General features: G+C 42.4%; 3 protein-coding genes and 2 pseudogenes across 4 annotated transcripts; 2 read left to right on the forward strand and 3 right to left on the reverse strand.

Annotated features, from left to right (window-relative positions):
- Positions 1–571: 571 nt before the first annotated feature.
- Positions 572–1,535, reverse strand: LOC127224564 (olfactory receptor 13C7-like; annotated as a pseudogene).
- A 10,182-nt stretch (positions 1,536–11,717) lies between these two features.
- Positions 11,718–12,723, reverse strand: LOC127224565 (olfactory receptor 13C7). Its single transcript, XM_051187606.1, has one exon. The coding sequence runs from the start codon at positions 12,721–12,723 to the stop codon at positions 11,767–11,769; it is 957 nt and encodes a 318-aa protein (XP_051043563.1). The 3' UTR covers positions 11,718–11,766.
- A 12,763-nt stretch (positions 12,724–25,486) lies between these two features.
- On the reverse strand, positions 25,487–25,982 carry LOC127224574 (60S ribosomal protein L21-like; annotated as a pseudogene).
- Positions 25,983–31,110: 5,128 nt separating this feature from the next.
- Positions 31,111–32,061, forward strand: LOC127224566 (olfactory receptor 13C7). Its single transcript, XM_051187607.1, has one exon. It carries the CDS (start codon positions 31,111–31,113, stop codon positions 32,059–32,061), a length of 951 nt encoding a protein of 316 aa, XP_051043564.1.
- Positions 32,062–49,878: 17,817 nt separating this feature from the next.
- On the forward strand, positions 49,879–120,873 carry Reck (reversion inducing cysteine rich protein with kazal motifs). Of its 2 annotated transcripts, XM_051187679.1 has the most exons (21): positions 49,879–50,066; positions 64,599–64,657; positions 68,814–68,888; positions 70,835–70,871; positions 72,835–72,920; positions 74,913–74,960; positions 88,028–88,061; positions 90,424–90,621; positions 92,408–92,675; positions 97,811–97,990; positions 101,386–101,598; positions 103,723–103,859; positions 105,837–105,977; positions 108,015–108,203; positions 109,683–109,805; positions 110,588–110,759; positions 113,822–114,014; positions 115,088–115,298; positions 116,698–116,771; positions 118,453–118,608; positions 119,348–120,873. In XM_051187679.1, exons 1-21 carry the CDS (start codon positions 49,967–49,969, stop codon positions 119,564–119,566), a joined length of 2,913 nt encoding a protein of 970 aa, XP_051043636.1. In that variant the 5' UTR covers positions 49,879–49,966; the 3' UTR covers positions 119,567–120,873. The 2 variants fall into 2 exon arrangements, with proteins under 2 accessions (XP_051043636.1, XP_051043637.1); XM_051187680.1 differs by lacking the exons at positions 49,879–50,066; positions 64,599–64,657; positions 68,814–68,888; positions 70,835–70,871 and adding an exon at positions 76,016–76,113 and having other exon boundaries at positions 72,836–72,920.
- The last annotated feature ends 12,364 nt before the right edge of the window (positions 120,874–133,237 follow it).

Genomic DNA, 133,237 nt, shown 5'->3' on the forward strand with positions numbered 1-133,237 from the left:
AAACATAAAAGATGTTTAGTCACATGTATACATACACAAAAATTTAAGATACTGTTAGCCTGTAAATAAAAAGTTGGGATTTATCCAGTGCTGTCATGCCTGGACAGAAGGCTGTGGAAGGTATGTGTGAGCTTTATGCTTAGAGGGTAAGGCAAAATCGCACAGTGGCTGGGCGCCACTTAAACAGGAGCACACCCCTATGCTCCTGAAGCCATGGGTGATTTCACAAGATGTGTGAAATGAAAGGAAGCTCTTTTTCCCAAATAGAGGAGCAATCTGCTGGGAAAGGTGAATTCAGATTTTCACAATAGAGAATGAGCTAAAAATCACCTCCTGCTTCACCCCCACTCCCTTTTGGCCGCATGACATTTCCATCCTTCAAGGCACACACCTAGCATAGCAGGTCTCCAGTCTCATCATTTTAACTGTGTCCCGTTCTCCAGTACACATGAAATACCATTTTCAGATAATCACTTTTCACATACACCTCCTTTAGAGAACATGTTTCAGAGACGGATGGATGAGCACAGCTAAGAAGCACAGAACTATGGGCACATCTGTCCTCCAAACATCACCAGGTAAAGCCCTTCTTTAGTACCACCAGGTTCCTCAGAGCCGCCCTCACATCCTTGTTCCTCAGGCTGTAGATGATGGGGTTCAGCATGGGGGTCAGCACCCCATAGAAGAGGGAGATGAGCTTGTCTGCAAGGTCTTGCTTGTCTGCTCCTAGTGGATCCTTGGACTTGGGCTTCCCGTACATGAAGAGGATGGTGCCATAGAAGACGATCACCACAGTGAGGTGGGCAGAGCATGTGGAGAAGGCCTTCCTCCTCCCCTCAGCAGAGGGGATCCTCAGGATGGTGGTGAGTATGAAGACGTAGGAGACAAAAATGAAGAGGACTGGGACCCCCAGGAAGATCACATTGGTCACCCCCATGCTGATGACATTCATGGAGATGTCAGCACAGGCCAGTTTCAGGACCGCCAGGATCTCACAGGTGAAGTGATTGATGACATTGTCCCCACAGAAGGGAAGCAGCATTGCAAGAGATGTTTGAACCATAGAGGCGGCAATCCCACCTGCCCAGGAGCTGGCAGCCATGGGCACGTAGGCAGCCCTGCTCATGACCACTGGGTACCTGAGGGGGTTGCAGATGGCCACATAACGATCAAATGCCATCATACTCAGGAGCACACACTCTGTGGCCCCCATGGCAAAGGAGAGAAACATCTGCACCGCACACCCTGAGAAGGAGATGGTCTTCCTGGGGGTCAGGAAGCTGTCGAGAATGAGGGGGGACTGAGGATGTGGTGTAGCAGATGTCCAGGAAGGAGAGGTTCCCCAGGAAGAAGTACATGGGCGTGTGCAGGTGGGCGTCAAGGATGGTGACCAGGATGAGGACCCCGTTACCCAGCAGGATCACCAGGTACATCAGCAGGATGAGGACGAAGAAGGTTTTCTCCAGCTTTGGGTGGGCAGAGAGGCCCAGGAGAATGAAGCCGCTCACAGGGGAGGTCTGGTTGTTACCTTCCATTCTGTGTGTTCTGTCAATTGAAGAGAATACTAAAGTCCAAGCCCAATGTTCTTTGCTATACATTGGGCCAGGGCATCAGGTCTGCAGCCCCAGTTCTGCCGAGTTGATTAAAAGACAGTTCTGAAAGCCCACAGAAGTATTTCTTTACAAAACAACAACAAAATCTTTATCAAAAATTGGGGTTAAAGACAATAAAGTCACAAATCTGGTAATTTAATGCATTTGATCAATAAAACGACACACGATGCACTCCTTTTATTCATGTTGTTTCCTGTATGGCAATTCACCAGAGATTATACTCAGAGAAGGGACCATGTGTCATGATTCCCCTACTTTGTGCCTGATGTTAGAGACTTGTTTCCTTAAAACGTCTCTCTCTTTCTCTGTCTCTCTCCTCCTCCCTTCCTCCCCTCGCCCCCCTTCCCTCCCTCCCTCCTTTCCCTTCTGCCTGTGTGTTTTTTGTTTGTCTCTTTGACTTCTTTTGGTAGGTCTCATTCTCTCTGAGGCTAACCTGGGCTGGTCTCAAACTCATGGCAGTCCTCCTACCTCAGGCTCCTGGGTGCTGGGATTACAGGTGTGAGTCACCACACCTGCCAAAGCCATTGCTTTGGTCCAGCACCTTCTCAGAAAAAACACATTCTCTTACTTTCCAGATTCCTTGCAAAGCCAACCTCAGGGCTTTCAGCTTACTAATTCACTTATCCATTCATCCATCCTCCATTAATCCATCCAATATATCTGAATATTCAACCACAAAAATACTTGTTGATCAACCAATCTGTGGGTGTAACAGTTGCTAAGAGAATTATAAATGACCCACACCCTAGGCTTAGGTGGACTTGCTGCCTAGTAGAGTGGGGAGGTTCAGGGCACATTGAAGGGAACAGAGCTCATAGAAGCTCTAGGAGATACAGAATTCTATTGAGTCTTAAGTAAGAGATATAACAAAGGGGAGTATTTTCCTAAGTGACTTTATACTCTAGAAATTCTGATATGTGTCTAATAGTTTGAATCTGACATTTCTTGAAGATAAACTGGGGATGGCCTCAGAGAAATCCATAATGGTTCACAGTTTCTGGGAACCTACTTTTAGGGTGTGTGTGTGTGTGTGTGTGTGTGTGTGTGTGTGTGTGTGTGTGCGCGCGCGCGTATATGATGTCACTCTGCTAGGTTTCCTTCCTTCTGGGTGGGCATCCACATCCACACAGGTGTCATTAGGCATGACAGTCCTGGAGACTTTTGACTCAGCCTGTCACCCAGACTTCTGCTCCAACACTGACTGTGCTCCTCAGGAATCTAGCTCACCTTCTCTCCCATTCTCATTCCTTCCCCGAACAACAGTGGTACACTGCCTTTCAGTTATGGCTTGATGTCTCCTGGTGTGGGAGAGCTCACTACTTTCCCAGACAGCTTGTTCTGTGTTTGTAGAGCTCTGGAACAGAAGATGATTCTCTGTATGGGAGCAGCCAGCATCCTTCTGGGGTTCTCTTGCTCATATGATGGTGTCTATCTCCTCCTCAAACTACCTGAGTCTGTGGAAGGTCATTGTGAGAGGGGACCATCTCGGTTATGGGACACTCTTTCAAGTCAGGTGAACTCATGAGCTCAAACTGACGGACCTTGTAAGTCTCTTGACATTCATATTTTTCAGACTCAGGGAGGGGTTCAGTCTGGTCCCCAGTCTTGGTGATGCAACTAAAACAGATTCATTTATTTCCTTCTCAAGCTCAGTCACTGTAGAAAGTCAAGTCAGACACTAGAAATGCCAATATGCTAGCGAAAGGCTGAGGTTGGCTTTTACAAGAATCCTTACTTACCTTAATTAGAAAACTGTTGAGAAGAGGTGCCTGCGGCTGAGGAAGGGGACCCAGGCCAGAAATAGTAGCAGCGTCTTAAGGGGCCCAGGCTGAGGTCTCACTTCTGATTTGAAGAAAAACTCAGTTTGTCCTTCCCACTTGGTCTCTGTTCTATTTCAGGCAGTCTCCTGACGAGTACCGCTACACCGGGATGCTGACTTGAAACCAGTGCCATATGTGGTACTCCTGCACTCCCTCGAGTCATTAAAAGTTCAGAAATGGAACGCCACAGTTGGGAAACTTCTTAATCCTTTGGGACAATGTCCCCAAGATCCAATTACACCTCCTTCCGCTGTTCCTGCTGTAAACTCCCTCTCTTGCTGAGCGACCTCAAGGTAGACATGCCCATTCCTTGCTTGAATTTCTGCAAACTTCAGTTTGGCTAAATGTCTTTGAGAAGAAGTTAGGAAGGCAATCTCCAGGGCAGCTCTGGCCTGGGGAGGAGTTAGGGTTCAGTGTCTTGGTTAGGTGTGACCTAGGAGGGGGGCACACCAGGCCTGTGACAGCTGTGTGGCATCACCAGATCTGGACCTAAGTGGACCTCACAGGGCCAACAGGAAGATAGGGACTGCCTGGTGACCTCCGTGTGTCATGGGCAGAGAGTAAGAGACAGAGAGGAAGGGACTCATGAAGCCTGCATTGGAGCCCAGGTCATTTCCAAGCAAGTGTCCTGAGAGGTATTGTGATGGGTGGGTCTAGACCTAGCAGGGCACATGTTCTATGAAGTCACTTTAGAGACCAAGAAGTGGTCACTGCACTGTCTGCACAGTCCACACTTAATGTGGGGACCAGGAGTTGAACCAGACCATCTGCACGCATCTCACAGAGAGGCCAGAGGGCAGTGGTACAGGGAAGACTTCATCATGAAGGAGGCGGTGGAGTAGGAATTATGTGAGGGTAGACTAGGCTGTGCTTCTGAAATATTGAGAACAGACACAGTAAACCAAAGCAATGAGCGTTCACTAGGTTCCATGTCATTACTGAGTAGTATTCCATTGTGTGGACTTCCCAGGTCCATTTGCCCGTTCTCCTCGCTGACAGCCAGCCAGGCCATTTCCATTTTGAGTCATTATGAATAAAGCTATTCCTGACTGTCAAAGACAAGTGTTTTGTATCCATTTCTTTTTTTCTCTCGGCTAAATACCTGAGGATGGGGTTGCAGGATCACACCATAGAGATATACTTAGTTTTTATAAGAAATTGGCAAGTCCTTTGCAAAGGCGATGTGCTGTGCAGATTCTAATCGTATGCACCTCAGCCTTGCCAACGTTTAATGTCATCAGTCGTCTAAGTATAAGCTACCCTGGCAGGTGTAGTGGTAACTCACCAAGGCTTTAATTTGCATTTCTGGGCCATGGGATATTGAACACTTTTTTTTTTTTTTAAATTTGGTAACTGGTCACTCTTATATCTTCCTTTGGAGATTACCCACTCAGAACTTTAATGTTCATTTACGCTCGTTCCCATTGCTAAAACCCCACATGCTGCTCCTTATAAATTCTGCAGTCTGCACTTCTTCAGGGTGTAAGCTGCCCGTGTCCTGCTGGTTTGCAACTTGCGTTTCTTTTGAGCTGGGGTCTTGCTGTGTCATCCAGGCTGGTCTCGAACCCTTGATTCTCCTGTCTCAGTGTTACACCATGTAGGGTGTGCACTCATTTTCCCAGTTGTGTCCTCTGCTGAACAGATGTCTTATATTTCTGTGTTTTGAAAGAGCTTTGCAGCTTTAGTTTTGGTTTAGATCTGTGATCCACACTGAATTAACTCCTGTGTCTGGCGTGAGTTAGGAAGTGAAGACCATTTCCCCCGTATGGATAGCTGGGCATCTCAGCAATATTTATTTATTATTTTTACTTAGCAATTAAAAATTTTTTTTAAAAAAAATTAGGGTACAAGCTAGGTATGGTGGCTCACATCTTTTTCCAGCACTCAGAAGGAAGAGGCAGAAGGATCTCTGTGAGATCAAAGCCAGCCTGATCTGATCTACATAGTGAATTCGGCGAGTCAGGGCTACATAGTGAGACCTTGTCTCAAAAAAAACAAAACAAAACAAAAAAAAAAAAAAAACAAAAACAAAAACAAAAAACCCCCAAACATACCATGTGTTAGATATTGTTACAGCATTTCCATCCACAAAAACAAAAATGTATGTATTGTGGAGACCCTCGCCATCTTCCTTACCCCACCTTTTAACCTCCTCTAGTCTACTCCTCTTTCACATCCCATGTGTCCTTTGCCCAGCCTTCACCCTTCCTCATAACCTACTTTACTGACTTTTTCCTCTAGCAGTTTCAGAGTTTCAAGTCTTATGGTATAGTCTTTCCTCTGTCTGGCACTGATTCTGTGCAGGGAGAGGAGTAAGGATCTGTTTCAGTCTTCTCCCTGTAGAGATCCAGGTTTCTCAGCACCACTTGTTGAAGATGCTGTCTTTTTTCCAATGTGTGATTTTGGCACCTTTGTTAAAAAATTAGGTGGCTATAGCTGTGGCTGTATGTGCTTATATATATATATATGGACTTTGATGCTAGTCCATTGTCTGGGTGTCTGTTTTGTGCCAGTACTCTGCTGTTTTCATTATTATGTATCTGTAGTATCAGGTTTGATGACATATTCTCTTTGCTCAGGATTGCTTTGGCCATGAGCGGGGGCGGGGGGGGGAGGGGGCGTATGCACTTTCATATGAATGTGTCTTGGGTAGTTTTATGTCAACTAGATACAAGCTAGAGTTGTCTGAAAGGCGGGAACCTTAATTGAGAAGACAACTCCGTAAGACCAGGCTGTAGGCAAGCTTGTGGGGCATTTTTAAAATGTGTGATTGATGAGGGAGTGCCCAGCCCATTGTGGGTGGTGCCATCCCTGGGCTGGTGGTCCTGGGTTCTATAACAAAGCAGGCTGAGCAAGCCAGTAAGCAGCACTCCTCCATGGTCTCTGCATCAGAGCCTGCCCTCAGTGCTTTTGACGAATTGTTAACTGTGAATGGAAGAAACAAAACAAAACAAAAATTCTTTCCTCTAAGTTGTTTTGGTTATGGTGTTTCATCACAGAATAGTAGCCCTCACTAAGACAGCTTTAAGAAAGAATTTTCTATTTCCAAAAAAGTATGTTAGATTTCTAATATGCTTATTGTTTAAAAACATGCAAATAAAATAAACATGCACCAAATACATCATACCCAATATAAATCACAATTAACTTCTATACAGTTAGAATAGCCATTCTGAAGCTGTGAAATTAACATTGGATTTTACACTTTTGTTTGGAATTTTGATGGGGATTGCATTGGATTTATAGATAGTTTTTGTTTTGTTATTGTTTTTCCAGACAGAGTTTCTCTGTATTGCTTTGGAACCTGTCCTGGAACTCGCTCTATAGACCAGGCTGGCCTCAAACTCACGGAGGCCTGCCTCTGCCTCCCAAGTGCCAGGATTAAAGGCATGCACCACCACCACCCGGCTTGTAGATTGCTTTTGTTAATATAGTTATGCTAGCAATATTTACACTTCCAGACAGTGAATATGAGCAATCTTTGCGTCTTCTAATATCCCCTCTCTAAATGTTCCCTTCTTTCAGTGTTTTACAGTTTTCATTGTTAACGTCTTTCGCTCCTTATGGTAATTTTAGGTCACTGGAAACAGAATTGCTTCCCTGATTTCTTTCTCAGTCTATTTTTCATGGCCATGCTTTTATCATAGAATATTTTTGTTTCTCCATCAGTGATGATGGACGATTTTGCTGAGGGCTGTCAGCTGTGGTCTCCCAGAACTTGAAAAACATCTTTCCATACCTTTATGGATTTTAATGTTCCTGTTGAGAGATCAGCTGTTATTCTGCTGGACTTGTATTTATACCTGACTTTGTGTTTCTCCTTTGTGGAATTCAATACTCTGTTTTGTTCGTTATGCTTAGTGTTTTAATTGTTCTACTGAGGTGGTGGGGTTCTTTTCTGCCTCTGTCTATTTGGTATCCTCTCTGTCACTTGTACATTGATGAGCCTCTCTTCTTAGATTTGGAGAATTTTGCTATGATTGTACTGAAAATATTTTCTGGGTTTTGGGCATAGAATTCTTCTTCTGTGTCCATATTTCATAGATTGGTGTTTCCAAGGTATACCAAATATCTTGCCTGTACAATTTAAAGTTTTATCAATGCCCTTGACTGAAATTTCTAATTACTCTACCTTATCTTCAAGCCCTGATATTTTATTTTCTTCATGAACAACTATATTGATGAAGCTTTCTAGCAGGCTTTAAGATGGTCTTTTTGAACATTTCATTTGTTTTGTTTTTCTAGCTTTCTAATTAATTTCATTATCATGTAATTGAATAATGTAGTAAATTTTCTTATGTCATTCAGCTGTGTTCTCTTGGAATTAATTCATTAATTAACTAATCCAACATTTACTCAGTTCTCTTTTGTCTCTTTCATTGTTTTGAAAATATTTATCATTATTCTTTTGAATTCTTTGTCTGGGACTTCTTCTGAATTACTCTCCTTGAGGTCATTTCTCTGATAGATTTTGGAGGAGATGTGTCTCAGTTTTTCATGTTGCTTGTGTTAATTTTCATGTAGGGACTGATGCAACAGGAGTCAAATCACTGCTTGAAATTTATTTTAGAAAGTAGGTCTTGTTTCTTCTTTCAGTTTGAAGAGTTTGAATATTTGGGAGAAACTAGGTTATAGTGTTGAAGACACCAGGTTCTATCCCCACTCCTTCTCCGGGAGTATAACACTATCTACAACAACAGTCACTGTCTAGGGATAGACTCGCCATGAAAATAATACAACAGTCAGCAACGTAACATCATCCCTAAGTGAGAAGGATTTTAGGGAGTAAACTATTAGTACATTGATAGTATTGCATGAAAAAGAACAAGAAGAAGGCCACAGGAAGTCATGGTTAATGTTGGGAAGACAGGGAGAAAATAGAGGGAGATATAAATAGAAGTAGAAAACTGTAGAGGCAAAAGAATATGGGGGTGCGGGAAGTTGGGCTAAAGGTGGAGTGAAGGCATGGGTGAAGGTCAGTTAACAGGTAACGTAGACCAGCCCCTTCTCTCAGGAGCTGAAGCCCAGCCTAGGTTCTTTGGGAGAGAAAAGGAGAGAACAAAGTGAGAGGGGATGGCTGAGCGGTCCTGCTAAACCACACTGAGCATTAAATGAAGATGGGTAGATGAGAGGGAGTGCAGCGAGATACAGGAATGAAGGCAAACTGGCCTGGGCCTCATCTAGACCCTCATTCCTGCCCACCAACTTCAAGTGGTCCACAGGATCCTGGCAAAAGCTCAGGCATTCAGAACAGAGCTCGAAGGATGTCAGAGATGTGACAGGGTTACTCATGCCTTCCCATTGGCTGTGTTTTACAGGTGCAGTCTGAGATCTGGTCACTTGAAGTTGGTGTGAAAGTTCCAGGGTATGGTTCTGCCAAGTTTTCAGCTTTCCAGATGCTGTGCCAATCGAGCTGCCTGAGGTTTCTTGCAGTATTCTGTCTATCAGATTAGAGTCTACTATCCTGGCGGCTTTGTATCTACGCTGGACCAAGTGATGCCGAGAAGGCCTCGGGCTGCTGAGCCAGCAAAGCAGTGGATGTTTTTATTTTATGTTTATTTGTTGATTTTCTTACTTTATATGTATGTGCACTCTTGTGTGCTGAGGTCAGGGGACAGCTTGCAGGAAGTCATTCTCTTTTTTTTCCAGCGTGTGGATCCCAGGGATCAAATTCAGATTGCCAGGTTTGGTGGCAAATGCCCTCACCCAGTGAGTCATCTCACCTGCCCAAAGTCTTTTTGTAATGGCATCTTGCTTCTGTTCTGTCAGCCAGTGCCACACACCCCTGGCCAAGGGGAAAGCGTTTTTTTGCAGCTTTACCCACTGCTGTGCTGCTCTGGGTGTGGCCTCTGCTCAGCGGTTTGGAGTGTCAGTTGCTTTTGTGAGAGTTGCTTTTCCCAAATTATTCTCTTGATATTCTGGCCACCAGCACCTGATTTTCATCTGTCCTGAATCGCCATAATTCTATTTAAGAATCTAAAACATGGCTCGATGGTACTAGTACTGCCTGCTTATCCAGAAGACCCGAGTTCAGTTCCCAGCAACAGCCTGTGACTCCAGCTCCAAGGGAGCTAGTACCCTCTTCTGGCTTCTTTAGGTGCCTGCAGGCATGTGGTATGTGCATGATCATGTGCAAATGCAACACCCCCCCCGCACATTAATAACATAATAATAAAATGAATAAGTAACATTTATCTGTGAGGGGAGTTACGGCGATTACTGTGTTTCTCCAGGTTGAGGCTCATCCAGTGCACTCTGGGTGTGCTGATCCTGTAATTTCTTCAAATTCCAGGTTCAACTGCATAATATGTGATAGTGGGGAACTTCATTGGTGCCCCCTCCCCAAAGAAATAACAGAAAGTAAAATCGTGGTGGTCTAGCATCATTATGTTGCTGTTAAAATGCCCAGACAACAAGAATCTGATTTTTTTTTTCTTTTTTTTGGTTTTATGAGGCAGGGTGTCTCTGTATTGTTTTTGGAACCTGTCCTGTGACGAGCTCTAGCCTCGAACTCACAGAGATCCGCTTGCCTCTGCCTCCCAAGTGCCAGGATCAAAGGTGCGTGCCAACAACGCCCGGCCAGAAACTGACAGGATTGAGAGTCGGTTTAGTTCACAGTTCCAGGTTGCAATCCATTATTTCAGGGAACTTGAGGTGGCAGGAATCTGAAGCAACTGGGAACATCCACAGTCAAGAGAAAGAGAAATGAATGCACCAATACTTAGAACATAGTCAGCCTTCTCCACTGTCATGCAGTCCAGGGCCCCAAACCACGGAAGGGTGCTGCCCACTTTCAGACTGGGTCTTTTCATGTCAGTTAAGGTAACCTAGACAATCTGGTATAGACCTGCCCAGAAGGCAATCATGTCTAGACAATCCCTTATGGAGACTGTGTCAAGTGAACAGTTAAAACTAAACTTTCATACCTACAAATCAAACAAATGGAGTAATGAATTATTATGGGGAAAACAAACATTGCTTGCTCAAGAAACAGAAGTAGTTTAGACCTAGAAGCTCCCTGTGTCCCATGTTAACCTTTTCTACCATAACTGATGACTGCTCTGCCTTTGCAATAGCCAAGTCTTGGTAATTTTAATATTTTATCCCCCAATGAACATCTATAAATACAATAATTTGGTTTTACATTAGAATTTTATTATAATTTCATTTTTAACAAAATAATTTATTATAATTACACTATGATTTTACCAGGATAAACCCAACTTAATGATGATACATTATCTGTAAAAATTACACATATTTGTATTTGTAGATCTTTTTGAAGTCTTACTGAATTTGATATAGTTTAAGGTTTTTGTGGCAGTTCAGGTCTGGCCCCACGTCTTCTACTCTACCTTCTGCCTTAAGTTTGGGTTATTTCTTCCTAAAATGGTTGGTGTGATTCACCATGTCTGGGCATGGTGGCACATTGCTATAATCCCAGCTCTTGGAAGGCTAAAGGAGAGGATCATGAGTCTGAGGCCAGCCTAGGCTACAGAGAAGGGTCCTGCCAGTAACGATAATGATAATTATGGTAATAATACATCACAAAACCTGTCTAGGTCTACAGCTTTCTTTGTAGCTTGGTTCTAATAATAAATTCAACTAGTTTAATAGGTATAGAGTCCTTCAAATTTTATACTTCCTCTTTTAGTGGTTTTACAAACTGTACTTTTTCAGAGAACTTGTGTGTGTCACTTAAATTGTCAAAGTTCTTGCCCCTAAAGTGGAAAAGGAAAAAAACAGACATAGAAATACACATTCCATTTGTCTGAAATTTCTAGAGAAAACCAAACGTCCTAGAAATTAGCTAGGAGGCTGGAGGTGTGAACTAAGGGCAAGAGGATATGAGGGAACCTTTGGAAGGAAAGTGAATGTCTGGAACTTGGAGAACTGTGTATTCCAGACCACCTTGGGCCATACGGCAAGAGTCTATATAAATCAAAATAAAATAAGAAGTGAGTTTTTCTCACAGTGTGTTCCAGTTGTACAGTAGAACAACGACAATGACATAAAATTGACTCTCACACCCCAAATCAACAGTCTTCACTGATACAGGGAGAAGCATATTTTTCACCAAGTTTTTATTGCTCATTTTCATTTGGCATACAAAGAATGTTTGATTTTCACAGTCTCTTTTTCTTGATTCTAGGCCATTTAGTACAACCACTGTCTTTAGTCTAAGGAGTCACTGGTCCAGCCTCAGGCACTCAAGATGAACTCAGTCCAAACAGATCAGCAGCACCAGTAAACAAGTCTGTGCTTAATAAGTGGCCATTCCCAGCAGAGCCCCGATGTGCACAGAACCAGAAAATAACCAACTTCTCTCACTATCAATGAGTGAGGCATTTCCGACCCACCAGGTTCCTCACAGCAACCTTCACATCCTTGTTCCTCAGGCTGTAGATGATGGGGTTCAGCATGGGGGTCAGCACCCCATAGAAGAGGGAGATGAGCTTGTCTGCAAGGTCCTGCTTGTCTGCCCCCAGTGGGTCCTTGGACTTGGGCTTCCCGTACATGAAGAGGATGGTGCCATAGAAGACGATCACCACAGTGAGGTGGGCAGAGCATGTGGAGAAGGCCTTCCTGCGCCCCTCAGCAGAGGGGATCCTCAGGATGGTGGTGAGTATGAAGATGTAGGAGACAAAGATGAAGAGGACTGGGATCGCCAAGAAGATCACATTGGCCACCCCCATGCTGATGACATTGATGGAGATGTCAGCACAGGCCAGTTTCAGGACTGCCAGGATCTCACAGGTGAAGTGATTGATGACATTGTCCCCACAGAAAGGCAACTGTACTGCAAGGGAGATCTGCACCAAGGAGTTGGCACCACCAGCCACCCAGGAGCTGATGGCCATGGGCACATAGGCAGCCTTGCTCATGACCACTGGGTACCTGAGGGGGTTGCAGATGGCCACATAACGATCAAATGCCATCATGCCCAGGAGCACACACTCTGTGGCCCCCATGGCAAAGGAGAGAAACATCTGCACCGCACAGCCTGAGAAGGAGATGGTCTTCTTGGGAGTGAGGAAACCATCCAGGACCAGGGGAATTGAAGATGTGGTGTAGCAGATGTCCAGGAAGGAGAGGTTCCCCAGGAAGAAGTACATGGGCGTGTGCAGGTGGGCGTCAAGGATGGTGACCAGGATGAGGACCCCATTGCCTAGCAGGATCACCAGGTATGTTGATAAGATGAGCACAAAGAAGGTTTTCTCCAGAGTTGGGTGATCTGACAGTCCCAGCAGGACAAATTCAGCTACTATGGATTGGTTGGCCACTTCCATTTCTTATGTTCTCTTTCCCTCTCATGAAAATAGAAGGCAACAAGCACTTATTGGGACCAATACATGGGTATGCTTCTAGAATTTATAATTAGATTTACCTCTTAGATGCCAGCTTGTAATTCACTATCAGGTTACCTGAGAGGTCAGAATACATTGGTTCAAGCAGGAAAAAACCTCTGATAGAAGCTTAGCCAACCATGTATTTGAAAAATCATGATATAGTCAGGCCAGTGGAGCCAGCATGCCTGAAGGAAGGGGTGTGTCTCTTTATGCATGCAGAGCTACATGGAAACCACGAAGAGGAACCTTTAGAATGCTACATGGTTCCAGAAGAGGGGAGAGATATGGACTCCTCTGGCTACGCCTGCTTCTCCCAGAACCATTCCTCCTAGGCTGCTGTCACTCTTGGTAATACTAGCTATTGGCATCATCTCTCTCCTCTAGCTTAATTCTGTGCCCTTATAATAATACCATGATAATAATTTATCTCCACAAGGAGTAATATGGTGGGCAGAAGCCAGGCAGATTAGGGTCTAGCCAGAATTTCTATTTGTTGCATGGTGCCTGTCTTGTCCTTTGTTTCTTATGAGCTTGATGGGTGCTGCCCCTGGGGCCGCCAGACATGGTGGCCCTTACAGAAGGACAGCCATATGCCCTCTCCCATAGCTCATCAGTTGGTCTAGTCTGCTCCACACCCCCAAAGGACAAGTATCTTGTGCCTTCCTGTGTACCCTTTGTGACCGGACTGTGCTTTGGAGCAGTCATATAAATCGCAGCTCCTAACTCAAGCGCTTCTGTACCTGCCTTGACCATCAAAGCCACTGCAGTGCCATCCAGTTCCACCCAGGCTTACAGAGGTCTTGCTTAGAACCAGGTGCTGCAGGGTCAGAAGTACAGACCTGTATGTTAGAGAAAACCTTAAGCCTTGCCTTCTCAAGATAAACACGGGGAACTGGCATCAGATGGTCCTGTGGGTAAAGGCACTTGTTGCCAAGTCTGACAACCCCAGTTCAATTCTTAGAAGCCAGAAGATGGAAAGAGAATTAACTCCTTCATGTTGGTCTCTGACCTCCACATGAGCATTGTGACACATGTGTATGCATGTATCACACACCAGTAAATAAAAAATACATGTTTTAAAGCAATGAGGACATCGAAGCTTTGAGAGAACCACAGGGCTAGGAGAGGGCCTGCTGGCTCTTTGCTCTCCCCCAGACTTTCTCTCATCACACGTGTTCTTGTCTACAGTTTGTGCTGGAACATGTGTGCTTAGGACAGAGAGGCCAGTTATGAAGCTTTGATCCCTCTCCCTGTCCCTAGGGCATTCACAGACACTAGGTGTATCACTGCTTCCTCTAAGGCGGTGATTCTCAACCTGTGGGTCAAGACCCCTTTGGGGCGATCAAGCTACTGTCTCACAGGGGTTCCATACCAGATGTCTTTCATATCAAATATTTACATTATGATTCCTAACAGTAGCAGAATCACACTTATGGAGTAGCAACAAAAATAAATTTATGGTTACTACCATAAACATGAGGAACTGTATTAAAGGGTTGCAGCATCAGGAAGGCTGAGACCCACTGCTCTAAGAAGTCTGCCTTGTTGCCAGGCTTGGGTGGGGTGAGCAGGGCCCTCGTCCCACCCACTGTATCTTTGACTGTAGGGTTAGAGAAACCAAACCCAGGATGAAGCCATCATCATGCAATTACCAGAGAAGCTGAGCTTTAGACATGGGAGTATTTGAAGAAAAGGAGATCTGGTTTTAGAGATGTTAGCACTGTGCACAGAAGATGTAAATTGTGGCAGGGACAGCTCAATGCAAAGGAGATGTAAGCTGAGGCAGGGATGCCATGAAGTAACTTCCCTTCCTCGACTATGTGAGTCTTCCAGGAAAAAAGCCAAAACAAGATATTTCTCTCATTCTTTCATCAGGCAGCCTTGATGATTAGAAAGTTTGCCTTATATTAAACAGAAACTTTCTTCTTCATTGTTGCCCCTCTACATATGCCCCCTCATTCTGCCCTATCATGCACCAGCTGGGACCCCTTGAATATGCTCGCTTCCCTTCCTCTATGAAGAATCTGAGAGATGTGGAAGGTAGAGCCAAGGTCTAACCTTGGATTCCATCTGTCCTTCGATTCCCACCTTTGCTCCTCCTCTTACCTACCTGAAGAAGGTCTAGCCACAGAGAGAACCCTGCCTGTGTCCACTGGGCAGACATGTCCATGGTGGGGATGGGAGCTCACCCAGCAGAAGAGCTCCTGGTGAGGAGGAAGCTGGAAGCTCTCTGAGCAAGGAAAAGGATGGTTTCAACTGCTGATGTTGTGCTTGCCTGACCCAGCCTTGTCTGCTGGCCTGGAACCCACAGCAGTTCTGTTTAGCTGTCTCAGGAGATAGTTGTCCGTAATGAGCACAGTAAAGGAGAGCTGCAACTGGAGGGGCTTGTGTTATTCCCTACTCTAGCTGCCTGTCCCCAATCCTAGTGAAAAGGATAAGATTGTGATATCTGGAGGTGGTACTTGCCAGGGGCTTCTGAAGTTGTGTGCCTGGCCCGTGTGTCCTGTGCTTTCTGCCCTCTGCCCTTTACCTGGCTCTCCAGAGGGCTTATCAAGGATCCTAGAAAAGTTTAGAGTTCTAGTTGTTTGGGAGCCAGTCTTAATCCCAGAGGCAATTTAAAGTTTGCCAAAAGAGCCCCACAGGAATCCTGGGCCTGTGTTCCACAAATCCAATTAGACAATAGCAGATTCACGCTCTGTGTGAATCTGAACTCTCACTGTAAAGGAATGTTCCTTAGATAAGAAAGATCCTGCCCTGTGTCCTGTGCTTGCTGGCCTAAAGTTACCTCAATTTAATTTATACTATGCAAACTGGAGCTGAGGATTAGTCTGTAATATTCCCAATTTTTACCTCTGAGGAAATCAAGATGTCCTGGTGCACATCTGTACACATGAATAAAATGGAATTTTAAATTTTTTAAGTAAAACTTAAAACTGTAGCTAGTGTGCCATAAGAATGGATTGTTTAAGAGCTTAACAGTTACTGTATGCACTGGCAAGGAAAAGCTCTTTATATAAAATCATCAGCAATTAAGTCTAGTCATAGGACTTTTGTCTACTTGCTTGCCTGCTTGCTTTTTGACACTTGGCTTCTTGTAGCCCAGGATAGTCCAAACTTGCTATATAGTGAAGGATGACCCTGAAATCCCAATACCTCTGCACTGATCTTCCAATCACTGGGATCACAGGTATGGCCACACCTAGTACAGGCATCTGGCTCAGTTCAACGCACATCAGAGGCTGCTGCTCTCCAATCTTTATCTTCAGAGCCCTTCACACTCTCCCAAGATTCTTTCTTTCCTTCCTTTTCTTTTGCTACTGATACTCTTACTGTGCCTGTGTTGGGCCTTCTAGAGTGCCTTGTAGTTCTTGGATTCTTAGATGTTTTCTTTTGTCGCTTTGCCCCCCACTTTCCTGCTTCATTTGAAAGTTTCTGTGGATATTGCCCAGACTCAGCAATCCTCTCCCCAGCTACATCCAGGGTGCTCACTTCATTTCTGCCACAGCACTTTGGAACCCCACACTTTCTTTGAGTCTTTAGAATGTCTCCCTCTCTGCTTAGATTACCCATCTGTCTTTGTTTCTTTCCAACGTTATCCAATAAATCCCTTGGCACACCTCTGTTTTTAAATTCCAGATTCAATGGTCCCAACAAGCCTGTCTGAAGAATATCCGGCAGACTTTCCTATGAAGCAGGAATATGAAGGACTTTCCTGCCTTATCTTGGTAAAGTTTGACAGTCTTTTTCTTTTGTGTTCTTCTTGTTCAGGTTATACAGCTTTCTGTCATCAGTCAAGGCAAGGACATTTCTTGCTCAAATGGCTACCTTTGACACAGTGAAAGAAAGTTTCTTATGGAGTTTCTTCAGTGCCCATCATCTTTTCTGAAGTAAATTGGTGCTCCCAGGAACAGATGTGTCTCACTGTCATGAAAAGCCTTAGGTTATTAAATATCTTAATGCCATATTCTGTAGGTCTTTGACGTGTTTGAGACTATCTAAACATATCTGTTCAACCTTGAAAATATACCTAATATGACTACAACTTTGATTATTATAGATGACTACAACCTGCATTTCTTAATTACACATTATGTTTTAAATGAGATGCATAAGCATAATACCCCAACCAAGAGTAGAAACATATATTCAGTATAACTAAATAACTTTTCATTTGTATCAATATACCAAAATCCATACCAATGGATTTTGAGGTTAATAGTTGTCTTTTTGTCCTATATACCTATATTCCCCCTGAATAAAGACAAACTTCCACAACCCACCAAATGACTAAAAACTACCAATCCTACCTCCTGGGAAGATGGGCATTGTGTGGTCTAGATTGCTTCCTGTTGTCTGGGGGTGATGACATCTTTAGAGATCCTGAGAAAACTTAGATAATGGTAAAGTCCTGGGAAAACTAGCCATAACATTTGTTATCCAGTCTCTGTGCAATGGGGAAGTGCAAGGCTCATCTGAAGTCATATCTAGAATAATCTGTGAGGCTAGACCATCTCAGCCAGCATCCTTGAAGCTGTTCTGGATGCAGAATTCTGAGGAAACTGCAACAGAGGTATTCTGAGAGGCTGGATCACCTGGGTCACCCCTTGTAATGATAACATACAAAATTTCAAAGGTAAAATACATATCTACATTAATGCAAGTATGGTCCGTGTTGTACACAAGCCAACAAAAGATGAGTTTTTATTTTATGTTTAAGCAGGTAAGATATACCTGCTTGTAGTTTTTCTTAATTTATTTCTTTATACCTATAGCCAGGATTTTCAGGGGGTCTTTCCCAATCAAACCTGATCTCTATCAACCTTGATTGAATGCACAACCTTTTACCAAAGGCAATACATTTTCTGACTTCCATTTTAAAGGTAAGACATTTCTAAAGTATCTAGGCTGTTTTAATTCTGCAGTTCCTTTTACAATCCCATGCCTCTCAGAAGCTGTCACTCATTCATCAGCATTCAAAAAATTCAGAGTCAATACAACACCATACAGGATCCAGACTCCCTGTGTGTTTCTAATCTCTATGTAGTAATTTTTTATTATTTATAAACTATTTACCTTTTTCTATGACTGCCTATACCCATTTTCTTTTCTTTCTTTTTTTATTTTTATTTTTATTACACATATTGATCCCAGTTCCCTTTCCCTCCCTCTTTCCCTCTCTCCCTCCTCACATGCACCCCGGCCACCCTCCCCCCCCCCACTCCACACATAGGGTGATGCCACCCAGGAGGGGTCATCTAAATCTGTCAAGTCATTTGAAGTAAGGATTAGGACTTCTCTCCTGTCTCTAGGTTAAAAGAGTATCCCTCCATGGGGGATGTGCCTGCAAGGTCCCTTTGTGCACCAGGAATATATCCTGGTTCCACCATCAGAGGTCCCTTAAACTACTCAGGCCTTCTAGCTGAAACCCATGTTCAGGTGGTCTGAGTCAGTTCAATGCTGGATTCCCAGCTATCAGTCTGGGCAACCTGGTCTTGTCCTCCCACTCTGCATCTGGATTCTAGTTTGACTTAGTGTTTAGTTGTGGGTGTTTGCTTCTGTTTCCAACAGGCACTAGATGAGGGCTCCATGATTGTGGATAAGTTAGTTGTTGATCTCATTATAAGGGAAGGGCATTTATGGTAGCCTTTCCACTGTTGCTCAAATTGTTAGTTGGAGTCAGTCTTGTGGGTCTCTAGACATTTCTTTAGGTTCAGTTTTCTCTTCAAACCTATAATGGCTCCCTCTTTTATATTCTCTCTCTCTCTCTCTCCTGTCTTTTATTCCTCACCTGACTCAATCTTCCTAGTCCCACATGCTTTTCTCTCCTCCCCTTCTCTTTTTCCTAGCTCCCTCTCCACTCACTACTCCCCACCCCCACTCCCCATGTGCTCTGGATAACTTGTCCCTTCCCCATTCTGTGAGAGACCTTCTATAAATCTCTTAGAATCTACCTTGAATCCTAGTTCCTCTGGTGGTGTAAATTATAGACTGGTGATCCTTTGCTCTAGGTCTAAAAATCCATATATGAGCGAATACATGACATGTTCCTCTTTTTGTGACTGGGTTACCTCATTCAGGATGGTTTCTTCAAGTGCCATCCACTTGCCTGCAAATTTCAAGATTCTATTTTTTTCCCCCCCGTAGAGTAGTATTCCATTGTGTAGATGTGCCATATCTTCTTTATCCATTCTTCAGTCGAGGGGCATCTAGGATGATTTCAGATTCTTGCTATTACAAATAATGCTGTTATGAACATAGTTGAGCACATGTCTTTGTTGCATGGATGTGGATCATTTGGGTATAGGCCTAAGAGGGGGATTGCCGGGTCCTGTGGTAAACTAATTCCCATTTTCCTGAGGAACCACCATACTGATCTCCAAAATGGCTATACGAGTTTGCACTCCCACCAGCAGTGGAGGAGTGTTCCCCTTTCTCCACATCCTCTCCAGCATAAGTTGTCATTGGTGTTTCTAATTTTAGCCATTCTGGCAGGAGTAAGATGGTATCTCAAAGTTGTTTTGATTTGCATTTCCCTGATAGCTAAGGATGTTGAGCACTTTCTTAAGTGTCTTTCAGCCTTTTTGATTTCCTCTACTGAGACTTCTCTCTTCAGTTCTGTACCCCATTTTTAATAGGGTTATTTGATGTTTTGGTGACTAGTTTCTTGAGTTCTTTGTATATTTTGGAGATTGGCCCTTTGTCAAATGTAGGATTGGTGAAAATCTTTTCCCAGTCTGTGGGCTGCTGTTTGGTCTTGTCAACTATGTCCTTTGCCTTACAGAAGCTTCTAAGTTTGAGGAGGTCCCATTTATTAATTGTTGATCTCAGTGTCTGTGCTACTGGAGTTATGTTCAGGAAGCGGTCTTCTGTACCAATTTGTTCTCTTCTACAAGGTTCAGTGTGGTTGGATTGATGTTGAGGTCTTTAATCCATTTGGACTTGAGTTTTGTGCATGGCGATAGACATGGGTCTATGTGCAGTCTTCTACACACCATCATCCAATTATACCAGCACCATTTGTTGAAGATGTTTTCCCCCCCCCCCCATTGTATACATTTAGCTGTTTTGTCAAAAATCAGGTGTTTTTCGGTGTGTGGGTTAATATCAGGATTTTCAATTCAATTCCATTGGTCTACCTGTCTATATTTGTGCCAATACCACGCTGTTTTCAGGACTATAGCTCTGTAGTAGAGCCTGAAGTCAGGGATGGTGACTCTACACCAACTGGACCTGAACACCCCGAAGCAGATGAAGCAGAAGAGAACGACTTAAAATTTATAGTCATAAAAGTAATAGAGGCCCTCAAAGACGATGTGAGAAAATCCCTTAAAGAAATGCAAGAAAAAACAAACAAAAAATTGGAAGAAATGAACAAATTTCTTAAAGAAAATACAGAAAGCCAAGAACAGGTGAAGGAAATGGTTCAAGACTTGAAAACTGAAATAGAGACAATAAAGAAAACACAAACTGAAGGAATGCTGGAAATAGAAAAACTGGGCAAACATCGGGAACTACAGACACAAGCATAACCAACAGAATACAACAGAGGAAGAGAGAATCTCAGGCACTGAAGATAAACTAGAGGAAATAGATTCATCGACCAAAGAAAATCGTAAATCCAACAAATCCTTAACATAAAACATCCAGGAAATGTGGGACACCATGGAAAAAGCCAAACCTAAGAATAATATGCATAGAGGAAGGCGAAGAAGCCCAGCTCAAAGGTGCAGAAAATATATTCAACATTGAGGAATACTTTCCCAATCTGAAGAAGGATATGCCCATGAAAGTACAAGAAACATACTGAACATCAAATAGACTGGACCAAAGAAAAAAGACCTCTTGACACATAATAATCAAAACACCTAACATACAGAATAAAGAAAGAATATTAAGAGCAGTGAAGGAAAAAGACAGGTAACATATAAAGGCAGACCTATCAAAACTACACCTGACTTCTCCATGGAAACTCTCAAGGCCAGAAGGTTTTGGATAGATGTTCTACAAGTACTAAGAGTCCACAGATGCCAGCCTAGGCTACTGTATCAGCTATAGATGGAGAAAACAAGATATTTAGTGACAAAGCCAGATTTTCACAATACGCATCTACAAATCCAGCCCTACAGAAAGTTCTGGAAGGAAAACTCCAACCCAAGGAAGTTAACTATGCTCACAGAGACATAGGCAACAAATAATCTCACTTTTCTTTCTTAAGCACAATTTTAAACACACTGTAACCTGTTTAAAGATTTATCCCAGTGATTGATCCAAGGTGGCTCTCACACCTCAGAGAACCTACATGTAAGAAAAACTGTGTCTCTAGGATCTTGATACAGATTCTCCAGGCACCCAGACATCTCCTCACTCCCTCCATTGACCCACAGACTGTCTCCACCAACATCCTGTATCCCCACCAACCCCCCCCCATTACCACAGACTGCCTCTATGCTACAAAAACATTAGGTTGGATGGGAGACACAGTGACCTAGAAGTGGGTCACTGTCTTCAGAGAAGGACCAACAGATATGACTGAGCAGGCCATAAAGCTGTCTGGGAGGCTGGATGCAGCAGCTGCAGGGCAGGATGTGTAGACCTAACCCAGGATGAAAACTAACAGGGACAGAAGCCATAGTAGCCTTGGAAAACACTTAGAAGTGAGAAAGAGTGAGATTTAGAGAGCTCTTTGGGTAGCAGGTACAGGGGAGGTATGAGTCAGTAAAGTCTAAAACGCCTCTAGGTCCAAGACATGCTCCCCAAATATGGTCTCCTGGCCTACTGAGTATTTTAAGCTGAGGATAGCACTTACAGTTTGGATCTGAAATATCCCCCCAGAAGATATTGCTATTAGCTTAGTCCCAGCTTCGTACTACTGAGATGACAGAAACCTGAAGAGGCAGAGCCTAGTGGGAGGTGTGCTGGTCACAGGCATGTCCCTGGAAGAGACACTGCATCCCGACCATGGAGTGAATGGCTGTCTTCCACCACATCCTCCCCACCATGGCATGCCGGCTCACCACACGCCCAGGAGCCAAATAACCTGTGACCTTTAAGGGGGGCCAGGGATGTAGCTCAGCTGGTAGAGTGCTAACATTTGGGACTCACTGGCTTCATTCTCCAGGAGCATCTAAACAGGCTCGTGTAGTCTGTAGTCCCAGCACTCAGGAGGTGGGTGCAGGGGGATCAGAAGTTCAAAGTCTTGCTTGATCACATAGCACACACACAAATGAATAAATAAACAGCTTAATAAGAATGCTTTTAAAGCCACAGAGATGTAGAAGGAGATTTTTTTCCCCGTCTATCCCACTGAACTGTTTTCTCTCTGCCCGCTGGGTCCCCACAGTCACAAATGAAATAACCACTCTGAGACTTACTATCAGTTACTATTGTTTGGCCAATAGCTTGGGCTTCTTACTGGCTAGCTCTCTCTTATTAACCCATTTCTATTAATCTGTTTATCTCCATGTAGCCTTGGCTTACTGGTGATGCCCAGGTCTCTTGACTCTTTGGCTGCTACATGGTGTCTGTCCTTTGTCTTTCTTTGTTTGAAATTCCTGCCTAACTAAATTCTACCTGTCCATTGTCCAAAACAGCTTTAATTATCACTCAATAAGAGAAACATATATTCACAACATACAAAAAAGAACATCCCCATCATAGGGTGTTTTTTTTTTTTAAGCTTGTGTGTCATGAACAGTTGAATAAATTAGAGTGCTTTTCTTTCATCAATCTGTCTTAGGTTGTAATAGCTCTAGCCAGTGACTAGAAGATGCTGTTTTCTATCCCCACAAACCAGACCCCGAGTCTTAAAAGGCAGCCTCAGAGCAGGTGGGGAGGAGTGCCTGTGTGGACTGGCAGGGCTGTAGCAGCTACAGGGTTGATTCTGACTTTGCAGTACATGCTCTCTGCTCTCCTGTTGTACCCAGCCATATTGGTATCTGTGAATGAATGAATGACTAGTTAATATTTCTGTGTTCGAGGCATTTACAGTACATTGGATTTGCTATGCTTGTGGTATCAGTGAAGACTTGGTGTCAGAGAGAGGAACCATTATAATGGTTTAATGGTTGTCCCAATATTGTGCTATCTATTGTTCCCAACAAGCCTATGAAGCGGGCATGGGGGTTATGGTAACATGCTAAGCATAAAGAAGTAAAAATATAGATAAATAATATTTAAACTAGTAAATGAAAATGTTCCTTGAGGTTTGTGAACTACTGAAGTACACTATTGAGCCCATGATGCAGGTTGTGGGAACCTTTACAGCTGGTTAATAAAAGCATGGGGGGATCAAACTTTTTACTAGTATCCGAAAGTCAGGAGACATGGCTACCTTAAATTGTAATAATAATATCCCCATTTGATGTTTGGAAGGTTATGGAGTTACTTGTTGAGGACAGAAGCAAGCAATCAAGCAAACACACACACACACACACACACACACACACACACACGAGTACTATGAGCAAACTAGAATATAAGTAGATGGGTATTGCGAGCAGGGAGGGACCCTCCTGTATGAAGTGTTTGTGATGTCTAGCATCTTTGTCCTCTGCCCTCTGGATGACAGCAGCCTCCACTTCATCACACTTGCTTTCATAAAGGGTTAGGGAACAATTATGGAGTTCATGGAGGAATAAAAGTACAACCGAGCTTCACAGGTAGGCTGCCATGCTAGTCAGAATCCAGGTCGGGTGGGTCCCTGTGGCTCAAGTTCTTCCTGGCACAGAGCATTCTGGAAACAAAATGAGTTGCTTCTTTGAAGCAGATGTGGAAGATCAAGTAAGCTAGGCTACTTAAGATGGACCTGTGAGCCAGGCAAGGATGATTTGATAGCCAAGCATTCAGACATCCAGACTCACCTGGATCGTCATTCCTCCATGTGCCTTCAAGCAAGGCCTCAAAGGTATGACGGGGCAGAGCAGTGTCCCGGACCGCACCCTGAGGCAGCCTTCCTCTTCTAGCTTCCCCTCTCCAGAGTTCAAGTTCCCAGACTTCACAGCACTCGCTTCTGGTCTTTGTTAGCTTCTATCCTCCCTGTAAGGTGCTCTGCTTCTCACAGTTCCTGTAAATCCTTCACACTACACTGAAACCTTTCCAGGAACCTTGAGAAGGTGTGTGACCTCCAAGGGAGTGTCGTGTCCACATTTGTCCTCAGGAGAACACAACTATTAATCTTGGAAATGCTAGGGCCGGGGGCTCTGACTACTTATTCTTGCAAATCACATTTACACACACAAGCCCACGTGTGGAATGTCTGATGCATAGAGCTTGGTCTTGACAAATCAAAGCCCAAGTATCTCCTGGCTGCAGGGCTTCCCTCCAGCAAGGGCTGGAGGTGGGAGATGCGCATCTCTGGTGCACTGGATAACACAGGCTCCACATTAGGCTCCACAGCCCCTGACCCAGCGCTGCTTTTCTCATTTGGTCTTTCTTTTCCCTTAGCTCCTCTTCTCCCTTCCTCGCCTCCTTTCTCCTGCCCATTTTCCAACACTGAGGACTGATTGATTCCAAATGAGGTAACTACACTATCCCGGAGCCACCCTGTGTTCCTATCCCTTTGCCACGAGAGGGCGCACTCCCTGTAGGCCAAGCCCTGACTCCCAGTACAGATCTCCGTTTCATTGGACCCATGTTTGCTGAAGCTGGGTATGGTGATCCAAGCCTAGACTTCCTGATTGTGAGGTGGAGGCAGAAGGATCAGGAGTTTAAAGCCAGCCGGGAGCCTGAGCTACATGATGAATAGAAAGAGAAAAGCTTACAGAATAAAGGAATAAGATGTAGGTGGCATTTTTCGTTGGTACTGCTAGCCAGCTCATTATTAATCAATGAGACTAATACATATTTACAGTGTGCAAAGACTGTTCCACAGTATTTCCTCCTTTTTGCCCAATTAAAAAGGAAGATTTTAACTTTAACATAGTAAACTTACATACTATCAAGTTAAGAATTACAGGTACAACATCCAATCCTTTTGTAATTGGCAAAATTAGAGAAAATATTATTTATCTTATCTTCGTGAGTTTAAACTTTTTTACCTAATTTACCTTTTATCATGATGAAAGAAAACTTTAAATCTAATTATCTAGTCTTTAATTCTATCAAAGATCCTAGAAGGGTGTAATGTTACCTAACAACAGGGACATCTGGCTGCCAGGACAGTCACCCAAAGTTCTTCCGTAACATTGGGGCATCTAACTTCAGCCTACAGGCATAGTATATCTGACAGACATTTCTGAGAAGCAGAGAATTTTATAAAACAGTCCTACCTTTTCTCTGCAATTTTGGCAGTCACTTTCTTTTGCATCCTGTTGGTCCAGTATGGACAGTATACTCTCAGCAATTGAGGCAAGGGCGATTTCTTTGCCCACTGGCTAGCTTTTGCCACAAAGAAAGCAAACTCTATATGGAGTTTCTACCATGTCTACTATCTTGTCTGGAGTAAATTGGTACTGCCAGAAGCACATGTGTCTCACTGCCAAGAAAAGCCTTATGCTATTAAAACATTTCAGATGTCATATTCTGTAGGCCTCTGAAGTGCTTGAAGACCATCTATCTATCTAAATATATCTGTTTAACCTTGAAAACATACCTAATATGACCACAAGTTAGATTATTGTAGATGACTACTCACCTGTATGTCTTAATTATACATTACATTTTTTTTTTTTTTTGTTAAAGGAAAACCTTTTATAGTCTAGGTCTTTTATTTTATTTTTGTACATGAGGCCATGAATTCATATGGGATGAGCTCCAGCAGCTCAAGCTCCCTCCGGTTAGTCCTCACAAAGTGTGCTTGTCTGGGTGGAGCAGGCTGGCGCTTGAGCTGAACCCAGGTGCCCTTCTCCTTGGCTTCCTTTTTCTTCTGGTCGCTCTCCTTCACCCGCGTCAGGAAGCTGTCCCTGCTCTTAGAGTGCTCGATGTGCTCAGTCCGCACATTAATCCTCTTGGCGAGAATCTTGCCCTTGCTTGTTTACAATGATGCCCACGGCATGCTGGGTGACATTGTAGACTCTTCCTGTCTTGCCACGGTAACACTTGTGGGGTGTTCCTTTTTGAACAGTGCGCATTCCCTTGATGTCTACAGCACCACCCTTCTCGTAGATTCGCATATACATGGCCAAAGGAGCAACTCCATTCTTCCTAAAAGGCCGAGAGAACAGGTAGCGAGTGCTCCTCCTCTTTCCCTTCGTGTTTGCCATTTTGGCGAGTTACTGGAAGATGGCTGCCGCGGCCAAAAGGTATACATTACATTTTTAAAATGAGCTGTATAAGCACAATATCCCAAACAAGAGTAGAAATATACACATAATATAGCAAAAATAACTTTAAATTTGTATCAATAAACCAAAATTCATACCTATGTAAAATATTTTGAGGTTAATAGTTTTTTTATTAAACTATATTCAATAATCTACCCTTTTATCTCACTATCCCCCTTTTTTCCTTTAGAAAGAGGTCTTTGAATCTAACTCTTTTGTTTAGCTTTTTTCCTGACTATGACCAATAACAACTTGTAACCAACCCCCTTTAAATGATGACAACATCCATAACCAATATTTTGGGAATGTGACATTGTTTTCTCTAGACTGCATTCTGTTGTCTGGGTGTGCTGGCATCTTTTGGGGGGCCCTGAAAAGGTTTAGGATAATGGTTAAGTCTTGGCTAGAGTAGTTGGTGAGGCTGAACCATCTCAGCAGCAGCCTTAAAGCTGTTCTGGATGCAGAACTCTGAGGAAAATGTAGCAGATGTTGGATCACTTGGGCCATCAGTTTTTATTGGTGTCTGGTCCCCTTGCTCTGAAAATACATAAACTTTTAAAGGTAATATATGTATCTATATTAATATAAGTATAGCCTGTGTGTTGTACACAAGTTAGCCCAAGATGATTTTTTGTTTTATGTTTGAGCAGGTTAAATATATGTCACGTTTTGTATTTTTTTTTCTAGGTTTATTTCTTTATGTCTGTAGCCAGGATTTTCAAGAGGTCTTCCCCAATCAAACCTGATCCATACCAACCTTGAATGAATCAATGGCCTCTCATTACCTGTAGAAATAAAGCATAACCTCTTCCCGAAAGTAACACACCTTTGACTTCCATTTTAAAGTCAAGGTATTTTTTTAAATATATAGGTTGATTTGATCTAGCAACTTTCACAATCCAGTGTCTCTTAGCAGCTATCGCTAATTCAAAGACAACACAATAATATATAGTATCCAGACTCTGTGTTTCCCATTTTTATGTGGCTTATTTTTTATTTTATTTTACTTTACTCCTATTTTAAGGACTTTATTTTATTAATCTATTTTTAAATCTATGACTGTCCTTTCTCATTTCTCTCCCAAGCCTATGTATACTTTTTCCATCTGGATCTGTCTTTACTGAACATCTGTATTGTTATTTGATCACGTGAGATGAATCTTGAATTGTTATGTCAGCCACCAGCCCTGCTCAGTTTAGTGCATGGTGCTAGTACATGGTGATCAGTGGCTGGCAGTGGCCAGGAGACACCTCTGGTACCAAGGCCCACATGAGAGACTGCCAGAACCCACCATGTGAATTCATGACGTGTTGGTAGGCTCACGCTGGTAGCTCAAGCCCACAAGCATCAGCTGGAGACATCTGTAGTGAGGCTGGCATGAGAGACACGAGACTAGGAAGCTGTGTTAAGCTTCATTTTTGTGTGTTTAGAATCTTTTCTAAAGCTTTTTCAGGTTTTATGTGGAGTTAGGTGCCAGATGTCTGGATGACATTTTAGGCAGGGATTTTCGTTGGGACCGGGGGACTAGCTCTTTATTAACCAATGAGAGTAACACATATTTGCATTGTACAAAGATTGTTTCATAGCAAGGAGCCCATTCTCTACACCCTGTCCCGGGTCACACTCAGTCAGTGACTCTTACGAGGTCAAGGGAACAAACCAGATGAACACTCATTTCATTGGATGCCTAGTGAGGACTGAGGAAGATCACAGTTGTTTGCTTAACAGCGCTTAACTCAACAGGATAAACATGTAAATAATTTAAGGTTTTCACTCAGACATCTCCCTCAAACCACTGCACAAACACAGGCTAGGTAGGGCTAATAGGACTTGGCCACAGCACTGAGAAAGACTAGTTGGGGAGAGGGTCTTGAAGAATTGAGTAATCACTAAACAGCTGTGGACACCATTGACCCAATTACATTGTTCAGAGAGGAAAGTAAAGAACAAAAAGAAGCAGCCAGCAAACTTCTTCTAGTGCCTGCCATATAATTGGGTCTTAGGGATCTTATCCCAGAAGGATACAAAGTTTCCAAGCTGAGGACAACACACTCTCTGAGCTTTAAATGACTTGGGGGACTAAAACGGTCCCAAAGAACTAACTGGAATTTAAATTAACTTCTAAGGTAATGTCCCAACCTTTGGAGGTTGTGCCCTGAGCACAAGAGGTAGGTAGAGAGGAGAGGTCCAGCCTGGGTCTTTGGGCATCACATGTTCTGAGCTCTCACCCTAGTCTTTTGGGGCTGCTGCCCTCATTCTGATACAAGCACTTGCCGCTCTGAGAAAGCAACCGCTCTTCGTCAACATGTTCCCAAGAAAAGTAAGTGCACACTTCCATCAAAGCAATTCCAAACTTCCATCAGCAGGACAACAGTTCAGATCAGCCTGCCTACAACAGAGTGAGGGGTCTGAGGCAGTGTGATGTTGTTCTCACTGAATCATGAAGACCCGTGAAGCTGCAGGAGTCCCTAAGATCAGAACAGAGGAAGCAGCCTCCCCTCTCCCCACAAACTGTCCTCTCTCACTTATCTAAAGCCACTGGGCATTTTTCATTTTGTGGAATCCACGGTCGGATGGCACCAATGAGTGGATTTCTGAATTTGGTGCTGGTGACATTAAAGAAAATGCCTCCATTGTCTCTTCCTGGGGGGGAGGGGACATGAGGGCTAGCCAAAGGAGAATGGAAAATCCAGCTAAGTACTGTCCTGTCCAGTTCATATATTACACAGACAGGATACTCCGTGCCCCTGTCTTCAAGCTTAGAGACTATTCTCACTATCAACCTTGTAGTTGATTCCGGGATGATATATTGCCACTAAGAGATATTTTATATTTTTAAAATCCTAGGGAAAAAATAGATTCTTTCTTATCTTCATGATGACACCGACCCATCCATGGATATTTGGAGGGGTGATGTGTAGAAGAGGATTAACTGCCTTGAGGATGGGGTTCCAGATGACAGGGCTAGACAGAGGAAATGAGAAGCACAATTCTGTTCACTATCACTTTGACAGTCAGGACTCGACTCCAGGGTTACCAGGAATGTAGGAAGGAAAACCCAGTCAGCAGGGAACAGGTTGCTAAGTGTATCCAAGGCCCATTGTGACCACTGGGGTAATTCTTTTTTTTTTTTTTTTTTTTTTTTTTTTATGTTGATAACAATGACATGGATGCCCATGTAATTATTTAATTTCACAACTATTTCCCTACTACAGTCATCCTTTCAGGGTCAAAAATTGTGCCTTTTTCATCACAATGTCCCTCTCAGTTAGAAGTATGTCTAACCCAGAGGGGAGGCCCAGCAAGTGTCTGTTAACCCAAACTGAGTTACTGTGGCCCTACGGTGGTGACAGTCAGTGTCTTAGCTTCACAATAAGCACAGAGGAAGACTGAGTCTCTCTCTACCCCTGGAGGGATGACTGCCTGGGAAGTTCATGACCGTTTTGGAGATAATGGTAACGAGAGCAGATGCTTGACGTCTCGAACAAGTTTTTATTATTGTTTTGAGGTTTCTTTTGGTTTGGTTCAGTTTTCTTTGCTGGCCCAGAACAAATCCCAGTGTCCAGAGGAACTTAAAATACTGAGGGCTTCATCAAGCTTCTCTAGAACAACCAGAGCAGAGCAGGACTCAGCAGACTGTCAGGCGTGAAGCAGAGGACCTTGTCTGGGCAAAGCAGAATGGAAGGTGGAGGAAATTTGGTCAGAGCTTTTGGGGCAAGGGCTGCTCTCACAGCCCTCACAACAAGCTGCTAAGCCTTGGCACTGTGTATCATTGTGGTCAGGGCTGACTCTCAAAGCAGTGTCAGTGTCATAGAGCTGTCATCTTGACTGTCACTGTCCCCAGGAAAGCGCTACCGTATTTCCTTGATAGGTTTGTGCTGGCTTTCACTTGTGTTGCCTTCTTATGGACTATATTTTCTTCCTCTCTCTCTTTCATGTGTTACATGTTATGAATGTGGGTTCATGTTTGTGTGGGTACACATATGTATATGTCTCTCTTTTGTGTGGCATGTGTTATGCATGTGTGTGGGTACATGTGTATGCATGCACATGTATACGTGTGTGTGTGTGTGTGTGTGTGTGTATGTGTGTGTGTGTGTAGGCCAGAGGTTGACATCGGATGTCTTCCTCACTCACCTATTTACTGAGGCAGTTTCTCCCAACGTGACATGCCAATTTGGCTAGTCTATGTAGTCCGTTTGCCACAGGGATCCCTGGTCTCTGCCTCCTGGGCACTGAGATGTGATGTGAGCCATTATGATGATCTGCTTTGCTATTAAGGTTCCGGGTATCTGAACTTTATGGTTGCTCAGCAAGAACCAAATCCACTGGACCATTCCCCACCCCACAACTTTACTCTTTTAAAATGTGTGGTAGCAGTCACATCTGAAAAGCTATTCGCAGGAATGGTTTCAGACTAGAGTGATGCTGTCTTCCTTCAGAGAGGTCTGGGCCTGCTTCTGTTGTGGATTTGAGAGCAGCAAAAGCCTAGGACCTCCTCAGTTGAGTCCTTAAGACTTAGAGAATCTGAAGGTGAGAACAGAACTCTCGAATGCCTGCATATTCTGGTTTGTCTTGCCCTGTGATGCCACCTTGGGAACCCCTTGCAAGCTTGCATTGGATGGGTGCCCTGCACACTGGCCATTGTGCTTCAAAGCCCATTCTGTCTTTCCATGAGGCTGGCTCTTGGTGACCTCTAGAGGCTGCAAAAGCTTCATGAGCTGGGCTAACTCCTTTGGACCTCATTCACCCCAGAATCATACCCATATAACTTCTCTTCTTTTCTCTCCAGTAATTCACAGAGATCGTTTACACATTTTTGCCATTTTCTGAATTGTCCTCTGCAGGAAGCATAGTCCAATTTAACTTGTGACTAAGTTAGGGAGTTAAATGTCTACCCCCACTTTATTTCCTAGAAGTGAACAACCCCATGGAGATGACAGGACTGGCAGGATGTCTCCAGCTGCTTGGCAGGGTGAGGCCTTTGCTCAGCTTCCTGGGAGCTTTTGGAGTAAGAGAATGTTGATGCTGATTTCTGAGTTCCTGCAGGTTTCAGAACAGATGTACCATGGACAGATCCAATGAGACCCTCCCTGTGAGCGGCTTCATTCTCCTGGGCCTCTCTGCCCACCCAAAGCTGGAGAAAACCTTCTTCATCCTCATCCTGCTTATGTACCTGGTGATCCTGCTGGGTAATGGGGTCCTCATCCTGGTCACCATCCTTGACGCCCACCTGCACACGCCCATGTACTTCTTCCTGGGGAACCTCTCCTTCCTGGACATCTGCTACACCACATCCTCAGTCCCCCTCATTCTCGACAGCTTCCTGACCCCCAGGAAGACCATCTCCTTCTCAGGCTGTGCGGTGCAGATGTTTCTCTCCTTTGCCATGGGGGCTACAGAGTGTGTGCTCCTGAGTATGATGGCATTTGATCGTTATGTGGCCATCTGCAACCCCCTCAGGTACCCAGTGGTCATGAGCAAGGCTGCCTACGTGCCCATGGCTGCTGGCTCCTGGGCAGGTGGCATCACCAACTCTATAGTGCAGACATCTTTGGCAATGAGGCTGCCCTTCTGTGGGGACAATGTCATCAATCACTTCACCTGTGAGATCCTGGCAGTCCTGAAACTGGCCTGTGCTGACATCTCCATCAATGTCATCAGCATGGGGGTGGCCAATGTGATCTTCTTGGCGATCCCAGTCCTCTTCATCTTTGTCTCCTATGTCTTCATACTCACCACCATCCTGAGGATCCCCTCTGCTGAGGGGAGGAGGAAGGCCTTCTCCACATGCTCTGCCCACCTCACTGTGGTGATCATCTTCTATGGCACCATCCTCTTCATGTACGGGAAGCCCAAGTCCAAGGACCCACTGGGGGCAGACAAGCAGGACCTTGCAGACAAGCTCATCTCCCTCTTCTATGGGGTGCTGACCCCCATGCTGAACCCCATCATCTACAGCCTGAGGAACAAGGATGTGAGGGCGGCTCTGAGGAACCTGGTGGGTCAGAAACAGTAACTCAGTGACTGTCACTGAATCCAGGCTGCCATAGCACAGGACCTCCAAAGTCCTTACTGTATCTATGAAAAGAGTGGTGGAGTGAAGAGGGCCATTTCTCCAAGGACTAGTGATAACCTCAGGAATGACACTAAAAATGAGCCTACTTTTCTGTCAATGTCTCATAAGCAATGGAACAGGCTGAAAGGAAAAGCCTTCACATCTCCAGAGATGCTGGCTGGCTGGCTGCTTCGTGCTCAACCTCAGGGTCATCACAGCACAGCTCTTTTGAGACCAGAAGCTTCTGTACATCTCTGTAAAGACATTGATGTGCACAACCAGGAGACAGATGCAGAGCCTGGCTCTTGTGTAACATGAATGTTTCTGAGTCTGAAATCACAGTTATGCACCACCCAACCTGGTCTTCTCGTCATTATATTTTCTTTTCAGCTTCCCTTTGCCACATTTCCACCCCAACTTGTTTTTACTTTGGGGGTCTCAAATGCATTTGGGGGTTATCTCAATCCTTTGATGAATTGTGGCATAAATTGAAATAAGCAAACAGAGCCAAAAATAAGAACCAAGGAGACAGATGGGTAAAGAGAAAGTAAAGGGAGTCAGGAAGGGGGCTGAGGGGAGAAGGGACCAGATGGAGAAGAGAGGGGAGTGTTGGCTAGGGGAACACATGGGAACAAAGTGTAATGACATGCATACAGGACTGAAGATACCACGAGGAAACTCATTAGCTAAAAGAGGGAGAATCAGGAACTTAAGGATGCTGTTGTGTACATAACAATTTAGAGCTCTTGTCTGAAAAGACCAATATGAACAAAACACACAAAGAAACAAGTGAAGGCAGATAGGATGGCCCATGCCTATAATCCAAGCACCAAAAGAATTGATGCTAGAGGACTACCATAAATGTGAGGCCAGCCTGGTCTATATTGTCAGGAATAGGCTATCCTGAGCTACAGTGAGAGATCCTGTCTCCCAAAATAAGCAGAAGAAAGAAAGGGGAAGAGAAGGGATCCAGACCACAAACATAAACCTCTGCATAAAGCACTTAGCCTCCTGCATTTTATATATAGCAATGGAAAATTGACCAAGACACCTGGTGTGGATCCAGGGCTGGGGAGTCGGGACTGTGTGAAAGTCTTCCATCCCTGACCTAAGTTGCACAGTTCTTCATCCTGTGAAGGGTTTATCGCTTGTATTCTTTGTCACATGCAGGAAACAGCAATTATGTCTGTGTGCAGACTCATTTTTATCTTTTCAATTTATTATTAATATCATTTGGGTGTGCACATGCCTTTACATCCGTGGAGGTCGAAGGGTGTCTCTGTGGGATTGGTTCTCTCCTTCCATCTTGATGTGGGTTCTGGGGGTTCAGCTCAGGTCCGCAGGTTTGGGCCTTTGTAGCAAGCACCTTTAGGCACACTTGCTGGTCCCAGGGACACACTGCTGTGAGCAAATCTCCAGATTTATGTCATGGACACCTGGAATTTATTCTAGCAGCTGCTTCCCAGGAGCCTGATGTGCCCAGTCCAGATGGTAGTAGAGGCTTGCTCTGCTGGTGTGGAACTGCTTATAAGACAATGGGCAAAGATGAGGACTTTCCAGGGTGTCTTCGTTACAGCTTTATTGCTGTGAAGAGACACCATGACCTCGGCAACTCTTATAAAGAAAACATATTCTTGAGGGGGCTCACTTGCAGTTTGAGAGGTTCAGTCCTTTATGATCATGAAGGGGAGCAGGGCAGATGTGGTGCTAGAGCTGAGAGTGCGGCATCTTGCAGGAAACAGGAAGTCAACTGACTGTCACACTGAGGGAAGCTTGAGAAAAGAGACCTCAAAGCCTGTCCCCACAGTGACACCCTCCCTCCAACAAGGCCACATCTAATAGTGCCACTCCCTTTGGGGGGCCGTTTTCTTTCAAATCACCACACAGAGGGAGATGGGAAAGAGAGAGCCAAGCATAGACAGAGTTTGCCTATCACATAGGTGCTCTCAAATAAACCATTAAGGCTTATATTAATTACAAATGCTCAGTCAATAGCTCAGGCTTGTTACTAACTAGCTCTTACAACTTAACCCATTTCTCCTAATCTACGTGCTGCTCTGAGGCTCATGGCTTTTACATCTATCCCATTTTGTGTCCATCTAGCTAGCGACTCCTCTGACTCTGCCTTTCCTAGCTTAGCTTTCCTAGCTAATTTGATCCTGTTCAGCAACTGGCCAGTCAGCTTGTTTATTAAACTAATCACAGTGACATGTCTTCACATAGGAAGGATTATTGCACGGCAGCCAAGCTGTACTTAAATTGTCACTTGTCTTTGGACATTGGATCTACCAGAGTTTCCTTCCTGACCTGGGCCTCGCTATGTGTTCCAAGCAGGTACCATCCTCCTCTCTCAGTCTCCCAAGTGCTAGGATTACAGGAGTGAGCCACCACTGAAGCTCAAGGGAACTTTATTTATTTGTTTGTTTATTATTCAGTCAGGTTTTCCTTACATAGCCCTGGCTGTCATGGAACTCTCTATGTAGACCAGTCTGGCCTTGAACTCACAGAGATCTATGTGCCACCAAACCCACATGCACAGGGTAATCTTTTGTTTTTGTTTTCCTTGGAGAAATATTTGGAAACATTGTTGTGCTGTATGGTAGTTCTCTTTTTAATCTAAGGAACTGTCAGCATTCGACATGAACAGAACCTCTGCTATCATTTAGATTTGGGTACAGCAGGCTCCTGGGATCTAATGCTGGACAGCACAGACATACCTTGGCTATTGTGAATCAAGTTGCAAGGAGGAAGTGCTGGCTTTGTTTTCCTTGGAGATCTACTCAGAGCATTGCTGCACTGTTTGGTTGTTCTCTTTTTAAACTGAGGAACCGTCACAAGTTTAGCACAATGACAATTCTTATTTAGTATTCCTCCTAACAGCTAACAACGGGATAGAAATGAGAAACGTAACTTTCTGCTTCACTTCTGTCTTAGTTAGGTTTCTATTTCTGTGAAGAGACACCATGACCATGGCAACTTTTATAAAGAAAGACATTTAATTGGGGTGGCCTACAGTTCAGAGGTTTAGTCCATTATCATCATGATGGGATACGGAGGCATGCAGGCAGACATAGTGCTGGAGAACTGGCCATACCTACTCCAACAAACCACACCATTTTCTTTCAAACCACCACACCTCCCCAAAACATTTTTAAACTCTTTAAGAAGATTCAATTAGTTACTATGAATGCAGTATCCTGCCTGCATGAATGCATGCAGGCCAGAAGAGAACACTTGCCACAGATGGTTGTGAGCCACCGTGTAGTTTCTGGGAATTGAACTCAGGACCTCTGGAAGAACAGTCAGTGTTCTTAGCCACTGATCCATCTCTCCAGGCCCCATTCTTATAGTCTGAGCATATATTATTCAGATTCCAACAGCCTCAGATACAATGAGGCCTATATAATCCAAATATACCCTTAATTAAGAAAGGAGAGAGGGAGAGCTTGGTCTTATTCAAAGGACTGCTTTTAGAGCTGAAAGAGGAAAATAAAACAGATTGAGGGGAAAGTTATTAAACAGAGTCTGGACCAATGCTAGCCAATGACTCAAAGGCCATCAGGATGCCCAGAGTACTCCTTGGGAACTAGAGCCCCATTAAGGCTGATGTTTGGTTCCCTTGGAGGCTAAGTCCAGGGCTAAGTACTGAGCAGCCTATTAGTGGTGCAAATTGAGTGAGCATCATTCCTTCCTGCACTTCCCGAGGAAATGAGAGAGCTGTTCAAAGAGCAACCAGGAGCTTGGAGAGATAGGAACTTTCAGTTCAGGCCTGCAGCCAGACACCTGCCCACCCCCCAGGTCTGTCCACCAATATTTCTACTCTGAGCACTTGGCTGAGTCTTCTTTCCTGGGTCCTCGATTTTTTTGTGTGTGAAGTAAAGAGTGTGTGGCTATTCCTCTCACTACACAATGCATGGGGAAATACGGAGAATATCCACAGGGGAAGAATTGATGAGGGTGACCTGGCACTCTTTGATTAGTGTTTCCTGTGCACCCCCCCCCATTTACCCAGAAGTTCAAGGGTACATTCACACCAACTTCCTGCAGATTACAAGGAGCCTTGGTTGGCTGATTGCTCTAGCTAAGGGTTGCCTGCTGCAAACCTGCCATCTGGTGGACGTATTGAAAGTTGTGGGCCAGGAATCCTGCAAGCCCCTTTTATCAGCATCTCAAACTTGAAGGACTTTGTGAAAACCTTGGATCTCAGTGGGTCTGAAGCCAGTGGGATCCAAGGTTCTACAACTCTAGTAAGTGCCCAGTCGGTGCCCATCCTGTTCTACCTGCAGCACTCAAAGGGTGATGGAGAGAGGCAGGGGAGACACTTCTTGGTGGAAGTTTCCTACGGTGAACCAAGGCCCAAAGCTTTTTTATCTCTGGATCCAGATTTTGCAGTGTTTGGGGTCTCCTGAGGTTCTTTACTCACATTTGAAAAGTTCTAAGCATCTAGCATCTCTCTGCACTCACCAGACTGTGCGGAGTTTGGTGTCCACACTGCCACACAATACCTATCTCTAGGCTGGTTGTATTTCTCAAATCATGTTGTCCAGTAGCTCCCCCTACTCAGTCAATGAATGGGATTTGTTCGTTCTTGGGGATGGGCAGATCCTGCCTCAAAGAAAACATTTGCTTTTCTCTTACATTTATTAGAACACTAACACTATGCCAAAGGCTTTCTGAAAGCAAAAAGAGGTTTTATTGATGATGTTGTTGTTTGTATTTGGTTTGGCTTAAGGGTTTTTGATACAGGGACCCATATATGGGTCTAGGTTGCCTTCAAACTTACTATGTAGCTGAGACTGGCCTTAAACTACTGAGCCCCCTAATACTCTCTTGCATGTATCAGTCCACCAGCCAGTCCTGAGCCATGTCCCTGTACTGCTTTGCATTGTATGGACCACAAAAGTCCTCATAGTCTTGTGATCCCCTACTCCTGCTTCTGACCCCTGACCCAGCTGTAGTGCTTCCTTGCCCTCCCCCTGCCGCTGGCAGTGCATAGTGTGGTGTCCTCCTCTTGGAAAATTAATAAAAATAAAAAAGCATCTTTCTAGCTATAGAGATGGCTCAGAGGTCAAGAGCACTGGGTGCTTTTCCAGAGGTCCTGAGTTCAATTTCTAGCAACCACATTGTGGTTCACAACCATCTATAATAAGGTCTGATGCCTTCTTCTGCCATGCAGGTATACATGCAGAACACTCATACAGAAAATTATATATATATATATATATATATATATATATATATATATATAATCTTTCAATAGCATTGGCATCCATGTGTTATCACCCAGGCACTTCTGCAAATTAAAATCACCAAGTACACTGACAGGAGTACTCACCCAACTGAAATGATAGTGCATGTCCTCACACACACTCATAAACAAAGGCACAGAGAATCTCTAGTCATAATAGCCGTAGCTGAAAATAACTAATGCCTGTAGGAATGTCCAAAGAAACAGGGCATGGTTGTGCACTCGGTACCCCTAGTGTCTGGGAGGCTGAGTTAAGATGGGAGGACCATGTGTTTGAAGCCAGCCTGAACTAGCAAACTGGGGACTGGGGAGATGGCTCAGTGGGCAGACACTTGCTGCCAAGAATGACAGCCTGAGTTCAATCCCCGCACCCACATGGGAGAAAGGGAGAAACAACAAATTGTTGTTATACCTCCATATGTGCTCCCCATATCTCTCTCACCCTCCTTCCCTCTGTCCTCTCTCTCTCTCTCTCTCTCTCTCTCTCTCTCTCTCTCTCTCTCACACACACACACACACACACACACACACACATTTTTTTTAAGTTGGAATATCCATGCAGTAGAATGCTATTTAGCAAAACAACTGGCAAAACAGGCTATAGAATGAGATTCTTTCAAAAATATTGTACCGAGTGAAAGAAGTCAGACACACAAATAAGTGCACAGTGTGTGACTGGAACCCGAGGGAAGTCAAAACCAAACCAAGGCACAGCAACAGGAAGCACAAAGGCTGGGGTGGGGCCAGGCTGACTGTAAGAACACAGGAGGCTTCAGGAGAAGCTGGAGTGCTTCATATCATGGTTTTGCACACGTATTTCTTAGTCTTAGAATGGTCTGCTTAGCCAGGTGGTGGCACACGCCTTTAATCCCAGCACTTGGGAGGTAAAAGCAGACACATCTCTGTGAGTTCGAGGCCAGCCTGATCTACAAAGTGAGTTCTAGGACAACCAAGGCCACACAGGGAAACCCTGTCTTAAAAAACCAAAATCTAAACAAAAACCAAATAAACAAAAAGGTGCTGTAAAGTGATCTGCTTGCTTTTTTTTTTTTTTTTTAAATGTGTATAGAGGCTGTAGAGATGGTTCAATAGTTAAGAGCACTTGTTGTGTTGCTCTTGTAGAGGACCAAGGTTAGATAACAGTATCCACAGGGATGCTCACAATAGTCTGTAACTCCAGTTCCAGGAGATTCAGTGCCCTCCTCTGACTTCTACAGGCATCAGGCATGCACACGGTGCACGCACACACACAAAACAAAACATTCACACATAAAATCAATACATCTAAAAATATCTTTAAATGGTGCTTGCATGTATGCCTGTGCACCACATGTGTGCCTAGTACCCTCAGAGACCAGAAGATTCAGGGGCCAGATCCCCTGGAACTGGAATTACAGTTGTGAGCTGCCATGCAGGTGCTGAGAACTGAATCTGGGTCCCCTGAAAGAGCAGCCAGTGCTCTTAATCTCTGAGCTAGTGCTCCAGAATGCTCTTTTTATGCAAATTATACCTAAAAGAGTTGATTTACATATAAAATAAGCAACTTTACTTTTCAATTTTAATTGATTTTCTGACTGGTTATGTACAATTGTGGGAGGGTCTTCATAATCACAAGCTAGACTCCTCCTTCTAAATGCTGGGATTATAGGGTTATATTACTATGTCCAGTTTATGCAGGAATTAAAAACAGGGCTCCATGTGTACTACGGGGAGCTCTCTACCGAGCCAGTCATATTCCCAGACCCTATACAATCGTTTTATTAGTTTTCCTTTAAGACTATCCTGATTCTACCCTGATTCTTATCTCAAGTACTTCTAAAATACAGCCAAATGCAAATAGATATAAAACATAGCCAAGCACAAAGAGACATAAATATAGCAGAGAAAAATCACATGGCAACTGTTGCAGAAAACACGTTCCTTGCGTGCTGTCCTGGTTAGGGTTTCTATTGCTGTGATAAACACTGTGACTAAAAACAAGCTGGGGAGGAAAGGGTTTATTTGGCTTACATTTCCATATTGCTGTTCACTACTAGAAGGAAGTCAGGACAGGAACTCAAGCAGGACAGGAACCCAGAGGCAGGGGCTGCAGAGGCCTTTGAAGAGTGCTGCTTACTGACTTGCTCCCCTGGCTTACTCAGCCTGCTTTCTTCTAGAACGTAGGACCACCAACATAGGGATGGCACCACCCACAATGGGCTGGGCCCTCCCCGACCAATCACTAATTAAGAAAATGACATATAGCTGGTTCTTATGGGGGCATTTTCTCAATTGTGGTCCCCTCTTCTCAGGTACCTCTAGCTTCTGTCCAGTTGATATAAGACTAGCCAGTACACATACCCAGAAGTTATCTAGGAAACTATTATTATTCATATGAATTTAGAAAAGTCTGGAGATGGAAGTAACTTCCCCAAACCATCTGCTTGTGCACACACCGACACAGGCATGAGACAGAAAATCAAGAAAAACCTGAATCTGGGGTGGGGGTGGGGGAGCAGGTTATGATTGTAGCTAATCACTAAGAAGGCCAAATCAGGGAGAACACAAAGAGTTCCAGGTCAGCCTGGGCTACAGTGAGGCCAGCCTGAGCTAGACCCTGTGGCAGGTGTGATGTCAGCACTAAGGAAGTAGAGGCAGAAGGATCAGGTGTTCAAGACCAGTTTCAACTGGTCCCCAAAAATCTCTAAAACCTCCCCAGAAAAAGGAAAGCAGAGAGACTGTGCACATGAGTGTAAGTATCCATGGAGGCCAGAAGAGAGTAACATATTCCCTGGAGCTAGTGTTTCGAGGCAGTTGTAAGCCACCATGCTGGTGCTGAACATCAAATTTGGGTCTTCTGCAAGAGCAGTGGCTTAGTTTGGCTTAGTTAGGGTTACCATTGCTATGATGAAACAGCATGACCAAAAACAACTTGGGGAGGAAAGGGTTTGTTTGCTGACATATCCTCAATCACCATTCATGGAACGAGACCAAGTCAGGAACTCAAACTGAGCAGGAACCTGAAGGCAGGAGCTGGAGAAGAAGCCACAAAGGAGTGCTGCTTACAGGTTTGCTCCTCCTGGTTTGTTATTTTAGGGGCTGGAGAGATAGCATCCAGGATCACCAGCCTCAAGGCGGCACCACCCACAATGGACTAGGCCCTCCGCCATCAGTCACTAATTAAGAAAAAACCCAGCAAGCTAGCCTACAGCCTGATCTTATGGAGGCATTTTCTCAGGCGAGACTCCCTCCACTCAGATGACTCCAGCTTGGGTCAAGTTAACATAAAAACCAGTCAGCACAAGTAAGGACCCCTCTTAACCACCGAGCTATCTCTCCAGACCCCAGAGAGTTTCTTAACTGTCCATATGCTAGGGTCTACCCCCTCAAAAATGTGAATTCCATGATTTGGGGAAAGAATGAGAAGAAATCTGGCCTGATAAACATTTCCTTGCTATTTATTTGTGTGCTTCTGGAGTGGAACCCAGGCCTCGTGCACACACTAGGCAGGCGTTCTGCTGTTAAATTACATTCCAGTCCTAGGTGCTTGGTGCTTTCAATCCCTCCTAAAACTACTGGACCACACAAGTTGCCAGTGAGGACAGGGGAAGAATAAAAGTCTTGGGAAGGTTAACTATGAGATTCTTCCCACCAGATTTGAATTTATTTACAAAGTAACAGGTACTGGATCACTAGTGTTTAAAAGCTTGTAAAATCACTGCTGGATTTAGCTGCTCAAGTTTGTAATCTCAGCACCAAGGATGTGGAGGCAGGAGGGTCAGGAGTCCAAGGTCATCCTTAGTTTCATAGTGAGTTTGATAGCAGCCTGGGCTATGTGAGATATTGGGGTGGGGGAGAAGAAAGAAAAAAACTAGGAAAAAAGTTTTGTAAAATCAGTGGTATCAATACCAGAAATAAATTAAAAAATGTAATGATACCTAACAGGTCAAATTTAATAGCATAAAAATGAACACTTCTTAGTATAGTAAAACGGCAAAGTATTTGATTGGATGGTTTGTCTTTGAACTGTTCATCACACCATATGATGCCATAAAATTCAAGTGAATTGCTGCTGAACATAAACATTTCAGGATTACAAAAAGAGCAGAACGACATGTTTGTGCCAGCTGGGGAAGACATATGGCTCCCTCTTGGGATGGAAAGAGGACCTCCAAGGTAAACAGGTAGGGTAAGCAGGTTGTTAGGTAACAAGAGTGAAATTTCTACCAGAGAGAGGTTTGTAAGGTCCCGTTTGTGTCTGACTTTTTAAATATTACTTTATTTACTTACTTATTTATTGGACAGGGTCACTGTGTCGCCTTAGCTGGCCTAGAACATGCTGCCAGCAGTACTGTCCCTCCACTCACAGAGCCCTAACTCTGACTCCTGAGTACTGGGACTAAGGGCATGCACCACTATCACTGGCCTGACTAGCCTTTAAACACCAGTAGCTGAGGAATAGTCATTTTCCAAGTAAATTCAAATCTGATAGGAAGAATCTAATAATATCTTCAAAACGTCCTGTTCAATTACTCTTCACTAGCAATGTATACAGTTCAGTAGTCTTTGGGACAATTTAAAGTACTAAGTAGCTAGCACTGGGATGTGGTAGAGTGCTAGTCTAGTGTTCACTCACTTATAAATATTATGACACATAGAGACAGATATTCCCCAAAAGACATTTAATATGTATTAAGACAGTGGACACACATAAATACATTGTATGTATGTATGTATGTATTTTTCGAGACAGGGTTTCTCTGTGCGTTGGAGCCTGTCCTGGAACTCACTCTGTAGACCAGGCTGGCTTTGAACTCATTGCCTCCCAAGTGCTGGGATTAAAGGCGTGCACCACCAACACCCGGCCACATGTAAATATCTTATGTTTCAGTTTTTTAAATACTGAGAACCACCATTCCCTGAGGAATCATGTTGTCAAATTGGTTCATGTTGTAGGAACCTTGGGATAAATCTTTCCCTGTCATCTCTGGGCATTTATTTTCTCCTGCTGGACCTTTGGTTGGGAAAGCCAAGCCTAAGCATACCACTCATATTCAAGTTACTTAAGGGAGTACACCTGTGCACTGCTCTCAATTAAATGCTGGGAAGGCTGGGGTAATCACAATAACAAGGGAACAGTAACTGCTTGTGTTATGGGTGACACCAGGATAAGCCCTGTCTTAGGGTTCTGTTGGTGTGACAAAACACCATGGCCAAAAAGCAACTTTGAGAGGAAAGGATTTATTGGGCTCACACTTCCACATCACTGTTCATCAATGAAGGAAGTCAGGACAAGAGCTCAAACAGGGCAGGAACCTGGAGGCAGAAGCTGGTGCAGAGGCCACAGAGGGATGCTGCTTACTGGCTTGCTACTCAGGGCTTGCTCAGCCTGCTTCTTATAGAACCCAGGACCACCAGCATGAGTCAGTACCACCAACAATGGTCTGGACCCTCCAGCATCAATCACTAATTAAGAAAATGCCTTACCGGCTTGCCTACAGCCAGATCTTATGAAGGCATTTTCTCAACAGAGGTTCCCTCCTCTAAGTTTTAATTGCTACCTCTCTGGCTTTATATACATAATAAAGAGTTGGCAGTTGCCATATATTGGTGTATTTTAATAATTGCTATTTAACTGACATTTTTATTAATAGGAAAGTTTTAGAGAAGTTTTGCTTTCACAGTAAAATTGGGCAGAAAGGATAGAGACTCCCCATTCATATGGTGCCCCCCATAGTCAACACCTGTTCCAGAGTGGAACATCCATTACTCCATTGCAGCTGATAGCCTACACTGGCACATCCTTAACAGTCCATAGTTCACAAAAGGGCTCATTCTTGGTGTCTTACATTCTGAAGGCTTCTGCAAAGGTATATAATGTCTTGAACACTCGACTACAATATGGAAGAGTTCTACCACTCTAAACCTCCTCTATGTGGTGCTCATTTCTCCCTTCTCTCCCCAACCTTGGAAACTACTAATCTTTTTAGTGTCTCTGAAGTTTACCTTATAAATAATGTCAGATAATCAGTCATGCAATGTGTGTCCCTTTCAGACTGGCTTCTTACATTAGCACTGTATAATTGTATTTCTTTTTCATGGCTTGATAGCCCATTCCTTTTTGGTGTTATATTAATATTCCATACCCTAGGTCAACCACTGTTTATTTATATGCTTATCTATCAAAAGACATCTTTTTGGTTCCAAGTTTTGAAATTATGAATAGAGTTCTCTGCTATACGCTTCTCTGCATATGTTGGGATTTGTGTACATGTAAGTTTTTATAAATCAGTCTTTGTTATTGTTCTTGAAATAGGGTCTCACTCTAGTCCAGACTGACCAACAACTTACTTTGTAGCCCAGGGTGTCCTCAAACGCAGGGTACTCCTCCTGACTCAAATTCTGGAGTTATGGGTATGAATCAGTCTTGAAACAAAAATTTCACAGTGTTTTTCTTCCCCATACTGTCTTAATTAAATAGTTGTTGAGGTTGCAAAATGAGCTATTGAAAACAAAGCATGACCCCTTGCAAACTATTCCTGTGTGTGAATCAACCAAAACAAAACCAAAATACAGGAACAAAATATTGGAAGTTCAACCTGTGTGTCTGCTTTTGTCATCTGTAATTCCAAATGTCAAATTCTCTCATTCATCCAAACCTTACCTGTTACCTTGGAATTCTCCTTTTTTTGTCTTTGACCTGTTTGAACTTCTAAATTTTGTTTTTATTTTATTTCACATGTATGGATGTTTTGCTTGCATGTCTGTCTGTGTGCCACATGTGCGCTTAGTGCTGGAGGAGGCCAGAAAAGGACGACAGATCCCCTGGAACTGAAATTACATCCACCATGTGGATGGATACATGGAACTGATCTGTGGTCTTCTGGAAAAGCAGCCAGTGCTCTTAACCTCTGATCCATCTCTCCACTTCCAAGTTTGAAGTTATAACATAAATCTAACCTGGCATGGTAGGACATGCCTAGATTCTCAGTACTCAGGAAGCTGAAGAATCAAGTTCCAGGCCAGCCTGGGCTTCACAATGAGATCCTGTCTCAGACTCTCACCTGCCTGTGGATTCTATAGCCAATAAATAAAATAACTTTTTTTAGTACTGGAGATGGAACCTAGGGTTGCATGCCAGGTAAATTCTCTAATACTGAGCTACCTACTCATCCCTAAAATAAAAGCTGTTTAAAAATGTTTTCAAAGGTCCAGTGTGGTGGTGCATGCATGCTTTTAATCCCGGTTACCTTATCTGAAGGCAGAGGTAGGTTGATCTCTGTGAGTTTGAGGCCAGCCTGGTCTACATAGTGAGTTCCAGGACAGCTAGGACCACATAGTGAGACCCTGTCTCAAAACAAAAAACAATAACAAAAAAAAAAAAAAGACACCACCAACAAAACATTTTTAACCATGTGTATGTATGTATGTATGCATGTATGTATATATGTATGTATGGAGGGAGGGAGGGAAGGAGGGAGGCAGGGAGGCAGGGACTGAGGGAGAGAGGGATAGAGGGAGGGAGGTAGAGATGGGTGCAGTGAGTACAGATGTCTGGAGGTACCAGAAGAGGGAGTCAGATCCCCTGGAGCTAGAGTTACAGGTAGTTGTAAGAGCTACAGGTAGTGCCAGGCCCAAACTTGGGTTCTCTCCAAGATCAGTGTACACTCTTAACCACTGAGCCCTTTTCCCAGCCCCTGAAGTAAGTCTGAATACTATAGAAATGAATAAGGAAAGGGAGTGGAAGACAGGGAAAGCCCAGGTGTCTCTGGAGTTCTTTGGAGACTGGCAGAATAGTGTCCAAGGCATCTCAGGCTGAGGGCACCTCAGGTCGGAGAATGAATTTTATAACATGTTAGTGTTGGATGCTGTGGGAAAAGCCTTTCTTGTCTGAGAGTTCACTAGAAGAGTCAACAGACCTCAGTTATGCTGGTTCTGCTCCAAGGCACCAGGCAGGCTTTGTTCTGCAAGGCCACATTCCCAGTTATTAAACTAATAGTAAGCATGATGCCTGGCTGTGGAGCCGCTTCCTAGCAACGAGTTTTAGACGGTGTGTTCTGATCGTTAATGGATAAGCACTTGCCTCTGCACATCCGTTCCCGCTGATTAAAACTTAACCTCACTTCAGGGAAATTTTAGTTTAGTCAAGGCCATTCTCAAACATCTTCCCCAGTTTTGAAACAAATTTATAAAGCCAAAGCCAGCCGTTGTGCCTGGAAGAAGGCAGGACATCTGGTCCTCAGCTGTCACTGTCAGCCTTGTTGACACCTGCATGCTCATCTGGCTTCCAGTTGTACAGGCCATGAGCACAACAGCTCTAGGCTCCCCCTCCTTCTGTGCTTGAGGTCTCTTCAGGGTCTTGGCTTGCTAAACTTTTACATTGCTGTTAGTGAGGGGCATAGAAAACACCCGCCTGCTCTTCTGCGGGGAACAAGGGAAGACACACACCGGAAACGCCCTCAGGGGCTGAGGGTAGAGACATTTCCTAAGATCTGTCACTTCCTTGAGTCCCACGTAGGAAATGCTGCCCAGGTCCCCTTCCTAGGGTTTCTGGGACCCACCTGGTGCATCCCTCACAAGCAAACCGCTTTTCTTCTCTGCACTACTCCCCCACGAGAGGGATCAAATCACTGGAGACTGATAAAGATGTGAAGGGTTGTGTCTGACTGATCGCAGCGTTCTTCCATGCCATGTCTGTTGTTATGCACATACATTTGTGCTTTGTCTGTAACGGTATAACATGAACCCGAAGAACTAAAACTGACCTAAGAAACCCTAAACTAGAAGTGAGGAGAACCACAGGAACAGCTCCCTGGGTGGGGGGTGGGGTGGATTTCCCACAGTTCTCTCTCTCTCTCTCTCTCTCTCTCTCTCTCTCTCTCTCTCTCTCTCTCTCTCTGTGTGTGTGTGTGTGTGTGTGTGTGTGTGTGCGCGCGCGCGCGCACGCGCGCGCACCCCTGTCCATCCATGTATGTGAGTCTCCTCCAGTATGTGAGTTTTCTTCTACATATACACAAAGGCCAGAAGAGGGCATCGGGTAGAAAGGAGCTAAGAACTTTCTCTCTTTAGTTCTAGCCGAAACTATAACCCATTTTCTTGCACCAAGAAGAGGGAGAACCGTGCAAAGAACATAAGCCAGAGTTGTGTGAAGAAATTAAGCAGAGGTCAGAGCAAGATGTGACTGGAGTGTATGAGTGAATCCGAGGGACAGTGAGAAATGAGGCCAGAGAGGTAAGGAAACACGACTTAAAGAGTTACTATAATACATCTGATCCTGGTTGTCTGAGTGGGATGGGAAGGCTTTAGAAAGTTCTACAGAATAAAAAACAGACTGCTTAAAAGGGTCACTATGATCACTTTATTGAAAGAGACCATAGAGGCTACTGGATGAAATAAAGGCCAATTAGGCAGCTACTTCAATAGTACAGGCAAGACAGAATGATGGACTGGGGTGACGGCAGTGGGGGTGGTTGAGTGGCCTCCATTTTTCTGAAATGTCAGCCATCTTCTGTGTGATTATTACCTTCTTATAAGTAGTGAGTCATTTTATCCTTATCCATCAGTTTGATTATGATGTCTAGGGTGTGATTTCTTTGAATTTGTTCTTCTTAGGGTGCACTCAGCATTCGGAGTGCTTTCCACTGCATTTGGGAAGTTGTCAGGTACCAGTCTCTTGATCATTTTCTGCTCTCTAATTCTCTTCTCCCTCTAGGAATCCAACTATGCATGCATCAGACACTGAACGACCCACTTAATTTCTTCTCATCTTCCCTCCATCTCTTGTTCTTGGGACTAAGTTATTTTTATCGACTTGGCTTCAAGAATTTTATCATTTCTAATGTGTACAATGTTTTAACATGGACTGCCCATGTTAGGCTGCCCATTTGGTTCTATTTCTATAGTTTCCATTTCTCCTGCTGCAGTGACAAGCCATATCCTAGGGGTGGGGACCAGCTTGTCCTGGGTCTATTGTAAAGTGAAAATGTATTAGTCATGAAGAGATTAGAAAATGCAATCAATTATCAAGATGAAAAGCAGTCATTAGAAATCCTTGCCAGGATTACCCAGATGTTGGAATTAGCAGACTAAGACATTAAAGCATTTGTCATACATACATTTAATCATATAAAAGGAAAGTGTGGTGACATTGATGAAACAGATGTGTGATCTCAGTAGATCTTCAAGTAACTTAAATTTATGCCAGAAAAGACAGAGTAGCATTCCTTACATTGAGTACACACACACACACACACACACACACACACACGCGTGCGCGCAGTTAGCACTCTAATCACAAAATTCATGTGCATTTCATACATTCAAAATCTGTCCAGCATGTAAGGAAAAAGGAAGATGTTACTCATAACTGGAAAACATCAATATAAATATATAGAGAGGTGACATAATTATCAAATAAGGACATTAAATAGCCATTATAAAAACAATAAATGTTATGAAGAATATAAAGGGGGAGGCATAGGTGTTATGAGGAGGGGAATGGAGACATCGAAAGACACAAAGAGCGCATCTATAATTGAAAAATAAAAGGCGCTTGGGCGCTCTGGAAGCTAAGGTAGTAAGATTTCAAGTTTGATGCCAGCATGAGCTACATAGGGAGACCCTGCATCAAAAGGATATGAAAAAGGATAGGATCATAGGGAAAAATATTTATGGGTGGGGGCTGGAGACATAGCTCAGTGATACAGCACCTGCTTACCATGTGTGAAGCCCTGGGTTCAAGTCTAAAATCGAGGGAGAGGGACTTAATGAGTTTTCTCTAACTAGAATACAGAGAGATGGCTCTTTGCCTCAAACAATTACTGGTGACTAAATATTTTTAAAGCACTGTATTGATCTCCAATCATCAATCATTTTAAGTGAAACATTACACCAGCATTGTAAGACAGAAATAGAGTGTGAGTGGGTGCCACACTGAACCACATAATATCTTCTAACAGCTACAGTTTAAGAAGCTAAAAAGAATAGTGGCAGATAAACGTTATACATGTGTCAGGGCACAGGCTGCACAGTCCCAACAGTGAATCCTATTGGTGTCAGTTCAGGCTTGCTCATTGCCGCAGATGTGGAGGACATTGGTAGAGGTGAGGTTGTGCACATGTACTTTCTGTACCTTCCATTCAACTTTGCTATGGGCTTAAAACTGTCCTGAAAAGTAAAGCCTTAGTGGAAAGGGGAAGAGGGTGGGGTAGCAACGATGCAATACAGTGCTCATGTATAAAAACCTCAAAAATGTGTTTAAAAGACAAGTCTATTGTTTTAAAGAAGTACAAAGTAGTGAGGGCAGGGTGGGAAATAAGTTCAGCCAGTTAGTCCCATAGCCCAAATTAAGAGCTCTCAGTTTTTAGAGTGTTCACATTATACACTGTGTCAAGTACTTACTGCCTTAGACATTCTAAATACAATATGCCGCTGGGTGGCTGTAATTCAGCACTCGATCAGGAAATCAAGGCCAGCCTCGGTGTCTCATAAGTTCAAGGTCAGTCTGAGCTATGTGAGATCCTGTCTCCAAAATACAAATATAAATAAATAAACACAATATGTTCAGTAATCTTATCAAGAAGGCCTGTGTGTGTGTGTGTGTGTGTGTGTGTGTGTGTGTGTGTGTGTGTGTGTGTGTGTGTGTGGCCTCAGAAGTAAGATGTCTTCACCCATAGACACAGGGCTAGCTGGGAATAGTGTGCAATCTGGACTCAGGAGTGTGTCAAGACCTTGCTCTTTCCATTAGAGTCATTGCTACCATCTGACCATTAGAGGAAAGCTAACTGTATTTAGTGATCTGAACAGAGGAAACTGGAAATAAGCAATATTCACTTCTGAACAGAAATGTAAGTTAACTCTAAAATGTATTCGCTATCTGTTCAAGGGCTGTGCAGACGGGAAGAGAGGAGGGGCTACTACGCAGTGAGTTAGCTTTGATTAGTAGACCCTCTGGTACATTCTCCACAGTAGATGCTACAGTGGTGTGGGAGGACCCACCTCCAAATCCTCTCCAGCAATCTGAATTTCAAGGTTCTCCAAGCCTAGTCATACAAGTTGCTCTGTCCTTTTCCCTGGGTGGAATAGGCATTAACAGGGCGTGAATGGCACAGCGAGGCGACCCTGTGAGTTCTTAGCCTTTCAGCAAAACCCTTTGACTTCGAAAGGAGGCCAGAAGACACGCCTTCTTTAGGTCGAGGCAGCACTTGGACAGGATATTGAGTATCCAGGAGGACGCAGGTAGGGATGCACCCCCTGCGGTTCGGCTGTGACTTAGACTTTGGACTTCAGACCGACCTGTGGAGCAGTCGCCTCTGAGCCGCGGAGCCCCCAATTACCCAGGCAGGCGGCAGAGGCGCTCCAAAGGGGTCTCCCGCCTCTGACTTCCCGTTTGGAGGACGCTGCCCGGGAGCCTGAGGCCGAAGGCGACACACAGCTGGCCCATAACAAAGAGCCAGGGTCCAGGGCGCGTTGCCGCCCCCCGGGAGGTTTTGGAAACTCTGAGCGGCCAGGGCGGGGCTTCGGAGCGCCGCAGCCAATCACCAGAGGTCCAAAGAGCTGGGGGCGGGGTCTGGTGCCAGCGGCTGCAGCGGCCAGGCTGGGTCCGAGCATCCCGCGGCTTCGGACCCGCCCGGCCCGGACATGGCGAGCGTCCGGGCCTCCCCGCGAGGCGCGCTGCTGCTTCTTCTGGCCGCGGCGAGGGTTGCGGAGGTGGCGGGGGGCCTGGCCCCAGGCAGCGCGGGTGAGTAGCTGCGGGAGCCACGGGCGGGGCAGTCCCGAGCGGGCGCCTCAGCGCTCCAAGATGGCGCGGGGCCGGGGGCGGGGTGCGCGCGCCCCCAGACCCGTGAACGGCGTGGACCCTTGCGGGTCTGGAGCGCCGAGCGGGGCCGGGACCCGAAGGCTGCTCCTCCCGCTCGCCTTCTCTGTGCTGAAGCTCTTCTGAACTCGGGGGTGGTGACTTGCGTTCGAGGCCTTGCTCTGTCACCTCCCAGATGGGCCCCCTTGCCCTGCCCCACCCTGGTGCCGGCCCGGGTCCCTGTCAGTAAGCAGGGAGGTGCCTGGGCTCCGGATAGTCCCGCCGAGTCGTAGGTGCAGCCCTCTTACCGCTGCCTCGCCAGTTGTTGTCACTTTTTATTTGACTGACTTGGCCTGAGTAGCGGCGAGCTCCACAAGACTGCAGTGTGGGTGCACTATCCTTCTGATCCCAGGCTGGTGGGACTGGGTGACTACAAAACCGGTAAATGACCCCGGGGCCGGCCGACTTGAGGAGAGATGTGTTCTTGGCCTCTCTTAGAGCAGTGACATCAGAGATGGATAGGAAGTTTGGCCGCTTATGATTGTCCCGCACATGCTTAGCTTTCGTACTTGACACTAACTTCTGCTTCCCGGGAAACTTCTGCTTCCCGGGCTGAGTGAGTGGTGGCGGCATAAGACAGGAGCTCGAAGTAGTTCCAATTCAGGCAATTCAGAAGAGAGGTAGGTGCGAGCAGGGCTGCATGTGCATAGAGGAGGGGGTGACATTCACCTAGGAGATGAGAAAGACCAAGCGTCGTCTACCTATACTAACCAAAAGATGACTAGCATTTGTGTGATGGGAGTAATGGAGTGTTGCATATAGGGTGAAGCACCTAGGGAAAAACAAACTCAGTCTGAACAAGGTTTTTAAGAAAGTTTGTAATATTAAAATTGAGGCTTTTGTGTTTTGTTTTATTTTTAAGGCATTTGAAGAAGGGAGGTATTTGTCAGGATGAGTTAACCAATTGAGTTCTACAATTTAGCTATACACTAATAAGGAAACTAATAGAAAAGGAAAGAAAGAATAATTCAGCCTACCTTTCTGTGTTCTAGTTAGCCCAAAGACAGAATCTGTAGAATACTAGTCCTTTCTTTCACTGTTGTAGAGTAGGGCCTTTAGGAAAGCTTCAGCGTGTTATTTAGCCTTGATCTTTTTAGTTTAATATTCACATTCATATATACATATGTGTATATATGGTACCTTCTAGATCAGAGATTCTTAAACCTGTGGGACAAAACGGGCCCATTGGAAAAACACACAGATATTTACATTACGGTTCATAACAGCACAATTACATTTATGAAGTAGCAATGAAATAATTTTATGGTAGGGTGAACCACAACATGAGGACCTGTATTAAAGGTTTGCAACAGTAGGAAGGTTGAGAGCCTCTCTTTGAGATTTTACTGTGAGGATTACTGAGGTACCTATGTATAGCATTTAGCAAAGCAGACGCCAAAGTGTTAGCTCTTAAATATATTTGGACAAGCCAGGAGTAGTGTTTTACATCTGTACTTCCTGGAAAGCTAAGGCAGGAGTATTGCCAGAAGGCCCAGGACAGCCTGGCTCAAAGAATGATACGCAATCCCAAGTAATCAAAATAAATAAATAAATAAATAATGGAAACCAGAAAAGGAGAAACAACAACAACAGCAAAACAAAAACAATGTGTGGATGTGAATGAAACACATTGTAGCCATCTTATAAATTCACAGTGAAAGGTCTAAGGAGTCCTTTGACAAAGACACTGAGGAGCTAAGAGCTTGGCTGCTGGGTGTGAGTTTCTTTGGGGTTGATAGAAATGTTACATAATTAAATATGCTGAAAAGAACTGAATGAATACACTTTAAAAGGATGAGCTTCATAAGATGTGATTTATAGCTCAATAAAACACCTATGGAGAGAAAAAGTTGTTTACTTTTTAACTTTTTTTTTTAAACACACTGAACTAGTTATATCCAGTAGCCCCTTCCATCTCTAAGACATCTGTGATTTCATATAGTTTGCATTGTTTGATAAAAAGAGTAATTCCAAGTTTGATTATAATTTGAGTCTCATACTAAATTCTGGAAAGCATATAGTGGGGTTTCTTATGTGAAGGCCATTGAATAATATAATGGACAAAAGCTTCCAGTATGAATTTGTAGAAGGTCTGAAGCAGAAATTGAGAACACAATTATGAAATTGTGTTTCAGTGAAGGCCTGGTTTGTAGTCCTGTTCAGACGGTCTTGTTTCCCCCTCATTATCCCCATCCAAGATTGTCTCCGCTGGTACAAAGCTTTCCAGGTCACTGACCCCTTCTGCAATATCTGCCCTGACTATTCTGTTCTTGGGGGTGAAGGTAGGAGAGTGCTGCAGCCTGCTCAGTGATGATCTCATTGAGCATGGCATAAGAACCCATACTGCAGGCTCCAGGTCTCTGTCTTACGGCACCTTAGTGGCTCTGTTTCTGTTTAAGTTATTTCATAATAATAGGAAAGAGAGGGAGATGGGTAACATTAAGGGCCAAGTTTGAAGGAGTTGACATTTGAGGATTATGTAATAGCCTAGAATCCAGAAAAAGAATGTCATGAATTTTAATTTAGAAAAAGGAAACGCCTATTTGGAGGAAAGTAATAAAAAGCAGATTTTCTTCCCACTGACTATCTTGGCCTGTGATGTAGAAAGAGTCAGGGCTAGTGATAGACCAGATGTGACAATTCATCCTAGTATACTATTGGAGTTCCTCTAGTTAGGGCTAGTGATAGACCAGATCCAACAGTTTATCCTGGTATACTGGTAGTTGGAGTCCCTGTCTTGCATTCATAGGCTCAAGCAGTCTTTCATTATGCCTACTTTTCACTGTTTAACACTCCTAGAAGAAAGTGAGACGATGTCAAGTAGATGAGTTTCCTTATTATAAATGTGACTTTTTAAGAGGCAAGACGGTTTGGATTGAGGATTGTTTATTTAGGAAATGCAGGGTCTTGATAGGCACAGAGCTGATGCCTTCAGCTTACATTCTGGGGGAAGAGAAATCTGTAATAAATGAATGAAATGATTTCAAAGTATAAGTCTGGTATGAAGAAACTGAATCACATGCTAACAGAACTATGTGAGGGAGGGTGTTTCTTTTGTAGAGTTGACAAGAGCAGCCTCTTGGAGAAGGAGAAGTTAGGAGTGAAGATGGAAGGCAGTGAAGGTACTATCCATATGAAAGGTGGGCTGGGGTTCAGGAAGAACACAACCAACTGTAAGACATAAGGATCAGAAAGCTTCTCTGGTTGAAACGTAGTGAGCCATAGTGTAGGCTAGCGCTAGGTGGTGCCTAGCTTTGCTGGAACCATCTGATTTTATTCTGTGTGTGACTAAAAATCAAGAATTTTACATAAGGGAGTTATGGCTTGGTTTATGTTTTAACCACTGAGCCATCTCTCCAGCCCCATTGATTGATATTTCAGATCACTCTTGTTGGAACCTGAAATAAAATGAAAATAAAACAGTCATTATATATAAAAGAGTAAAGGGTAAGTAGAAATCCATTACAGTGTTTCAAACAGAAGCCAGGTATGGGTGACCCACACCTTTAATACCAGCCCTAGGGAGGCTAAAGCAGAGGCAAAGGCAGATGGAGCTGTGTGAGTTCAAGGCTGACCTGGTCTACACAGGGAGTTCCGGGACAGCCAGGGCTGCAGAAGGAGACCCTTTCTCAAAAACAAAACAACAGAACCACAACCATAGAACCCCAGTCTCTCTCTCTCTCTCTCTCTCTCTCTCTCTCTCTCTCTCTCTCTCTCTCACACACACACACACACACACACACACACACACACACACACACGAGTGCTTTGTATGCTTACATGCTATAAGAGGGCATCAGATCCCATTATATGATTGTGAGCCACCCTGTGGTTGCTGGGAATTGAACTCAAGATCTCTGGAAGAGCAGTCAGTGCTCTTAACTGTTACCATTTCTCTAGCTCTGAACCCCAATATTTCAAACAAGATAATGGTGACTTGGGAAAGTAGTTGTGGAAATAGAAGGGAGTCAAGATATCTTTTTGATGGATTGATATGGGAAATAATGGAAGGAAGAATTATGGAATTATGTGTTATTGCTTGTTTTTTGTCTTTAATGGCTTGGCAAAAGTAATGCCCTTTTCTAAGCTAGGATAGGTGGGGGGAAGCAGTACTGAGGAAAATTGGCAGGTGAGGCAGGAACAGAGTCAGAAGTTTCATTTGGGGGCTGAGGATGTAGCTCAATGGTGGAGCATCTGGAATGCATAAAGTCTGGGTTCAGTCACCAACACTGGAAACGGTGGGGGCCAAAGACACAGGAAAGAGAAAAGTTCCATGTTTGTATATGTTTAAGGCAGATATTAGGAGTGACTGACTACCCCAAGTATTTGTTAAGCTGCTAATAGTGCTGGAAATCACAGCCCAGGTAACAAAGTGGTGTGGAAAAGTAGACGTGTTCTGTATTTTTGTGTGGCTTACAGGTTAGGAGGAAACTCAGACTTTTAACATTTCAGAAATTTAAGCAAAGAGGCTTGTACTGGTTATATCAGCACTAAGTAGGTAGAGAGGCCATGGGTTTCAAATTTGAGACCAGTCTGGGCCACCTAACAAAACAGGTAAATCACCAAGAATTGTAAAATGTCTACATTGCGAATACAAGGTTTAATTAGCACATTTTGATTTAAATTTCAAGTCTAAAGAATGTATTTGAGGAAAAACTGACTTCAAGCGTGTAGCACGTGATGTAGCAAATGCTACAAAGCTTGGAAATAACATGGACATTGCCAAGATTCAGGCATGGTAGTATATGCTTATAGCTCCAACACTCAGTGGGTAGTGTTGGGAGAAGTGCAAGTTTGAAGCCCACCTGGGCATATAGAAAATTCCAAGCTATCCTGGGACTTTGTGGGAGGATCAAAAGCAAGTGGGTAGGGGTGGCACACAGCAGACAACTAGAGGTAGTTCAGTCAATAAAGTGCCTGTCATGCATGCATAGGCACCTGAGTTCAGATCGCTAGCACTCACATAAAAAGTTGTACACCAGCATATGTCTGTAATACTAGTACTGGGTCCTGGGTGTGTGAATGAAGACGTGGATCCCTGGAACTCACTGGTAAGGTCCAGGCTCAGAGAGAGACTCTGTCTCAAAGAAAAGGAGAGTGAGAAAGACCTCAGACATCAATCTCTGACCTTCACCAACATGTGCACACACATATAAATGAATGTTTAGAAAAAAAGTCATATGTAATAGCATATACCTGAATACTAGCACTTGGAAGATGAAGGCAAGAAGACTAGTAATTTAAGTCATTCTTTTCTTTATAGTGAGTTGGAGGTTAGAATGGGCTATCTATACCCCTGTGTCAACAATATTGAAAGACATTCTAACCATGAAATATGTCATTGGGAACTAAATTCTACACTGTTAGATCCTTTGTTTATAACAGGAGCCCTAGAGAATGAGGATGGAAATTACCCCAGAATACTGACTACTGGTGTCTAGAAGAGTCTTCAGAAGAGTCACCGTTACTTGTTTCATAATGATGAATATCTGGGTTAAGTGCTTTTGATAACAAGGAATAGAAACAAGAAAGCATCTAAGAGGAAAGTGGAAAATTGCCAAGAAGCAAGCCTGTGTTAAAGAGTCCTTCCCTCCTTTGCTGCTGCTCTGTGTGCATTCCTTATGCTTCTTTGTTCCTATAGTTTCTGTGCTCTCATCAGCATCCCTAATTCCAAATCTCTTGACCCTGTAAGCCTATCAGCAGTGGCTGTTTACCTTTTGAGCAATATGTGTGTGTGTGTGTGTGTGTGTGTGTGTGTGTGTGTGTGTGTGTGTGTATCACCATAATGTCGTACTGAGAAGATGAAGTGAGAAAAAGTGTCCTGTACTTCCTTTACTATTAAACGAGAATTATGGGGCTGGAGGAATTGCTCAGTGGTTAAGGGCATTTGTAGCTCTTCCAGAGGGCCCAAATTCTAGTCTTAGTACCCACATTAGGAATCTCAAAACCACCTGTAACTCCAGCTGCAGTTGATCTGACACCCAGTTCTTGCCTCTGTAAGCACCCACCTATATATAACATATACACAAAGACATTCACACCCATAAACATTAAGTAAATCAAATTTAAATGCATGAAATAACAGAGCTATGTTAATTCTTACTCAGTGAGCATTTTTTGACAGAACAGTATAGCAGAGGCTTACAGTCGGTCTCTGACACCAGAACTCATGTAAAACAACCGGAGAAGAGCCAAGGCTGAAAAGTTCCACTTCTGTCACTTTGCTTAACCAGAAAATCGACAGCCAAATTAGAGAAGAAAGACTTACTGTGGGCCCAGGTGGGATCCGTTAAATGTACATTTTCCTCACTAAAATAATTTAAAGTTTAAAGAAGGGAAAACTAGGAAAAGATTTGGAAATTTTAGAGTTCAGCCAACAGGAGATAGGTGGCTGACTAAGAGTGGCATCACCATATCTCTAAAACTGGGGAACAATTAATGTGGAAGTTGTACTGGTATTAGAACCAAACGAGGACATTGCAGTGTTGACAAGCAGTGGGGGTGATCTGTAATGCAGAAACAAACACTGTGTATCCCGTCATATGCATGTGTACACAGGTGGAGCAGTGTGACAAGATGTTAGCAATATTGAGTATGTGTTGGGTATATAGTTAAGCACTTACTTTAGGCTCTTCCTTGGCTGATAAACTATATGAATAAATGCCTATCGTTATGTCTTTGTTTTGGGGAGACTAAAGAGGCTTTTAAATGATATTTTCAGACAGTATTGCCTTGTAGCCCAGACTTGCCTTCCACTCATAATGACCCTCCTGGGTGCTAAGAGGCCTGTAGCACAGTGCCCAGCTTATATATTTTTTAAGGAGTAAGTGTGACAGTTTGCATGACTAACTATATTTATAAGTTAAAGCTGCAGTTGTCATTTAAATATTTTTAGTGATTATCACTTTCTAAGTTTTCTTAAAAGACAAACTTCATTTTAAGATTTCAAATGCTAAAAATAAGATTCTATTTCTTTAAATTTATTTTTATTTGTAATTCCAGTATTAGCCCAGATTTTGTTTTTTCCCTATCAGTAGTATTTATTAGCTGGTCTATTTTGTTTAGCATAGAAAACAGGATATGAATATATATATACATCATATATATGTATATATAATATATATGTATATTCTGTTTTAGTAGTTCTTTAAGATATAATTATTAGATGGCCTATTTTTTTAGCATAGAAAACAGGAATGGCTTTGCAATGACAAAGTTGAATTATAGCTTTTGGGAGGCTTCTGAGGCAAAATCCCTTTTGACTTCAAAAAGCCTCTAATTCTGGGGTTATTTATTTTTAGATTATGGTGTGAATTTGCCTCTTGAAATGCTAGCTGGTCTTAGCAATTGCATTTTCCTAGTGTAGCTAGAGCATGTGTCTGTGCTCACTTGCCTCTCTATAGTTTGCATGTGGTCTCCAGCAGAGCCAGGCCTTAGTGTTTCATATTATTGTATAATTCTTCTCAAATAGTCCCAGGCTACACCAGTTCTTTCTTAGAACCAGCAAACATGGCCTTTAGCAATTCCCTTTTGGTTTTTATTAATTTTATAATCAGAGTCTGAGACTAAGACTGCAAGATGACATCTGTATCTTTTTAATGAGGATAAAACCTATGCTTTTTACTCTCATGTCAATATCAGGTTTTATTTTGAACTTTTCTCTCCTTGTCCAGTTCAATTTTATGACAATAAGCAGAGTTTTAAACTACAACAAATTAGGTGAACAAATAGGCAAATTAGAGTCAAAATATAAAACAAAATGTTTATGGAATAACTTGCCTTATAGAAAACATTAAGCACTGCATTTTTGTCCCCCTCCTCCACCACCTCAGTTATAGCTGGGTGATGACACAGTTAACCCATTTTAATTATTCTAAAAAAAGATACAGACCTTTAATTACTACTTTAATTGCATTCAGATTTTTCATATCTGTAGTGAAGGCATATGAATTGAGTATGGGTATACACATATTTCTTGAAAAGGCTATAGTGTTAAAGATTATAGTAAGTTTTTTTGTTTAAAAGTAGGAAAAGTGTGCACTAATGCAGTAATGTCTGCCATTCACAAGAGCAGGGGGCGGGGGGAGACGACAGCATGATGGGGCAGCGGCTCCCAGGCCTGTTGGTAGAGGTGGCTGTTCTCCCGGGGCGGAAGAGTACTGTTAGAAAGGAATGCTCTGTTGAGAGGGGAAAGGGGTCATTACTGCAAGACTTCAAGCTGCTCTCTTTCATCCTGTTCTGTCAGAAGTACCAGAAAAGGCTTGTGGAAAAGCTAGAAGGAAATATGCCAGAATGTCACCAGAGATTGTGGTGGGACAATTGGAGTAGAAATTGTTTTTCTTTTCATCTTTATTTTCCAAATTTTGTGGTTTCTTTCTTTTTGCGTATATATATTTTGTTTAATTGTAGCTTTGTGCCAATATAAAAACACAACTGTCACATCAAAAAGTAGTTTATTCTGAAGCCACATATAAGTGGCCGTGGCCTAGGAACATAGATTTAGGTTACCCCAAATTCTGTGTTCTAACGCTGTAACAATTTGGTGAAGTTTTTATAGCAACAGAACAAAGAAAGTCATAAATCACAGCACTTTCAAATACATTGGCGGAAGCATTAAGTAGGTGGGTTAAAGGAAAGCAGTAACTCCTGTATGCCCTCAGATGCTATATAATGGTGTTCTTAGCCTTCAGGTTCGTGAAAACTAGGGTTTTGTTAAGTTAATACATTCCGAAAAGTCACAGGGTGTTTAGGGGCTACAATTAGCCCAGGATAAATTGTAATTAGACCCTGGACTTGCAATATTCCACCTTGTGCACTATCAATGATGCAAACTGTTAATCAGCATTTCAGAAGGGTCGGTTAAAGGTACATTTTCTTCCTGGAAACTTCTCATTTGGAAGTTACTCCACAATAAATTTGACCTTCACTATTAAAAGTAAAAGGGAGGGGGGCTTCTGTATTTATATTTTAAATAAAACCTCCAATTGCTATCAGTTTTAATTAGAGTACGTTTTGTGACTTTTAAATAGACCTTTGCTTCAAGGAACTTTTTTTTTTTTTTTTTTCAAAAATTCCTAGGCCCAGATCAGACTCTTGTCTGCCTGATTGTTTTCTTTCTGTTAAGCCCATTTATTGGAACCATATGTTACCCTGAGTTATCTTTGCTCAAATCAGCCGGGTTTTCTGCCCTCATATGACCTTTGTGTTAGAGGGTAGAAGAAAGTGCCAGCTCCTAGAACACTTCAGAAGAGCACATTAGGTCAGGCAGGGGGCCTTCCCCTTGCAGTGGGACTGCAGACAGAGAGCTTTTGGACATGTGGGGGACAGTGGATCTCAGGAATGCTTGGGCCTTCCCTGAAGTTAGAGGACTGAGAAAGTAAGACTAGCACTTTCACCCTTGTAATCAAGGCATTATTTTTTCCCCTCTTAAAACATAATGTGTGTGTGTGTGGTGTATTTAGACTTTTCTTGTCATTTTTAGATTTAAAAATTTCCCCTCAAACTCCCTCTGTAACTCAAGCTGGAATTTAACTCCTTTTTGTCCCTTCTGCTCCAGATCTCCAGTGCTGGGATTGCAGGTCTGCATCACACACCAGGCTGTGCTGGGATTGCAGGTCTACACTACACCAGGCTGTGCTGGGATTGCAGGTCTACACTACACAGGCTGTGTTTGAGAGTCTCTAAGTCACACATTGAGAACTTACAGAAGCTTTTCACATAGAATCCCCATGAAAAAGCTCACCCACAGTAGTCCTTCATGAAAATGAATTGTTCAGTAACACCACAGGTCTCACCATTGCTTTCTGGAGAAATTTTTTCTAGTGTTGAGCTTAGCAGCCTTTTAAGTTAAGATCTAAGAGTTCCCTTTTTTTGGTTGCTTGTTTGTTCATTATTTTCTCCTCCAATACTAATCCTATATTCAATTTAAAAATCAGTTTTTAATCTCATTTATATACAAGAATTATAGATTTTATTTGAATGGAAGATTATGTTGTATATATTACTACATGTGCAAACATACCTAGTTTTACATATAGTTAAGTCATTGTACCAGATGTAGTTGTCTGAAATGTAAGTTTAAAAAAGAAGCCTGTTTGAACACAAGTTTTAAAATCTTGCGTACAACTGGGCTGTGGCGATGCATGGCTTTAAACCCAGAACTCAGGAGGCAGAGGCACGTGGGTCTCTGTAAGTTTGAGGACAACCTGGTCTACAAAGCGAGTTCCAGGACAGCCAGGGCTACACAGAGAAACCCTGTTTTGGAAAACCAAAAGCCAAAACAAACAACATCTAAAAACATGTCTACATTTCTTAAAGGGGCCCATTCAGACTTTGACAGTTCCAGCTCAAGCCCACATGACACATCCCAATCCTGTTATCATACCCGGTCTGTTTCACATAGAAGGTAGCTGCTGTCACCTTCCCTTCTCATTTAGCACGGTTTTTAAATGCTTTCCTTGGCTAGGATTTTATCCTCCTACAACAGTTGCTTTTCATAAAGGCTTTTCATGAAACTGCTTTTCATAAAAGGCACTGAGCTCTTCACTGACCCACAAAGTCAGCAAGACAAAGCCTGGCACCTCTTTCTTCATTCTGTCTCTTTACTTTGGATGACTTCTGCTTGACTCTAGGCATGTTAATCACTCAAAGTGTACCTGTTTTCTTTCAAGACTGAAGTCACAGAGAGTAGGAACAGCCAAACCTTCCAGGACCGCCCCCTTTTCTCTCTGTCCCCTGCAGCCAAAGCAATTACCCTTTAGGAACCAGATTGGTCCTCTGGAGCTTGTGACAGCTCTGACAAGTTCTTAGGACCCTCTTTGGGAAGAGAAAACAGACAACACTCATCCAGACCACACCTTAACCAGGGCTGATTAATTATATAACCTCTTGGCCACTGCTTCAATACCTTCTCTGTTTAAACTGAAAGCTATCGGTACCCTAAAGGCAAACTTGAAGTCATTGAACCCTTTTGTTTGTTTCTCTTTCAAGCACATTTATTAGCTGTGTATTTTTTATTATTATCTCTTTAATTGTTGTATTAAGATAGGTGACCAAGCCTAACCAGCCTTGGTGCTGCCAGAGCCTTAAGTATTTTTCCCTAAAACTCTAGTTATATTGCCACAGGACTGTAATTTACCTGAAGTTAAAGAACACAATTCGTTGTTCACTACTCTGTCTCCTTCTTGAAACTCAGGGCCCTCTCTTGAACCTACATCTTCCATCAACCACCTCATTTCACTGTGTTCTGCTTGACCTCCACTTGGTTATACTACGGTCCAGTTCTGCCATACCCACCTAGGGTCTGCACAAATTTGCAGGCTAAAGTGCATAGAGCTAACAAGACAGCTTACTACATAAGCCAGCCTTACTTCAGGTCCTTTGAGTACAGTGGAGCCATTCTTAGCTCATGGTGACCTTATCTAGGAAATTGAGGACATTGGACAGTCAGTCACCAAAGTCCCCTGAGCCAGTGGATTTTGAGTGTGATATCTCATGCCCAAGAATAAGAAACACTAACAAGGATTAACTGGAACAAACAGGTCTATTAAAGAACCATAAGAAAGAAGCCCTGGGAGTGGGAAGGGCCCCCTTGGAAGAGTGCCCGCTTGCTGCCCTGCCCAGTGGATTCTATGACAGGGATTGGGTGGAGATTGGGGTATTTCCCATTGGAATTGACCATTTTTGAGGACATGGGGACTATGCCATTAAGGTGTCCACAGGTCCAGCCAGACTTGCTTACTCAGGGGAAGGGGTCTTGGATTGTACAGCTAGCTCTTCGTCTACCCTGAGCCCTGTCCTTACTGCCCGAGGGAAGCTATTGCCTGCCTCACAAGGTTATCACTTTTTAAAAAAAAGAATTATTATTATATTTTTATGAGTGTATGCCATGCTTCTGTAGGTGCCTGTAGAGGAGGGTGTTGGACATCCCTGAAGCTAGAATTATAGGTAGTTTTGAGCTGCCTAATATAGATGCTAAGAGTAGCAAGAACTCTTAACCACTGAGCCATCTACCCAGCCCCCTCACATACTTTTGATCTGAGCATAGACCTTTGTTCCCATGACCCAGGGTCAGTAGCTCCCAAGAACAACTGAGAGCTCAGGAAAGCAGTATACTTAAAATGACTTAAAGTAGCTCCAAGGTAGAATACGCGCTAAGTGTTATTTATAAAGGGCATGAACCAGGAGGACCAGCCAAATAAAGACTCACAGGGCCAGCTGACCTTGTATTCAGAGATCTGTGTGCCCCTACTGGAAGTAAAGGCATGTGCCACCAAACCCAGCAGAATCAATGTAGATTTACATGTATAAAATCTCCCCAGCACTTTAATGTCACCAGCCAGGAAGTTTCACTAAGCTTCTGTGTCAGGCTTTATCTGGTTTCATTGTATAGGATTAACTGATTATTAGTCAAATGGTTCGATTCCATCTCCACCACCAATGATTGAAAGGTCAAGTTAATAAATGACTCAAATCCCCAATCCTCTGGTTGCAGGCTAGTCTTTCAGGCCTGGCTAGTCCCCATCCTGAAGCTACCCAGTTGGATTACTTCATATCACATAGCAAAGGCACTCCTATTGTTGAGGAAATTCAAAGGATCTAGCATCTTCCCTCTCAAAAGCTAGAACAAAAGCCACCTAGATTCTTCATTGTACAGCCTAATCCTGGAAAGTGGATATGTGTACCTTCTTGAACTGGGCTTTGCCTTTGCTGGTCCACACTGACAAAAGTATTTTTAGAATCCTAAATATTGTATCAGTGGGAATTCCAACTCACATGACAGCGGCATGTAACACATACCACTGTCTTGAATCATTTTACTTACTTGGTTTCTTGGTTGTTGCTCTGGCAAGCAGAACATGTTCCTGCTCCAAAGGGAATAATAAATAGTTTCTTCTGAGCTAAATATGAGCAACTATGGCCCAGGAACATGGATTCTGGTTACCCTAGATGACATGGTCCACTGTGGAAAAACTTCTGTAGTCAGACAACAGAAGAGAGTAATAAATCAGTAGCTTTTATGGTTACTAAATATGTTGGTGAGGGCATTAACTAGGTAAATGGGTTGTAGCAAAGTGGGGAGATTTCTGTTTTGGGTTTCAGATGCTACTTGATTACACTTTCAATTTCGGGGTTAGTTAAAGCTGGTTAATGATCTGCTAAATTAGTGCATTCCAGAGATCTTATGTGATAGTCAAAAGGATATCATGTCTGGTACAGAGCTGGGTGATAAATGGCTCTTAAGGACTAAAGATAGCCCAAGATAATTGTGTTTACCACAATCAGGAAGTCCTACTCAGTCTGTAGAATATTCAACTAAAAGTGGCTTTTTCGAGGACCTTCTGTTGACAGTTTTTTCTCTTAGTTTCTTCCCGTATGTTGACTACTGTTCTTCACCTCATGCATACAAAATAAATAAGCAAGTGAGTAAATAAAAAGAAGTTATCTGAGATGTTCAATAGGTAGCTTTTTATTTTATTTTTATTTTGATATTTTCTGAGACAGGGTCTCATGTAGCCCTGACTGGCCTTGAACTCCTAATTTTCCTGCTTTTTCATCCCGAATGCTAGAATCACAGATATGGACCACCACACCCAGCAAGAAGGTGGCTTTCTAAGAAAATTCATTTTTTTTTCCAGCATTCTATCTGTCTTCTACCTGTGTGGGTAACTGGCATTCCTTGTAACATAGGTCACTTAGTGGCTGGCCTCCCTCTTGCTCTGTGTCAGCCACATTTCCTGTTCCTCCGAATGTCTCCAATGCATTAGGATCTGCTGCTGTGCTTACTTTTCAGTAGAAACTCTCCCTAGACAGCGCCATACTCTTTTATGCTTTATACTCAGGACTTGCACGTTTGGATCTTTAAGGCTGGGCTCTTTTCAGGCTTTGACTCTGGACTTCACCAGATTTTCTACCAGAATTCCCATAGGAACCTCAAATTCAGCAAGTCCTAAACAAAATTCACTATCTATTTTAAAACCAATTTAGCTTTGTGTCATAGTCAATAAAATATTGTCCATAGAGTAATCTTAATGACTGAAAAATTTAGTATATAAACAAGCTTAGTAGAAATTGTACCACATAGAAAGTACACACTAAATGGTAACTCTTCTGTTATATGATAGTCTTTTCTATTAGTTTCCAAACTTAGTATCTCAGTTGTAATAGATGCTCTTTGAAGATCCAGTTAAAATGAGTAAGGACAGCAGATGTGATAGTACATGCTTTACATACAGTCTCTACTACCAGCACTTTGGGGGTTGAGTCAGGAGGATGAGGAGTTTGGATGCCAACTTGTGGTATCAGGAGGACCTGTTTCAAAAACAGAAAACAAAATGAACAATCTACTGAACAGTCACATTGTATAATCCTGTGACAGTTTAACAGTGAGTGAGACATCATGTTTCCTTTTCTCCCTAGGTGCTGTATGTTGTAATCATTCAAAGGATAACCAAATGTGCCGTGATGTCTGTGAACAGGTAAGCTTGATTCTTGTGCACACAGATAAGTCATTTATTAAATTTGTTTTTTAAAAAGTCTGTTGTACATCACAAATAATGTGTCAGCTGACATGAAGCACTGGAAAGAACCATAGTATCATAAACTGAATCATAAGGAAGCAATCACGTCAACCCAGATTGAGGGAAGTCCCTTGAAATAATAGCCTGTATTCTTCAGACATATCAGATATTTTAAAAAATGCCACTATTATAAAGCAAAGAAAGACTAAAGGATGATTATAGATAAAATTAACTAAAGAAATCTGACAGCCAAATGCAGTGAATGATTCTTGAATAAAAATAAACTTCATAACAAGAATTAGTGAGATGAATTGGTGAAGTTGATTATGACCTAAATATGAACTGATAGTATTTTATCAGTATTGTGATCCTGAACTTAGTCATTGTACTGTGGTTTGTACTGTGGTTAGGTAGGGCAGAGCCCTTATTCTAAAGAGATAACATACTAAGATTTAATTTGGGGTATTTGTGTTTGTGTTTGGTTTTTGTTTGGGGAATTTTTCTAACAGTGTCTCATGTATCCCAGGCTTGGGATTACTGTTGTACATCATCACACCTACTTTATGTAGTGCTGGAACTAAAACATGGGGTTTTGAGCATGCTGGGTAAGCACTCTACCAACTCAACTACATCCCAAGCCCATGCTAGGATATAGGAACAAGTAAGCTCACTGTCTATAATGAATCCCTAAATAAGCAAGATGCTGATAATAGCAATATGTGTATATCTGAGATAGTGAGAGCAAATGTAAAGTGTTAATGGTAGACCTGTTGGTACTATGTATTCATTGTCCTACTCTTGATTTTTTTTTTCCTGGTTGAGCCTTTTTATGCAAGTTCTAATGAATCAATACCTCTTCATAAAGTCCTAACTTCCTTTCATCATCTCAGGGCTATTATGTGGCCTTAGAAGTTCTCTAGAATTTGAGAAGTAGTGATCTCAGTCATTATTCAAATTTTCTAATAGACTGGATGTGATGTCATCTTTATTTAATAAGTAAAGAAATTGAGATATAAAAGAGTTAAATAACTTACTAATGTTTCCACACCAGTGATCGGAGGAATAGAAACCAAGTGCTCAGGATCACTCATTATGCAATCCATACTTAGCCACCAAGATGTAACCCTGATACAAGGCCAGTCAGGTGGTCCAGTCTCAGAGCATATTATTTATAATCTCAGTCCATGTTCTCACCACTTTCCTAACCTGTTTCAGGTGCTTGGACTTTTTTTTATTTACTTTGTGTTTGCCTTTATTGTTTTTGAAAAATATAGAGGAGAAACAAGGAGATGATTTTGAAAAATACTTTCATTTTTATATTTACTTTACATTTGAGGGTTTTGCCTATACGTATGTCTATGTACTACTTGCATACCTGGTTCCTGCAGAGAAGAGGGTGTTGAATCCCCTGGAACATGAGTTCCAGATGATTGTGAGCTGCCATGTGGGTGCTGGGAACTGAACCCAGGCCCTCTGGAAGAAGAGCCAGTGCTCTTAACTGCTGAGCCATCTCTCCAGCCCCCAGGAGATTATTTATAGCTTTCTCTGTTTCCTCCCAGTCCACTGCTAAGATTATTCATTTACTCCGTATCTTTCCTTATTGTCCTTCTTTCGTTTTTTCCCCCCTCTTATTTTTCCTTTTATCCTTTTATCATGGAAAATTTCAAGGATGGATGGATAGATAGATAGATAGATAGATAGATAGATAGATAGATAAGTGTAATCAATCCCATATTAAGCTTTAACACTATTAATCACGGTCAATTATGTTTCATTTATAATTCCCTGTAGTCTTCTCATTCCTCTTCCCTAGTCTATTAAAGCAAATTTATATTTGGTTTAGGAGGAAATCCTAATTGTCCTATTATTTGTTACATGATTTTTAAGCTTAATTTATAAATTATAAATTATAAGGACTTTAGAAAAAAGCCATACTAGTCAGAGAATATAACTCAGTTGTAGACTATGCCTACATGTAAATAGCAATAACAATTATACTATTCTTATCACTTATTTGAAAATATAATATTTGGAGCTGGAGTGATGATTCAGTGCTTAAGAGCAGTTATTACTCTTGCTTTTTTGTAAATTTATTTTTAAAATTATGTGTATGGGTACATGCCTATGAGCACAGGTGCCTATGGAACCCAGAAAAAAGCATCAGGTCCCCTTGGAGCTTAAGTTACAGGAGGTTATGGTCTCCTAATGCTAATTCTGGGAACCAAACTCAGGTCCTCTGCAAGAGCATGAAGGGCTCCTAACCATAAGGCCACCTCTCCAGTCCTGCTGTTGTTTAAAGCAGCTTTTACACTGTAGCCCAAGCTGGCCTAGAACTTACCATATAGCCCAGGCTGGGGTCATATCCCCAGTCATCATGCCTCAGTCTCCCTAAGGCTGGGATTACAGGTATACTCTACTTAGCTGATCTGTAGCTTTCTTGGAATTGCTTTATTGAATAAACTTGAGTTTATTTAGCCTGTTGATTTTCCCGTAGTTTAAATTGCTGTTCAAATTTCTGTGTTATCATTTAATGTCTTTTGTCTGTTCCTTTTTTTCTTCTTTCTTTCTTTTTTATTATGTACCCAGTGTTCTGCATGCATATATGCCTGCAGGCCAGAAGAGAGCACAAGATCTCATTACAGATGATTGTGAGCCACCATGTGGTTCCTGGGAATTGAACTCAGACCTCTAGAAGAGCAGTCAGTGCTCATAATCTCAGAGCCATTTCTCCAGCCTGCCTGTGTTTCTTAGTAACTGGTAGGTTGATTTAAAGCAGAATTGAAAGGATGAAAGCGTGCGCGCGCACACACACACACACACACACAGAGGTGCTTGGGGAGGGGTCACAGGCTGTGGTCTGAGTAGTTCAACAATGGCTGTCTCCCAACAGAAAGGCCAAGGATCCAGTAACTGTTCAGTCCACAAGACTGGACGTCTCAGTAGTCTCTGTCAGGTACTGGAGTCCCAAGGAGGTCTGAGAGAGCTGCCAGTTTTAAATCCACATTGGGGTTCTGAAGAAGTAGGTTCTAGCATCATCAAAAGAATGGCTCAGGAGAAATGAACTCAAGTGAGAGAGAGGGCAAGCAGACAGAAAGTGCCAGCTTACCTCTTCCATGTCCTTTTATGTGTGGTGCCACCAGAAGGTGTAGATCTTCTGACCACCTCAAATAATTCGGCCTAGAAACAACCCCAACAGGTTCTCCGAGGAGTTTAGTTACTTCCATATTTAGTCAAGTCCATACTTCCATATGTGACTTAGGCTCAAACTCATTATGCACCAGGTATGGCTTCTGCTTCTTCCTTTTGCTTCTGAGGGTCTAGGGTTATAGGTTTATATTACCACATCCAGTGTATGTGTATGACAGTACACACTGTCAATGTAGCCTAGTCTAGTCCAAGTGCTGGAATTACAGGTGTATGTCCCTATATTCTGCTATTTTTATTTAATTTTGCTTGATTTACATTTAAACTGACTAGCCACAGTTGATTTTCATCTGCCTTATGAAATAAAGCCAGACATTTGACCAGACTGGAAGATTTTTTTTGTTTTGTTTGGCAAGTCTTCTCCATGAAAGATAATTGATCTAGCTGTCCCTTTATGTGATGTTTAGTAGTCACTGTTGATAATTATTGCCTAAATGCATTATTTCACTAGGTATTGTAAAATGGTAATATTCTAATTCCTATTACTTTTTAATTATATTTGCTAGTTATAGAGACAAGTGACTAAATAACATTTAGTATTATTTAGCTTGTTTTTCTCTACTTTTGGATAATAGAAAAGATTCTCAACTTGGTGCAATTGGACTTTTCCTGATTATTTCCAAAATTAACCAAATACTCTTATAAGAAATGTTGATTCAGAAGCTGGGTGTGTAATGCTAGCACTCTGGACACTGAGGCAGGAGGACCCTGAATTCAAACCAGCCTGGCCTATGAGACCAAGTGTGTAAAATAGATCTTACCTAAGCTTGATCTAGAGCTCTCCAAAGGTGCCCTTCATAAAACAAAAGCATTCCAGAAAACTTGTATATCTAGAGGATGATACTTTTATCCCTTCTTTTTTTAAAAAGAAAAGTCTCAAAGGTTTTTGACTTTTTTTTTTTTCAAATAGATTTTCTCCTCAAAAAGTGAATCCCGACTGAAACACCTGCTGCAGAGAGCCCCAGATTACTGCCCAGAAGCGATGGTGAGTCTTATGCCACTGTGACAGCTTTTGGGTACATGAAGTCATCAGTAATTTGATAAATTACTTTCAGATTTATCAAATGTCTCAAGTGTGGTTGGAATGTGTGATAAGGATTTAAACCTAAGATAAACTGCTAAATAGATTAGTGTCTTTCACTGTCTATCTTCTATTTTAGGGCCTAGGTGTACAAATAGTCTTACATGTAAATGTATTCTAGTCTTTTTTTTATAATTAACTTATTCTTTTACATTACAGTACTCCCTCCCACCACTCCTCCTGCTCCCCCTCACCTCCTCCCCAGCCCAACCCCAGTCCAATTCTCCTCACCTGTAAGGGCTCTCATGAGGAGTCAACAAAGTCTGACACAATAGGTTGGAACAGGACCAGGCCCCTCTCGAAAACATTAAGGCTGAGCATGGCATTCCATCATGGGGAATGGGCTCCAGCAAGCTAGCTCATATACCAGGTTTGTTTCGTGCTCCTACTGTCTCCCACATATGGAGGGCCTAGTTCTGTCCCCGAGAGTCTCTTCTGCTGTTGGTCTAGAGTTCACGAGTTTCCACAAGCTTGGTTCAGCTGTCTCTGTGGATTTCTCCATCATGATCCTGACTTCCCCTGCTCATATATTCCCTCTTCCCTCTCTTTGACTGATTCCTAGAGCTAGGTCAGGTTCTTGGTTGTGAATCTGTGTCTAGTTCCATCAGTTGCTGGCTCTATGATGATAGTTGGTTTATTCACCAATCTGATTACTGGAGAATACCAATTTGGGCATCCTTTCCACTATTGCTAGGAGTTGTAGCTGGGGTCATTCTAGTGGATTATTGGGAATTACCCTAGCACAGTTTTCTCCCAAACCCCATAGTGACTTTTTCCATTAAGATATCTTTTATTGCTCTTCCACTGCATCCTTCCCCCACCCTGACCATCCTGTTCCCTCATGTTCTCATCTCCCCTCCCCCTCCCTTACCACCCCCTCCCCTCTCCCTTACTACCCCCTCCTGTTCCCAGTTACCCCATAGATCTCATCTAATTTCCCTTCCCCCGGTGATCCGTGTGTTCCTGTTAGGGTCCTCCCTGTTACCTAGCTTCTGTGGAGCTGTGGATTGTAGTCCTGATTATCCTTTGCTTTACATCTAATGTCTACTTATAAGTGAATACATATTGTGTATTTCACTGTAGTATTTCATTTAGAATTTTATCAATGTTTCGACTAATTTTATGAACTCTATTATTTGAATTTTAGAAAATTGAATTTGAGGTAAGGGGAAATATGTGACTTACTGTTAATGCTCCATTTTCTGGTGCACTATTATTGATACACTGCTTGAAGTCTGCATCAGGAAGTCTGTGTCTCTAGGATTTGGGCTGCTTTCATTGTTTGGAATGTATGTGGGCCAGGCCGAGAGAGCACAAGCTTATGTGAGAGAACTTCTTTAGATACACTGGCCTCTGCTGTGTGGAAGAGGGAAGAAGCTGAAGGTCAGGGAGTTCTGACTTCTTACATTGCTCAGGAGACACTTTCAGTGCACTTGGAAATGGTAACTTTAATAAATAACCCATGAAACCTGTCTTATTCCTAGTACTTTTGAATGGAAAAATGAGAAAAGCATATGCAGTAGTTCTCATTTTTACACTTTGTGTGTGTGTGCATGTGTTATGCGTGTACACCATGGCAAGTGCATTGAAGTCAGAGTACAGTGTGTGTAGGTGGTTTGCTCCTTTCATGACAGTCCAAGGGTCCCAGGGATTGATATCATCTCCCTTACCACTGAACCATCTCACTGGTTCAGCTTTTATTATTATTTTTTTAAATATAGATTTAGCACTAGGACATTAACTATATGGTCCCAGCCATAATCCAATTAACTGTGCATAATTTGTGTAGAAATTGTCATGTTTAGAAGCTAGTTATTTGCATAAAATCATTTTGGTGATTACAATTTCAGGTTGAAATTTGGAGTTGTATGAATTCATCTTTGCCAGGTAAGTAAACTTATTTTATTAACATAAAATCTGTGTCATAGTCCTAAATCTGATTTGTATGTAGGCTTTTAAAAATGATTTATTTATTATTTCATTGTATGAGTGCATATGCACACATGCATGTACATGTATATATGGACGCATGTACACACCATGGCACCTGTGTGTTCAGAGGACAACTTTTCAGGAGTTAGTACTCCCCTTTTGCCTTGTTGGGGCAGGTATTTTGCTTCTGCCTTGCAGGCAAGATGAAACAGCAACACGTCTTTTCATAAACAAATGCAGCATAAACAAATGTAGCCCAACTTTATACAGTTACAATAATATTCTGTATCAAAAAACAAATGTAACACAACTTTAGATAGTTAAATAATATTCTAGAACAGTGTGCTCTTTGAGTTTCCTGTAACACATGGTTTTATTGACTACTACCTCCTTTATTAGTACCCTGGCTTTAGACCTTAGGCTCATTCCTCTGCTTTCACTTCCTCTTAAGGACATGGTTGTTCTAAAATGTAGAACTCCCCATCCTCTCTCTCCACTGGACAGGTAAGTTGTTAACTAGTTGGCCCTAGGAAGGGAATTTGGTGTTTATGATTAATCAACATCATGGGGCCTAGATCTCAGCATTCAGGGAACATCTTAAGTAGAAAGATACTAGCCCAGAAACCTGAAAATAACCTTAGATTGCTTTTACTTTCTAGTTCCATTGACATACCCTGTGCAAGATCTTGTATCTGTCTTTTCTATTCCTAGTTCAAGTCTTTGTTACTACACTCTTGGGTAGAATATTATATAATAATAAACAATGCAATAACAAACTTATGATTAATGTTTCAGCACTTTATATCTGTCTTTTTCATCTCCTTTAAAAAGAATATCTCAGAAATTTCTGCTTTCATTACAATGAAGCCGAAATTCTGTAGCCTGACATTCATGGTCTTCTGGAATTGAAGCTCATTTTCCAGCCCTAGTTAAAGCCAATGCTTAGGAAAAACTAATATGAGCTTGTAAAAAGTGTTGTTCTCTCTGAAATCTGCATTGCAAACAAATTGAGCAGTGCACTCCTGTTCAGATCAAACTATAGTCTCCATGATGGGCTATTTCTTATATATTTTATCTGCTTTGTAATTTCATAGCCCTTGTAGCATGTAATAGAGTAGCTTGTATACAGTGAGAGATTAAAAAATGAAAGAGCTTGTTGAATAATTTTGTTTTCTAAGGTTACTGGATGTATGGAGATAGCAATGTACTGCATTATGAGTAACAGCTCACATAGCTTATGATCCATGCAGATACTGTTCACTATTCTAAGAATACTGTTCACTGTTCTGAGAGTGAGAGTGCCTGAATACCAGGAAGCAAACAAAGCCAGAATAATACAAAGTTATTTTGAATGATTAGGTGTGCCCGCCAAAGCCAGGACTGACTCATAGATATTGATCCTGCATATTTTCTATGTATCAGTTTTGAAATGAGATGAGTTGTATGCTATTCTACATATTTAATATTTTAACACAAAACATAAACATAAAGCTTCTCTCTCTTTTTTTTTTTTTTTTTTTTTTTTTTTTTTTTGCCTGTTTGCTTAAATTGCATCAGAATATTTGTATGTGATTCACAATATGAAATCAGGAAAAGGCCTTTCTCCCTGGCTTTCCTTACTTTGCATGCCCTCTCATAGACATGCTGTTTTACCCAAGACTGAGAATGACCAAGCTCAGGGCAAACAAAAAAGGATAAAACCAAAGGGCCTGATGGTTATATAGTGTGGTACCCCAAGGAAACTGACATCATTGGGAGTAAGGGCCAGAGGAGATACATAATCATTTTGAGGCCCTGCTGTCTGAACTAGTTTTCTCATGGACATTTACTTTGCCTTGTAATAATATCTATTAGTTTTATATACTATTTGTACCTCATTGATACTTAGACCAAAGCATTTGAACATTTTGCTTTTCAGGTGTGTTTAAGAAGTCCGATGGCTGGGTTGGCTTAGGCTGCTGTGAACTGGCTATTGGCTTGGAGTGTCGACAGGCATGTAAGCAGGTAACACCTGACAACCAGGCTATTAAGCATGATAGAGTACAGTTTGAGGTTTAGCTATGCAGTTTTGGGACTCTGTCTACTTCATAGCTTTGGAGAGGTGACCTACAGAAATTGAACATTTGGCATTAGGCTTGTGTCTCAGTTGAGGCCACTTCATGTAAAATCTTCAACCTTCTCTTACTCTTTTCCTGTCTTAAATTTATTTTATGTGTATGGGTATTTTGCCTGCTTGTATATCTGTGTACCACATGTGTACTTGGTGCCTGTGAAGGCCAAAGGAGAAATTGGATCCCCTGGAACCGAAGTTACAGATGATTGTGAGCCAACATGTGGGTGTTAGGAATTGAACCTGGGTTGTTTGGTAGAGCTGCTAGTGTTCTTAGCCGCTAAGCCATCTCTCCAGTCCGCCAAACACAGGGGAGTTTATTGCAGTCAAGGCATTTCATCCTTTGTAGAGGACATGAGTCAGTGTAGCTCCAAATGGTCATGTGAATCAAGGGTATCGTTGGATGAAAGCAGTGATCCAGCTGGCTTATTTTGTGTTGTCTTCCTTCTCTTTTTCACCGTGGCTTTGCTCTGAGCACGTGCCCTATCCAAAGCTAAGCTGTGGCTTCTCTTTGGTAGGTGTGTCTGTGCTACAAATTCTGGTAGACCCCTGAGTTCTTCCCTGCATGTTTTTAAGGAGTTTCTCAGATGGGTAACATTGGCTTCCTGGGCTCTCTACTCCAAGTGGTGGGTGTGCACTTAACTGGGAAGCTAGCCGTTTAAATGGTTATTTAAACTAACCTGTAAACATAGCTGGAAGCCTGTTCTAAAGACCATATGTGAGATGGCAATGTTACCTTCACTTCTGTGGCTGAAATCTTTGTTTGTTGTGTTTGTGAAAGAGTCTTTGTGTGGTCCTGGCTGGCCAGTAACTTCCTATGTAGATCAAACAGGTCCCAATTCACAGCAGTTCTGCCTCTGCCTTGTGTGTGCTGGGATTCTAGGCGGGAGCCAGCACCAGCCCCACCTTCACTTTTATACACAACACTGTGCTAAGCCTGCTCTGCAATGTTTGGGCAGCACACGGCCTGGCAATCTGCTGCTCTCCTCCAAACACTGAGGCAAAGTTGAGCTATGTGGGATTTGAACTAAAATCCTGGGGACATAAAGCAGTTGCCAACCCATTCTTCTTCTAGCCCCCAACCCAACCCAGCCTCCCCCATCCTTACCAGCTACTTTGTTATAACTCGCATGGGACTAGGTGAAGGATTAGGAGGAAGAGAAACAAGGGATGAGCTCCCGTGCTTCCCCAACAGTGTCTCTACTCTGAGCCTGGTGATGGGTTGAAGAAAACCACTTGGCAACAGATTTGCTTTGCCTTGTTTTGCACAGATGCACATCCTTCTCCATGATGAGGAACTTGTTATGGTGAGATCAGTCTTCTGGGCAATAGAGGGAACACTGCCTTCTCCATACACTGTTGAGAAATACCAGAAGTAACTTGTTTACTGCCTGCTGGAGTGCTATGTTCTTTCGCTGACTTCTCCAATATATGTGGTACTTTTCTGAGAAAATTGGCTCAAGATAGTCAGTATAAAGTGTTGGATATGAAGGGTTAAAGAAAAAAAGCAAAAAGTGCCCTGGCAGAGCTTCACAAGAAAATTCACTAGAGTGGAGCTTTTTAAAAGGCCTCTGATTTACATTTCCTTCAAAGTCATCTAGTTTCCAAAATAACAAAAGAACCATGTTGTTATATGAGATTAAAACCATAAAACTTAGGCTGGAGCTCCTGCATATTGAGTAAGTCCTGGGGTGCTATTTGTTTTAAAACATTACATAAGATTTGTTTATTTTAGGAAATTCTAAATATTTGAGTATAAGGTTTTCCTTGATGAAATAAAGAATATTATACCAACAATTAACATGTACTACTTTGTGTTCCTTTCTGTCCTATACAAAATAAATAGCATGCATAGTAAATAAATGAAAATTTTTGTTTGCTTTTAGGCATCTTCAAAGAATGATATTTCCAAAGTTTGCAGAAAAGAATATGAGGTATGTGTCTTATTTAAAAAATTTGGGTAGACTATTCCAGTGTTCTCAGAACTGACAAAAATCACTTAAATTAAAAAAATTCATTTTTAAACAAAATATGTTCTAACTTGCAGAAATTTTAGCCTTGATAAAAACATCTTTTACTGTCTCTAAAATGTTTTGACTTTGAGGTTTGTTAAAATTAAGTATTAATTTTAAAGAAATGCTTTAAATATCTCATTCAAAGATTTCAGCTGTAATATTTTCTTAACAAAGCCACTAGTTGTGCTAAGATTCTGAAATCATTTTTCACAGTTCTGTGTCCTCTTTGCCCCTTTCCCATCTATGAACCCATCTTGGTATTAAATTTTATAAACTGCCTGTCTCAAGAAGAAATGTAAACTAAGAAAAATCAAACTGCTAATATGGGCACTTCACACTTCAACACCTGCATTTAGGAAGCCTTACAGATCTGAACCCTTGTCTCCCAGGATGGGTTTCCAGTGTGGCGTTCCCTAATGGGCAAATAGTTGCGTGGGAGTAAAGGAGGTAGTTTGCCTTGTGCAAATGTGCAAAACTCCTTTGGGTGTCCATTTTCTAGAACCTCACCATTAAGTGTGACACTTGTATTACATTTCAGAGTGTAAGGTCATGTAATTAAGAGACTTAACTGCATGTCTCCTTCATCACCTTACTATCTAAACAGTGAGGATACTATTAACAGTCTATGTATTTGGGAGAAACAGTAATTCCTGGCTGCTTCTATATTAAAGTTCTGGTTATTTTTTCCTTTCTCCAAGTTATAATTATGTCTCTTCATTAACATTTTTAGACTGCAGAGTCTTACTTATCCTTTGTCCCTTTGTTCTGTTGGCTAAGTTACATCTGGTCTCTGAAGACAAGTTTCCAAGTTAACTTCAGCTTCCCTCTGTTCTTGTTGAAAAGAGCCTGCTATAAAGAGGTGGAAGGCCTTTTTCGGTGTTTTTCTCGCCTCTACCTTTGAAATGATCATTGGCTAATTCTGACAATTCCTTCTTCTCTTCCACATGGTGTCTGACACTGTCCACCTCCTGTAGCCTGTCCTCCATTACTTTAGTGCTTCTTCTCTTGTTTGGATTTCTGCATTGCCCTAGGAAGTCTGCAATGTGTGTTGATGAAGGACGAGACAGGAAAGGTAAGAGAGATAAACACTGTGCTACAGTAGAGATAAGAACAGATTGTTTTCCTGCCTGCCTGTCTTTATCTGGCCTAGAATTAATTAACCAACTATTTTTCAAAAGTCTATAGGATGTGTCTGTTCCTTATGTTTGTGTTAAAGCTGAAATTATTCAGTACAATTCAAAACTCAGTTTGATTTCTTACATATTATTTAGAAATAATGAGAGGCAATAACACTTTAATTCAGGAAACTGGTTCTGTGGGTTCTGTATTACATACCCAAAGCAAATCACAACTGAAGCTAGGTCTAGAGATAGGGCCATTTGTGAATTGGTTAAATTTGGTATAATATAGCCTATTTTAGCTTGCTGGTCTCTGTTAACATCAGATAAGTTTTGCACACTGGGCCTTTAATACCTTTTTCTTAGCCTTGGGTGACCGTAGGATGAATCCCTACATGTTGTGGTTTCAGGAGCCACATTTACCCTGAAGGACAGATCTTAGGTGGTTTGAGTAGAGATTCGGAAGAGCTTGTTGTCTTTATTGGAAAACTGTTCCTGGTTCCTTTAAGGGGATTTCCAAGGAAATTTACTTAAATGAATAAAGTTTATAAATTACAGTGCCACTTAAGATTCTGTTTCACTCAAACCAGTTAAATGTGAAGCATTGCTACATCTGATTTTACAGTCTGATTCCTAATAAACATCAACAATGGAATTCTGAGAGGCAGTTTTATCTAACTAGAAAAAGCACAGACTTCAGAGTCAGACCTAAGTTAAAAACCTAGCTGAGGGGGCTGGAGAGATGCTAAGAGGTTAAGAACACTGGCTGTTCTTCCTGAGATCTTGGGTTCAATTCCCAGCAACCCCATAGTGGCTCACAACCATCTGTAATGAGATCTGGCGCCCTCTTCGGATGCTCTCTATAGAGCACCCATACACATAAATAAACCTTTCAGCAAACAAACCAAAACAAACAAATAAAACCCCCAAAATCTAGCTGAACATGGTAGTGCACACCTTTAATCCCAGCACTCTGGAGGCAGAGACATAGATCTCTTCTAGTTCCAGGCCAGCCAGAGATACATAGTGAGACCCTATCCCAAAACAAAACAAATTTTTAGTTAAACTGTTTATAGCTTAACTTCATTAATAAAGGACTGTATCTAATTAAGTCACATTAATTAAAATATATACTGGGGCTAGAGAGATGTCTCAGCAGTTCAGAGGATTTGAGTTCAATTCCCAGAACCCACAGGATAGCTCATGGCCATACAGAACTCTTCCCTGACACCCTCTTCTGGCCTCCCCAGATGGTACACATACATACATAAGCTTATACATATAAAATATAATAAATAAACCTAAAACTATTATTTAAAATACATACTTCAAGTATGAGTACTTAGTAAATTATAACTACACCTGGTATTTTGGGAGTTCCAGAAAAAACTTTACAAAACAGCAATAAATTGGTGTAGATGGTTAATAAGACTATGAACCAAAGGCATGCTAGGAAAAAATGCATATGGCTCATGCAAGGGCAAAGAGAAGGACAGACCTTGCCAATCTCACTGTATAGCCCTGGATGGCCTGGGATTTATTATGTATGCTGGTCTGGCTTCAAATTCACAGAGATCCCACCTGCCTCTATCTCCCGAGTGCAGAGATCTTAAATGAAAAGTAAGCGTGTGTGTGTGTGTGTGTGTGTGTGTGTGTGTGTGTGTGTGTGTGTGTGTATGTGTTCCTATAATGTCAGGTAGTTTATTTCATTAGAGTGCTGAGTGGTAAAGAATTGTGTGAGTTAACTATGTGTGCATGGTACATAAACAAAAGTAACTTTTTTGTAGTTGTAAATGCTATTATATTCCATTGCCAAAGAGACATTAAGGATTCTGTATACTTAAATAAAAAAAGCAACCAACTTTTTAAAGAATCAACATTTCAAAAAAGGGTAGAGGGGAGGAAGTTAGAGATTTAAATGAAGAATCACTAAAAAAGTTTGTTGATGGGTTGGATATAGAAGACCATGTTCAAAGGTATAGAATAATTAACTAATCGTTTAAGCCTAGTGTCCTGAAATACATTTACTATTGTCCTGTGCTTAAAGGTACTATATAGCTCCTTATCTCTTGGCATTAGGGCAGACATATTATCTAGACCTACGTTATAGGTGTAAAGAGTTTAAAATGCTAGTTTGATTTGCTGGAGAGAATCAGTGGAATGCATAAACCGAAACTAAGTGGGCACAGAGATCTAGAGAAAAAAGGCACCGAGAAGGCATTAGGTTTGAGGACATTGACATTTGCTGAGTTGATTTTCATAGCTTTATCGTCTCTTGGAAGTCAAAGAAGAGGTTTTGGTACTGACTGAAGATAGAAACCCCAAGTGAGTTCTCTTCCCTTTCTCACCAACAAATTTGGTTCCAAAGAGGCTACACTTGCAATTTGGGGTGACAAAAAATGTGTCCACCTCTTTCTTTTGTAGAGGAATACATTTCTTCTCTCAATGTTGTTTCTCTTGAAAACTGATATTAATAACTTGAGTTTGAAGCCTTGTTCATGTAAAGCCTCTCTTAGAAAATCTCCAGCTGAGAATGCATCAAAAATGGTACTAAATGCATACTAAAGGCAGGTAGTCCTGCCTTAATGCCTAAGACAAGTAACACAGATCCTCTCTGCAGAAATGGACTTTTATTCCAGACTTAAAACTTTCACAGATAAAATTCTAAGGAAAATAAGCAATTCACAGTTAAAAAAAAAAAAAATCACAAAACTCATGAGCAAACAAGGTCGCCAGACAAGAGCCAGCAAGGACAACAGTGAATAGAATTAGACCTCAAGGTATTTCTGCTATAGAAATGATCACATGCAATCCATAAAAATCTAATATGATTAAGAAACAGTATCCTAGCCAGGCAGTGGTGGTGAACTCATCACAGAGATAATGAGTTCAATCAAGGCCAGCATAGTCTACAGAGCAAGTTCCAGGACAGTTCCAAAGTGACAGAGAAACCCTATCTCCAAAAACAGAGAGAGAGAGAGGGAGGGAGGGAGAGAGCCCAAAATACACAAAGCAAGTAAAGCTGAGAAAGAATTTACTCAAGTTTTAATTGAAGAAATAAAAGCCTAGAAAGCTGGGGTCATGGCCCTCTTCTTTGGGCCCAGTGCTTCTGGGGTAAAGGAGGAAGAGTCAAGGTCATACTCAGCTGGATAGTGAGTTTAAGCCATCCCAGGATACAAGAGATCCTGTCCACATAGACATACATCTTTAAAAGAAAAAAAGGAAATAAGAAGTGTTAAAAAATCTTCTTTTTCAAAGATGACCAACAGCTGATTTCTCGGCAGCAACAAAAGAAGCCAGAAGACAATGTTTACATAGTTCTGAAAGAAAATAGCTATCAACCTAGAATTCCATGTCCAAAAACAATTCAGGCAATAGTGCAATATTATGATAGTTGGAGAGGAGAGACGGGATTGACTGGCTAGGGGGACAAGTAAAAGTAAGATATAATGATACATAAATGTATTTGCATGTACCTGCATATGGCACTGTCACAGTGAAAGCCTATTTGTATGCTGACTAAAAATGCAGTGGGGTTGGAGGACAGTTCAGTGAGTAAAATGCTGGTTGTGGAAACATGAGGCCCTGAGGTTGAATACACAGATAAAGCCAGCACAGGAGCATACATGTCTGTAATTCTAGTACTACCATGGCAAAATGGGAAAACCTCACACCCCAGTTAGCCTGATGTATGCAACTAAGTAACCACCAGAAACTGCCTCAAACAAGGTGGAAGGTGAGAATCACTACCAGAGGTTGTCCTCACATCTTATGTGCATTGCCCCTGTACTCACTGCCTGCCTGGTGCACCCCACACACGCTGCATGTGCATCATATATCATATATCATATTTAAGAAATCATGATTTTTTAAAAGTGTTTGTTTGTCTTTTGAGACAAGGTCTCACTGTGTCGTCCTGGCTGGTCTAGAATTCAATATGCAGACCAGGTTGGCCTCAAACTCACAGAGATATGCTTGCCTCTGCCTCCAACTGCTGATAATGAAGATGTGTACAACCATACCTTGTATGAATTCTTACATAGGGAATTTCAGCTAAGAATGAGAGATCCGGCTGATGGTCTTTTTCTCACTTGATCACTGACTGAAAAAAAAAAAAAAAAAAAAAAAAAAAAAACCCTCTGGAAAGGGTACCTCCTTTGTACTTAAAGTACTTCTGGGTTGGCAAGGTGACTCAGCGGGAAAGAGATGCTTGCTGTTAAACAAGCAAGTAGACAAAGGACCTACTTCTGTAAGTTGACCTCTGACTCTATAGTCATGCTGTGGTACACACTCACCCACACACATGCATATATACATACAAACACACATACAAATAATTGTAAAAAAATTTTTTTAGGCAACACTTTTTTTTGAGAATTATATATCTTTGAGTGAGATCACCAAGTTTTGTTCTAAGAGCTACCAAAAACAACCTTTAACTTGATTATCCCCACAGAATCACATTCACATGCTATGGGCATTCTCAATCCTAGATTTTCCTGAATTTTTTCACAAGCATGGTGGTCCTGGAAGTATGGGATAGATCATGATAAGCCTCATGGTATATACAGTACTAGAACCCAGAAATAACATTCAGAGCAACCAAGGTCAGATGTTGCTTTTGTTTTTGTTTTAACTCTTTGGGGCCCCACCACCCAGCTCCCAAATAATCACATGGAGACATTCTTTCTTATGGATGCCCAGCCTTAGCTTGGCTTGTTTCTAGCCAGCTTTCTTAAATTATCCCATTTACTTTTTGCTTCTGGGTTTTTATATTTCTCTATTCTGTATACCTTTCTTTACTTCTTATTCTGTGGTTGGTTGTGTAGCTGAGTGGCTGGCCCCTGGAATCCTCCTCTTTTTCTCCTTTGCTTTCCTTCTGTTTATTCTCTCTGCCTGGGAGTCCCACCTATGCCTCTCCTGCCTAGATGTTGACCATTCAGCTCCTTATTAGACCAATCAGGTGTTTTAGACAGGCCAAGTAACACAGCTTCATAGAGTTAAACAAATGCAACAAAAAAAGAATGCAACACATCTTTTCATCATTAAACAAATTTTCCACAGCATAAACAAAGGTAACACATCTTAAAATAATACTCCACAAGAGTCTGAACAGACGATGTAAGCCATAGCACAGCCAGTGTAGTGTGTGCTGGCTGAGGAGTAGTTTTTTGCACTGTCTTTGTCCACAATTTGTCTGTGAGCCTTTTCTTCTGGATACCAGTTTGGAATTTTTTGGTTATTGTTAATTTCTTCCTTGATTATCAGAACAAACATTGTTAAAATGGTGTGAGGGTAATGAAATGTCCAGAGACCTGGTGATGGCTTATGAGTTTCAGTACAGGATCTGTAGATTCATGTCATACCTTAAAGTCAGATGTCCCCAACACTATCCTAGCATGGGATCTTCCTATTTGCTATTCACACCACTCAAGTCCAGTACTACAGCTGCCTTCAGCCCTCCATGCTCCCTCAGCTTCTGCTCTAGGCTTTCCTTACAGGCTCCAAGACAGTCGTTTTCCTGTCTCTTACTTCCTTTTCAGTCTAACTTTTTGATGGCTTTCTTTAAAGAAGGTGACAATGAGCAAAAGCCAGGGAGAGGTAGTTCTCAGAAGATAGGCCTTTAGAAAGGAAGGAAGGGAGGGAAGGAGGGAGGGAGGGAGGAAGAAAGGAAGGAAAAGAGAAAAGGTTTAGGGCAGGAGAGATGGCTCAGGGATTAAGAGCACTGCTTCCAGAGGTCCTGAGTTCAGTTCCCAGAAACCACATGGTGGCTCCAACCATCTATAATGTAACCTAGTACCCTCTTCTGGCCTGCAGACATAACAGGCAGTCTGAACACTGTGAACATAATAAACAAATAAGTCAATAATTTTAAAAGGTTTAAGGAGCTGGAGAGTTGGCTCAGTGATTAATAGCACTTGTTGCTTTTGCAAAGGGCCTGAGTTTGATTCTCAGCACCCACATGGTGGTTCACAACTATTTCCCCACAGGAACTGACACCCTAGGGTCACCAGGCAGGCATTCGTGTGATGCATATACATATACGCAGACAAAATACTCATACATATAAGATAATGAAACAATAATTTAAAACATTTAAGACAAAAGTTTTGGGTTAAATAATTACTAATGCAACTAAATTGTTTTGCCGACAGCTACTAGTTCTGGGAGAATGCTGAGGTAAAGGTAGCACAGTGGCTCTTAGATCACAGCCAGAGGTGAGCCCTAGTCACAGTTCTGTCTGCATCACTGCCAGCACATAGCTAGACATGACAAGGTGCAGGTATGTGTAAAACTACCTGCACCGTTTTTGAATATTCACATGGTTCACAGTTCAGAATAGCATATAATCAAGTCACCAAGTTCCTGAAGTTATCAGTGATGTTTTATACATAGAAAGGAAATGTGTATATATAGCCCTCCACCAACCTTTACCACTGTGGTCAATTAGCATGCAGTTCACTCTGCCCCTGGGTGCCAATGTTGAGTGTGTGTCTGTATATGTCTGCTAGGGTTGGTTGTACTGTATCCTCAGAAAGTGTTACAGTAAACTGTATGCTTGAATGTGTTTGTGTCACATTTTTTTTTCCTTTTCCTAAAATTAAGCTTGGCTCTAGATTTACGTTGTGTTAGAGGCATAAAGAAAGGGAGTTGGGAAGTGGTCTAAGGGAACAGTGAGGGGAGGTCCAGCAGTGCTCACCAGCCACTTAGGGACAGGGTCCCTAAGCTGTGGTGGCCTGGCAGTCTGCTGCAGTGGTTCTGGTGTGGCAGGTCACAGCCAGAGCTTTGGACAGCTGTGATGTCCCTCGCCCACTCAGGTTCTAGCTATTTTAGTGAAATAACACAGACGGGAGATGTGGCTCAGGGCCTCTGGCTCCATCCCCAGCGTGTATATGCTTTCTCCTAAACATACACAAGAATCAGGTGACCCTTTGCCTTCATAAATCCTCAAGGACCTAAGTAGAAAGTGTGTGTTAGTTAAGCTGAGGAAATGGCAAGAGTGGTTGGGTGTAGTAATAACACGCTGTGGCTGCAGCTTTAGGAATGGTGGATCTCCATGTAGGTACAAGTACCAGACCTGAGCCGTTACCTGCAGCTGATGAGCTCCAAAAAGAGCGAAACCTCTTAGGTCCTGCAGTACTGGCTTACAACAGTAAGACTTGCCGGGGTTGCACTTGTGTGTCTGTCATTTAGTAACTCCTATTTCATCTCTTTGTTGCTGGTTCATTTTCTTTCCAGTTCTTACCTTAGCTGAGCAAGCATATCCCCAAGGGCCTGGTCATGTTAGACTTACCTGTGATCTTGTTGCATCTTAAATGGTCTTCTACTGGGTGTCTCTTCTTCTTATAGTTTGTTGTTAATTGTCTTGTGGAACTAAGAGTTGCACCTAGAGTATCACATTCTACCACTGAGCCACTTCCCTAGTCAGGCCCCATGACTTTAATTACCCCTGTTTAATGAGGGTTCCAGAATCTTCTTTACTAACTTCCTTTTTGAGTCAAGATCTCACTGTGTAGCCCTGGCTGACCTGGAACTTGCCACGAAGACCATGATGACCTCAAATTGACAGAGATCTATTAAAAAGACATGCACCACCACGCCTGAACATCCAAATTATTGATTTTTCTGGTATTCACTGTTATCCTTTCCCCATAAAATAACACACATATATGTATGCACATGTGCGCGCACACACACACACACATACTCCAAAACAGACACGTGACATCTTTCTTCAACTTCTTGCTGAGTTACTGAGTACAGTCTTCCCAGATATAATCAACTAAAAGCCAACAACAGATCTTGTCTACCCTTTTCTTTTTCTCAACATCTCTCACTGGCTATTACACCAAAAAAAAAATTATCTACTGCCAGGTTGTGGTATTGTCCCAGGACTCAGGAGGCAATGTCAGGCAAAGATCTGTGACTTTGAGGCTCCCTGATCTACTTTAGTGAGTTCCAAGACAGCCGGAACTATGTAGAGAGACCCTGTCTCAAAAAAAAAAAAAATTTAAATAAAAGTATAACTTCCCTTTGGAGGCCACTAAAAAAAAAATTGTCTCCTAAGTCTATCTTAGTTAGTAATGAACTCTGGGTTCTTAGGACAGAGCTCTGCAGTTGTCTCTGTGTCTGTCTCTCATCCGATTACCTAACACTTACTGGGCTGGTGCTGCACACTGAGCTGTCCTGATTCACCAGTGTGTCTAAGGAACTTCCTCAGTGATTTAGCCACGGGGTGGTCTAGTGTGTGAGATGAGAAATCCACATAGACTTAGAACACACTGAGCAAGTGCACTGCTAGCAACATGCTGGAGACACACTGGGACCAGGAGGGGGAGCCCATCCCCAGCCTAAGGAGAAAGTCTTCAAGCAGGTAAGACTGCCAATGAGTCAAAAGCTCTCACCTGTACTGGGTGACAGTGCTTTCTTCAGTAGGGTCATCCTGTCAGTCCCAGTACACAGTGTTCCTTGGGTTTCTGAGGTGGTGGTACACCCTCACTTCAGTACCATTGTAGCTTTTGTCTGTTCTCAAGTTTGCTGGAGGGTTCAGGGGAGGTGCCATGGCTGTGGTTGCAGAAAGGCGCCACCCTAGTTCATATAAACCTTTACTTCCTGCACTTGCCACCAGATGGCGATCAGACATTATTTAAAAGACTTGCTCAGACATCCGAATAGATGATTTAAAAAATGAAGTGATTCTGAGCTGATGCTATAACTCCTACATATGTCTTAAGTCCTATTAATAATCAACAATAGCTCAAGCAGCTAAAAGAGTTACTGATAGTCAGGCATGGTGACATACCTTGTTAACCCCTGCACTTAGAAACTTGAAATGGGAGAATAGGAGTTTGAGGACAGCCTGACTTTAAAAAAGGATGAAGAATTACTTATAACAAATGTAGGAATCTTTTATCAAAGCCAAATGTGATCAGTCTGTAAAATCAAAATGGATGTAGCAGAAGTTTGATGAGTTCATCTACTTCACTTAAATGACAGAACATATTTTTATTTTTAAATGATTTGTTTATTTATTTGTTTAATGTACATTGTTGTTTTACCTTCATGTGTGTCTGTGTGAGGGTGCCAGATCTCTGAACTGGAGTAACAGATAGTTGTGAGCTGCCATGTGGGTGCTGAGAATTGAACCTGGGTCCTCTGGAAGAACAGCACTGAGCCATCTCTCCAGCCCCAGACAGACATATTTTTAAACCATAGAATGAGTAAAGATGTAGAGGTAGTATTTATTAATATTAATGATGCTTCTGTGTAAAATGTCAACATTTTCAGGAAGACCTATGTATGAAAGGTCTATCCTCGACATTAAGTGAAATAATAGTTGCTTGGGCGATATCTCTGTACTCTGCAAGTGACATCAGGAAAGACAGCTTTGTACTTCTTTTTCTTCAGCAGTTTGCAAACTATCTGCAAAGGGCCAGTTTATTGTCCACTTTAGGCTTGCAGACCATATGGTCTTTGTCTACCCAACTCTGCCATCATAGCATGGATAGCATGACATAGCCATATAAGATATATAAGCAAATGGGTGTGACTGTGCTTCAGTAAAACTTTATAAACAAGTATCAGGCAAAAGTTGACTGCATGCCATTGTTTGCCATGTGAGGAAGACTGGATTCTGCAGCTCTTTCTCCCTTCTGTCCTTAGTCTGTGGCTGCAGTCAGGTAAGGACATTGAATTAGATGATCTCTGATAATTGAGACTTTATTTCCTTTAGTGCCTTTCTCTTAAGCTAAGTGGTCAGAAGACTGACACAGATGTGATATTTTTCTTACTTATAAGATCAAATTTTTAAAATCTAGTTCGAACAAAATAATAAGCCTTAAGGAAGAGTTCCTGAGAATTGGTATGATTGACATTGCCATCTGGATCCTGAGAGACCAGGGACATCCATCTGGCCTGTACATAGTAACATTTATGGCCTCTATTCACTAGATGCTAACTAATGCCTACCCACCCCACTTTTGATAGCAGAAAATGATTTCAGGTATGAAGTGTCCCCTCGGAGGCAAAATCACCCCTGATAAGTGCTATTTCTTTGCAGACTATGTTTTAATATTGATATTGCTTTTTTATTTTATAAATGTCCCTGGGGCTGATGAACCCTAGTGGAAGGTTATCTGAGATGGGTAACTGAAAAGTCACAATAACACAAAGGAACATGGGTGAAGAGAGATAAAAATAAGCTTACTGTTGAAGAACACTGAGTGTATATTTTCTTTTCCACTATTTATATTATCTATGAGCTCTAGCAGAAATAACTCATGCTGGATGAATTCATTATTCCTTCCCATGAGGCTTGGGGTTTGTTTGTTTGTTGACTTACTTATTTTTTCTTTAAACGAGTAACTTCACTGTGGCCTGTTCCTATAACAGAGTATTTTTAGGTAGAGAAAGTAAGTGCAATGTGGCTTCACCAACAACGTAGACAGACTGTTTTCTTTTGGCCCTTTGAACATAGTCTTACACTGTAGCCTAAACTGATCTGAGACTTACTCTGTAGTTCAAGCTGGCTTCACATGAGTGACAAACCTCCCGCCTGAGCTTCTCCGAAGTGCTGGGTCACAGGCAGTGGCTACCATGCCTAGAAAATCTTTGAAGCTACATTTCCAGGTGGTAACACTGGTCCTTTTTAATTGTTTATCTTTTTCTTCTCTTGTATTTTCCCCCTTTAGTTTTATTTTTGTTGTTGCTGTTTTGTTTTTGGTTGGGTTTTTTGTTTTGTTTTGTTTTTGTTTTGAGACGGGGTTTCTCTGTGTAGCCCTGGCTATCCTGGAACTCTCTTTTTAGACCACTCTGGTCTCGAACTCACAGAGATCCACCTGCCTCTACCTCCCAAATGCTGGGATCAAAGGTGTGTGCCACCTACCTGGCCTCTCTCATGGTTTTTGAGACAGGTTCTCAAAGCTCACTGTGTAGCTCAGGCTGGCTTCAGACTCAAGATCCTCCTGCCTCAGTCTCCCAAGTGCTGAAATAATAAGCATGTAACACTGTGCCGAGCTAAATCCCAGTCACTTAGCTGGAGCTGACAGTAGGGAACATCTGATTTACCTCCATGTTTTATGGATGCTCATTTGTTTCAGTTTTTCTCTTCCAGTTATCAGTGACTCTAACTCACAGCTGACAAGCCCCGAATACCCAAATGGTTTTGGACAAGGAGTTTTTGTCTTGTTTTCTCTTACTTTTTAAGCAATGGCTAAAAATCTGAGACTCCTAGAAGCATTGGTTTTGATGTCAGGCTCTGCTTTCGACAGCTTCTGGGGCCTGGTACAGTATCTTTCCTCTACTGAGCGGGTGCTTCCCTTCTGTAGAAAGCTAGGGAATTTCCCAAACTCTGGTCACAAGAAGACTAAATGAAAACTATGTTTGAAACTTGTGTAAATGTAGATTTCTGTTATCTGGGTTTGGCCGGAAAGTGTGGGTGTTTCCACTGCACAGTCATGTTTGAGAACAATTAGAGAGGTAATGTCTGAGGTCACACTAACTCTAAATGCAATGGTTACAGGAAACAATGTGTGTCTCTGAGTGTCCTTTATTATGTTATTTTCTAGAAAATATTTCATATTCTACAAGAAAAAATGAAATAAATATACCACAATCCCCTCCACACATATACCTTCACACAAGCTTTGCTTGCTTCTCTAATGTCAGTTTATAGCTCAGAGTGATCCCTACCAGTGTTAGATGATGGCTACTCTTTTAACCAGAAAGTCATTTTGTAGTGTCTATGTTTCAGCCTTGGACTTAGGAAAGAATTTAAAAAGTATGATATCCTGATTTCCATAGAATTCTAAAATGGAATAAAATTAGAAATTCTATTTGTTAATTTGTTTGTTTTTCTTTAATTTACAGAATGCTCTTTTCAGTTGCATTAGCAGAAATGAAAGTAAGTATACTGTCAATGATTGTACAAGCAGTTCAGAGAGAAAGACACTTTACAGACATGGTTAGCAGTCAGAACTGATTGCCCAGACCCTTGCCATTATACCTGCTAGGCCGTCTGAAGAAGCTCACACAAGATTCTGCTAGATCATCGTCTGTGGGGTGTTCAAATCACTCATTATTCTAGCAATTCCTGTGTCCCGGTTGCAAGTTTATCAACCGACACTGTAAGTAGATGGCGCCAAAGGATGATAACACCAAATAATAGGGTCCCTTTCCAAGGTGAAATACATGACCAAGCACAAACTCCGAAATAGTGTAGAATAAGAAGTGGCACACTGGTCAAATGCAGCAGTTCAGAAGAAACAGGGATCACACTGCAAGGCTGCTTAGAGGAGAGTTCATAGCTTAACTAGGTGTTGAAGTTAAATAAGATATGTGTGGGAGGGGGATGGGAGAGAAGGGGGACAGGATTTATACAGTGGAGACTGGAGGAGCGGCAAACCATGTGACCAGAATATCAACAGCAACAATTAGAGGTGGGAGAAGACAACTGTGGAACAAGCAGTTGATTGGATTAGCTTGGTAGTGTGGTGTATTGAAGAGTAACAAGCAGCCACATTTCTACCCCTTCAAGCTGGGGCTAGTTCAGAAGGTACCAGATAGTCTTTGGCCAGTAATCTTAGGTCCTCCCACACTGGCAATGAAGGGATCAGAAGACAGGCATTTGGTCCTGTTTTACTTCCTGCACTGTAACTCCCAGGATTCCAGCATCACCATTGCAGTTTACACAAATAAATGCAGCCATAACTCCATTGTGTGGCTGAAGATATAGCACAGTGGTAGAGTGTGTGCTTAGCATCTCTAAGGTCCTTGTCATCTCCAACACTGCATACATAACAACACTGAAAAGCAGTTGTTCCCCACTACGAACAAGAGCTCTTTGGCAGTAGACAAACTTGAGAGTAGTTACAAGTCAAAAGCTAGTACACAATAGGTGTGGAACAGTGCCCTGGCCTGGAAAACTGATGTGTGTCCTTTATCAGTTAATTCAGCCCTCGCTTAGTTAATTTGCACATGACTCGTCATTATTTCTTTCAGTCACCTGGATTCTTGGTTCATTGGTTTGTGGGATTCACTGATGCCCCATTTCTGGTACCTCCATAGCCATTTCTAATATCATCTGGGAATTCTTATCTGCCTCTCTGTAATCCTCTCCTGCCACTCATCTGTTCTAGCTCCTTTAGCAACCCCTGCACATACACCTTTAGATGCCGTTAAGGTCTCCCACCCTCTCCACTATGAGTCCCACACCCGCACTTCCAGGCACTTATTTCCCCTTTTCACATTAAATAGCATCCCAATGTATTTTTCTTTGTGTGTTGTCTTCCAATGTGTGTAGCTCAGCCTGTTCTTGAACTCTAAATCTTCTTGCCTCTGCCTCTTGATTGCTGGGGATTACAAGTGTGCGCCACCACTCCTGGTCATTGGGGTTGTTGTTGTTGTTGTTGTTGTGTTTTGTTTCATTTTGTTTTTGTTTTGAAACAAGGTCTCATGTAGTTCAGGGTAGCAATAAATACGTGATTATTCTGCCTCCATGTCCCAAGTGCTATGTGATGACAGGTGTGTACTACCACACCTGGCTTTTATTTCTCTTCCAAATACAAAACACAGACACTTACCTTCAAATTACCATGCTTTGACTTTTACTTGAGACAGATTGTGTCCATTGTGAAATGGAGACTACTACAGTATAGAAATAATCTTGCAAATATTCAAACTGTGTAGAAATTTTGAGACTTCAATTCCAAAGTATACCTTTGTTAACTTTATAACTTTTCTTGCTATCTTGGTTTTCACTGGTCCTGTTTTATAAATGTGAGGCACTGGTGTTTTGTTTTCTTTGGTTTTGTTTTGCTCTGTCTGTAAGTCCCCCAAGTGCAGCGTGGAAAGAGGCTGTTCCATGCTCTCAGCTTGTGCACTCTGGACATTCGGGAGGCAGTTTTGGCTCTGTGACACTTCTGGGTGCTTTGGAGTATCTTGGCAGCTCTGACATGCACTAAATGCCAGTGTATGCTCCCAAATTGTCATTACAACCAGCAGTACTGCTGTGTTGCTCCGGGGTTGTGCTACTGCTCACAGGGATCTAGTTGACTAGAGAGTCTAAGTCATGAACCGGGACTATCATAATCTATCATAGATCAGTGAGCCCATGACGATGCCTGGAGTAGTACTGATTCAAGTGTTTGTTGTCTGTGGCATGGCTTTACGTCCCACATTCAGAAATGTGTACTGTTGAGCACTGCAGTGCGAGTTAACATTAACAAAGAGTAGTTTGCATTTCAGTGTCCTCTCTTTTTCCATAGTGGGCTCGGTATGCTGCAGTTACGCAGGTCATCACACAAACTGCCGAGAATTCTGTCAAGCCATTTTTCGAACCGACTCTTCTCCTGGTCCATCTCAGATCAAAGCAGTGGAAAATTATTGCGCCTCTATTAGTCCACAGTTGATACACTGTGTGAACAATTACACCCAGTCTTATCCCATGAGGAACCCAACAGATAGTAAGTAAATGGGATGGATTTTTTCATCTCCATCTTCAATAAAAAAAACTCACTCAAAAATTGATATATTCATATAGGTGTCTGTGCTCTAGTTCACTTGGGAAACACCAGGATTCCTTTGGTGTTTGGTTTTAACAGGCTAGATGTAATTTTCACAGCTATAAAGTAGCAAGAAAGAAAGATTTGTGGATGAGGAAAAGGAAACTGTTTTGAGGATGGGAGAAGTCTTTGGTATGGATATTTTGATGGGAAATCAGATCATCACCATTAGATTATCAGATAATACCTTTTGACCTGGACAAGAAAACTTACACAAATTTGCAAATAAATAATATGCTGTACATATGCATAGTAGTATATGAGAAAAATTAGAAATTACCGAAACATGCATCAGTAGGCTGCTCATTAAATTATATTTCTGTGCAGTAGCAACACATCACAGCTAACAAAGAAGAGTATGTTTATACAGAAAGTCCAAGGTGTGATAAGAAAATAAAGCAAGTTTCAGAAATTAAAGCATAGTCTAAGTTATACTTAACTGTTCCACTATAATGCTCAAACTTTTATCAATAAGTTCTTACTTTCATAATAAAAAAATCATAAAAATAAGAGAGTAATATTTTTGAAAACCCAAGGCCTTCTAGTGAGCCTGTCCTTGTGGGATCTTCAGAGCACTTACTTTGTCCTAGAATACTTCCTGCCCATCTAGAGGAACCGTATTCTAAAGAACTGAGTAATCAACCAGGCTGGCGAAAGACTAGCTTGTAAGCCAACTGCATGTGTCTTGCTTTATGCTATAATATTGTAATTCTTTTATAATCTTGAAAGTGGTAGGCCTTGTTTGGCCATAATTGAAATCAGATCCAAGGCTTTTGACATTCTGTTATGTGGTAGTGTGGTGAGAATCAGAGATGTGCCTTCATTTGTTTTTAAGCAGATCTATGTTTTCTGACATTTAAACTGCAATGAAGTGTTGCTGGCAGTGAGTAGATAAAAGCTTAAAAAAAAAAATAAGAGGTAGAACAGTGATGTCCAGTGTCTGTTCTAACAGGAATCTAGAAAAGAAGACTTCAAATTGAGCATGTTTCTTCAAATGCAGATACCTGAGGAAATTACTTGAGAGAACCCTTCTGAAGTCTAGCCTGATTGAAAGTATTCTTTCAGTTTCTAGTTCTTTGTAGAAAATTAAAGGCTGGGTGAGTGGAGACATAGTTCACAGGCAAATCATGGCCTATTAGCACGTTTAAGGCCCTGGTTCAATTCCTATCATCAAAAAAAAAAAAAAAAAAAAAAAAAAAAATTAAAGGCAGAAATAAACTAAGATACTGTCAAGGTTCATATTATTTAAATTACAATTACAATGTGTATTAATTAGCTTCTACAGGCTCACAGAAGAAGTCTGTGCTGTCTTGGGGTCTGATTAAATGGAATGTTTATAACTCTGTGGAAACTAGTCATCAGTTTTACATAAAGAGCACAGTCCCCACTAGGCACAAGCAGGAAGTGAGCCCACTTTGATTCTCAAAGTGGTTTACATGAGGGCTTCTTAGGTGTGGGATGACTTTCATTTTGTAAGGTTAGTTCTAGAAAGCTCATGCCTGGGACTGTGGTGAATCTGGGAAGAGAAACATTGCAAGATTTGTCCTGCAGACTGATGGTGAGGACTGAGTAGGCTCTGTATTTCAGAGATGTGCATAGAGGGTTATTGCTTTCCATTTGTTGCCATATTCTCTTCTGAGCAATATATATGGTGAAACATAATAAAGGGCTTATGTCCTGAATGCAGGTTTATATTGCTGTGACAGAGCTGAAGACCACGCTTGCCAAAATGCCTGCAAGAGAATCCTCATGTCTAAGAAAACAGAAATGGAGATTGTTGATGGTCTCATCGAGGGTTGTAAGACCCAACCCTTGCCTCAAGATCCTCTTTGGCAGTGTTTTCTCGAAAGCTCACAGTCGGTTCACCCTGGAGTCACAGTACACCCTCCTCCCTCAACTGGCCTTGATGGGGCTAAATTGCATTGTTGCTCTAAAGCAAACACTTCAACATGTAGGTTAGTATCTATCTCCTTTATTAAAATCAAAAGGAGACAGGATTTTAATTGGTGATTTTGTTTGTTTGTTTTCTAAAATGGTTTCTCTGTGGCTTTGGAGACTATCCTAGAACTCAATCAGTAGACCAGGCTGGCCTTGAACTCACCTGCCTCTGCCTCCCAAGTGCTGGGATTAAAGGTGTGAGCCACCACTGCCCTGCTTAATAAGGGCAAATGTATTATTCTTGTGTTGTCTAGTCTTAGCATTTAGGAGATATAAAATCTGACCTGGGGACTATAGCGCCATGGTAGAGGGCTTAGCAGGTACAAGGCCCTAGGTTCAATCTCAGTACAACAGTTATAAAATCTTTAATTCTTTTTTAAATTTAAAAAAAGTATATTTATTTTATGTGTGACTGTTTTATCTGTACATGAGTGCATGTGGTGCCCGCAGAGGCCAGAGAGGGCATCAGATCCCCTGGAGCTAGAGTTACAGACAGTTGCAAGTTTCCCTGCAGGTGCAGGAACTGAACCAGGGTACCCCGCAAGAACAGTAAGCCTCTCCATCACTAAGCCATCCCACCAGCCCAAAACTTCATTATTTTATTTAGCAAATATTTGCTGAAGACTGTTTAAATCAAGACTCCTGCCACCAAGCCTGATTAATTAATTAAATGATCTGAGTTTTATTCAGCAGATCCACATGGTAGAAGGAAAAACCAGAGTCTCTCAAGTTGTTCTCTTACTGTTACATGTGTGAATGCACATGCACACACAAAAGTAAACATAATTTAATTCTTAAAGTTTTCCTTGCATGTACGCATATGTACCACTTATGTGCCTGGTACCCACAGAGGACAGAAGAGGTCATAGGATCCTGTGGAACTAGAATTCAGCCCCTTCAATTTTGTGATTTTCTTCCTTTCTTCATTCCTTCCTTCCTTTCTTTTTCTTTTTTCTTTCTTTTTTTAAATAAAACTAACACTGTTTTAAACATTAAGTGCTAAAAGCATTTTTTTTTTTTTTTTTTTTTTTTTTTTTGGCAGTACAAAAGATTAGCCAGGCTGATGAGGTGGCTCAGAGGCTAAAAGCACTGGGTGCTCTTGCAGAGGTCCTGAATTCAATTCCCAGCAACCACATGGTGACTCATAACTATCTATAATGAGATCTGGTATCCTCTTCTGGTCTGCAGGGACACGTGCAGACAGAAAATTGTATACATAATAAGTAAATGAATCTTTTAAAAAAAGATTAGCCATTGAAAAGGCAATGCATATTTAAAGATGATGCAATATTAATAAGATCACAGTATGTTGGGCCTGAAGAGATGGCTCAGTGGTTAACAACACTTACTACTGTTCTTGTAGAAAACCTGAGTTTGGCTCCCAACACCCACATTGGGTGGCTCACAACTGTTTGTAACTCCAGCTACAGGGGATCCAGCAAGTGACCTCTGCTGGCCTGTGTATTTATCTTGCTTACATATGTAGACATGTATTTATACATGTAAATAATTATTATGTTTTCAGCTGATATCTAAGAGATAGTCTCTTTATTAGATTACAAAGTTTTGGGACAGGGGGTGTAACTCAGTTGATAGAGTGCTTGCCTGGCATGTGCAAAGCTCTCAAAAGCACATGAACTAGTCATTGTGACACGCGTCTATAATCCCAGCACTCAGGAGGTGGAGACAGGAGGATCAGAGTCAGCCTTAGCTACATACTGGATTCAAGGCCAGCCTAAGCCACATGAGACCCTCTGTTAAAAGGAAGAAACTTTAAATTTAAGTATTTTGTCATATTAGGACAACCTTCGTTATATAGGTATCTGTGTTAGTTGAAGAATTGCATATGTGTTGGTGAGGGCTCTGTGACAAAATATGTGCCATAAATAAATGAGGAAAGATGTGTTTTGGTTCACTGTTTCAAAGGTCTTGGTCCATAGTCCCCTGGATCCATTGGCTTGCTCTGAGGAGAAACAGAAACATCACAGTGGAGGAGGTATGATGGATCACAATTGCTCGCCTAGTGACCTCCCTCCTTCAGCTAGACCCAACCTCCTAAAGTTTCTACTAACTCTCAAAATAGGGTTGCCAGCTATGGACATATCCTCCACTACACAAGCCTGTGAAGGATTATTTCACATCCAAATTATAGCAGCATCACTTGGGTATTATACCTAGAGATAAAAAAAAAAAAAAAAAGATACAAATGTGAACAGAGGAAACTGTAGAGATTTTAAAAAGTGGAGAAACCTAAGATCATGATGAATAGATTTGTCCTAAGTTACTTCCTATTGCTGTGATAAGACACCATGGCCAAGGCAACTAATAGAAGAAAGTTAATTTGGGGCTTAGAATTTTAGAGGTTAGAGCCCATGACCATCACAGTTGGGAGCATGGCAGCAGTCAAGCTTGGTGCTGAAGTAACAGCTAAGAGCTGTTATTGTGAAACACAGTTACCATGTGGAGAGAGATAATGACACGCATCTTTGAAACCTCAGATCCCCTCTCCCCACTGATGCATCTCCTCTAACATGGTTACACCTAATCCTTCCCAATAGTTCCACCATCTGAGGACCAGTATGAGCCCATGGGGGCCATTCTCATTCAAACCATCACAGGGATGTAACAGAACTTGCCTTATTAGAGGTGTTTTGTACAAAAAGGAGCCAAACATAACTACGATAACCTGAAGGGAAAAGAAGACACCATGCATAAAACAATTTTTTAAAAAAAAAATTGAATGGACCATTACAAAAAGAAACTATGCCTAGGATAATCTATCAGACTTTACCAAGGATACAAAAATGTCTAACCAAACTCAATTGAAAGACTTATCTGTAAGTAAACCAAGCCCTGTGGTTATAGACATGGATTCTGTGTAGAAGTTAATAAAAAGGTATAAATGAAAGAGATGCTAAGAAGTTTTTGAATTCCCCCAAAATAAGTTTATGTATGTGTTGAGTTGCTGGAGCATTGGAGCATGGAATGGTTTTTCTTGATGCTTTCTGTTTATTTCTTTCTTTCTTTCTTTCTTTTTTTTTTGCTTTGCTTGTTTGTTTTCAAGACAGGTTTCTCTGTGTGGCCTGGGCTGTCTTGGAACTCACTCTGTAGACCAAGTTAGCCCCAAACTCAGAGATCTGCTTGCCTCTACCTCCCAAGTGCTGGGATTAAAGGTGTGCACCACCACACCCAGTTTTTTGGGGGGTTGAAGAATTTTATTGTTTTTTAACATTTGGAGGGGTCTGCTAAGGTGCATGTGGAGGTCAAAGGACAACATGAGTCATTTCTTTCCTTCTACCATGTGAGTCCCCGGGATTTTCAGCCTTGGCATCAGACTCTTTCACCTGCTGAGCCATCTTAACAACCTGGGTTAGGGAGTTCTGGTTTGCTGAATGCTTTCCATGTCATCAGCTTGATCTTTCTGAAGCCTTATGATATAATTGGGGAAATTTGTATACTTTCTGCTTTAAATGTTAAAAAATAACTCTGAAATGTGAAGAATCTATTCATTGCAAATATAGGAAGTTAAAGGCTAGAGAAAGTACTGGCTTCCTCTTCAAAATGTACAAGCTCCCTTGTGAGCCAGGATCTGGTCTATTTAATACTGCATCGCCAGTGCCTTGAACAAGCACACACATAAGCACATAAAACAGCACTCATGAACACAGGGAGAGTGCACAACAGACTGCAGAGTAAAGATCCCTTCTTTGGGACTGGAGAGATGGTCAGTGGTTAAGAGCACTGGCTTTTCTTCTAGAGGACCCAGGTTCAATCCCCAGCACCCCCATGGCAGCTCACAACTGTCTGTAACTCCAATCCCAGTAGATCTGATGTGCTCTTCTGGCCTCCATTGGCACAAAGCACATACATGGTGCACAGACACATACAGCCAATCATTCATACACATTAACACACACACACACACACCTTCATAGTATTTATGAGTGTCCCATAACTGTGAGGACAGTGGAAAATATTTACTTACAATTCTGTATATTTCAGTGATATCAAGTTTTTATAGTGAACATGTATTACTTTTATAAAAATTAAACTAATGAATTTAGTGTATAAAACTACCAGCATTGCTTTCCTGTGGAAACACTTATATTGCTTTGCAGTCATCAAATCGTGTATCAACTGCAATAATATGTAGAGGTCTTGAGGATCTTAAGGATATAAGTGGTTTAAACAAACTTTAATCTGTAAACACCACCCCCCATTTTTCCCGGTTCTCAGGACTGAACCTTGGATCTTGAGTACCCTGGGCACATAGTCTCACAGAGTTATATCCCTAACCATTAAAGTGCTTCTTTGGAGACAATTCTGCCTCCTGTGATTAGCATAACTAGGGAAGAGTATACCTTTGTGAACAGTGTGCTTTACTTTATGTAAATATGGGAAAAGAAGGAAGATAAAGACATGAGAAAAGTAATTGTACTGGAACTAAGGATGTACAAAACACCTTCAGGGACTGTAAAATATAGTATTTAGCTTTCTATCAGTCATGGCAAAGGGGGTGGATTTTTTTTATTTTTCTAAAATTATTTATTGGGATTTATTTATTACCGGGGTGGGGTGGGGTGGGAGGGGCACACATGCCATGGAATATGTGTGGAGGTCAGAAGACAACTTTGTAGTTCATTCTCTTCTTCAGGTCACCAGGCTTAGGTGGTGAGCTCCTTTACCCACTAAAGCCTCCTCTAAGCCTCATTCTGTCGCATGGATGATTTTTAAAAAATTATACATTGGCTTGTATTTTTTCTTATTTGTGTAGCTGTTTTACCTGCACATATGTCTGTGAACCACATGCAAGCCTGATGTCCTCAGAGGCCAGAAGAGTGTTTTGGGTCCCTTGGAATTGGCACTACAGACAGTTATGGGTTGCCATGTGGGTGCTAGGATCAAATCGGGGTTCTCTGGAAGAGTTCTTAATTGATGAGCCTCTGCCCCAGCTACTCAGGGATGATTTTTTAAAGGCTATTTTTCATGGAGAAGATTACTGGTTTTTGGCTCCATATTCCAGAAGCTAGTTAACTGTACTTTTTTTCTTTATGTTCCTGGAGATAGATAGAGTTAGTAGAATAGGAGTTTTGCAAAGATCGAATACTCATCAGACTTCTCTCTAACATTTGCATTTGTTCTTTTGTTTCAGGGAACTGTGCATGAAACTTTATAGCATGAGCTGGGGAAACACACAGAGTTGGCAAGAGTTTGACCGCATCTGTGAATATAATCCAGTGGAGGTGTCCATGTTGACATGTCTAGCTGATGTCCGGGAACCTTGCCAGTTGGGCTGTAGAAACCTCACTTACTGTACAAACTTTAACAACAGGTAGGAAAAAATATTATACATGAAGATAGAAATACACTATCAAATTTACTTGTTTTAAGTAAATAACACTTTCTGGTGTGCCCTTCTGGGGTAAAAGAAAGGTGTATTTCTTCATGATTTCATCTTGAAATGCTCTGTCCCTTCTACACACCTCTAGAAAGCAAAGTCTCTTTTAACCTAGAGATGCCTGAAGCTTCTGGCATTGAGAAACTATCTGGTGCCTTTACTCCCGTCTTGCTTCTGCCCTGGTGGAAATAGATCACTAGAATGATGTAGTTCTCCAGTTCTGTGCTCTGGACACACTTTTCTGTTCTTTTCAGCCACGAGATGTGGATATGTTCCAGGCTCACATCTTGGCCCCTTCCCCCCACCCCTTACTATCCTTGATAGCTCAGGATACCCTAATTTGAATTGTTCTGTAAAGAAATACCTTTAAATTAAGTAAGTGACTCACTGAGCAGACAATGTTTGCTCCAGTCTGATCTACTTAGTGAATTCCAGGACAGACAGAGCTGCATAAGTGAGATTCTGTCTAGAAAAAAACAGCAACAAAAAGGGATGGTGATTCCTATTAATAAGTATATCACATATGTGAAATTGCTAAGAGAATAGATTTGATGTGTTTGTCACAAAAACAGGACAAAGTATTTGTCCTAATATGTGTTAGTTTGACTTAGCCACTCCACAGTATATACATATTTCAAAACATCATATTGAATGCCATAGAGTTAACAGTTTAAAGTACTTTTAAAAAGGAATGTGTATGAGGCTAGTCCTGCTAAGTATGAATTAAAACTTCCGTGAATGCCTCCTCAGACCCATTAGAATTGCTAGATTAAAAGACTGGCAAGCACGTGAGGTGTGTGGGATTCTCTCTTTTCTCATAGGTAAGTAATTTGGGTTGAATCTATGATCCATCAACTCTATTCTGAAGCATTTATTCAACCGGGAGACATGAAAGCATGTGTCCAAGAAAGTCTCTATGTGCCAGTATTATTTGTAATCTCCCATACTGGGAAAGGGCCCCAAAACATCCATCAGGAGAATGAAAACAATAATAATAGTAACATACAGTGGAATAAAAAAGTCCTAAGAAGCTCAAATATGAATGGACTTATTTCAGCAAAGGAAGCCCAATATTCTCTGTGCTTCCAGACACATGAAGTCTAGAATAAGCAAAAGCAGACTGTGCAGAAAAGGACCAGAAAATCAGGAGCATCAAGAAACTCCAGCATGATAGAAATGGTCTATATTGTGTGCAGTTCTTGTTTTGTTTTTTGGGGTGTGTTTGTTTTTGAAACAGGATCTCACTCTGTAGCCCTGGCTGTTAAGGAACTCACTATGTAGACCAGGTTAGCCTCTACCTGTCTCTGCCTGCTGAGTGCTGGAACTAGAGATATGCACCACCCACCACACCAACTTGTATAGGGTTTTTAATTACATTGCTGGATATAGTCTCCAAACCTTGTTGAACTAAATTCTCAATCTGTACATTATAATGTATATGATTAAACTCTAGTAAGTTTGTTTTTTATTTGTTTGAGACAAGCCCAGGCTTGCCTCAAACTAGCTAAATATCTGAGTCTGACCTTGAACTCTTCATCACCTTGCCTCTGCCTCCCAAGAACAGGAATGCACCATCATGCCTGGCTTTAAAGTAGTGTTTTATATAAATTCAATTAATTAATTTGTTCCTCATCAATACCAGACAGTAAAGAGAAAAACCATGACCTAGTAAAAAATATCTATACTACATATGTCTGACAAAGGGCATCTCTATAATGTATGTAGAACCCTTACAAATCCTAAATAATCAAAGTTTCAACTTTTATTTTAAGTTTCTTTTATGTGTCTGAGTATTTTGCCTGCCTGTATCTGAGTATCATGTACATGCAGTGCCCTCGGGGGCCAGGAGAGGGCATCAGATCTCATGTAACTGAATTACAGATGGTTTTGGGGCACCACATGGATGCTGGGAACTGAACCTAGGTTCTCTGCAAGAGCAGCCAGCTCTCTTATTACTGAGCCATTTCTTCAGCCCTCAACTTTTCTTAAAATGTAATTTCTTTATTGATTCTTCAAGAATTTTACATCATACACCCCAATTTCACTCATTTCCTAATCTCTCCATATTTACCCTTCACCCTTTTAGTATCCTCCCCTTCAAAAAAAAAAAAGAAAGAAAAAAAAAGGAAAAAGAAAAAGAAAGAAAGTAAGAAAGACAAAACAAACAGAAATAATTGTTTTGCTCTTCCATCTTTCCTGCCTCTCCAACACCTTTCCGTTTGTCTTGGTGGCATTGGGAGCAACTGTGTGTCCTGCAGTCCTACCTGCTTTGCTTGCAAATGTTATTGCAGTGAGTCCTGGTCTGGTTCAGGCCTCTGGTGTCTGATACACAATCATCACCGGACCCTGTCTGGAATTCCTCTATGATATTCCTTGACCACCCCCCGGTCATGGAGATCCTGTGGGCATCGTTCCTCAGGACCAGTCTTTCATATGCAGCATTAGGCTATAGATACAGCCCTCAACTTTTTAAAGGGGGCAGAAAAAAAGTATTTCACAAAAAGTAACATTTATTAATAGATCATTTCTAATAATAAAAAGGAGTAAAATACTCGTATATACAACAACATGGGGTTAAATCTCAGAAAGATTATGTTTTGATGTCTATTCCAGGCCCCCCAAATAGAGTAAGAGTTCACTTATATGAAATTCTAGAAAGTAATTTGTGATGTTCTATGTATGAGGAGCATAGATTATGGGGTAATCTGACAGGACACAGGGGAACTGTTTGGTGTAATAGAAATGTTATAATAGATTTACTTGTTTTCTATGAGCTATACTTGGCAAATCATATCAAATTTATATTCTGTGCATTTTGTTTTTTTATTGTACCTCAGTTTTTGTCTTGGTTTGGTTTGGCTTTGCTTTTCGAGACAGGGTTTCTCTGTGTAGCTTTGGAGCCTCTCCTGGCACTCTCTCTGTAGACCAGGCTGGCCTCAAATTCACAGAGATCTGCTGGCCTCTGCCTCCAGAGTACTGGGACTAGAGGCCTGTGCCACCACTGCCCAGCTTATACCTCAGCTTTAAAGCCACAGACTCATTTATTTTGTGAAAGAAAATGAGATGGTCTGGGAATGTTAGTTCTATCCAAAGCACCTTGAAGTTTTAAAATGCTTCATAAGAGCCTATGTTAAATTAAAATATGGAGTCAGTGTCTTGATGCTAATGTCCACATTGAGCTTCAGGTGCTTGAAGCCGAAAGCCTATGATGGCTTGTACGTACTCTCTCTTTAAGAAAATCAATTTTTTGTGATGTGTGAATTTATCAAGATATTACTCATTCTATCTAGAAAATAATCTACCTCAATTCCTTCTGAACTTTTTTTTAGGCCAACGGAACTTTTCAGGAGCTGTAACGCTCAGTCTGATCAGGGAGCCATGAATGACATGAAGCTGTGGGAGAAAGGAAGCATCAAGATGCCCTTCACCAGCATCCCTGTCCTCGATATTAAAAAGTGCCAGCCAGAAGTGTGGAAAGCAATCGCCTGCTCGCTGCAGATTAAGCCTTGCCATAGTAAATCCCGAGGAAGCATCATCTGCAAGTAGGTGACTGGGGGCGGGCTCAGACCCTCCCTAATCTCTAGCAGAGCCTCTCTTTAGAGTTTCCTCCCCTTTGCCTGTGCCCCTCCCCCCAGGGCAATGCTTTCACACTTTCTCCTCTGCTTTCTTCTTGGTGCTGTCAAATACCAGACATTCCTATGGAATCTTCCCACATTCCTGTGGTTAATACTAATTTATTCTTAGTGCAAATTCCCATAGAACTTTATGTGTACTTTACTATGGAATCTAGTTTAAGAAGAAGTTTCTAAGTACTTTCAGTGCAGTTATGTTTTATACTTTACATTTTTATTACATTTATTCATTTGGTGTGTGTTCATTTGCAAACCTGTCACAGAGCATATGGGTATCAAAGGACAACTTGAGGGGGAGGGGATGTTCAGAGAGTCCCAGCAGGCACCTTCAACAAGCCATCTTGCCAGCCCTGTTTTTACATTTTTAAAAGTACTTTTATGTTTAGGGAGACTATGAATGAATCCAGCACCTCAGTTAGAGTAGGGCAACTTCCAGGGATCAAGCTTAAGTTGTTCTTGAGGCTTGGTGGGCAGTGCCTCTGCCCACTCTGCTGCCTCCAGCTCTATAGTTTTAACTGTGTTCTATTGTATTGTTTGGCTTAGGAATTTACTTTCTGTGCAATGTCTTTTTTTCCTCTTTGCTCTTTCCCCTTTGCAGCCCCTGTTATATTTTTGTTATTATCCTAGCACACAGTAGATCTTCTGTGAATGCTTGATGAGTGAGAGTTAGTGAAGAGTCACTGGGTCCTGTTCCTACTAAACAGTAGGAACAGTTTTGAATGGTTTCCTTGGGAAGTCTAAGACAAAGTCAAGATGATGGCTTCCCCAGCCGATGAAAGTAGGGTGCTAACTACACAGTACCTCACTGTTCTTCAAGCATCTGTTCTCTTTTCCAAGACCAAGTTGATACTGAGCCTAACCCTTGTGTGTGTGGCTCAGTACTGCTCAGTTCAGATTAACAAGGTCCAGATCACTTTTGTTTTTTTCTTATCTGGTTTAGTTTTGATTTTGGAGTCCTACTGTGTCACTCTGTAGTCCAGGCTGGCCTTGAACTCATGGCAGTTCCCTGTCTCAGCCTCCTGAGCTCTGGGATTACAGACATGAGCTGTGATGCCCGGCTTCTGATCAGTCTCTGACATGACTCAAACATGACCTGAGTAAGGGAGAAACTGAGGTGTGACTCTGGGATGACAAGCCAAAGGCCACAGATTTAAATATGTACTCTTAGAAAGCTTTCAACTCAAGACTAAAGGAAAAAAAGTAAAGGTTTGTTTATTTGATATTTATGAATGTTATGCCACCAGGCGGTGGTGGCACATGCCTTTAATCCCAGCATTTCTGAGGCAGAGGCAGGTGGATCTCTGTGAGTTCGAGGCCAGCCTGGTCAATAGAGCAAGTACCAGGACAGGATAGGTTCCAAAGCTACAGAGAAACCCTGTCTCAAAAAACAAAAATACAAAACAACAAAATAAATTTTTTTGTATGTGAATGTTTTGCCTACATGTGTGTATATGCACCACATGTGTGCCCGGTGTTCACAGAACTGGGTACCTCTCTGGATGCATACATACCTCAGAAGAAGACATTGAATCCTCTAGAAATCAGGTTACAAATGGTTTTGAACCATGTAGGTACTGGGAACTGAACCCATGTCCTCTGCAAGAGCAACAAGTGCTCTTAACTATGGAGCTATCATTTTAGCCCGTAGACTAAGAAAAAAAGTTGTGAACTATCTGGTTATTAAAAACCAAACACCTTAGTGCTGATAACTAAAGTTATTAAAATGAGAAAGAGAGAAAAGGAAGCAACTGACCCAGGACCCTAAGAATAGGATACAGTTTTAAGCAGACTGGCCTAGCTCGGTTCCTCTTAAAGGTGGTAGAAGCTACGCCATGCTTGGAGCGGTAACTGTGAATTTTGAACAAGGCCTTTGATCTCAGATTACAGGAAGTTAGGCTTTGGATTTACAGTGTAACTAGAAGTTCAGCAGCTTGGTAAATAGTAAAGACAACTCCAGAGAAGCTTCAGAAACTGTTCTGACCAGACAACAGGAGGCAATACCGTGAACCCACCATGTGCATGCGTTCTTTTAAGGTCAGATTGTGTAGAGATTCTCAAGACATGTGGAGACCAGAACAGATTCCCTGAAGACCACACGGCTGAAAGTATTTGTGAGTTCCTGTCCCCTGCAGATGACCTGGAGAACTGTATACCTCTGGACACATACCTCAGTAAGTACTATGTAGGTTTGTTCTTAGAGTTCACGTGTGTCTCTCATGCTCTCTGCCCTTGCTCTTCGCTTTGGGTGAGAACCTGTTGTTTGATGATGCCATCTGCATTGGCTACTGTTCTTGTTGCTGTGACAATAAACAAGTAAACACCATCAAAAGCATTTGAAGGGAAGAAGGGTATATTTGGCACAGTTCAAGGGTACAGAGGCAGCATGGCAGCTGGATGTGAGGCAGGAGCATCTGACATTGGAAGCAGACAGGCAGGTGCTCAGCTCACTTCTTCAGTCCCGGGCCCAGCTGATAGCACGGGGCTGTCCAATGGGGCAGTCAAATCTCTCACCCAGGAGTCCAGAGTTTGGTCTCCTAAGTAATTAAATCCTATCAGGTTGGCATTGTCATCTTAAAAATTGTAAGCAGAGATTGTGTTTTATCTTTCGGAGGAAGTATGATGAGCTGTTCACCAGTCGGAATTCTAAGGATCAAAGTGGAGTACAGCATTCTCAGAAATCATTAGGTATTTCTCATGATGTGACCAGAAAATGGAATTTCCCCTAGAAAGCTGTCATCAGGACCTGAGCCAGACGTGGTGTGGGCTTATTTACACAATAGAGAAGACAGAGCTATCTCCTGAGATCGTAAAGGGAAGTGGAACTTGCCTCCATACTTCAGCTTCTTCCTGCCAGATATTTCTGCCAAGAACTTGGTAACCTCATTGAGGAATTAATTGTAGAAGGGGTTCCTTGTTAGCATTGAGACCAATGCAGGGATAAACTAGTGTTTGGGCTGCCACCAGGGGGCAGCAGTACCATAAACTGGCTGGCCAACAGAAAGGCCAGCTTGCTTACTTTTCCCCTTAGGATTAATCCCAACTGCCAATAACAGAACAGAAGAAAGCACAGGGAAGCCCAAAATCAAGTAGTACAGGATGTTTATGGTGGCACCAATCCGGTCAGCTTTCCTTCATATGCTTTACTTTCATACCATGACACTTTACCCAGCTTACTCTAGTTAGTAAACGAGAAGAAAGAAGAGCAGCTTCTCCTTAATCTTAGAGGCCATGACGGGAAATCCTTTTAGCTCTGGGCCCTTTACCACCCTGAATAAAATTAAGACCATATTAACAAAGAAGAAGAAAGTATGGTGAATTTGTAGAGATGGCAGTATCTGTTAGATTCTCTTAAGATAAAGAGACCATGTCCCCTAACTTTTGTGACCAGTACTGAAAAAAGAGCATGCTGGGTGGGAACCTCTGTGGCCGTGGGAAGATCACCTTGAGTTCCTGGTAAACCTGGACAGAATGGTGGGGCTGGGTGATGTGCTCCCATAGCCTCTGTCTCAGCTGAGTCTCAGAATCTGAGTGGGGCTGAGAATCAAGTTAAGTGAACTGGTGTGTTTGTGATCCTAGCCACTTAGAGCAGTCAGGTATGTGTAGGAGGAAATGATTTCAGCGGGAGGGAGACCCAAGGATGCTCTGGTCTGAATAGCAGTGCTCGCTTTAAATATCACAAGTGCTTGAAGTGCTACTCTTCCTGGACAGGATGTTGGAAGGAAAAGATAATTGTGTTCTGAGGCTCATGTTGATGTAACAGATTACCATATATTGTTGTTTAAAGTGTGAAAGTATCCTTCTTACACATAAGCACATATTTGATGACCACACCCCAAGTATGTCTCATTTCTGAACTACTCCCTACTTAAGTTATGAGTTCATCTCACTTTCATTCAGATATTAGCTCCATGTTAGCTTATCTGTTTTGTCCATTACTGTATCTGGTACCCAGGATCTTCCATTAATAAATGCATGATTGGATTGTTGTGATAAACTGATGAATTATGAGGAAATCCATTGCTTAGTTGGGGCTTGTCAGAATCAGGTCTTGTAAGCTCTCCATTTATCCCGGCTGTGATAAAGCCAGATAACTTGGAGACCTGATATTCTTTTAGATTGGTTACACTGATCTGTTCTGGGTTCTTCAGGGCCAAGTACTTTAGATAGCATCATAGAAGAAGTGACTCATCCCTGTAACCCGAATCCTTGCCCAGCCAATGAGCTCTGTGAAGTGAACCGGAAAGGGTGTCCATCTGGAGACCCCTGCCTTCCATATTCTTGTGTTCAAGGTAAGGGATAGGGGCTGTGAGTGTGAGGGTCTTTTTCTGTACTTTGTTTTCCTGTAATGTTTAAATGTTTGCCACTAAAAATGTGTTTATTCAAACAAAGACACATAGAATTTTCAGTTATCATTTCAATTGTAAACTAATGCTCTCAATACAAGTTACAGGGTTCTTGACTACAGAAGAAAAGACAAGCTTGAGCCAACTTTTTATGCCTTCTCTTCTGTTGTGTACTGTTTGAAAAACAGACTATCCATTGTTCATGGTTTTCTTTTCTGTAGCACATGGAAGGATGTCATGACACTGGTCATCTCTGTAAGGTTAACATGTGCTGTGGATGTAGCTCTGCGGGAAAGTGTTTGCCTAATGTTGAAAACCTTGGACTCATTCCCCAGCACCACAAAAACAAAATAGCCTAAGTGTGGGGGTGCTTGTCCCACTGCTTGGGAGGTAGATGCTAAAGTTTCAGGAGTTCAAGGTTATCCCACAATACAGAATGGATTTGAGGCCAACCTGAGCAACATGAGACCCTATTTCAATGAAAAATAAGATTAATGTCATGTTGAAATGCATACAAATAGCTGGGTGTGGTAGTGCACCCTCTTAATCCCAGCAGTTGGGAGGCAGAGTCAGGTGAATCGCTGTGATTTTGAGGCCAGCCTGGTCTACAGAACTAGTTCCAGGACAGTCAGGGCTACATAGTTGAGATCATGTCTCAAAAAAAAAAAACCATTAGAAATGCATAAAATAATTGTTTTGTTTCATATATCAGTGAGCCACTTGAGGCCCTTGCACACTAAAGGGATGTGCTCAACCACTCAGTGACATTTTTAACCCCTGAAAAATGTAACTCATAGAATTTTGATTAGTCTGTATCTCTGTTACTTGTCCTGGTATAGTTGTAGTAACATTGTGATTCTTTTGATTCTATTTCTGTGTTGGAGATATTTACCATGTTAGAATCAACATTTTAAAAAATCTTAGAAGTAAAAAGGAGCACAAAATGAACTAAGTGTACTTGAGTACCATGATAATGTGCCAGTTACCAAGTTGTGATGAGTTTAGCTAAACCTCAGAGTGGTGTTTCATGTCCATTGACACTGTATTATAGTTTAGCCAGTAGTATTTTCTTTACCAAGAAAATGGAATAACAGTGACTATGGTAATTAATGTATTCTACATTATGTAACATGCAACAATTCGGAATTGTTTTGTTACTCTCAGAAAGCCCATTTTATGATAAATTAAAAATTTATTACCTAGAAAATGGGTTTTCCTTAAGCCCATCCAAATACTCACTTGTTCTTTGAATTTATAGTTGTATGCTTAAGTTCATTACTAAAAATTGCCCTAAAAATAGTCAGTTTATGTACTTCATTTAAAACATTTTGTCATTTTTCAATTATGTTTAGCCCAAAGAAATAAAAGCTATATGTTTGTCCTTTCCTTGTTTGTTTTTTGATAAGGTTTTACTACATAGCAGCCCAAGCCATCCTCCTGTCTTAGCTTTCCAAGTTCTGGGATTGCAGGTGTATACTACTATGCTTGGCCAATTCTATGTAGCTTCATAATATTTTTGTACTAGACTGTAGCTAACTTTGGAGTACAAGTCTTTAATTACCCATAGAAGATGGAATTTTTTTGAGAGGATATATTTTTTTGGTCAGTGAGCAAAAGTAATTGCTTAATTTGGTAAATGTTCTATAATATAATGTTTCAAAAATATTTACTTTTATGTGTTTGAGTCTTTTATCTGCATCTATTTATGTGCACCATGAGAGCTCAGGACCCAGAAAAGTCAGAAGAGGATGTTGGGTCAATTGGAGTTACAACATGTGGTGTCAGGAAGTGAACCTGGGTCCTCTGATAGAGCAGCCAGTGCTCTTAACTCCTGAGTCATCTCTCCAGCTCTGTGACATAATCTTACAACCTTTAATAACAACACAGTCCTAGAAGAGTTCTGTAAAGTGTGTGTAATGTGAAATGTTGTCATAGAACAGTATTATCAATTCAGTTTTTGGTTTTGTTTTTATTTTTGTACAGGCTGCAAGTTGGGAGAAGCTTCTGACTTCATTGTCCGTCAGGGAACACTGATCCAGGTGCCATCCTCTGCAGGGGAAGTTGGCTGTTACAAGATCTGTTCCTGTGGACAAAGTGGCCTCTTGGAAAACTGTATGGAGATGCACTGTATCGACCTCCAGAAGTCTTGTATTGTTGGAGGAAAAAGAAAAAGTGAGACTTGAGCATATTCGTGTTTGGTCTTACTACAGTGTGAGATTGCTTGTCTTCACTTTGCACAAAGAATATGAGATGAGTTCTTGCTAAAGAGTACAATCTATACATCATATATTCTAGGACAGTACTTTTCCAACCATACAGTACTCTCTGTGGTGTGTGTGTGTGTGTGTGTGTGTGTGTGTGTGTGTGTGTGTGTGTGTGTGTGTGTGTGGTATTTTGTTTGAAACAGGATCTTGTTTTGTAACTCAGGCAGCCTGAAGCTCACTACATAGCTCAGATTGGCTTTGAACTACAGTAATCCTCCAGTCTCTGTCTCCTGGTGATGGGATTACAGACTACAGTAATCCTCCAGTCTCTGTCTCCTGGTGATGGGATTACAGTCAAGGACCACCATAACCAGCAAGTAGTAGGACTTGTAAAGAGCCCTTTTGGAAGCCTCCCAGGAAGGGTCTGCTTGTTAATCTCAGTGAACTCTGACTGTGTGCCAAGCATAATGCCAAGCTTGTCCCACATCATCTCTTTTCATTTCTGAGTTCCTCCTTATGTGTGTATTGTTATTATTGCCCCTAATTCACAGCTGATGCCCATCCAGTCTCCCTGCTAGTCACTGGGGCTCATGCCTGTAATCCCAGCACTTGGGAGACTGAGAGGATTTCTCTGAGTATCAGGACACCCTAGATGACAGAGTGAGCTCCAGGCCAGCCTTAAATACATAGGGAAACTTGGATTGGGAGGAGGGGATGATCAGGGGACAATGAAAGGTTTTAAGAATGTACTACTGCCTTATAGACATGAGATCTCTATGAGTTTGAAGCCAGTCTAGTGTGCATAGCAAGCTCCAGAACAGCCAGGGCTACACAATGACACCTTGTCTAAAAATAAATGTCTCAGCTTTAAACCCCATTTATGTGTTCAGAAATCATCTTTCAAGAATTGATGTAAAACTTTTTGAGAGGCTTGAGGGATAATTCATTTGGCAGAACACTTTGAGACAACTTATTTTTGATTTCCCTATAACCCACATAAGATTGCTGGGCATAGTGGCATACACTTGTAATCCCAGTGCTGAGGAGACAGAGACACAAGCCTGACATCCTGCGTTTTGTCCCAGGACATACTGTGAGAACCAGCTCTGAAAAGCTATGCTCTGACATGTGCACCCACACACGCAGTAGTAATAGATTTTAAATTGTTTAAACTTTCAAACAAATGTAATATATATATATATATATATATATATATATATATATATAGTGTGTGTGTGTGTGTGTGTGTGTGTGTGTGTGTGTGTGTGTTTGTGCCACAGCATATCTGTAGATGTCAGAGAACAACCTGGGAGAATTGGTTCTCTCCCTCTAGCATGTAGGTCCTGGGGATTGGATTCAGGCTTGCCACAAGCATCCATACCCACAGAGCCATCTCATATTCCTTAGTCTACTTCTTAGTGCATGATTGGTGTTTTCTCTCTTTCAGGTCATGGAACATCCTTCAATATTGACTGCAATGTCTGTTCTTGTTTTGCTGGCAATTTAGTGTGCTCCACCCGTCTCTGCCTCAGTGAGCACAGCTCAGACGATGACCGCCGCACCTTCACAGGTAGCCACAGGCATGGGCATTCAGAGCCCGCCCTCCAGGGGCCATTGTTCTTATCATTCTTTGCACTCAAATTCTCTGCTAGGCAGTGTAGGAATTGCCCTAACTGCAGTTGTACATAGTAACACTAGTGTCAAATTTGAGCGAAGGATACCATCCTCTCTGGCTCTCTGCTTCTTCCTGTTTGAAAAGGAACCCATGTGCAGCCCTACTGAGGTAGTCTAAGGTGTCTGTGTACTTTCTAGATTCGTGTTCACATCGGGTTCTTTCTCAGCCTTCCTTATCCACTGATTTTCATAGGCTCCCACAAACAGTCCCAGCATCTGGGAGACAGGCAGACTGATCTCTGTGAATGAGTTCAAGGCCACCCTGGGCTACATGAAATTGATCCAGTCTAAAAGAGAAACAGAGCCAGTACTTGGGAATCATATACCTTTAGTACCAGCACTAGGGAGGTGGAGACAGGAAGGGATATGGCTGGGCAGAGAGAGGAATATAAGGCAGGAGGAGACAGGAACTCATTGCATTCTGTCTGAGAATTCCTAGATCACCCTTTGGTCTGAGGATTCTGCTTCTCTGATCTTTCAGCATTTACCTTTATATCTGGGTTTTTAATATTAAGACCAATTAGAATTTGTGCTGCAGGTTTGTCTTGTTTTTGTTTTCACGCCCCCCCACTCCCAAGTTAAGTTACAATTCCATTTTAACATGGTTTGTTAGCAGTTTGCCTTCATCAAGACATGGAAGGGAGTATATGTTTATTTCAGTCTGTTTCCCCACTTCAGGTCTGCCCTGTAACTGTGCAGATCAGTTTGTCCCAGTGTGTGCACAGAATGGACGCACTTACCCCAGTGCCTGCATCGCCCGCTGTGTGGGTCTCCAAGACCATCAGTTTGAGTTTGGGCCTTGTATCTCCAAGGATCCCTGTAATCCTAACCTCTGCCCCAAAAGCCAAAGGTAAGTTCAATGCTACTTCGTTTCCTCAGACGAAGACTAGTGCCTATAAACTCTCTGTGTGCATGCCCCACATGATAAAAATACAAAGGTGGATTAAGAAGTAGTGTGTCTCGTGTATGTAATCCCAGCACTTGGGGCACTGAAGCTGGAGAACTCTGAGTTCATGGTCATTCTGTGCTACATGCTAAGATGTTTCAAGAAAGAAAGTTATCTCTGTCTGGAGAGAAAGAGCTGCATAGAGCTCCCTGGCTGCATGATTAGGAGTACAGACGTAGAGCAATGTATGCAGGGTGGGAAGGGCCTCAGAGGTGCTCAGAGACACACTGAGCTGAATCTGTGGCAAGCAGAAGGGTATGGAGGAAAGCTGGTATAGTGACAGCAGATGGCAGCAGGAGCAGAAATGCATGCTGGGAGTTCCAGGGGTTCTGTAAGACTGAAAAAGTAAGGCAAGGGCAGGCAGCAAAAGAGATGGGAGAAATGGATGCATTTGTTTCTACTACAGCACTCATTGTAGGACTTAGACATGAGAAATCTCAGAAACTGCAGCTTTAGCATTATTTGATGTCATTTGGCTTTAGACTCCCTTTTCTGTAGTCTCACTAAGCCAGATGACAGTGACCTGGCCTTGATGGACTTCTACACTGCATGTGGCGGTCCCCAGACAAGTGTGACTGACTTAGATTTCAGCATTCTGGACCTGCAGTGGTCACCTTTGAGACGAGCAAGCCTTGTCCCAGAGTCATAGCTCGCTCTTGATGAAGGAGTTTGTGCAGAAAGTTGGTCTTGAAAAGTCTGGCACAGAATAAAAGGGAGATTTTCTTATGTAATGAAGTGACAAATGATCAGCCACATGTCTGTTAAAGTTCATTGTTCCAGTTTCACTTCTGTTGCTGTGATAAAGCACCCTGAGCACAAAAGCAACTTTGAGAAGAAAAGGGTTTGCTTGGCTCTGAGTTCCAGGTTACAGTTCATTACTGCAAGGAAACCAGGGCAGAAACTTAGAGCGTCAATCTGCAGGCAAGAGCAGAGGGAGTAACTGTCTGCACTGCCCGCTCGCTGCTTCTTAGACCCAGGGACACTGTTCAGGGCCCAGCACATGAATTGGTGGCCCAGCACACTTGGGGTTGCTCCTCCCACTCTAACAGTCAACACAGTCTCCACAGACATGACCGCAGGCCAGCGTGGTCTAGGTCATTCCTCTTGCAAGTGGTTTTTGGTTGTGTCAAGTTGGCAGTAAAAACCAGCATCACATCCATACAGCTGAAACAAAACTTAGCATTTACTGGCTGATATCCTGGATAAGGTTGTCTTGTTTTACATCTCCAAAGTGGAGAGGCTTTTCTGGATAGATTGACAGTATAGAAGAAAAATTTGAAAATTTCAGCTACACAAAAAAGTACATTTTTGGTGGGCATGGTAACAGATGACATATTGGGAACAATATCACAGAGAAATAACCCTGACAAATCAATATGAGGAATACCATCTTACTGTGGAAACTGTTGAGCAATAATAGCTTCATAGAAAAAAAATGACAAGGAAACACAGAAAAAGGAATAGAAGTGGCTCTTAAACATTTGGGGGTTGGTGGTTTGACTGTTTGGCCCACAGGGAATGGTGCTATTAGGAGGTGTGGCCTTGTAGGAGGAAGTGTGTCACTGTGGGGGCTGGCTTTGAGCTCTCCTATATGTTCAAGCTACACCCAGTACACAGTTCACAGTTCTCTCCCTGCTGCTTGCAAATCAAGATGTATATCTCTCAACTCCTTCTCCAGCACCATGTCTGTCTGCATTCTGCCATGTCCCACCATCATGGCAATGGACTAAACGTCTAAAACTGTAAGCCCACCACAATTAGATGTTTTCTTTTATGAGTTGCTATGGTCATGGTGTTTCTTCACAGAAATAGAAACCCTAACCAAAGCAGTGAAAGCAGTGAGAATGTGTTTGGCTTTTTTTTTTTTTTTTCCTTCCTGGTTTCAAACAGGGGACAGAAATATGTTCCTTTATTAAAGTTTAAGCAACTCTATTATATACAAGTCACTAAATTCAGTTCTTCCGTATAGTAGATTAAGCGAAGCCCACTGGCACAGTCAGCAGGCTGCTCCATTGCTACTCCTTAGAGATGGGGTCCTCTGGCAGTGACTCTGCCATCTCCATCACTCCTTTACATGCCCTGCTTCTGGCGAGCAGAGAAGAGAAGGGAGATGGTGGAGAATGTTCTTGAGAAGCCTTCATGAGCCACCTGAAGAGGTGACATCATCATTACTATTGCCAACCACATTCCACTGTCTAGAGCTCAGTCACTCGGCTCAGCCAGCCTCCAGGGGAGACCAAAGAATGCAATCTAGATGTATGATCCAGAGAAGACTAAGTGAATTTTACCAACATACACCCAGTTAGGACCAACTTTTAATCTTCCTCATAATGCCAGAAATGTAAATTAAATTGAAACTATAACTATGTGCCACTTTGCATCTGTTGAATTGGCAGACCAAAAGTTGATAACATAAATTTAGGAAATAGATACTGTCTTATAAGAGGGGCTGGAAGAGGGTTAGTATATTCTCTCGGGGGGGGGGCATACAATTTGGCCCAAGCCAAATTAAAATTAAAATTTTATGTGGATGAATGTTTTTCGCCTGCATGAATGTCTATGTACTATGTGCCCTCAGATGCCAGAGGAGGGCATCAGATCTGGAACTGGAGTTACAGGCAGTAGTTACAACAGCCATGTGGGTGCTGGGAATTGAACCTGGCCCCTCTGAAGAGATGTCTCTCAGTCACTGAGCCGGGTCTCCAGCCTCCAATGTTCAGACCTGCTCGTTACCCTCCAGGCTCCAGTTAGAACACCCTCTTCAATGTGTCCCCAGGGCTCAGTACTCAGCCATTCATTCATTTTCTGTTCTGACTGTCCTCTCCATATACTCCATTAACCCTGTCTCTCTCCTAGGCTGCCTGTGCCACCCTCAGCCAGGACGTTACTGCCCCCCAGTCACTCCATGCTTCTGGTTCATCTGCTGGCTTTCATCGTGTTTGTTTTTGTTTGTTTTTGTTTTTCAGATGTGTGCCAAGACCACAGGTTTGCCTGACAACTTTTGATAAATTTGGATGTAGCCAGTATGAGTGTGTGCACAGACAGCTCACCTGTGAGCAGGTCCGAGACCCTGTGTGTGATACAGACCACATGGAGCACAGCAACCTCTGCACTTTGTACCAAAGAGGAAAAAGCCTCTCTTACAGAGGCCCCTGCCAGGTATGTCATTTGGCTGCCAAACCAGAGGGAATGGGCCCAAGTTAGCTTTTGACCCTTTCCAGACCGGCACAGTGCAGTCCTGTCCAGAGAAGGGAGTGATGTGGCTAGCTCGGGATTAGTGTCAGGAGGCACGGGGAAGCAAGCGGACCCTGACTTCAAGCTACTCCTAGGAAAAGACTTAAGGCTTCACATCCAATATGGTCACCACCATTCATCTGTCCACAGTTCGTGAGCTGTCATAGAAAACAAATCAGGAAGAAAAGCGGTCCCACCACTCATCCCCCCCCACTTCCTACTTCCCTTCTGCCCCCCACTGTGTTGAAGTGAGGTGAAAATCTCTACTACATGTTTTACATGGGCCTAACTCAGTCTTTTAGGCTTGTGAAATCTGCCTCCACTTAAGTAACCTTACGGACAGCCTCCTTGGAGCTTCCCACCAGCCTCCCTGATTCTGTATTGACCGCTCTGCTGGGATATTCCCATCTTTGGGCCCAGCATCACCTGCCTGCAAGCCACTAACACCAGACATACTTTTTGTCCATGGAGCGTCCCTTATCTGGCTACTGTTTTCTCTTGGAGCTGGTGTAACACTTACACAGACACCATCTGCTGTAACTGCCACCCTTCTCTCCATTCTTGCCCACTCCTCAGCTAGGTGTTTCTCAGGGAAATCCCTAACCACCTAATAGGAACGGGGTATGTCTGTTCCACTCATTGCTCTACCCATCCCTCCCTTTCCCACACCCGGCATGACATGGTGAGGTCTCCTCCTCCTTTAAATGAAGAGGAAGTGATCTTTTTATTCAGACCTTCTTGACCACTAAGAGAAGTCTGGGTGAAGGAATGGCAAGGGATATTTTTACCTTGTATCTGTCTCAGAATGATCACCCAAATTTCAAAGACTTTTAACTTGAGACAGCTTATTCCTTAGTCTACCTCAAGGGCTTCAGAGGCTCCCCAGAACTTATGCCCATGTCTTTTCACTTCCTGAAAATAGGGAGGTCAGCTCTGTGCTCACAATTAGAAAGATACCATAGGAGTTTCCAGGCTAAAAGTTACTCATTTTTCCTCAGCCCTTCTGCAGAGCCACGGAGCCTGTTTGTGGCCACAATGGTGAGACCTACAGCAGTGTGTGTGCTGCGTACTCGGATCGTGTGGCAGTTGATTACTATGGACCCTGCCAGGCTGTCGGGGTCCTCTCTGAACACAGTGCTGTGGCAGAGTGTGCTGCTGTGAAGTGTCCTTCACTCTCAGCCATTGGCTGCAAACCCGTCATTCCACCTGGTAAGCTGGGGTGTCTGGAGTTGGCAGGGGTAGGACCAGAAGTATTTAATCCACCCCAGGATATGAGCCATTGAGAAGAGAGTTCCTGAGTCTGTAAACTTGGAAAAGCTGTAATCCTGGCACTCAGAAAGGTAGCCTGTGACATAGATGCTCAGGGATACAGAATAAGACAAAAAATTAAAAGTTCAGGACACCCTCATGCTGACTGCTCTGAGCGAACTCCAAAGCTATGGATTATCTTAGTGTTTGCTCTGCTGACATCAAAACAGCTTGGCAGTGGCTGGAGAGCTGCAACAATACAGTGGCTCACAACCATCAGTCACTCAGTTCTAAACCCTTGTCAGACTCTTCTGACTTCCTCTGGCACCAAGGTCACACGTGGTACACATACATGCATACAGACAAAACACGAAAAATAAAGGGAATGGATCCAATTTTAGAATTAAAAATAGACACAACAGCCTGTCAACCCTTTTCAATCAAAATCTTACATCAGGCATTAATATGTAAGCAGATAAAGTAGTTTTTAAATTAAAAATTTAGGATTACTGGATTAGATGCATACATTTACGTTAAAGTACCTGAACAGTTAATTAGTAGTTGAATGGATAATTGAAGTGTTTTGATGAACACAAACATTTGTAATTGAGAGAAGCAAGGAGAGTTGATTTAGTTGTGTAGCCAGAGGCTCTGTGAGCATCAGTGTTTATGGACAGTGTATGTTACGCTCACGCTCATCAGTGAGGCAGGCAGCGGTGGGAGCTCATCTGCGACTCACCGGGCCTCCACTGTGTTCAGGACATGCTTCTAAGCACCAGGGACCCAGTGGTTAACAAAATGAACCCTCTTCCCTCCTGGAGACCACGTTCCAAGGGAGGGGGCATAGAGTCCCTGCAGATCCAAACCGTCAAGTCAGAACTGCCTGATGAAGCCGATGGTGAGGGCCTGGTGGAAAGGCCGCTGATGAGCTCTGTTAAACGTGGCGTAAGATTTGACTGTCTCATGCCTTGCTGTGGTTTTTAAATAGATTCAGGTAGTTGGAAAATTACATGTGAAGCAAGCACGCAACACCTGAGGCTCCCTTGTGCAGACAGGAAAACAGAGGCCCAGCACAAGCTGCTGGGCAGGACCAGAGCATGAGATGAGAAGCAGGCGGGTCTAGTGTGCTGTTATTCCACAGCCTCTGCGCCCTGAGCATCGCCAGAGGAGGTTGTCAAGATGGAGGGATGGCTTTGGTAAACACAAATATCAGGACCCTGGGTTGCTCATTAAGCACAGCTGAAGATATAAATCATCAGGAAGGACAAGTGAAGGCCACAGTGAGGCTGGCCACTTTACCACTCATTTTGGGTTCTCCTTGTTTTTTGTTCTGAACTCATAAAAATGGTTTCTGTCACAGGTGCGTGTTGCCCATTATGTGCTGGGATGTTACGGGTTTTATTTGACAAAGAAAAACTGGACACTATTGCTAAGGTAAGTTGCTTCATATGCCAGGTACCATTGAAAGCACATTGCTAAACTCAGGAATCCTGGAGTGCAGAATGCATTGTCCCTGCGTATAGATAAAGGACCTGCTCCTCAAGGCCACATAATTCATAATCAGTAGAACAAGGGTTGACACCCAGGGTGACTGGTTCCTGACCTGTGCTCCTCCCTGCCTTGCTTTTCCTAGGAAAGGTCCTTGCCAGCTCAAAGAGCATAGTCAGGGCCAGGTGGCCAGCAGTAGTAGAAATCCAGATTGCCTTTGCACCCCACAGCATCCCAGCACCCATTCCCCCAAGGAGCCTCCTTCCCTGTCTATCTGTCTTTCCCTTTCCCAGCTGCCCCCTTTTGGGGAGCCAGGACTCTAGTGATGCAATAGGTAAAGCCATGCCAGTTGCTGTTCTTCCTGCCTGTTGAGACACCTATTTCCACAGAACTTTGTTTCCCTCTGCCCTCCAGTTCTGAGCAGTTGCTTTTTGGGAAGTGTTTATGAGGCTGGAGAGAGCTCCGTTGGATCCCTTCCTCAGTCACTTCTGCCTTGTGTTTAGAGACAGGGTCTCTCACTAACTCAATGTCTCTTGTTCAGCCAGATTGCCTGGCAAGCAAGGTCCAGGGGCCTTCCTATTTCTCCTCCTCAGTGCAAAGATTGCAAGTATGTCCCACCACATGCAGAATTTTTACTTGAGTTCTGTGACTCAGACTCTGGTCCTCGGGAAGCTCCTGGCCAATGAAAGACCTTGTCTTAAAAAACAAGGTGAGATTGCTCAGTGGTTAAGTGCTCTTGTACTTACTGCTCTTTCAGAAGACTCAAATTGAGTTCTCAGCACCCACATCAGGCAGCTGACAACCAACTGTGAGTCTGGCCTCTGTGGTACCTGCACACATATGCATGTACCGGACGATCGATATATATATATATATACACACACAGACACACACACATACATAATTAAAAATGAGATTTTAAAAAGCTTTTTGGGTTTTTGAGACAGTGCTTCTATGTGTGGGCCTGGCTGTTTGGAACTTATTTTGTAGACCTGGCCTTGAACTCACAGAGTTCTGCCTACCTCTGCCTCCCAAGTGCTGGGATTAAGGGCGTGTGCTACCACTACTGGCATAAATATCTCTTTAAAGGAGGTAAAAAGATATCCTGAAGAATGACATCCAGAATTATCTCTGGCTGTGCATAAACATACACACACATACACATTTGATAGATAGAAGATAGATAGATAGATAGATAGATAGATAGACAGACAGACAGACAGAGCCTGAGCTAGAGACAGGAAGATGAGCAGTTAAAGATCATCTTCATATATAAAGTTCAAGGCCATCCTTGGTTACTTGGGACCCTATTTCAAACACAGAAAGAACCTAAATAAATAAACAGCACTTCTGAGCTGGGTATGCAGGTACAGGATTGCCGTAGAGCTAACAAGATTAAGGCAAAACCCTGTGCAAACCAAAGTACTTCTGCTGGGGGTTAATTTTGGCTGCAAACCTCTGTGGACAGCCCAAACCCCATTGTATTGGGCCCTGGGCAACAGGATTTTGACCAGCAAAGCCAAAGCTGGTGCTAAGCACTGGCCAAAGAGCCTCTTCAACTGCAGCTGAAGCAGAGTAGCTTAGGCAGCAAGAGGGATCCTCTTCAGTTCCTGGAAATGTCTCCTAGGTGACAAACAAGAAGCCAATAACAGTTCTGGAGATTCTGCAGAAGATCCGCATGCACGTGTCTGTCCCACAGTGTGATGTGTTTGGATACTTGAGCATCGAGTCGGAAATTGTGATCCTGATTATTCCTGTTGACCATTATCCAAAAGCTTTGCAGGTGGGGTTCACACACATTGTGCAGCCATCTTTCCACTTTTAGAGTTTAGTGGACTGACAGTGGGAGTTGGGGGACAAGACCAGGGATGGGAAGGGACACCTTGGAAGTTGGAAAGGACAGGAAGAAAGCAAGGCAGCCTCTGATGACAGGATCTGTTCTGGAGCCAAAGCCAGACACACCAGCCAAGGCCTGTAGAATAGGATACTGGCATGGGCCACGCAGCCACCAACCAAAGCCTCCAGTTTGTCAGGAGGATGATCCATTAGAGGCAGTGTCCAAGGCCCTAAGTTTTTCTTCCTCTCAGATCAGGGGACCTTGGAACCTCACTCTGTAGGCCCGATTTTCAGCAGAAAGTATCGAGGACTCATGGAAGTGGTGAATGGAGGCAGTTCCAGCTGCCTCATTCCAAACCTGTTTCCGTCCTCATCCTTAGAACAGTAGTGAAAGCATTCCCTATGACTGGGTCTGACCGACTCTCACTGGTGAGATAGGCAGTGTATGGTATAGTATTGTTCAAAACCAAAAATGGTTGACTGACTAAGGCAGTTGACATGTAGTTTCCATTCCTGCCCTTATATGTGTATAATAAGTTAAGCCCTGTAACTGTAACTCTGACTACACATAAGGGCAAAGGGAACGTGAACCACCTCTGTGGCTGTTCTGCTTTTGACATGTGCCTGGAATTTGCTTGACTGGACCTTTTCAAGGTTTTCTATTGAAAGAATCTTTTCCCTTACAGATTGAGGCCTGCAATAAGGAAGCAGAGAAAATTGAGTCCCTCATCAACTCAGACAGTCCCACTCTGGCATCCCACGTCCCTCTCTCTGCCCTCATTATTTCCCAGGTACAGGTCTCCAGAAGCCTCCCATCCTCTGCCATTGAGGACAGGCCTCCCTGCCACTCCCTGCTCCTCTTCAGCCTGGGTCTCACCATGCACTTGCTCTGGACTCGTCCCTGACTGCCCACAAAAACTGCAAATCATTCCTCGACTCGGCCATCCCACCTTGTGAAAGACATTCAAGACTGCTAGCTGAGCAAAAGCACATGTCACCTCTCAGCACCACAGTATTTTTTAATTTTCCAATACTAGGGGTTTTGCCTTGATTTTAAAACGATAAACTAGGCTCTCCCAGTGTAATGGAGATCACTTGCTGGTGGGTCGCAGGGCCACAATTTGCATTTTGCTCAGTAGGTAAGTCCCCTTCTCCAAAGCGAACTTACTGTCACTAATCAAAGAGAGACGATCACTTTATAGGAGAGGCCCTCTGCTGTTGGGTTTGTATCCTAGTAGTTTCAGAGTTCCTGTAAGCGTTGAGGCTGCCACTGTGCAGGTTTCTGTGTCTAGAAGCTAAGGGCTCAGTGCAAGGCCACTGCTGTGCCAGCATAGAGGGAGAGGAAGCTTTCAAATGATCACAGGCAGACTCCATAGACATTTAAGGCAGGACTCTAACGGACCTGTCTTGCAAGTGGTCCTTTCAGTCTTTGCCGGTTGGTGCCTGTGAATGGGGGCAGTCCCACTGCATCCAAGCGTCTTGTGTCCTGCAGTTTTATATTAGCCAGATATGCTGGTCAGTACTCATCAGTTCAGAGAGTTTAACTATCAGACTTTAAACCAATTGCTGCTACTATATAATTGCCAAAAAGTAAGATAATTAGTTCATGTAAATAGTACATGATTTTTTAATTTTATTATGAAGGTGAATAGCCATATTTGTAAAATGACAATCATATATGTTAGCCCTGTACTTTCCGTTCATGAAGACACATTTGCTTTTGTGATGTGCACAGTGTGGATAAGTGTCTGTCTGACTTCTTTTTATATATAATTATAAAGACTGTGGTTTATATATTTAAAATGTCAGGCTAAGTATTAAAATGTTTGCATGTTGTCTAAGAAATTGGATGCTTTGAATGTTTCACAGTTTGAAATAAGCTATTAATGTAATACTTCTTGTTTGTATGCACCTGAACTTAGATTTTACATGAAGTATTATTTCAGTGTTACTTGTACCCTCTGAAATACAGCAATATGCTTATTATACCAAAATGTTGTTGAAAAGTGGGCACTTAGAGCTTTCAGAGGATTTCAGTGCTGATGTTAATGTAGCCTCTGTTTCTGTCTAAATGTCTTCAACATACTAGCTATATTGTATATATATATATTCTATATGTAGTATACCACAATATGCTATATATATGTCTATATATAGTATACATCAATATACTAGAAAGCTTTTCTATTTTAATAAAAGTAATTTTATATGATCATGTGTATTTCCAGATAATGTGGACATTCATATTGAAACCATTTCTCACTGTTAAGTGAGTTGTGTCTTTACTGTACAATGAGAGGTCCTAGAATGGAATCATCCCAAGCCAAGACCTCTGGGAGAGCGAAAGAGCTGTGTTGAACACCTGGGCACAGCCAGAGAGTGAAGGCAGTGGCAGAATCTGGTGCAGACTCCAGCTTCGGGCCTTCCAAGACAGAAACAGACAGGCAGGTCTGTTCCCTTGGCCTCATATTCCAGCTCCAGGGGACATTTGGGGGCAGTTGACTCTGAAGTGTGGGGATGGAGGGGCTCCTGATGAGGATCTGACTAACATAACAGATCATAATGGCTTCCCATCACCTGAATAAGTGAAGCTGTTGCTGAAAGTCCCCCTCCCCCCTGCCCCAGCAAAGCTCTGCAGGCAGAGAACTAAGCTGAGGGAGAAATTCCTATTCCCTGGAGTTTATCCAAGCAAGATGTTTGACAATGCAAGAGAAGGGCTTGCAGGAGAAAGACAAGTTGGTTTAATAAAGAGCTGAATGGCCAATAGCTAGACAGGAGAGGATAGTAGGAACTTCTGGGAAGAGATACGAACTCTGGGAAGAAGAGAGCCTGGATTTGCCAACCAGACACGGAGGACGTGGGACTGAGCAAAGATATCAAGCCATGTAGCAGAATGTAGAGTAGTAAAAATGGATTAATTTAAGGTATAAGAGCTAGTTGGGAACAAGCCTAAGCTAAGTCCAAACTTTTATAATTAATAAGAAGCCTCCATGTCATTATTTGGGAGCTGGCAGTATAAAAAAAGACCTGCTACATTTGCTGCTCTAATACATGGCATGACCACACGAATGGAGAATCCATGCCTGCCAATGCTGCCACAGTTACAGCCTGGGCCTCTCCAGAAGCACTCAACAGTTGGCTGCTATTTGCAGGGACTCCAGAAAGCAAGCTCAGCAACTTCCCAGGGCTGGGGTGAGTAAACAAGGCTCCAGGCTCCAAGGCTCTGGGTTGGTGTGCACAGGCATGAGGCTCGACTCTCACAGAAAGGCAAACAGTGGCTACAGCCCTGAGCAAAGATGAACAGTTAACAGTGGGTAGCCTGGCCCTTTAATGTTGGCTCACTTAGTTAGAAAAGGCTGTAGGCTCAAAGAAAGCCAGGTATAGACAAAAAAAAAAAAAAAACCTCTAAAAATGTGCTTAGATGCTGAAGAAAGAAAATAAAATGAGTATAAACAGTCATAGAAAAAATAGTTTAAAAGTGATAAAGTGAAGTCTTTAAAGAGAGAGTTAAGTAATATAAAAAGAGTAAGTCTAGATTCTATATAGTGCTTTATTACTTTAGAAACATTTAAATGCTAAGGAACAAAAAACAGCTGCTGCTGAGAGACATTGGATTGTAGAAAAGGCTGTTGCATTGAACCAGCCTAAATATTTTAGGATGTCTTAACTTCAGAATGGAAGTCAAAAATGCCTTGTGTTGGGCAAGAGGTTATAACTTTGTTTCCACAGGAAATGAAAAGCTATGAATTCCTTCAAAATTAATAAAGATCCAATTTGATCAAGGGAGACCTCCTGAAAATCTTGGCTGCAGGCATTAAGGAAGAAACCAAGAAAAACTACAAGAGAGGTGACACATTCTCTGATCCCTCAACATGGGAGCAACTCTGAGAGGGGATGGCACCCCATACTTATTACTTTGTCTTTTTATATGGCATGGGTGGAGATTTATATTACAGTTTGGTTATGCAGTCCAGACAGAATTATAAAGTAGACAGATGCCATTGCCTACTCAAACATAAAATAAAAAAATCATCTTTAGCTAATTTGTGAACACTGCACAGATATGTGTGTTACCTTTAAAGGTTTGTGTGTTTTTAGAAAAGAAAAAGACAAGACACCAGTGACGACGAGTAGCCCAGGTGATCCAGCCTCTCAGAATGCCTCTGTTACAGTTGCCTCAAAAAATCTGCTCCAGGAAAACTGCAAAGCTGCTAGCCAAGATGGTCCAGCCTTATAGACTGACTACTCCAGCTAAGACTTTGGATAAGCTCTGTACTTTCCTATCATCCTGAGACTAGACAACAAATGATACAGCTAGCTCTTCCAGGACTTGACCATTATCCCAATTTTTTCAGGGTTCCCTAAAAAGATGCTGTTGCCCCAAGATAACATGAAGTAATTTTAAGAACATGATGCCCACATTCCCAAGACGTGGGATTGGTGGCTTTTGGTAATTCGGTGGGCCATGGATATCTGTCATTGTTTAGAGGGGTTAGCTACAGGTTGTTATTGGTTATGGTCATACGGGAAATTAAGCAAGGGAGGTTAAATTCAAGGATCTCTTTCTGAAAAAACGGGGGATATAGAAGTGATAAAAGGGTATGTTATGGAATCTACTTTTAGATTAAAAAGCTACTAGTCTGAAATACTTTACATTGGTATGTAATTTTGTATAATGATACAAATTTAAGGTTTTTTTTTGTTATAACATACTGTAAGGTATTGTACCTATGCAGCTCACTTAAAAATATGATGTAACATTTTAGTCTTTAAAATTTACTATTACAACTAGTTAGGATAATTAAGATAATAATCAAACTTGTATTCATGTTAGGTATGTTTTCAAGGTCAATCAGATATATTTTTGATATGTGGTCTTTAAACACTTCAGAGACCTACAGAATATGGGTTTAATTTGTTTTAATAACATAGGGTTTTTCATGACAGTGAGACACATCTGCTCCTGGCAATACCAATCTACTTCAGAGAAGAGGATGTGCATCAAAGAAATTCCATGTGGAGTTTGTTTGGAATGTAGCAAATGGGTAATAAATTGTCCTTGCCTCAACTGCTGACAGTATGCTGTCCAAATTGGACAAGCAGGACACAAAGGAAGTCAATTCTCAAACTTTTCCAAGACAGAGTAATCCAGTCCTTCAAAATCCCTGCTTCACAGAAAAATCTGTCAGATATTCTAGGCCTGAAGGCCCAAGATGGATGCCCAACATTACAGAGGAACCTTGGGTGACTGTTCAGGTAGCCAGCTGTCTCTGTCATTTCTATAGTTTGGGAAGTTGGTTGTCCTGTGCTTCCTGTTTACTCAAGTAATATTTTAGCCTTCTTGGGTCTCTGATATAACTATCTATAGATAGTTATAGTTTTACAATTTTCCTTGTTACCAATTTTTTTAAAAAGTCAAAAAAAGAGATGTAAAGTTTATAAAGATTAAGACACATAAAAGCCTGAGTTGTTTAAGAAAACGTTTTAAGGTCTAAAAGAATATTTTTAAGCTGGTAATACAGGTTATGATAGAATGTGGTTTAGGTATAAAACTTTGAACTCACCAAGATAGGATAGTTAATAGAGTATTCTCTCTGAATTTGCCAGATACAAATGGACTGAGCATTGTGAATGAAATTTTTATCTGATAATTGTTCTTATTATATGTAGTTTTACTGTGTTAGAGTCAAAACCTTTCCTTTTTATTTAGACAAAAAGGGGAAATGTTGTGGGATAATCTTTCTGTACATTGTGAAGATGTATCTCAGCAGGGAACCTCCTGATTGGTTTCATAAAGAGCTGAATGGCCAATTGCCAGGCAGGAGAGGATAGGTGGGAAGAGACAGGAGAACTCTGGGAAAAAGAGAGGTGGGGTTTGCCAGCCAGACATGGAGGAAGTATTGAGCAGAGGTAGCAGGCCACATGGCAGAACGTTATAGGACTTAGTTGGGAATAAGCCTAAGCTAAGGCCAAGCTTTTGTAATTAACAAGAAATCCCCATGTCATTATTTGGGAGCAGGAAGTACAAAGAAAGACCTATTAAAGGATTTTGTATTAAAAATTAGTAAAATGTAGTCTTGAAAAGGTCTCGTGCTCTGCTGTATAGTTGTCCCCTACGATGGTGTCCCATCGTAGTGCTTTGTGTCTCACCTTTCCTCTGGGGGAATTGTCATGAGATAAATGATGAAGAAGGAAGAGTCCTGGCCCATTCCTAAAGGCTGCCCAAGGATTCCTGTTATCTAAGCACTGTGCCAAACATTTTTAAATGAATTATCTCATGGAATTCTCATACACAGCATTTTTAACAACACACAGTTGATGCAGTTTAGACTTAATGTTAAAGGTGTAGAGAGATGGCTCAGAGGTTGAAAGCACTTACTGCTCTTGCAGAGGACCTAGTCAAGGTCCCTACACCACCATGGTGGTTCACAAACATCTGTAACTCCAGTTCCATTGATCCAGGGCCCTCTTCTAACCTATGTGGATTCCTGCACACATGGACTACACACTCAGGCACACACACACATAAATACGAAGTAAAATATTGTTTTAGACAGTTTCTCAATGTAGTCCTGGCTGTCCTGGAACTTGCTCTGTAGACCAGGCTGCTGTTGAACTCAGAGATCTTCCTGCATCTGCCTCCTGAGTGCTGGGATTAAAAGCGTGCACCTCCACCACTTCAGACACCTAAGGAATGCTGAGAGTGGGAAAAATAGTTTTCCTCATGGAAGAACACACCAGTTGATTTTCCAATGCCAAATATCCCTGAAAATACATACAAAAAATAATATACAGTCTGAGCAGGTTGTACTTAGGAATATATGTGTAGACACATGTACACATATGTATATAATAACAGTTATTGAAAAGAAGGCTGTGATTTGAAAGAAAGCAAGGGGAGGTTTTGGAGGGAAGAAGACAAGGGAAAATGATGTCATTATATTATAATCTCAAAATTTAAAAAAAGTTTAAAAGGCTTTTAAATTAATAATTCATTATACAATTTAGAAATTGGGAAATGAAATTGTTTATTAGCTTATCCTTTGGAGAAAATGCATCACATGATGTCAAAAATTTGAGAAATTTAACATACTAATTAACTGTGTAAACCAATATGCCTTAAAGAAGACTTGGCCGTAGTTGTACTAAGTTGATGAGTCAAGGAATTGAACTCTGTATTTCCTGTCAGAGTAGGTGTTCACAGCCATCACTCCCAAGGTTACATAGCTGGTTAAAAGCAGAAAAAAGACATTTTGAACCCAAGTCTAATTCAAAGCTCATGTTCACATTTATATACCATCATTTCCCTCCAGGTACAGCTTTGTTTACATCCCACATTGTCTAACAGTGGGTCAGAGAATCTCACAAAGTGGTAGAAAGCATGCTTATCATGACCAAGGCCTTGGGTTCCACCCCCAGTGTCACAAAATGATTAAAGTAATAATGATGGAGATGTAACAGAATATAATAAGGAAATTCTCTGCCATTTTTCTAAGAGCATTATCGTCAACCCATTGTTTATTACAATGAATTTTCCCTTGCCAAACCTCAGCAGATCAAGAGCCGAAGTTTAAAGCTATGCCTAAGTACAGCTGAGAGATAATTCACAAAGGTGACAATAAAAAGGAGCGAGTTGTGTACTGCAGTATACTCTGGAGACATAAAGTTAAGAAAGAAGCAAAACTCCCCCTTCTGGAAAGGGGTGGCTATGGATATAGCTTAGTGACCAAAGACTTGCTTAACCTGCCCATGTAAGGCTCTGTGTTCTAGCCTCAGTACTGGAAAAAGTGTGTGTGTGTGTGTGTGTGTGTGTGTGTGTGTGTGTGCGTGCGTGTGTGTGTGTGTGCGTGTGTGTGTGCGTGCGTGCATGTGTGTGTGTGCACGTGCATGTGCGTGTGTGTGTGTGATGTGTATGTTTTATATGTGTATGTGTGGTGTGTCATGTGTATGTTTTGTGTGTGTGTGTGTGTGATGTGTATGTTTTATATGTGTATGTGTGGTGTGTCATGTGTATGTTTTGTGTGTGTGTGATGTGTATGTTTTGTGTGTGTAGTATATGTGATGATGTGGGGTATTTGTGTGTGTTTGGGGGGTGTATGTGTATGTGATTGTCTTAGTTTTATTTTCATTGCTATGAAGAGACACCGTGACCATGGCAACCTTACATGACACCTTTAACTGAGGTGGTAGCTTACAGTTTCAGAGTTTCCATCCATTATCATCATGACAGGGAGCATGGCAGCATGCAGACAGATGTGGTGCTGGCTACAACTTGATCAGAAGGCAGCAGTAAATTGACTGTCACACTGAGGGAAGCTGGAGCAAAAGAGACCTCAAAGCCCACCCCACAGTAAGTGACACACTTCCTTCAACAAGGCCACACCTCCTAATAGTGCCACTCCCTTTGGGGGCAGTTTCTTTCGAGCACCACTTTCCACTCCCTGACTCCCAAAGGCTTATGGCCATATTGTAATGCAAAAAATATATTCAGTCCAATTTCCAAAATCCCAGTAGTCTTTAACAGTCTCAAACTTATGTCAAAGTCAAAATCTCTTCTGAAAAGCAGGGTAATTTCTTAACTGTAATCCCCCTATAAAAATCAAAATTAAAAAGCAGATCACATACTTTTCAACATATAATGGCACAGGATATACACTTCCATTCCAAAGTGCAGGGAAGGGATAATAAGGAAATGCTGAACAAAACCAAGACCAAAAACCAGTTGGGCAAACTCCAATCTTGACATTTCCATGTCTGATCTCAATATGCTCTTCACATCTCTAACTCCATTTAGCTTTGTTGACTGCAACACACTCCATTCTCTTGGGCTGGTTCTACTCCCTGGTTCCAGCTCTCATTGGCAGGCATCCAATGACTCTAGCATCTCTAATATCTAGGGTTCTCCAAGGCAATCCAGGCTTCAACTTCACCTTCATTAGAGTTACTATAATATCCACATGACAGTGTCCATACTAGGCTGTTTTGGGATTGCCTCTGCCAATGGAATTAATCCAAAACTCTTCACTTTAGCCCCAGGCAGATTCTTTGGACAAGGGCAAAAGGCAGCCACTTCCTTCATCAAAATATCACAAGAATAATTTCTAGGTGATAAACTAAAATTCTTCTCTTAAACCTCTTGAGCCAGCTCCTGACATTTCAAATCATTATCAGCACAGTTGTCTTCCATGCTCCTACTAGTGTGCCTCATCAAGCAGTGATTAAAGCATTCCACTGCTTTCCTAACCCAAAGGACCAAAAGTCATATTACTCCAAACAAAAGCATGATCAGGCCTATCACAACATACCCCAGACCCTGGTACTAATTTCTGTCTTAGTTTGGTTTGTATTGCTATGAAGAGACACCATGACCGTGGCAGCCTTACAAAGACAGGGAGCATGGCAGCATGCAGACAGATGTAGTGCTGGCTACAACTTGATCAGAAAGCAGCAGTAAATTGACTGTCACACTGAGGGAAGTTGTCAGAGGACAACTTGCTGGAGCTGTTTTTTTCCACCATGAGGATTCCATGATTGAACTCAAGTCCTCAGGCTCTACAGCAATTGCCTTTACCCACTGAGTCATCTTGTTGCCCCAACCCCAGCCATTTTTTTTAAACTGAAAGTTGTAATTTTTTTTGATCCTCTTAGAACACTGAAATGCAAAATTAAAACAGATGTTTACAAATGAATAATGATTGAACTGAGGGTAATGATTGAATGTGGGTTGACATTGGTTTCGTGGATCTACTGTCTACTGTGACTCTGATTCAGGTGCTGAGACCTCGCTATATCCTTTACCTCTTTTGTAGAATGGAGATGGTGATACTTGAAGACTGACCCTCCCTCTCTCCCTCCCTCCCTCCCTCCCCCTCCCTCCCTCCTTCCTTCCCTTCTTCCCTTCTTCCATGTGTTCCTTTGTGTAGCCCTGACTGTCCTGGAGCTCACTCTGTAGACCAGGCTGGCCTCACAGAGATCAGCCTCTGCCTCTGAGTGCTGGGATTAAAGGTGTACCCTGCCCAGCTCACAGCAACTCTTATAAAGGAAAACATTTCATTGGGGCTGGCTTACAGTTCAGAGGTTTAATCCACTGTCATCATGGCAGGAAGACATGGTCCTGGAGAAGGAACCAAGAGTTCTACATCTGGATCATCAGGCAGCAGGAAGAGAGAGCGACACTGGGCCTGGCTTGAACCCTCAAAGCCCACCCCCAGCCACACACTTCTTCCATCTAGGCCACACCTCTTACAGTGCCACTCCCTAAGAGCCTGTGGGTGTTATTTTCATACAAACCACCACACTGAGGCAGGAGAATTCAAGTTTAAGTTCAGACTGATTGACACAGGGTAAGACAAAAATAAACAAAACAAAACAAACCTCAACATGCAGTAATGTATGCGTGCTCCACAACACACACACATACACACACAATTAATTATTTAAGTTTGAATTGACAACCAGAAAGTAGAGCCTGATTAGAGAAAGTGGGTGGGTCACTGGGGGCATGACCTTTGGGATTTCCCTAGCCCCTTCCTGTTCCTACTCCTCTGCACTTCCTGTCTTCTTCTCTGCATGACTTTCCAACCCTCGTTGGACTGAAGGCTTTGAAACTATCACAAAATAAATAGTTCCTCTCTGTGAACTGTCTTCTCAGGAATTTTGGTTACAGACATACATAACCATCTCTTTTACAGAGGAAGAAGCTGAGTCCAAGTACTTACTCAGTTCATACACTGGTATAAACTGGTTCTACAGAGTCCTTTTTTTTTTTTTTTTTTTTTTTTTTTTTTTTGGTTTGGGGCAAGGTCTCACTATATAGACCTGGATGTCCTGGAACTCACTCTGTAGATCAGGTTGGTCTCAAACTTGTAGAGATCCACCTGTCTCTTCCTCCTGGGTGCTGTCAGTAAAGGTGTGCACCACCAGGCCCAGTGCAGAGTTCATTTTTATGTTTTGCAGAACATTAAGTTACGGGGGACTTAGTACAAATTCAAACAAGCAGCATTCCTTTTGCCTTTGTTTGGAATTTTCCCTTATGTACTCCATACCTAACTTAGTGTACCCTAACCTTTGCAGTGGTTTGAGGGTGGAGTGTCCACCAAAAACTACAGAGAGCAAACACTTCTTCCTGAAGTTGCTTCTCACCAAGGACTTGGGAATGACAAAGGGAGCTTTGAAATATAGCAAAATATAACAAATATAGCAAAATAAAGTTTTGTGCCAGTAAAGCTTTATTTTTACAAACCATAAAAGTAACTGGGTTTCTGCTGTGTACAGTAACAGTTTCTGAATTTATTGAAAGAAAAAAAGTTAAAAGATAAAAATCAGATGACCTGGGCTGGGGATAATCCAGCTCAGAAGTAGCTTACCTAGCATGTTCAAGGCCCTAGGTTCATCACCAGTGCTATAATAAACAAACAAACCTAGTAACACCCATTGAAAGAAAGCTAGGATGATGGTACATTTCATAGGAAGAAGTAGGACCAGAGGAAGGAGATCTTTGTGAATGATAGAAGGACTAATTTGTTGGGGCAGGGTTATAGTTCCACTGTAGAGTCCCTGAGTTTGATCTCAGGGGTGAGGGGTGGGGTTAAGTTATCAAGATGATAAAAGTCATAAATGTTTATTTTCAAATTAAAAAGTTCAGAGTATATGAGGCAAACTGATATAGTCTCGGTCTCCCACTTACGGTTTGAGATGTGAGATCTCAACTGTTTCTGCAGCCACACCTTGGCTCTGCCACCATGGACTCTAACCCCTTGGTCATGGTGTGATATCACAGCCATAGAAAAGTAACTAATTCAGGTGCTGATCCTGCGAGGAACTTGTTTGGGATTGGGGATGATTGGAGACTGGGCCTGAGATAGGGACTGTTTAGTTACACACATCTTTGCCTCCATTCAAACCTAAACCCATGTAAAGATCCTAAGATGGCCGGAGAGCTGTCACCCATGGACTCGGTCTCCTTTTTCTGTGTTGTTTTGTTATCCAAAATGTGTATGTTTGAATATCTTCCTGTTTCCCCTGCAGGAATTCCTGTCAGCTTTGCTTTCCTATCTTCAGCCACACAGAGGATGGCGGAGCAGCCAGCACTCAGGCTAAGTTCCTGCAGGCTGAGCACATGCTGCTAGGACAGCATCCTAGGGACCATGCTCCTCACCAGGTATTCTTGTATGTTCTCTCCTGGAGAGAGAGGGGCAGCCTCCCCACAAGCACATGCTGAAGGGAGGTCACCCCTGCTGGGAAAGTCCCTTATCTGCTTTACACAAGGAAGAAGTAAAGGAGGAGGAGTAGAAAGAGCAAAAGAGAAAGGCCCCACGAGCAGTGGGTAGTCATATGTTAACTATTAGATAAAGAGCAACAACTAAGAAACAGACAACAACAAAGCTGTATCGTAATCAAAGTAGAAGACAATGGTTTAGGTTAAGAACCAGAACTGACAAGCCTCAGAAAATCTCATGTTTACTTAGTGATGATGGGGGCAAACTCAGGGCTTCGTTATGCTGACTGTGTTCTACCAGCTACACTCCCAGGCCAGGAGTTCTCAAATGAGACAAACCCAACAAAAATTGATAAATTGATTGGGAGTTGGAGTCAGGAGAATAAGGAGTTCAAGGCCATCCTCAACTACATGGCTAGTTTGAGGCCAGCCTGGGCTAGGTGACAAAATATAAATTGGGTTCATCTCTCTTCTTGGTGACTCACCTTTGTTATGGCTTGTCTCTGTCTTCTGGCCTAGGCAGCCCCTCCCTCTCCAGCTGTCCTTAGTAGATATCAGCTGTGATGATGACTATGTCTGTTTGGCACACGGCTGGTAAAACCAATATACAGAGCCCAGAACACACCACCCATAGTCTCTCCAGATGCTACAGAGGTGGGAAATTAACCTTGCCAGGTCTCTGGCCCTCTCCTTTTGAGCTCACCTCTGAGCAAGGTGCACGTGAGACTGGTGGCCCTGGCTGTTGTCGTCTGTGTGCAGTGGATGACTCCTCTGTGTTCAGCTGTTTCCTTATGGCCTTGCAGGTCTGGTTCCTCTAGAATAGCTTTCTAGAGATCCTCTGTGTGATAGGGCTCCCTCCTGGGTCCATTTGATTGTTTCATTGGGAATTTGTCTGCAAAATGGAGCAGAGGGAGTTGGAATCTCTACCCAGCACTAAAAGTCCCTTTAAGTCAGATGGACACCAGAATCCACTCTGCCTGGGTTTGGAAGGAAACAGTAAGTATTTCTGATGGACATGGAGGGTGGGGGGTAGTGTGTAGCTGTGTGCTGACCTACTGGAAACATCTAAACACAACACTCCGGGTTCTGGCCAGGTGTGAGGGCACAGACCTGACCTGAGATCCAGCACCTGAGTGAGTATGGTGATGTGAGGCTAGTTTGGGCTGTACACTGAGACTGTTGAACAAACAGTAACAGTACATTTTAATCCAAAGAGTATGGAGCCTGTAGTCCCAGCTTCAGGAGGTAGAAGCAGGAAGATTAGAACTTCAAAGTCATTCTCCGCCACACAGGGAACTCCAGATCAGCCAAGGCCACAGGGGAGCCTGCCTCAAAAGAGTAAAATACAAAAGAGAAGATAGCTGGGTTATCAGGTAAAAGCCCAGCTCCCAAGCCTGCCCCCTCTCCCTCCAGCTCACATGGTGAGAGGAAAGAATAACTCTGTCCTCTGACTTGCACATCACGGCACTCAAACACCCAACATACGTATGCCCGCACCCCCACTGAAAATGCACAAAATAAACAGCACAATCTAAAGGTAAGGTCTCCCTATGTACAGGGGGCTGGTCTCAAACTCACAAAGCTCTGCATGCTCTGTCTCCCAAGCGCTGAGAATAAAGGTGCCTGGCCCAAATAAATGTATTTTAAATTATGTGTACACAGAGAGGGGGGAGGGAGGAGAGAGAGAGAGAGAGGGAGGGGAGGAGAGAGAAGAGAGAGCTCGAAAACAAACTGCCCTTGTAATCTGTGAATCAGTTTAATTCAGTCCCCATTTATTAAGTCTTTGATCTTTTTATTGTGAGAAAAAGGTGTGTTTTGAATTAACCAACTGGAATCAGTTTAGATGGTGCTAATGTGTGTGATGGGGCGGGGGAGGGGGCCCTCACCACCATCCCTGTGTAGAAGACAACTTTCAAGAGTCAGTCCCCTCTTTCCACGGTGTTTGTTCCAGGAATCCAACTCAAAACGCAAGTCCCTTTACCACTGAGTGAACTTGCCATTCCTAACGGAAAAGTTTTAACACTCATCTTCCAAGAGGGCTTCCGAATCCTCTAGCCCAGCAGTGAGGAAGCGTTCCCTTGGCACAGGGAGCTTGTTAGGCTTGTCTTGGTGCTCTTGTCAGGGGTGAAGACCTGAGCCAGTCTCTTCGTCAAGATTAGGGAAGGGAAGGGCTGCTGAGATCTGAAAAAACTGACAGACCCCAGAGTACAGGCTAGGAGGGCCAAGACAGCTGGAGTCCCTGTTGAGGGAAGAGTAAGCGAATCCAGGAACATTTGGGGAATCTGATTTTGGCAGGAGCGTGGTATAACGTTAGAGGGGCTGGCTTGGTCTCAGAGCAGTGAGGGTCAAGAGCACAGGT

The sequence above is a fragment of the Phodopus roborovskii genome, unplaced genomic scaffold, assembly GCF_943737965.1.
Source record: "Phodopus roborovskii unplaced genomic scaffold, PHOROB, whole genome shotgun sequence".
Lineage (NCBI taxonomy): Eukaryota > Metazoa > Chordata > Mammalia > Rodentia > Cricetidae > Phodopus > Phodopus roborovskii.

Bases quoted from the DNA above. Each gene is read 5' to 3' on its own strand.
- LOC127224566 (XM_051187607.1), top strand. From the start codon at position 31,111: ATGGACAGATCCAATGAGACCCTCCCTGTGAGCGGCTTCATTCTCCTG.
- Reck (XM_051187679.1), top strand. From the start codon at position 49,967: ATGGCGAGCGTCCGGGCCTCCCCGCGAGGCGCGCTGCTGCTTCTTCTG. The intron at 50,067-64,598 runs GTGAGTAGCTGC...TTTTCTCCCTAG, and splicing joins CCTGGCCCCAGGCAGCGCGG to GTGCTGTATGTTGTAATCAT. The intron at 68,889-70,834 runs GTGAGTCTTATG...TTACAATTTCAG, and splicing joins ATTACTGCCCAGAAGCGATG to GTTGAAATTTGGAGTTGTAT.
- LOC127224565 (XM_051187606.1), bottom strand. From the start codon at position 12,723: ATGGAAGTGGCCAACCAATCCATAGTAGCTGAATTTGTCCTGCTGGGA.